Genomic DNA, 144179 nt, shown 5'->3' with positions numbered 1-144179 from the left:
ACACAGCGAGGTTCGTTGGCCCATCCATTTGCCTGGCACTGGAAAAGATTGTGTGGCAGGGGATGATCCATCATAAAACAGAAAACTGCACAGATTAGCATCTCATTTTCTTGCCTGAACCCCCCTGGGTTGAAACAAGCAAGTAATCACCTGTAAGCAGGAAGAAAAAGAATAAATTGAAAGCCACAGAGGAAAGAGTGAGGTGGGGCACGTGCCTCCCGCAAGGACCAAAATGTTGTCAGGCTCGGGGAACGTCATAGACTTTATTATGGAGAGTAATACATTTTGAACTATGACTGTGTTCCTCCGCTGCATATTGACACAACGTGGTGGAAATTTTTCATGCTACAAGCCAACATTGAATTTTCTGTCACGCTGGTTTAGAAGCGGCGGCGAGGCCGTAAATGATGCCTGCCAGTCAGCGAATTTAAGTGGGGTGCCCTGAACCAAACTAATAATCTCCCCCTGTAATTGCTATGAATTTAGGAAAGGAGGAGGGTGTGGGGGTTATATGTCAAGCCTCGGGGGGCCCTGACATCAAATAATTTATTCATAAAGCTGTAGATGGTTGCACACAGGCGGTGCATTGTGGGGCTCCTTCAACTGCACTTAAAAGCGTGACCTGGTGTTTACATTTCACAGGGCTTTTTATATGGGGGCAGTGGTGGCGTGGGCGGTGGCTCGGCCTGCCCGTGATCAGCCAACCACTGATGCTTTAAGAGGAGGTGAGCGCCGTGGCACATCATTGTCTGGGTCCCTGGCCCTGGACCATCATTACTAATGCTTCACTAGAGCCCATTCCCCTCATGTATTAGGTAAAATATGCATGTTTTTCTACCCCATTTATTCAGTCAACATACAATTAGTTCATGCCTATTAATACCCCCCAAGGTAGAGGGGACAGGGGTCTGAAGACAGCTGTTCATTGGGTAACTACACCACCCATATCCTTGCCCCTTGTAGTCAACCCAATTAAGTCTCCTTCAGCCAAAGGTCTCCTTTAGCTATATGCCCTACATTTTTTCCTTCGACAAAAATTACAGAAATGTACATTTCAATCTGGTAAATCTGTTTACATTAGTCACTTTCAATTAAAATTTTTATATACTGTGCAAAAAATGTACTAAGCATTGCTTTCAATGTATTTACAGCATCAATTTACTGTTACTTTGGTATAAGGTTTTATTTCTTAATTCAAATTGGTTCTTGGTAATAACATGACTTTCTGTTGTCCTTTTGTGACTAACCTGACAGTCGTGATGGGAACAAAATACTTACATGTTCAGCTCGGATTTCGGAAGTTAGGAAACATTAAAAAACATATTTTTTCAATATGCAGCAAACCGAATGGTTCACCATGTCTGCCCAAAGAATTTCCCACCCATGTCCTAAAAAAGTAACTCCACCGACAGCCATGGTTTAATGGAATAAGTTAATGGAACAGTGGCATGCCTCCACCTACAAAACATGTATATTTAGGGAAAAAAGAAACCCAATTGTTTTGTATTTTTTAGATACAGAATGTAGAAATTATTTCAAAACCAGGAGTATTGCTGAGTCAAGGTGAAAGTTAGCGAGTTACCCCCCCAATCTGAGCATATCTTCCAATCATCAACAGTGCTTTTAAACACCCTTTTTTATGTGGCGCCTGATTTGAGAGACCATTGTCCATGTCTACACAATTTTAGCCACTGGTAAAGTGATATTTGCTGTGGGGAGGGGGGATAGAAATCAAGCTCTGAATCAGCAGCTTTTTAATATCCCTGTCAATCACCCAGTAACCTTCCAGTTCCTTTTAAAATGAATTGTCCTTAGGTCCTGCTTTAGTGTAGGAAGCTCATCTTTCCCAGCCATGATTGTATCAGTTTTATTTTCACTCACATATTGATAACAGTAGGAAAGTGGTTACGTTTGTCTCAGCCCAGAGGCTCATATCATTTCCACGGAGCGAAATTGTGTGACTGAATGACATTACATAAAATGTAACCACTTTAATTTTGGTGAAAATCTTCTAAGATAACATTGCAGGATCTATTTTTAAGAATGCATTAAATGAAGGGGGGAGAGATTCAACTCACTTCGTATTGTGTGAACTAAAAATGAACTGTGCAGTCAGTCATCTGTAGAACTTTTTAAGAAAAAAAGTCCTACATATTAAGATGAAGGTTTGGGACAAATTTAGAACCAACGGAAACAAAATTGCATGTGCTTAGAGGTTTCTACAGAATGAAATGAACCAAATAAAATGAAATATCTACAAGCAAGGAATTTACTTTTCTTATATAGTAACAAGGCTCATGACCACTTGAGGAAGTGCAAGGTCACATGAGCCACTTAGATGGGTGTAAATGGATTTTAAGAAGCCACAAATAGGTGAGAAGAACATGTCCTCTGCATAATGGCTACATGAAGGAAGGTGCAAGGATCCACTGAGATAAATCATGTTTTACACTTTCAGAAATAAAATTTCTTATACAGTTAATTTGCCCAAAGCAGTGGAAGCAGTGTCTGAATCAATAGTAGAAACAAGAAAAGAATCCAAAATATGATTAAACATAAATGTATGAATGCCAACACAACAGGAAACAAATCAAAGTTATGCTTGGTGTTACCCACTTAGGAATGTTGATCCTCTGGAATAGAGCAAAAGGCTATTTTTGAAAATCATGTTCATGTACTATACATAATACAAGTAATCATTTGCTTAAATGTATTGAACTTGGTGTGCTGATATGTTTTGGGGAAACGTCTTTCTGGAACTTTTAAATATTTAGCCATATATTTACTAATTTCTTTTCCAATCGACTTTATGTCCAGCTCAGAGGCTTTACAACAACTTCACACATCACTCACATTTGTTCTGGGCAGTATGTGTTTTTTTATTTATTCCAGTATGCTGTGCATGAAAATAAAGTGCACTGTTTGCCTCACACATGTAGTGCAGATGTTTATTTACATGACAGAGATGATAATTACTGGTCACAGAGTTACTGACAAAGTTCGAGGATTATTTCTGATCATGGATAAAAATGTTTACACAAAAACATTGATTAAACACAATTACAGAATGACTGCATTTCCATTTTGTGATTGTCATGCCACACAGATGAAAGGAGGCAGTGGAGGTTGGGCTATGCAGTCGGGGCGTGGTGCCTGGGTGTTGGGATGGGAAAGAGCTGGATTACCAGCACGCTTGTGGTATTGTACTGCTGCTGGCCTTTTGTTCAATGTGGGTATTGGTCACAGTTAGCCCCACATGAACCAAAGAGCCAGAGGGCGGGGCTCAGCACCGCGGTCCCAGAATTGGTGTGAACCTGGAATGGCGGAGCCTTGCTGCATCAGACGTTGTTGGGGCTGCCCACTGCCATGTGCAGTTCTCTGGCAATCCTCTCCCATTGCGATTGGAGGAAAAGCTGTTTCCTGGTGTTTACCCTCTGCCTGTCCAGACATACTGCATCATGTAGTGGAAGGTAATTAATCTAAATTTAACATAAAACATAATTTTCAATGTACTGTTTTGGTTGGCTCAATATGAGAACTAATTGGGAACCTTATTTGATGAGAATACTACTGCTTTCAGGTAATCTGGTCAGGGCGACCATGTTGACCCCTGTCCACTGCTGAAAGCTCCTACATTGCACATGTGACTATAACAAATCATGTGGACCTACCTGGGGAACACATGGTACCAGGATGCAATATGGGGAGAAGGCAGTGTGATGCTCTGGGCAACATTGGGTCTTAACTTCATGTGAATGCTACTTTGACACATTCCCTGAAGGCAGTTGCCATTTTAGCAGGATAATAGCCTTGCCGTACTGCAAAAATTGGTAAGGAATGCTGTGAGGAACATTACAAGGAGTACAGTAACTTAAAGGATCATCAGCTAACATTTTGCTACCAAATACCACAGGACACCTTCAGAAGTCTTGTGGTGTTTACGCCTTGAGGTATCAGAGTTGTTTTGGTAACACAAGGGTGACCAACACTACAACTGACAGGTGGTTTTAATGTTGTGGCTGATAGTTCTACCATTTTATATTTTCCCTCTGTAACATTTTCTGTTGCTCCTTCCTGAAAACTGAAAATGGAATGGATTTCCTTAATTCCTGCCGTCTTAAGCTTCAAACTTCGTAGCAATATCTGCCGAACAGGATCATAAACATAAATTCACCCTGAGCCCATACACAGTTGTTTTTCTTGCTATTAACATTTGTATTAAAAGCTATAAAGTACACGTGTCAGAAATGACCTGGTGCTGAAAGCGCTCTTCTAAAACTCCAAGCACCAAGCGCTAATATGTTTGCCGTAATGTTTTGTGTAGTAAGATCTATCACACGAGATGTCAAGTGCTCATGTCAGGAGTTATTTGCACCATCCAATACTGGAGGAATTTCAAATAAACGAAGATTACTTTGGTCTTAGAGCTCATTTTTATGCATGAGGTAAAAGAGTGTTGTAATCAGGTGTGGGTTGGCTAAGAGAGATTCATGTTTGGCCTTAAAGTGTCACATTTACCGTATTAATAACTCCATTTCCAGCCTGTCATATGTACTGAATAATCTTTGTTCTACAACTGCCCTTTGGGCGATACCAAGAATAGATACTTGCGTTTTAATAAGCAATAGTTTCTCTCTGTTGCATTTGTGATAAAGAGACGACTAAACTGGCATGCCTTGCATATGTGTGTGTGTGTGATTTCTGTAAAAAATAATTAGAGTGCAAACCGAGAATGTGCACTGCATGTTGCCTATGTACACTGCAAAAATAACAGAAAAAAAACCTTTCGATTAATCAACAGTCAAGTACTGTAAGTTGAGTCTCATACATAATGAATTGCGCTTGAACCCTCGTGGGTTTAGCCGATACAAAAAGAGGAGGAAACAGTCAGGCTCTGAAAAAAGAAAAGAGAAAAAAACAACCTGATAGTTCTGCATATTGTATCAACATTTCTGTTTTTTTTAATCATTAGGGATTAACATTTTTAGTTCGAGCTCCATTTTGAGTGTTTCAATTTTCATAATTCCAGTGCTCTTTTCTTGTAATAATGTCTATCACACCCTGAAAAAGCACCTTAATTGTCATTTACAATCATCAGGATGGAGCAGAAATATGTCTAATGTTTTAAATATACATATTATTAAGAATTAAAAATACTTTCACAAATGATTTGACTTTAAGCAGCACTCTATTTTTAAGTTCTCTCAAACATTCAAGGTGCTGGTAGGGAAATGTCATTAGTGTTTATGTGTGCTCTGCTAGACGAACCAGTATTCACGACTGCATGTCAAGTGAAGACCATTGCAATTTGGTGCTTCGCTGACAAACATCAAGGCTCCAATTTTGACAATATGGTGAAAAACAGAAAGCATAAATCAATGTTTTTATTTACTATTTTGATGGGACTGCAATTGAGAAAAAGCATAGCCTATTATGAAGCTGTATTGCTGAAAATGCATGACCACCAATGTCCAACCTAATTATAAAAGCTTACCATAATTTAAACTGCAAATCTGGCTGCAAAATAAATCCTAAATAAACCATTTTGATATCTATTAGTTATTTAATAAACCAGCATTTATAATAAAACAGCCTGGCCTGACGTATTGAGTGCACTGGCCAAACATCATGCACCACCACTGGGCAACACTGAAATATTGTTTAACAATGCACCACTGGTTTATGTTGTCAGAAGCACAATGTAATATTGCTGCCTTAAAAAAAGCAATGTGCCCAGTCACACTTCATTTTAAAAACACCAGTCCTACCATTAGCAAAATTATTTGTTATTTTAAAGATATGGTACCTGGTAACAAATTGAGCAATGCGCTTCCAGAAACTTGGCAGAAAGTGCCATTGCGAGGTAGGAAATGCTCCTCAGAACGTTGAAAAAGGGACCCCAGAAGACAAGAAATAAATAAACAGCAGCGGAGGCTTCCCAGAAAAGTTTCAGGGAAAAATTGTCCATGTCATCATCTTTCAATGAGAGACTTCCAGCTGGGCCAAGATCGGATGGCACCATGCCAGATGGGGACACTGGGTACACTGGTTTTCCAGTCTCACCCCCTCTCACAGGTCACGTACCATCTCAGTTAACAGTAAACCAGGCAGAAGAAAATTGTTCCCCTACTCTCTCGGAAAGGATTTTTGCTGTGGCTTACATCACAACGCTCTTAAGCACGTTGTGGCGCAGTGGACGCACTTTATAGCACCTGAAACGAGAGAGCGCACGTTGGCGCAGGGCACATAATGAGGGTTAGTTAGTGGTTGGCCCGTTCCAAGTGGCCCTGTTGGTTTTGGCCCCCACTCTTCATAAATCTTGGCACAGGTGCCTGTGTAGCCAAGAGGCTAAACTCTTGACATTTGCTGGCTAAAAGTTTTAAAAAGTGAGCACATGCGATTGGCTCTAAAGCTTTCAATGAGCCTTTTGTTTGCTTTAAAGGCCACACTGCCAACAAGGAGGGAAGCAGGGTTGTGAGCAGTGGAAGCACATTTCCAAGATGGACCATTTCTAGCATTCAAAGTCAGGAGTGCTGCTCATTATGAGGCATGCAGGGAAGAAAACTGGATAAGGCCACATTATCACTCAATTCAGTGGACACACGGGTTTTTAATTCCCATAAAAATGTAAATACATGTCAGGTGCCTGATGTCAAAATACATACAATTTTTAAGTGGGATTTGAACTTGGGTCTTCTGGTTCATAGGCAATGTTTCCCACTAGGCTACTACCACCCTATTAGAAAGAGCTGCATTAATATGACATTGTCATGCCTCAGCTTACCTGGACTAACCAGGTGAACCAGGTTAACAGATGTGTGAGTCCTGCTTACCCCATGTATTTCAGTTCTTATATCCGTATCAGTCCTTGAATGTTATGAGAAAACTGTTACGTTAAGCTTTTGACTTTTGTCAAAGACCTTTAAGGTCTTTAAGGCCTTTCTCTACGGTCCTGGCCATCATGTTGTTTTTGCATCTGTATTAAAAGCACCCTTTTCACCCTCATGTCATGTCTGTTCCTTTCCTCGTACCCTGACAGACATGAATACACAAAAATCCTGTATTAATACTCTACTTAAGCTTCTTTTTTTGTTAAATTTTAGTTTATTTTTGTTTTGCCTTTCGTTTTTTATGACATGGCTGATCTATGTGCTACCTGAATCCACAATTATCCAATAACACGTTTTGATTTTATTATTTTTAAATATATATCCTCGATAAGTGCATTTGAACTCTGGTCCCATCTTCTCCAGTCCATCATTTGGTCCAGACGGGACGCACTCTTACCTCCAGTGTTGCCGTGTCCTTTTTTTTTTTTCCAGGTGTGCCTGATATTATAAGTTATTTTGAAACTGTGAGAATCTGTAAAATTATTACCCTCTCACTCGCGGCACCGAAGCGCAGGAATTCCTGTGATGAGGTGACAAGTTATCATATTCCCATTTTCCTGGGGCCTCACTCGCCGTCAACAGCAAATTCAAATAGGAGTGACTGGCAGCTACACATCTCACAATTTCATGTGAGAATGCCCTGTGACGGAGGGAGTGATGGGTCCCTCACAAAACGCCTCGCAGGTCTTTTCTTTTTCTTACACCCCATCCATCCATGCACTCCAATTTATTTATAGAACAGCTACGCAAAAATGGCAAGCGTGTTAATTACAGTGATGTGGCGTACGTGTGTGGTTTGGTAGCATTGGGGTTCTCATGTGATCCAGCACTCCCCCTCTGTGCCTTGCACAGTACATAAACGGAACTGCCTGACGTTCCTCATAAGATGTGTGAAAATGCACATAACACTGATGCTACGCTTAGATGTAATGAAGACTGTAACAGCTTGAGTGTGAACACGCAGTAAATTTGTATGTTTTTTTTATCCACTACACTCACACATTTATGTAAGGCTATAATGTCTGACTGTTGGATGGAAACCTTGATACTCCCAGCTGCATAATATGCCAAAACATGTTGATGCCTGTGTTTAGCCTATTTTAAATAGAGAGAGCACATTCAAGAAAATTGACAAGCATTTTGTCAAGCTTTTGTTGTGAATGCTTGCTGAAATTATATCTCAAAAGGGATAAGAATGAATGAGACTGAATGTGGTAAATGTCTCACATTTCATCAGTGCTAATTCAGTGCACCTCCACAAAATATTAAGTTCTCAAATGAACATTTCAACAAAATAAGTGCAACAAAAGTGTCCTTTATCCATGAAGTTATATATCTGAGAGTCTAGAGAAGAAGGGGGGGCACTCTTCTGATTACCTTCACATCATTAGACTGAATTGTTCCTTTGGAAATAATGATGGCAGAGGCTCCAAATCATTTTAAAAGAAAATATCAAAATGGTTTAAGCTGCTTAGGATGAATGCCAATTATATTTTAATATTCAGCTGAGCATATTTAGTGAGGGGGGGGTATAAAAAAAAAACAAAAAAAACAAGAGGCAGCGCATACATAACTGACTGGCGGTTCAGGCCAGCTGTGCCACTCTACCCTTCCAATCACTTTGTGCATTTTAGTAGCATGGTAATTTAGTGCGAGAACTACCTGAGTGATAGCATTTTCAATGAGTAGGTATTCTACTGAGAATTTGTGTATGGTTATGAGCTCCGGGTTTCAGCCCCGGCAACACAAAAATACATCAAGACCAATTACAATATCAACTTTCAGTCTGATACCCATGCCACGCAAGAGCATGTATTCCTGCCCCAGGCACTCCAAATTGCATCTAATTTGAAATCTTTAGGGTTTTAATTAAATTTCAGAATATATGGAATTCTTCATTAGTACCTGCTCTGAATAGGAGATTATGCACACCTCGTCCCTCTAGCCCAGACCCCCACCACCACCCTTGTGAAAGTGAAGTGGTACTGGTAGGCTGCAGAATGGACACAGTGAGTATATACACAAAAAAGGGTATAGTATTATTTAACTACTGTTTCTAAAAGATTATTAATCCACAGAAAATATTTTGTATTTTAATTATATATTTTTTATGATTTTTGAATTTTGAATTCAGATTATTAGTATTTATTTCTTTCTTATCTTAATGGGGGGGAAAGCTATTAGCCAAATCTTTTTTGACTGGCTCCTTTATAGAGTGATACCCCGCAGCAGCTAAATATTGAAGCCATTAATGTGGTTTGATGTACTTTACAAGATGGACTGTGGGTGGGGTGGAGAGGGGGTTGGTGGGGGAGAAAAATTACTTTTATATTGGAGTGGTCTGCTTGAGAACTAAAAAAGATTACAGCTGTCCCACTCATCACTGATATGTATCAAAGGATTTATGACATAACAAGCTTGTCGCTCATTCGTAATCAATCCATGTATATTCATTTTATAGAACCCGATCTAATCCAGGGTCAAAAGAGTCTAGCCTCAGCAGCATCGCACAGGGAGCCTGGTCCCTGAGTTTCCCCTGACGGAAGGTGGCAGGTTCCTACCCGGCCCCTGCCCCTGTTAGTATGCAAAATCCGGTCGACTGGCTGATGAAGCGGCTTCTTGAGCACCGTGGAGCATGTCAGGCCTTAACCTCTCCAGTCTGCGATTAAAACAGACAGTGTCACCTGATGAACCTCCCAGTGCTCTGCAGAATACAGATGCATTAAATACGGACCCAACTGGGATCTCACAGTTTCCTTATGGAAACTTTATTACGAACCTATGCTCATTGTCTGTCAGTGTTTTGTTGTAGTGTGCTACGGCTAATTTACTTCTTAGTCATTTTCATATAATACTTTATAGACAGGAAATCTATATCTGAAAGTGAATACAGAATGTAGTAATTTACTGTATAATGTTGAATGAATGAGTGTGTAAATGAATGAATGTTTAAATACATCACAGTCTTGAGGCTCTGTTTTTAGCACAGTCAAAATGACCCAATCATAATGACGGATCAAACTGACTATGGTAGTTTTGAAAATTGTGCTTATTGTAGAATAAGCTTTTATGTTCTAAACCACATTCAGGATTAATCCCATCAATCCTAAACCCCTCATCCAAATAAGGGTTTCGGTGAAACCAAAACCTATCCAAGCAATCTTTGGGAACCATTGGACCACATGCCGGTAGAATGCTATTTCACATCTTTAGCTGTGGGAGGAAATTGGATTACTTGTAGGAAATCCAGTCCTGGAAAGTCCAACACATGAAGACTAGTCTACTTCCACAATGTCCCTACATGAAATGAACAAATTGGGGGAAAAAAACTGTGTCAAATTTGCGTTCTTGTGAGCCATCTCAACACCAACTGCAGATGGCTGATAAAGTCCTTAAGTGCATGGTCATCCTGGCTGTGACCAGACCATCCCTTAACATTGAAATGTAAAGCTGTAAATGAGCCAAAATGGCTGCTTTTGATTTCTTCGCTTATATCCTGAGGACAGAGAACAGAGTAGTTTAGCAGTTTAGCTGCTGGCACAATTTATCTCATAAATTAAATTTTTCCCATCCCTAATATGAATCCGCTAATTTGCACAGCTAATTCTTTTCTCACACAAAAATGAAGCGACAGGATAAAACCAGCAAGCAAGATTTAAAAAAAGTGCTTCGTTTTCAATCTCAACCCCTTGATTTGGGCTGCGGGGAGGAAGTCAAGGAAACAAACGCTACAGCCAGTCACATGACAACTGCAAACACATTTACAACCCTTCATGGGTCATGTGGCAAAGAAAGACCACTATATTTGTTTAATTAATAACACATTTGTATTCATTTACAATGCATTGTTATATCAATACTGTGTAGCAAAGAAATGTATAAAATGTATAATAAAATGATATACCCTGCAAAATTCCACAAAAAAGAGCAATTCTCAGGAATGGTACATATGTTTATTTTCAATGTCTATTAGACACTACCAGTCAAAGGTTTGGACATCATCTTTCCAAAAGCCCATGTTCAGAAAATGAATGGAAATGGGGTGGTAGTGGCATAGTGGGTAACACACTTACCTTTGAACCAAGTCATAGATTCAAATCACACTACCATTGTTTCCCTGAGTAAGACACTTAACCCAGGGGGACTTTTACTGTGACTACTGATTGTAAGTCGCTCTGCATGAGTGTTAATATAAAAAAAAAATATTCTATACGAAATTATCATTGTTAACATCACATAGAAGCAGCAAAACATCAGGATTTAAAATGGTTGTATGTGTGTATCACTGAACTGACTGAAATGTGCACTTCATTGCGTCTCTTCGTGAAATAATTCAGTGTTGGGCAGACCTGGTAGAGAGTTTCTCTCTTTGCATATGTAAACCAGGGATCTAGGTGTTGACCTGTTTTAGTCGTTGCTCAACACAAGGCCAGCGCTGTTGGAAGAGTCAACATCTTCAGGGTGGCTTTAACATAATCTTTGTTTTTGAAAGGCAGTCCATTGGAACGTGTTTTTTTTTGCTCCTGTGCTGCTCTGCCAACTCAACCTAATGGATCTTAGGCTCCTGGATTGTAAAACTTTAGGGACTTATGAGAGAGGAGGTTAAGATTTTTTTTTCAGGATCGGGTATTTATATCACCCCTGTAACTCTTAAGCAACAGATTAAAATTTGAAACCCTTTTGCAGCTGGTTTCATCAGCCACTTTTTCAAAACCAAAAAGTCAACCTGGCTTACAGACCTAGGCCCTACTGTCAAAACAAACAGATTCAGTTCAGAAATCAGTGGATGACAGATACTGAAAATAAGTCTGCGTAGCCCTCCTGCATGATACTATAGCGGTGCCCCCTTCACATGAATGTGAACAAAGGCCATCACATATTCTACATAATCTCACCATGAAGGTCTTGGCATCGTAAGAACCAAGGAGTAGGGAGGGGGAAATATATGCACGCTATTGTTTTCATCAGCAATGCATGAACTGATATGCCAGGATTGGGTAGGAAGGGGGTTGAGTTCGAGTGACACCCACCCCCCCAGTTTTTAATCACCTTTCTGTGGCTGCTCTGGGAAAGGGGGCCAGAGACTTGCCTCCCCTGTGATCTTGGGAGGAGAGATGGGAAAATGAAAGCTCTCTCTTTATCTTAGAGCTGGGGCCAACAAGGCTTTGCTGGCCTTGCCCATGAATCATTCAGGTGAAATGACATTGGTCCGTTCTTTGGAAAACCAAGAATAGTATGGATAAGAGAAGTAATGTACTTCCTGCAATTGTAGATACCCTGACATCAATGCCCTGCCATTCATGTTCACATGTCAGAAAATTAAATAAACTTAGTGTGTTTAAAAATCTATAGATTTGTTAAGGGATGTTAAAAACAAAACAAGGGGGTAGTATCCTAGTGGGTAAGACAATTGCCTATGAAGACAACAAAGTGACAGGTTCAAATCCCACTTAGTACCATTGTGTCCCTGAGCAAGACACTTAACCCTGAGTGTCTCCAGGGTGACTGTCCCTGTAACTACTGATTGCAAGGTGCTCTGGAGAAGGGTGTCTGAATAAAATGTCCTAAAAGAAACATAATAGGTTAAAAAAAACCTACCCACAAATGCGGCCATTGTATTTTATCCCAACACAGTTTTGCTGCTTCAAAAAGTACAAATAATTGGAATCACTGCACAAGTATAGTTAAAGCTGAGTTGAAGTTTGTAATTTACATTCACATTTGGTGGCAGGAACTGTTAACTAGCTCTTTCCCAGTTGAAATCATAAAATCTTATGAAATATATACTAACAATTATAAATTCACTGCACAAGGGCATTGCTCAAAATTTTACCAGACCTTTCAAAGACTTCATGATATAGTGTAGTGTTTTTTACAATGCACATGCATTGTACAGTAGAATTATAGCTTAATAGCACTATAAATACATTAATAACAATGTAACCCTATGCCAGGGATATAATTTGTCTGTTTTTCTACTGTCTTCTCCTTTAATCAAGTTCGACTCTATGTTTGAGCAAAGATTTGAGTCTACACTACACAGGCAATTCCCAATATAAGCAATAAGCCATCCTTGCATTAGCAATAATATACTTTGTTGATTGCTTTAGTGAGCGTAATTGAAAAGTTACAAACTTAATAACTCTGTTTTCTTGCTAAACAGCATTAAGCATTACACCATAATTATGTTTAGTGACAAAAAAGAAACAGCCTACCCAGCATAGACTGTTCGTACCTACACAAAAAGCTGGCCACTTTATTTGATACACCTACACTGTTTGCTTGCATGTTTTCAAGCTTTATTTCCCTCTCTAATTCACACACTCGCTTTCCCTAACTAACATAGACCATTCCGGGACACAGGGCAGGGACTCACCAATTCACCCAGTATGCATGCCTTTTGACGTTGGGAGGAAGCCAGAAAATCTGAAGGAAACATGCTGGTACATGCTGAAACATTGGTTTTACACAGAAACAATTATGTGCATGAGTAAGAAACTAATTCAATCAAAGCAACAACCACAGATACAATGGAGCAAAAAAGTATTTGGCCGCCACTGATTATGCAAGTTGTCCCACTTAAAAGGACAAGAGAGGTCTGTAATTTTAATCATATACTGAACAAAAATATAAACACAACACTTACCACCATAAGCTAGTACATCTGGCAGTACATCCAACAGGCCTCACAACCGCAGACCATGTGTAACCACACCAACCCTGGACCTCCACATACAGCATGTTCCCCTCCATGATTGTCTGAGACCAGCCACCAGGACCGCTGCAGACACAATTAGTTTGCATAACCAAAGAATTTCTGGACAACCATCAGAAACCATCTGAGGGAAGCTCATCTGCATGCTTGTCATCCTCATTGGGGTCTGCAATTCGGCGTTGTAACCAGAGGGCAAATGCTGTGGCAGTGGTGGCCTAGCGGTTAAGGAAGCAGCCCCATAATCAGAAGGTTGCCGGATCGAATCCTGATGTACCAAGGTGCCACTGAGGTGCCACTGAGGAAAGCACCTCCCCTGCTCACTGCTTCCCGGGCGCCTGTCATGGCTGCCTGCTGCTCACTAAGGGTGATGGTTAAAAGCAGAGGACACATTTTGTTGTGAGCACTGTGTGCTGTGCTGCAGTGTATCACAATGACAATCACTTCACTTTCACTAACATACGATGGTGTCTGGTATGTTACAGAGAAGTCCCAGTGTGTGTAAAGTCATGTGGGTGAGCGGTTTGCTGATGTCAGGGTTGTTGCATCGAGTGGTCCATGGTCTCATAGGGGTTATAGTATAGGCAGGCATATGCTATGGACAACAAACACAGGTGCATTTTAGTGATGACATTTTGAATGCACAGAGAGACTGTGACGAGATCCTGAGGCCCATTGTGGTGCCATTCATCCACAACCATCACCTCATGTTGCAGCATGATAATGCATGGCCCCATATTACAAGCATCTGTACAAAATTTCTGGAAGCTGAAAACATCCCAGTTCTTGCATGGTGAGCATACTCTCCGGATATGTCACCCATTGAGTATGTTTGGGATGCTCTGTATCGGCATGTACGACCGCACATTCCAGTTCGTGCCAATATTCTATAGGTCACAATCAAAAACCTGATCAACTGTATACTACAGAGATGTTATGAATCCCCCCAGTAAAGCAAAACTAAGCACATTTCAAAGTGGCTTTTTATGGTGGGCAGTCTAAACACACCTGTGCAATATCCACCTTTAAGGTCGGATGGATCATCTCGGCAAAGCAGAAGAGATCACAACCACAAATTTAGACCGGTTTGTGGAAAATATTTTAGAGTAATAGTTCTTTTGTGTATGTAGAAAAAGTTCAGCCCATGACAAAATATGTTCATCAACAAACTTTTTTGATGTGACTGAAACGAGACAAGATGCAATGTATAAGCTGGTCATGTGAAGTATCTATAAAAATAAATAACATAATATTGTTGAAAAAGGGTGCAAAAACAAGTGTTACTTTTATAGTTTTGTTTAGTGTAGGTACACATCAACTGTGAGAGAAAAAATCCAGAAAATCACATTGCATGATTTTAAAATAATTTATTTATATACCAGTGCAGAAAATAAGTATTTGATCAAAAGCAAAACTTCACCTTAATATTTTGTCATTTATACCAAACGAGGTTAGATCTTGCATGGAGATCTTGACTGTTTGAAGATGTAGACACTTGTCTTTTATACAGGTGAAACAAGTTCCATTAATAATGGTGACAAGTGAAGGATAGAAGAGCTTCTTAAAAAAGAAATAACAGGTCAGTGAGGGTCAGATTTTTTGCTTTTTTGCATTCTGACGTGTATCAATGATAAGAACGATAGTCCTCTCATCTTTTTAAGTGGGACAACTTGCACAATAGGTGGCTGCCAAATTCTTTTTTGCCCCAGTGTCAAGGCTTTGAAAATATCCCTATGAAATCTATCTATGAGTTTGCTGACAGAGAAAAACATGTGCAAGCCAGACGTACTTAATAAAGTGGCCAATAAGTAAATTGGAGATCATCACCGGGTTGACTCCCAAAGAATTGGTAAGGCACCTTTGAACCTTAAATATTTGGCAAAATGAAGGACATTAACTCGCCTGATTGCTTTCTCCTGATCAATATCAACATTTTCTCCGTGCATCCAATCACATGCGACCAATTTCCAAACCGCCTCTGTTTCCTGGATGAATTTAATGACTTTCATAGCATGTATTGTCCAAGATTTCAGAGTGTTCCCTCCTCGTTCCCATGTTTAAACAATTTACACAGCAACTCAAGAGCTCAGCAAGGTCTTGACCCCTTCACCCAAAGTTTTATGCTTTTCAGTATTGGAGATTACTTCTGCCACTGACGTGCAATCACCTAAATGAAAGCCCCTCTTCAGACGTGGAGGCTAAAATGATTTTACTCCCCTGGAGACTGGACAACTCTGTGGGGACCTGTAGTTGTTGTAAGGCCCGGTCTGCAGATCCCTCCTTGTCCGTGTAAATAAGTCTCCAGGAGTCTGTAGTGGCTGTGACCATTAGCACGCTAGTGTCTGGAAATGCCATTCAGGATTAGCTAAGTGGTGTAGGGGACAAGTGAGCTGGTAAACTTCAGGAATTAACATCATCCAGCCATGTCAGTGGCGCTAGGCTGGTAGTATCACTGTCGCCTTTTAGTTGTGGCTGTCAGCTCGTTGAACAATAACTGATAATGTCTGAAGTCAGGGACCATTGTGGGGAGGGGTGTCATCCAGGTACCACAGCCAGAGGGCTGTCAATGCAGGGCCGACTGGTTGCTTGTTTTCCCGCTTTTCAGATGTACACGGCTGGCCTTGTTTACGCTTGTGTATTCATCTACATTAATATTAATCACAAAACCAGGAGCTCACACCGCAGATCCCAGCACAGTGCCACAGTTAAGGGATTGGGGATTGGGGGACGTCCCTGCACGGGCAGGCACTGCTGTCTCATACATTTTTACTTTAAGTTATAATAATTGACTTCTTAGCACTGCCGGCGCAACGGTGTTTAGCTTTTGTTTCAGGGAGTAGTTCGGAGGAATATACACATTTGCACCCGCACACACAGACACACACACACACACACACACAATTGCACCCGCACACACATAGGCCTTAGAACTACATGTTATACTGTATACTGTTAGGTAACTATAGACAATGTGCTATGTATTTTAAAACAGCATTGATTTAATGCTAGACACTCACAAGTACACATATATTTAGCATTTTAATTAATTGTTCACAAGGATAATTAAATATTAGCCAGTGAATTTATTTTACTTCAGCTAGGGAAATTCTCTGCTGTACTGCAGTGTGTAGTTTAATTAAAATGCAATTTTATTTAAATTAGTCATTTTGGTATTAGCATTAGGACAGGGGCGGTGGTGGCCTAGCGGGTAAGGAAACGGACCCATAATCAAAAGGTTGCCGGTTCAAATTTGCAAAACGCCAAGGTGCCACTGAGCAAAGTACTTTCCCCACACACTGATCCCTGGGTACCTTTCATGGCTGCCAACTGCTCACAATGGATGATGGGTTAAAAGCAGAGGACACATTTAGTTGTGTGCATTGTGTGCTTTGCTGTGTTTAATAATGACAATAACGTCACTTTCACAAAGGGGTGAAACAAGAATTTCCTTGAAATAACCTCAGTCCTTAACCTTTACCAGAGCTACAGGTCTAATACCAGCACCAGCAGGGTAATCTGGCATATTCAGTAATATTGAGCATCTAAAACATATGACTTTAAATGACAAAACTTGCTTGAACATTATTAAAATGTTCTGTGTTACCCTGTTCTGTCGGGTCTCTCAGTCTTTTTCTCCTTTAAACACTGATAGAATAATGTTGAAGTTTGTATGTATGAGTAGTGGTTGGCAACAGATAGAATGGGAGAGAGAGAAAGGAAATTATAGATGAAAACAGGAATAAGTGTCCAAAAAATATTTTAATTAAATGAGTTGGCCTAAGATGAAATGGTTTAACAGGCTTTGTGTCTCTTTGTGTTTATTATCATGCAGTGAGAGGGTTTAACAAAACAGAATTCCTACAGGCTTAAAAGAAGAGTTGAAATGATCGCGTGAAAACAACCTAAAATGATAGTCACCAATTAAGATATTAGAATGTTAGACTTTTAGCATAAATGTTAAAGGACTTCTGTATGGTTAGTGTCCACAGTACAAATTACCTGTAATTTAATATTTTCTGTTTTGGCTTGGGGCTCTTCCAGATGTGTTCCTAAATCAGATAAAGGTCTTTTTACAACATGACACAGTCTTAACAGTCACTCTGGAATCCATGAGTCATATTTGACATCATTGTTATGTCTCTTTTACATGTGCAGGGTGTCTTTAGAAACTAATACATCCCAGATTGAAGATAATGACAACAACAATAATAATAATAATTATTATTATTATTATTATGCCCTGCAGAATGAGTTAAATAAATCAAAATTAAGTGGTATTTGCAATTAAAGTTCTTGTTTTGTATAGAATGTTTTGGAAAAATCATTGCAAAGAAATGAAGCACAATTTTTAGTTTTCAAAATGTGCAATGTTTCAGTATTCGACTTTTTCTCTTTATTTGGCAGTTTTCCCTCCTATCAATCTTTTCTTGTCTTGTGATTCATTTTGCGCTCTTTTTATACCACATCACATTTTCAAGCCTGAAGAAATGTGCGGTATGATGAGCCCATCCTTGACAGACAACTTGTTGACAGAATGAACCTTGTCACAAACTTTGCCATTGTTGCTGTACAATTATAATATACAGATGCACCCAGCTCAACACACCACTCATGGCCTCCGATACCCTCATTTAAATACTGCCTGTAGTTTGATAAACCACATTTGACACACCAGCCGAAGACAGAAAGAGCAGGACAACTTTCAAAGCCATCCGACTCCAGAAGGCACTAGCAGTGGACAAGTTTCCTGCTGTTCCATGGGATAATTAACGGCACACGTCACCATTTTGTTTTTCCATCCACCAACTCCCCCACCCCATCACACATTTAAATAGATGAGACACCAAAAGTTGGCCTGCCACTATTAACTGAATTCCATCACTAAAAAAAAAATTTGGTCACGATTCTCTGTGAATACTCTGCCTGCCCTGAGGCAAAGACTCGATGTTGATAAGGAGATTAATCCCCACAGAGCCCACTGTTGCTCTGCAGAGAAATTAAAGCTTGCCACTATTCCTTTCACCTGTCCTTCTGACAGCTCTGTCAGTGATAATGTGGGCTTAATGCACACCCCTAATCCAATGTTCTATGGTAAAGAATCATTTATTAAGAAATTAAGAGGGCTCGTCCTCCCCTTCCGTGAGGTTGGTCTTCAAAAAGTTGCCTTGATAGCCATGACAGGGTGATTATCAATGAAAAATTATTTAACAGCACCTCCAGGCCCTTTTCTTCTGACAAAGCCTAATAAGTCGCATGGGTGGATATCAATCAAATCTATTCACTCCGGGTTTGGTAAATATTCCCCCAAGTTCAGGCAAATTACCTTGATTATATGGCTCCACTGCATGGGGCTGGCAGTGACTGTGGGGCATGGAAGAGGAGGCGGTATTTTTAGGAGCGAGGAGAAGGCATGACATGTTTGCTAATAAAGCAGGCTGAATTTTGGAAGCTGAAGATGCCAAAGGGGTTTGAGGGATGGCTACATTTAAGGGAGGGATGACATTCTGAGTACGGAAGATAGATTTTGGGCTGCGCTTACCCTTTGATGGCACAGTGCAAATGCACAATGGTCCAATAATGCATTATGTATCAGCATTAGATTGGTACTTTTGGGGTAAAACAGCCATTAGCAAACATACTTGTAAAGACTATTTGAATTAACCTTAGATTAGTTGATATACATTATTTTATGTCTTTCTGTATTAATGTGATGAAATGGGATTAATTTGAAAAACAGAATTCCGATAGAGAAAATCATCTTTGCTATAGTGATTTAAAGTCTATCAGAACATTTACAGATTTAAAAGTTGTATATGAGCAAGCTGTCCTGTGTAAGTTTATATGCTGCAGTAATTATAAAATAATAATTACCACATCAATGTATTGCCATCTACTGTGTACTATAGTTTTTTGCCAGCCTGTCTTATTTTTTAGTTTTAATCTATCATTTTTAATCTATCATTTTTTTATTTATATTAGTCACATTGATACTCATTTTAGTGTAGTCCAATGGGATGGGAGAACCTGTTAACAGAAATACTGCAATTAAATGAGAAGAAAATAAACAAAATGAGACATTTTAGACATTTTTAGTTTGTAAACCATGTTTACTTGTCACAATGGAGGAATGAAGCGGAGAGAAGGGCGAAAGTTGGAGTAAACAATTAACCCAATTGCAGTACGGAGCAACAAGGTTGGTGAGTTTTCGCCATTTTCATGTTACAGCTATCACTGCAACACCCACTGATGTTGATGCTCGCACAATAAGAACTGGCACCATGAAAACAAGGTTTGGGAAAAAGGATAGAGAACAGAGAACAAGAATTAGTCTTACTTTTCTGAAGTTGAGTTGAGCCAAGCCATTGCTGAACAACAATGATTAAACGCCGGACAGCCAGCTAGCACTTGATTCAGTTCCACATTTAGAGTCATGTTTTTATTCATCAACAATATTATGTGATTTATTTTTATAGATACTTCACATGACCAGCCTATACATTGCATCTTGTCTCGTTTCAGTCACATCAAAAAAGTTTGTTGATGAACATATTTTGTCATAAATTTGGTTGACTACCCACTACCCAGAGTATTTATGATGAGTTGACATTGATGTTAAATTCTTATATAGCAAAAAATACATTGCTGCATTGGGTGAAAAGCAAAAAAGCAAGATCCTTGCAAATTTTTTTGTATATGTTGTACTAAATATTACAGCAAGACATTTATTCTTATGGGACTTCACAGGCTATTGCAGAAAAACAAATACTGAGGGACGCTTCAACAATTCGTACACAAGGACATCACTCGGGTATGGGAAAATCAGTTGGTTTGGGGGCAATTTTTGGCAATAGTATTTTGGTAATAGCAATGATGGCATTCTGAGTACATGGAATTGAAATGAAAATATGAAATGAATTGCACTGGTAACTGCAGTGTTACTGCAGTAAGTAGAGTAAAATAAAAAAACAATAGTGTGTTGTTGTTGTTTTTTTTTTTTTTTTTTTTTGCTTAAACCAAAATAGATTTTGGTTCTTTCTACTCAAAGTGTGAATGGTGCTTGTGGCTTAGCTAGATCAGAAGGCTAATGGATTCCAGTACACCGTTTCTGTCTGCAAGCTTTATTAGTCAAGTAAGCTGTGAATTCAGTGCTGAAACCTTAGTGGCTCCTCACGTTCCACAAATGGCCTGGGTTTCTGTTACAAGCTGAAAAGCTACCTTGACGGCATCCACAAACGAGGTAAGCTTTTCTAACCCAGCGTAGGCGACTGTGGCAATCGACGCATTATTGGCAGTTCCTGTTAACTCTAATACGCCTTGTTGAATGCACAGGACCATGTAGTCTGGTGGCCTTAAACCACTACTTAATGCCACACTGAGCTTTACAGTAAATAGCAGACCAGACAAATAAGCTAAATCAGAGATCCGATAGGCCCAGTGTTCACAACTGTTCATCCAGCCCTTTATCCAATAACACTGAGTTCGCAGTGCGCTGCACTCTAGGTAAACAATGCGTCAATAAATGGAGTGACCCCTGTAACCTTTTTCAGGAACATTTCTTACTTTCTGTGCTAGAGAAAGCAAAGGGCCAGACAGAAGCATAATGGTTCCTATAAAAGCAAAGTAGAGAATGTATATAATAGTGGCATGAAGAAAAAAAAAAGTCCAATTAGTATTTGTATTATTTTACATTTTTTAGAAGGCTTTTTAAGGCTGTCTTGTTAATTATAAGATAAATAATCTAGCTGGCAGTGATTAGTTTTGATGAGGTTTACAATCATCTGTCAGTCAATGCTGTGCTATATTCATTCTTGTACTTGCCTCAGTCAAGTCGCCTCAAAGATGGTACCCCATACCCATCACCAGTTTGCTAAATCTAACCTTAAAATTGCACAAGTTGGACTGTTGAACAGAGAATACATCTAATGGAATGTCAGGGATATTTTAACCTATTTTTTAACCTCTAAGGCCATCAGAATTTGTGTACCTATTCTAAAATCTGAATTTTAACTACTTATACTCCTGTTTAGGACACCATGATGCATGTTAATCCCTGTTTTTACTATTAAAGCACACATTTTCTTGAAAATGTAAAGATCAGCTAAATATTTTGGGATGAATGCTTTGATTCGTTGGGTTATTTTTCTTACACCAATTGAAATGAATGCTATTGATCTGATGCCCAGTTTTTTTTTTGGGAGGGGGCAGGGGCTTGTGGTGGTGCTGATGAATGACTCTATGTCAAGGCCTCTGATGCTGTCTGAGGGTCCCCCACAGATTAAAAGATGAAAAAGTGTGAAATCTACATCCTTTTGTAATCTACAATCACCTCAGTGCAGCCAACGTGACAAGCGTGTATTTTGTGCCGCAGGATAATGAGGGGGTGGGTTCCTTCATCGGCTTATTTCATTGTCATAATTCGCCAGTGAATTTGAGGGGAAAATTGTAATAAAGAGAAAAAAATGGACTTTTGCTAAATCCCTGTTAAGTAATTGCACATACACAAAATCTGTTTGCCTAAAGGAACACTCTGAGCCGAGCTAGTAACATGACAGCATGTAGTAATGAAACCAAAGCTGCTAATGTGGTTTTCCTCAGTTAAATTGATTCATGAATTTTGAAGAGAACATTATCTAATGAATTTACTCTGAATAGAAAGCAATTAAAAGGACGCATCAGCCTGATTAACCCCAAAGTCACCCAACAGCCACAATTGATGTACACTTTTTAAATGATTTTCATAGGGAAAGAAACTAGAGCAGATGTGCTGTCTTTTTGCCCTCTACTAATCCATACAAATTAATGAACAAAAAGTTAATTTCTGTGATGACCCTCTTCTGCTTTAACCTGGATTATTACGCCTGGTAATATGGTGTGTGTCACAATGTTAAAGACTAATCAGTATTTTTATTTTATTTTTTTCTCCTCTCCCCATCGAATGATTGCATTTTTTTCATAGTTTGCAGTTTTAGTTAACCTGACACTTTTTTAATGCAAAAAAATCACATTTGAGGGCTTCTCACCTTTTTTCCAGAGCAAAGTGTTTTTTTTTGGCTTAGCCTGATAGCAATGAAATTGCCCTTATTATTTGATTATTTGCTTTGTATTGTGACCTATATTCATCCACTTGCATTAATAGTGCTCCCTCTCAGAAATGTTTGATTTGAAAAATTTTAATTGGCTTGAGACACTTCTTCCTGCTTAGAGTGTCTGCCAATAAGACAAGTAATAAATTTTTTTAATGCCTGCTTCAGTGGCGTCTGCGTTAGTTTACTCTAGAAATAAGGTAAAATACACTAAAGTGCAGTAAGTACAACATATTTATCCTCAGTCCTGTTTTCATTGCATAATAATTTGGACTCATGGTAACTCACTTTCACAGCCATTTAACCTGCTTACGATATAATTTTCTGTCTAAAAAAAGCTGTGTTATAATGTAAGGTATAGAATATTCAACTTTTTTTATTCATGTGTATACTTTGCCCAGCCAACATAATGCATTCATTGACCTTCAACTTTATGAGAATGCAAACCAAGATGCCTGCAGCAGCAAACACACACACTCAGGAGCTGCTTAACAAATGATAGCAAGGACACATTCACATCAGATCAGCATAGACATTATGTTTTGAACATGACTTCACAGTAAGAAACTAGAATGAATAAGCATTCATAATAATCACTAAAAATAGACTATCCACACAGTGACTCTATGCGTGTTAATAAAAGTCATATTAACGCAGTATTGCTGTTGAAAATTCAATTACACTGAGTACCTTTTGTCTTTTTGCCTTTACGTTTTAAAGGACAGGTTCCATGAATCCAATTAAGAAACAAGTTCTTATTAGGAATCTTTTTTATATATGTTATTATGTCTGTTTTATCTAATTATGGCCGTGGTCTGACTCAATGCATAGAGCAGCCAACAACAGTGCTGCATTTCTCATAGGCTTCTCCATATCTGATTCAATATGAGTAAAGATGCAATTTAGATAAAATCTTATGCTGTGACCAAAAGAGTTTGGTCAGGGGGATGGCACCAAAGACGTTGCTGGCTTGAGGAGTCACAAGGTGTTCAGGGGAATTATTTGTTTTCATGTTTGGTTGGTAGTGGACATGATCTTGGGATTAATGTAGCAGAGATTACATTTTTGTCCCTGTGTACTTAGAATCAAAGAAAAAGAAAACTATGAAAGAAAAATGAATGAATAGAAGTGATGTACAGTTTATAATGTAGTGGATAATGCAATGGATGGCTAGCCGGTGGGCTACTCACTAGGCTACTACCACTCTAACCACAGATAACAAGTCGTAATTTTTTCTGTGTATTTTAATAAATCCTGAAGACAGACCTGTTGCAACATGTGACTTTATGTGACTCATGTAACATTTTGCATCATATTATAGACTTTTAACAGAATTTGTAGCATTTGTAGATCTCTACCAAATGATCATTATACAGGGGTCACTGTTCAGTACACAGTCATGTTCAGAATACATTATGAATCTATAAAGATTAATTATTGTAATGAAGAAATCTGAAGTTTAATATGTAAACTTTAAATGGTGGCCCTTATCCACAGTTTCAAGGGAAGGAGAGATGATCTTTTCAGGTGATGGTACTGTAACACCATGTCAACAATGGTGGAATGACATAATGCATGTTTGTTTTTATAACTGAACTACATTTATACTAATATGAAATATAATTAAGTAATATATTTTATAAAATGAAGGAACAATGTCCAAAGCTCAAACTTTTATAGTAGCACTATACCAAAAAGTCATTTTTGAGCAAATGGTTTGTACGTTAAATAATAATTAACTTATTTTTTAACTTGATTTAACTTTTTTAAAGTTTATTAGTAGGCTGCAGCAGTAGTGACCCTTTTTACTATGCTATATTGTTTAATAAAGAATAGAAAGACTCTTTTATCCCTGCTGGACCGAAAGCATACCATACTGAACTAAACCGCTAATATAAATTTGTATAAATTTATATTTAACTGACATTCACAGTTCAATATAGTGTGTTATTGACCAAAATTTCTTAATAACAACACAGCGGATCAATACAGTGGGAAAGAACCCAGCCCAAGCCGTTCCTCCACCACCTGACAAATGCCTTAACAAGGTGCCCAGCTCATTCTCGCGTTGGCTGCGGCCATTAATAACCATGTCTTGTTTTTCACCACTCATCTCAATTGGCTGATGATAAAGATTTTGCCTCGTGTTCGAAGTGTCAGCCCTGTCAGTTTTGCGGAGGCATTTGACCAGAAGCAGGGGAAAAATGGCTGGGGGAGCTATTGATTACAGCTTCTCGGTGTCACTTGTTCACCAGGATTTAGGTATTGATGAGGCCAGGAGTGAAAACAAGATGCTCCCAAGTGGGCTTCTTACCAAGAAAGAGTAAAAAATGCAAAGTTGGAGAAAATATTCAGCCGGTGCCTAAAACCGAGGGATTCTGCCATCGATTGGAACACACCTTCATGTCTTCTTTTCTTTGTCGGAGAGACAAATCTGCAAAAGCACTGAGATTTTATAAAGCATTTGAAACGGGGGTCTCTGAAAAATGATGGATTTGCACATTGGATAAATTAGATTTTGTAGTGAGTGTGCTTCTCTGACGCTGTCAGGGCTGACAAGGGCTGGGGTATTAATAACAATAATTGAATTTGGGGTTATGTATACAGAGGGAAGAGAGTACCTTGCCATTTTTGTAAATCATTTATGTCTTGAGCTTGTCTAAAGCCAGGAATGAGGACGATAATGCGGCCATTAACACAGATGTTTGATCTATCGTAGGGTGCTCAGGCGTCAGCCTACACAGGCTCTTCTTTTCCAGCCGTAATAGCTGCAGCTTTATGAAATTTCTTCATAATTGCTTTCAGGCTCAGTTGCTTTCCCCCTACCAGCTAAATATCCAATGCTTGAAAAGAATGTGCTTTTCTAGCTGCTTTAATATCTTTTCATCTCTTTGTTTACTACCTGCATGCTACACTGGAAATTACTGTATGTAAAAGAAAAAAGCATTAATATACATCACCATTCTGTATCTGTTATTTTCATCTATCAGAAGTAATACTAATCAAATATGAATGTCAAGACCATGTGACAAATGATGATGAGTAAAATATAGCTTTATTATGTTTGTAGTATTTACAGTATAAAGTTTATATAGTATTACAGTATATAGTAGATATAGATGTAAAAAGATGTATTACATATTAAGACAGCCTAAAAAGCCTTATAATATGAGAAGCAACTTATGTAGACAAAGTGTAAGATATTGCATTAAAGTGTAAAGTATACATACAGTTAAATATTGGTTGATGTCAAATGTAAAAATTATGTGGTTTTGATATATAACATTTCAAAACTAATAATGATGACAAGCTTAAATAGAGAAAGTGTTATGTGCAGTAAAGTATAAAGGAAAATGACTTATGAAATATTACATATCAAGTCAATATAACAAATAATGATGTAAGGCTCATGGCACAAGATAATGGATTTTATATTGTTGTATAACTTTTATATACAGTTGTATGTTATGAAGTATATAGTAAATATACTGTGTTGCACAGTAATATTCAAGTGATGTCAGATTTGATCATTATTATTATATTTCAAGATTACATAATAAAGATCACAGCTAATGAAATTTGATGTTTCTTTTTTTCCAATGAGGACAAACAAGTGAGCACCCCCCCCCCATCACCCCCCCATCTCGCCCTCTCTCTCTCTCTCTTTCGTTCACTCTGTCTGCTCAGCCTTACATCCCCTCGCTTCATGATTCTGCTCTCTCTGTCTGTGTTTTGGGAGGGGTGGGGGCTCTGGTTTCACAGCCCCTGTGGATGAACCGACTGAGACAAAGGAGGCTGCCCAGTCCAGTGGCCTGTGAGAGCTAGCGAGGGCCCAGAAGGCCGTGCGGCGCTGAGGCCAGATCACCGGCCCCACCCCTCCTTAACCCTCGAATCCCCCCCCACCCCCAGTATGTGTTCCTGATCCCCTTCATATTACCAAGTGAGTCTGGAATACAACAGCCTTGGACACACCATGGCTTCGCATTAACCTGTAAATATTTGAGTGACACAAGCTCCACTGCAGAACCCATAATTAAATACTACATGGTAAAGATGTGGTGCAGCATCATTATTAAATACACTGTATGCTAAGGGAACATTTTCTGCCATCTTGGACCATAATTTATTCTTGTTCTGTTTTTTTTTTTTTACATCTGCACAATGAAGTGAATGCCGAATCAAACGTTTCACACAGTGTCTAGAATCGTTCTATTTTTAATGCATATGAAAGCACGGTTTTATGGCTGGACGGGGTATCTTTCGTACAGGGGGCTGGCAGATGGATGTAGACCAGGAGCATCGTGTCCAGTTGAGGCCCGGCTCTTTAAGGAAGCATCTGTTTTGTTGAAGGACAACCTCCAGCACTGGGGCTCCTGTGCATTCCACCAAGGACAATGAAACCAGCGGCACCCATAACCAATCTGAAATGCGGTCGCGATGAATGAAGTCAAGATGTCCTCCTCGCGGCTTACTATCTCCCGGCGAGGTGATTTGTGTTTTTGCTTTCTGCAAACCATTCCAATAATTGTGCCACTGTAAAGGTCATCTGAGTGACATAATGACATTATTAAAAAATGAGGGGAAGAAGTGGCTACCTATTTTACTAATAAAGTCCCAGTTTCCATAAAACCGCCTGTTACAATTTGCTTCTGCATTTTTACGCAATGGAACACTAGCTGCATCTTCTAATTTTTCCCATCATAATGACATTTCTAATAATTAATACAAATTGATGTGATTCAGTAATATCATACATAACATCAGAAATAACATTATTCTTCTCAGTCCTTCCCAGTTTTCAGTCCTAGAAATTAAATTGTAAACTTAAATAATAGACCTATTCATAGTGAGTGTTACTAAGGCAATTATTCAATAAATCAGAATAACTATTTTGACTGAAATGTTAGCATGGACAATGAGCAGCCCAGTTTTCATGTGTGTGTATATACAAAGTTTTATGGATCTGCTCTGGTGGGGTGGGGTGTAATTGTTGTTTGGGTTATGGTTTTTGTTTCTGCAGAACCACAGAGCTAAATATTATGCGACTGTTTGATTAGAGTGGACGTGTGTATATATGTAACAAACAGCACCCTCCTTGCCCAAAAACACTCAGAATGAAGACCTGAGAGCAGGAAATTACAAAATGAAACTTTGCCAGTGCAGACAAACTGTAAAACAAAACATTTTTAGGGGTGGGAGGGGACGGTTGTAGGACATGACAAGCAGTGTAGAAAATCCTCGTCTATGATACATCATGTAAATTGACCATAAAATATATTATATAACATGCAAGCGTCTCTTTAAGTGGTCATCATAGACTAGGTACAACATACAAAACAAGAAATTACAGAATTATAGTGTTTGACAGGATGCAAAAATGTCATTAAAGTGCATGGATAACTGTGATGATAATTTATTTACCCTTGTAAATGTGATTTTTTTTTTAAATAAAAGTAATAAATAAATCTGAATAATAATATTGTGTCTAGAACAAATAATTAAAATGAGTAATTTTACAGAATCCAGCAGCCAGATATTTGTCTCATAACAAGACACGTGTCTGATTCCTGCACATCAAGCTCTCATATGCTGTGTGATTTCCAACAGAGGGCACTGCAGTTTAGAGGAAATGCACACACACACATACACACACACACACACACACACACGCACACAGACACACGCACACATGCTTGTATATACACACATAAATGGCTTCTGCTTACCACGAGGTAAATAAAAAAAATTTGAGGTGTGCTCACCGTTTCAAAGTACTTACGCTGACCAAATGTGATTTTAATTTCTCTTTTTTCAAGTCAAACAAGAGGAGAGCGCACACCTTGTCACCAGGCCCTCCCTCCCGCGTGTGCCGGCTTGCTCTCTCCCATTTGTATGTATATATACAGCGTGGGCCTGTTGGAGGAGCTGTGGGGTGGGGAGGCGGGGTTTCCGGGGTGGACAGGTAGATGAAGAATGGCCTATCCGGTGCCACTGATTTCTGAGATTGCTAATGATGCCTGGACAGCAGGCTGCAGCCGGCACTAATGAAAGGTGCTGTGACTCTAGAACCTCAAGGGGTTCTATTTAAAAAAAAGGGGGGGGGCCGGGGGGGTATCACCGTGGAGGTGCACTGCAAGCATCTCATCCTTCACTTCGTCTTTCTTTTGTATTATTTTCTTTTTATTTTAGTTCCAGTTTTCACTGGAAACAGTTTAAGCCCTTGTGCTTCTCTATTTTTGGGAAGTGCCTTTCACTGTTATGGTCTTCAGGGGGTTATCTTTGAAAAGGTTGTGTGGTATGAGCTTCCTGAGATGACTGAGATATAATTGCATTAATTAAAGATCCTGATAATTCAGGGCATGAGTGCAGGCAACCATTGGCAGCTGTTTTATTTTTTTGTTAGGGAGTGAGCTGCAGGAGTCTTCCTCTCCAAAATTCCATAATCAGGGACACTGAAAGGATAAAAGAAACATTTTCCTGGGCGCCCGTTGCAGCACAGTTGTGTGAAGTGAGCGAGCTGCCGCTGCCACCGCCACCACTCTGCTCCCTGCCCGAAATTGAGCAATTTGCTCTTCTCCATTACGTGCTGTTAAAGTCAGTGATATTGAGACGGAGTTCATATATCATCGCTGGTGCTCATAAACTCCCCTTGCTCATGGGCACCAGTAATAGGGATGCCTTTAAGGAGCGTGACTGTCTTGCGTGAAGTTCCACTGAACATTCATTAACCCACTCGACCCATCAAAGTTGGGGGCTGTCGAAATCATCCTTGTGTCCTTCTTGAGAGGTGATACTTAATTTTCCTCTACATTCACTGTTATCATCTACTTATTGCACGCTGAAAAAATTATAATAATATTTAATAGGATAGATAGATAGATAGATAGATAGATAGATAGATAGATAGATAGATAGATAGATAGATAGATAGATCTCTGAAAGAGCTGTGAATATATTAGATGCTTATTAAACAAAACCTTGTCTAATTAGTGTATGCATATGCTCTTAATTGTATGCATTATGATACGGTGTTGCTTTAAATATTAGGTTAGCTGATTATCATGGTTCTGGTTTTATGGCTGTCTTTGATGTAATTGTATTGCCCTCCTCTCTGCTTGACCCCCACAACACATACAAGCACTGAAGGTTTCTCCATCATGTCTCTACAGGGCACAACAGATACAGTTAAGGCCGACCCACTCCCAAAAAGAAAAAAAAAAAAAGTGAGAAGAATATGATTTGAAAAAAGATAGCCATGTCCTTTAGGCTCCAGAGTGGGCTTCACTGACCTATCCGGTTTCCTCCCCCCTCCTCTCAGCTCGCTTTGAACTGCTGACACCGAGCCGCCGCGCAGCCAGCGTCGACAGCTGGCCCTGTAGCATCTAATACCAACACATGCTGCTTTAGCCCATTTCCAGAGAGAAAGATAATGAAAGATTCAAAAATAATATTTGTTTTGGCGGGACTACCTTTTATAATGAAATGGATGCCCTTGACCAGGGGGGAGAAATGGCTTTTTTTTAAGGTTGAAAAAAGACCAAGCTGGGCCCTATTTTTCTATCAAACATGCTTGTGCTTTGCAGGTCAAAGAGTTGCTTTTATTTATTTATTCCCCCTCCTTCCTGTCTCTAATACACATGCATAATCATACATCTAAATATAGTAATGCAGCGAAAAAAGCTTGAGCTCTTGCACTTCATGACCCGAAGGAAACGCTTGTCTCATCGCAACACCCGTCTTTTACCCTGTTCCTTTCAAATTCCGCCATGCGCCACACTAACTCCGCTAACCTGCATGAATTCTATTTTTCTGCTGAATAAAATATAGCCGGTCATGTCCTTTAATAAATAATATATATTTCTGATTGTAGATGTAGCTACTCGCAGAACGCGGCATGAATTACTTTACCTTTTTTTTCATTCGAAGATTTCTTTTACAGCACTATAGCTGTAGCACGGCCCTTATACAAAAGGCATGAATTATTAATTATAAACTACTGACTGCTGACTCCGCTATGAGAGCGTTGACTGGGGATTGAGTCACTTTCTTCTGCCGACCTCCCCATCGTATTTCACCTGCATGGCGCACTTTATCTTATATTACAGCCGGAACAACAGTCAACGTTATGGAGGGAAAACACGACTTTTTGTCAAACGAACGCAATATGTTTGCTGTGTTGATGGATGGGAGATGTCTTTTTACACTCGAAGATCAGACTAATCAAAACCTATCCATATCTTTAACGTAGACACATCATGACACTTTTACGGTAGTTATCGGCAGGCACTGTGCATCAAGGTTGTATTTTACAAGAATGATAGACAAATGAAGAATGTCCCTCATTTTACATATAGCAAGTGAAAGTGAAATGATTGTCATTGTGATACACTGCAGCACATCACACATCGACACAACGAAATGTGTCCCTTGCTTTTAACCCTTTGCTCAGTGCTTTGCTTCGCTCAGTGGCACCTTGGCAGACCGGGATTCGATCCGGCATCCCTCAGATTACAGGGCCGTTTCTTTAACCACTAGGGCACCACTGCCCCGCGGACGTGGGAGTGGGATTTTCGGGGTTAAGCAAGAGGAATCAAAAATTTCTCCCACCACTTTCAGCTGCCCCCCCACCCAACTGGTTTGATTGGCTCAACACAGTCATGTACTACTAAATGCGTTCGACACCAAGAAGCTTGGCTCGGAACGACCAGACTGTGTATTCATAAAAGCAACATATATGTTACATTTTTCTAGGGAGAGGTAAGGAGGGGTGGAATGATCCTGGGCCTGTTCATTCATTCTGTGGGAGAGCTGTTCACCCCAGCATACATTTGCACTCACATACTTTCACAAATCCCTGATTTCATCTTCTTCATGAACTGGAAACTCACACATAAACTTAGTGTTGACATTAATGCTTTAAGTGAGGATAAACTGAAAAAAAAACATTAAAATTATACTAATTACATGAGGTAAAATGTTACTCCTCCCTTGGAAGTAACAAAATTAGCAAATCTCATTGTAGCTAAAAGCTTAGTTTACAGTTGAAACTAAACATTGCGTTATGGAATTGTGGCGAGTGTGTATTTCCCCAGTGTGCCTGTATGTGTGTTTAATTGATATATATGTATATATATTTGTTTCAAAATACATCAGAAAAAGTGGTTTCTTACATTCGCAGATGAAACATAAGTGTGAAATTTTAGTGCTGAAAACAGGATTATCTTTTAATTTGGACAATCGACTAATAAATATACTTATTTGAAATAAATAGTTTGCTACTGAGTGCCAAATTTTTGAAAGCACAATTTACAAAATTCTGACATATTCAGTTTACAATTGAGGGGAAAAAAAATATTTTTTGAAGTTTGATGGGTAAAATGCATTTAGAATGCTGAAGAATTTGTGTCTGTACCTTGTTCTTTGTGAGGCCATTTAAGAAAAAGCACACTCACACACATTCTAAACTGACCTCTATTTGAGGGGTTGCTGTAGCTGTCAACTGCTGATGCAAAAAAGCGAGCATTTTAACCTTGACACTACGTATACATGTGGCACCGATGCAACACGGCGGCCTGACACGACCTGATTGGATGACGCTCTGACGACTTTTGCAGTATCCCACACACACACACGCAAAGCAGCATCAGACGTACACTGCAACCAGTCAAGTCGTTTTTGCACAAAGACATCAATGTCAGGCATTACAAACCACACTTTCGCAACACCTTCCCTCGTCCATCATGTATTTTGTTAAGAGAAGTGTTTTTGAATGTTAGCGATATTTTTCATTACCCCCGCCCCGTACCCCCACCAAAGAGCATTTATTTTGAGAGCAAACAGCGTCCAGGGGAGTCTGACGAAAAGCAGCACCGATGGGACCTTGAGTGTGGTAGTGGGGGTTACACGGCAGCTCTGGCAGGGGGGCCCGTTGCAGGTAGAGATGGAGGGGACCCTGTGGCACCAACCCCAGACTAGGTCTGGGCTCCATCACTCCTGGGTCCCATTCCCACCCCCCATCCCCCATTTTGAGAAGATGGTAGACAAAGATCCATGCTCTGCACTGGGAGATTGCTGAAGGAAGTCAAGGTCTGGGCGTTGGGCAGCGAGGTGAAAACTGAAATGAATGCGTTTGCTTTGACAGGGCTTTGATTGATGACGGATGAGGCAATGACAGATTGACCCCCCTTCCCCTCTCGTTTTTTTTAAAGAAAGTTTGCAGGGCCGAGCCTGTAGCTCAGATAAGTCAGTGCCCCAACACAGGGGAGAAAAAAGAAGATTCTAAGGTTGACCATGGAGGTCAGCCAAGGGAGTGGACTGCATCCAGAGAGGCTCATTCCATGCAAACACACTTATATTTCTCCCGAGGCTAATTATTCTTCCAACCAAAACTGAAGAAATAAAAAACCCAGAAGGAGTCAATATGATAATTTCTGATTAATTAAATTAAAAGGGTATGAAGGGTTATTTGTTCTAACATGTCAAAATCATTTGTTTATAGAGTTACTTTTTCATCCTTCTTTTCAGGCTGCACCCCAAATGGAAAAAAAACAGTGCAATATTCTCTAAAATATTATCCAGGTCAACACAGTTGTTGAGTCATTAAGCACTAAATTCTACCAAACTCCCATGACAACAGGACACAGGTTGCCCACAAATGCAGAGACATCTAGTACAACTGCATGCCATGGTATTCCCATTATTACCCGCTTTCCCGGGCTATCAGACTGCTTCATTTTTCAACTCTGGCCACTGTCGCACTGCTTCTGGGTCATAACTGGTGAGCTTCTTCTCTGGACCTCATTTGCCGTGCTTCCCCTTGTTATTTTTAGTGACTGAGTTGCATTATGGGTAGAAGAGCGGAATGTGCTTTGGCACGGGTACACACACACACTCGACTGTGCGTCCTGCTTGTGTTTGTGTGTGACTACGGAATCTCAATCTGAAAACAATGTGATCTGTCCCAAATATTACAGAAATGTGTCAAAGACAAGTCAATAAAGGGTTGTCCATTTCTGAAACCAGCGGATCAAACCAAATCCCCTCATTGACAGGCAAATAAAAATGTTTTCTCTTTCCAAAGGATTTGTGCTTCACCCTGTTAGGTTTATCACCCTGAAACCCAAAGATGTTTCAATTACTTACAAAGCGCTAGTTGCCGTATTAGGAGACACATGAAAGTTTGGGTTTGGTGTAATTGAGTTGATCTATAGCATTCATTTGGAAAGGAATCCTCCCACTGAGCTTGGCGAACTGCTGCTGACCATTCAAGCCATGTAAATCTGAATGGGGCACAGATATTAACCGAGCTAAGCTTTAATAAAATAATACAGCTAAGCCTTAATGCGCTGCCTCCGCAGTTGATAAGCTGCCCCTGAGAATCGGACTCATTCCAAACACATTTTTTTTGGAGAGCTGGTCACCAGGTGAAAGTTCCTGACAGAGCCTCCTTTAGATGTCCATTCTCACATATCTTGCTAAACATGTTTTTATTTGAATTTATTTAATAATTTATAAATGTATTTATTTGTTTGCTTGTTTACATATATTTCAGAACAGCTTCAGTATTATGAATCGTGCCTATAGAAATTGCAAATTTGGTAAAACACAAGCTGGACCAGCAGTGTCTACACTTGAACATGTGAGAAATCCCTCTCTGCACCTATCTGCATGTGCCGAGATCTGGACAAAAATGGCTTTTGGTTTAGAACGCGAACCGTATGCTTCCTCGAATTTCATTCCAACTCTGACACTTCCCAGAATGCTTATTGGTCTTAAAGGCACTGAAACAGACACTGGCTGGCGATCGTTGCCAGGGATGTAAAGAGACTGTGGCTGGAGAGCTTAAAACACTTAATTCACATGAACTTTGACCTCACGGCCTGTCATGTGACTATTGATTTCCAATAGTTTAAGGATCCATACCACCCAAAGTGTGTCACATTGTAGAGTTCAAAAGCTGCTCGTACAAATTTTTGTTTGTATTTTTTTGTCATTTTTACATTAAATCTTCTGACAGTGTTGCTGGCAAGGGCTAAGAATTCTCCCCAGGCTAACGATTGTGACATTACAGCTTCCTAATGAAGCCAAGAAGTTAGCAAACACGACACTTTATTCACTTCCTGTCTTCCTTTCCTTGTCTCTTTTTCTCATCGTGTTTGTGTATTTTCCTCTCGTGTTTAGTGGTTTAACAATCATGTCGGGGGTGGAGAGAGGAGCCAGGTCATTGGAAGTGACCCTGGAGCGGCTGCTGAATATGTGGGAATTGACTTTCAGAGATGCAAATGATGCAATAGCCTGGATAATCATCTAAAAGACGATGTCCGTGTGGGGCTCTGGTTTGCAATGTAGCTTCAGCTGAAAAATAAAATAAAAAATAGACCGGAGCCTTACAGCTCACACTGGTGTAACAAAACTGCCTATAACAGGCTGATGTAATGACTTGATTACAAGCCAGCACCATTTATGGTTCAGTACAACTGGCTGGCATGGTAACACACTGAAAAACACAGAGGTAAGCAGTGTGTGTAAGTGTGTGTGCGTGCTCAACTGGTGTCTGGCTTTACGAGAAAAATACCTTTTTTGACACTTCTGCTCCAACGCCGGAAAGACACAAGCAGAATTTCACACACACACACAAATGAGAATTTAGCAAATTGGCACAACATGGAGGGTAATGGGATCATTAGCCCCTGTTTCTGTATGCTTTGGACATTGCAAATGTTTGTGTGTGTGCGTGCGTGTATAAGAGTGTGTGTGAGTAGCAGCAGCAGCAGCAGATTGCGAGAGCAGCCTGACAGCGAGGAGCTAGCTCAGCAGTGCCGGGTGAAAACTGCCATCTTCCCGTGGATTTACAGCTGCCTGCTCCTGTTTCTTCAATTAGTTCTATAGCACACAGATGTTGCTTAAATGTTGCTGCTAATGATACTGCAATAAGCGCAAGATTCATGCCATATTCGGAGGCGCATAAATTTCTCAAGTGGCACAATTAAAGTGGAAATATTAGGTAGGTGTGCAAACGAGGCTTGGCAAAGGCCCGAATGCTTGGATGGGCTTACGGTTGATGCCGTAACATGTTGGAGAGGCGATCGGTTGCAACTTTTAACTGCTGATTCACCAGACTTTCCTTTTTTTTCTCTGAGCAGCAACAAAATACAAATTGTTTGTTGTTGGCTACGTAATATGAGCCTCCAAATATACATACCAATATGCTGCCAAGCATATCAATTGCTGAGATTAATGTTCAAATAAATTGTTTCAATTAGCACAGCTGCATTTTGTTTACTTTCTTTGTGGGATCTGACCTATGACATGGATGTGAAACCCCTACATAATGATGGAGGCGGACAGTGAAAGAGTTTTTGGACTCATGAACGGCGAGCAATGAGCTTGCGATGCTTTCAACTCACACCTACTGCCACTGCATCTTTTTTCCAGGCACACAGAGAGTTATTAATAAATCGAGAGCTAATTAATAAATCGACAGCCTTAAAATAATTTCACAAATGATAAAATACTGCAATCGTGCTCTTATGAGCACATTATTTGGATTACACCATTTAGAATTAGAATGGATTCTGTGCATTTCAGGCAGCCGCTACAGATTATGAATAAAAGCAGCATCTGCTGAAACAAGGCTTAGTTAGTTTCATGGAAAAAGGTGTAGACTTAGATGAAGACTAGATAGATACTGACCAATTTATCAACCCATGGAGGTCTGGATTTGGAGTCACAGTAAAATTATATTAGAAAAACTACAGGCTACACACTAGAGGCTGATCTAACTTTGATGTAATGTCCTTAAAACAAGTCAAAATGAGGCTCAGTAGTGTGTGGCAGACACGTGCACACTTGTGGCCTGCTAGAGGTAATTTTGGTAACTTCCTGTTCCTCTTTGCACAAGGAACAGTAGGAGCACAAGGCATATGTAGCGGGTAGGGTAGTTGCCCTCATACGGCCTGCTGCTACGTAGTTGCCCTCATACAGCCTCTTCCAAGTGTCCTGATGTACGGGCCTGTCTCCTGGTAATGCCTCCATGCTCTGTACACTATGCTGACAGACACAGCAAACCTTCCAGCCACAGCTCGCATTGATGTGCCATCCTGGATGAGCTGCACCACCTGAACTAGAGTGAAAGCACTGCCAGCATTCAAAAGTGACCAAAAAATCAGCCAGAAAGCATCAGAACTGAGAAGTCACCATCAGAACCATTATTTTATTGGGGACGTCTTTCTAATTGCCTATAATTTCCACAGCATGTGAAATTGATTGTCAGTCAGTGTTGCTTCCAAAGTGGACAGTTTGACTTCACAGACTTGACTTGGAGAGTTGACTTTTTTTTTAAGTGTTCCCTTTATTTTTTTGAGTAGTGTATATATAATCCCTTCACACTTTTAAATCCTGAGTGGGAAGCCATGTATACAAGATCCCCGGGTTTCTCACCTACAATGGAAACCGCTGTCCAACGTGGCCGTGGGTAAAATCACACCCGATAAGAACACAAAGGACTGAGGCAGGTGAGCTGGGGACAGCGCTCTCTCCCTTTCTCTGTCTCACATGTTGGATGCATTTTTAATGGTCCTCCGGTTTTGTGGTTCAAGGCCACTTCACTTTCACCATGGCTTTTCTTCAGCCACGACCAGTGACCCAAACTGTGGAGGTTAGACATCACATTGCGGACTCTCTCTTGAGAAAAATAAAGTGGAAAGAGAAAGCTTTTGCACTCACTTTGGTTTACATTAAAAGAAAAAGAAATTAAAACATTAAAAAGTGAAATAATTGACAAATATATTCTGTAACTCTCTTGTCAGATTTGTTTCTAGAAATCACGAGAAGAGGTAAATACATGGGTCAGACAAGCAGGAACAGACGAGCAGGAACATGAAAGAACTGTCATGTCCAAAAGCACACTGACTATTTATACCTAACATACATCAACAATGCTTAATTTTTTCTTCTAGATGCCTGGCATTATACCCTCATGTTTTAATGTTTTTGACAGTAAAACGCTTGAAAAAAAATGTCACTCCAATTAGATAAAAAAAAAGTGACCAAAAAAATTGCATCACATATTTTGTGTTCACATGTTGTCATATAACAAAATAAATTCAAGAAATCTAGCTCTCTGACAGCTTTTTTGAAAACATGGGTACTGATTTATGCATAATAGGCCATTAACCAACCCCACCCCACCCCCCCAGAAAAAAAAAGTCAATCATATGCAATCAGCCACTCAGGAGAGAAAAATGAGAGGAAGTGGCAGCGGCATGGCAGCCCATCCTACATCTTTCCCTTTGGTTCTCTGTAAACATATTTAGTAAGAAGAAGAAGCAATCTTGGAAACCTGAAATCAGTTATAACCCTGCACATTCTCTAGAAATGTCACGAAGGCCCACCGCTGTGAAAGTTCTGGCCTGAGACGAGGTTTGCCTGCAGAAGTGGAATTGGCTCAGGCTGTGGCAGCCCCCGTAATTTTTGTTAAATGTGGCACGGGTTCCAGTTGGAGGGTAGTTATTTTTTGTTGTGAATTGGTTAAAAAGGGTCGCTTGACTTGTTTTAACGGGTGCTGTAGCACCTTGTCCAACATTACTTTGACTCTGTGCAGTTTGTAAATCATCTACACGCTAGAGTTACTTCCTTAAGACGCACTTGAGAGGAATGACTCACTTTGTAAAACTTAAAAGTTCCTTTTTTTTTAAAGAAACTTAATACAAAGAAACAAACAAAAAAATCTGTTATCATGCATGTGTTGAGATCCTGTTTACTGAAAATCTTTTTTTTTTTCTTTTTTTTTTTGCTACGTTGTGATGTACTTTAATGTACTTCACATGTGCTTGCATTCTTCATCATAACACAGATAAAGTTAGACAGGCCTTGATGTCACATTTTTGCACAGAATCAGCACAAATGTGCACCAGTGTACCCAATGCGGGAGCACCATCTGTCTTTCACTACAAAGTCACCTACAGACACTGCACTACATCTTCGCAACAGCTCTCTCTCCATGATTCCATTAACACGGGACGGCTCTTGCTTTACTGGCTCGACAGGGGAAAATTAAGAGGAAAAAATTACATGATGCTATTAACATGTTTAATGTTTGAGTCATGCATTTTAAAACCTAAAAGCTTAACAATGTAGAAAATCTTGAAAAGAGTTAAAATATCTTGTTTTGCTAAATGTCACTTTATCTAAGCCACTGTAACACCTTAAAGACATGTTGGAAATAGGTACATATGAATTATATATTGCACATGCGCAACAGAGTCACTTTACAACAATTGCTAAAGCCCATCACTGGGTGCAGAGTGGGGATATTTTGTCAACAAGAAAAGGTGAGAATGTTCTCAATATTTTGACAGAATTTAGCTTCATTCTAATACCTTTTCTTGTGTTTTATATACAATTTTCAAACAAGAGCAAAAATGTAACAGAATCAAGCAAATTTAAGTGCTAATGTAGTGAAAAAAGTAGTATTCTACTACTATGTTCTTCTACACAATTATAAGAGTTTTTGGCTTCTTACTTTTTCTTTTTTGCTGTGTCTGCTATGAGTTAGCAAAGAATAAAAAGAGTGCTATCAATGGTAGTAAAGATGTTTCACTTTTTTCAGTTTTTTTTTCTTTCCTTTCTTTTTCTTATCTCTTTCTTGTATTGTTATTCTATTCTTTAACAGTAAGCCACTACACTGTGGTCTTTGGCTGTATCCAGACTTAAAGGTTAATCTCCTCATTGCGATTCATTGTCGCTTTTAGCATTTATATTCAGCTTACTCACTGTCTTTTCTGCTCTTTTAAGCCTCTCTGGTTATCTGTGCTATGACTTATTCTTCTTGCGCTAGCCCTCCAAATCACAGAGCTAAACAACAAAAAAAAAAAAGTGTCCCCCCCCTGATCTTCGGCTATCCAAAGCACAAGCCGAGCGATCCCGTGGTATTTATTCACCAAGGAGTGTGATACGGCTAAGCCTCTTTAGAGTCCGACAGAGCCGAGATCAGGTGTCACTGTGTTCAGACTAACCCCAGTAGTGTGGCGGCGCGGCCCTCGGACCACAGGTGAAGCCATTACATGCTACGCTACTTAGCGTGTTTGCCTGGGAGCGCTGATCCAGATTATTATGGGATGTGCAGGGGGTGAGGTGACATTGTGTAACGTGACTCTGACGTTAGCATTATCATCACAGATGCTAATGGAGATCAGGTGTTAGCCGCAAGGTGACATTGAAACCTTTAGGGTTACACCTTGCATGAGCGGAATTACAATTATTCAAATTAGGCCTTGATTAACACCTGATTAGTCAATACTAATTTGTCCGTGATGATACAGGTTTCCACATTCTTTCCATGTATGAAAGGATCCTTTCAGTTCCTCCTGTCACAAACATTTAAAACGTCACTGTAGCAAGTCTGCACGTCTTTTTCTTTCATATAATGTCAACTTTTCTTTCATACAATATCAAAGTGCATGTCTGACAAATAATCAATAGCAATAAATCACCATCCCAACTGATTTACAGAAGGATTGTGGAATTGATTTGACTAATGAATCATATCATCCTGCCAATTATCCATGAAGGAAAAGCCCAACAATGGGCCACGGGAGATCAATCACTTGATAGTTTGAAGGACAGGCAAGCTCTCTCATACACACACACATACATACATACACACACAAGTCTTCCCATTAAACAAAGGCCAATGAGATTTTGAAACATGCAATAATATTTGCTTCAGAAATTATGTGGCTGGATGTGGTGAGGTTTATTTGTGGTGAACATTTAAAGTCCATAATTTAAGGGTGGTGTAAAAAAATTGTGTCCTTCCCCAGTGAAACAGAAAAAGTCAGCATATGACTGAAAGGTTCCTTCATTTGTTCTTAATTTAGGAGAACCTATTTTTACCAGTGCCAGGTAAGAACGAAGCAGAACCTTTGAATCCTCTCTAACGCAAAGAACCCCAGAGGGATGAGGCCATCTGGCAGTGGAGAAACACCCCCTGCTGCTGAGATACCAAGTTTAAAATCCCGACTGTGCCTCGCGTGGTCGGGGCCCTGCAGAAAGCCACTGTCTTAATTCTTCGGTGACAAGGCAAGATGGACAGAGGGTCCACCTCCTCGCTAACCTAGCCAGTCAGCAGTGCCCCCACATTACATGTGTTTGTCATCTGTCCCTAGACATGTTGTGCATTCCAGGCCAATCCTGTAGAGAACTGGCAATGAGACGATCCAAAAATATACTTTAGAGATTTCCAGGATTTTTCGTAAATTGTAGTCAGATCCAACCCAGCATTGCCCTTGGTTGAGAGACATATTACATAAAGAGGCACATTTTAATGGTCTCAACAAAATATAACCAAAATCTGCTAAACACCTGCCTCATGACACAATGATGCTCAGTGAACTTATCATAGATGGACTTATTTTTATGTCCTCACATCAGTTTTCAGCTTTCTACAGAAACAATTGTGAAGATACTGGCATGCCCAGAATTTCTCTCAGCCAATCATAACATTTGAGTGAACAGTGTATTCCACAAATCATGTGGAAACTATGAGGAAAGAATGTGTCCATAAGGCAGGTACAATAAAAAGGTGTGGCAACAGAGCAAATGTAAAAACTAGTGAGGCGTTCCATCGGAATCATATTTCGAGGGAGTACCATTTTACACCCTGAACACCACATAAAATCGCATACGTGAGATGTTAAACCAAAATTGACAGTTTACCAGTTGGACAGTATAACAGTATAATGCAGTGCTCAAAGCATGTTTTCGGAATAAATCTAACTATGCCTTTATGATTAGAATTTTTTTCCTCTTAAAATTCTTAAAACAGCTATTATTAACCGATAGCAATGGAATCAAATTATAGAATAAGAAGCATGGATTTAGAAGCGTATTTATAAGGAATCAAAAATAGTAGGATACTCAATTAGGTGAATTTTAGCCACACCCACTGACTGGGCATGAATGTTTGGAAAGTTCTTTAGTGGCTGGATGAAGATGTTAGTGGATCTGCAAACAGTCCACAGCTGGCGCCGTCGGCCTGTCGGTCCTCCTGTTGTATCTCGGCCCGATTAGCCGGAGTCCCCACCGAGCCTGTCTGGTGCCCGCTTTGTGGGTGTCACAAGGCTCCTTAGACAGCCATGGAAATCGCCATGGGTACAGACAGCTGGGGCTGCAAAAACAAAGATTATGCCACAGAGCGGCAATGTGAGGAGGAGATATGAGTCTTTGAGAGCCAACGAAGAAAAAGGAAGAAGAGAGTGAGGGAAATCAAAGCACCGGGTCAGAGCGTTGCTTACAAGACTTGGCAACGTCCAGCATCAGATCAGAGAAAAACGTGCTGTTCACCATGGCAGTGCAAGCAGCATCTGAGCGTTGATTTCCATCTGGTGGAAAATGCCGGGTCTTGAGCCGAGCCGTCTAACAAGGTCAAGTGTCAAATGCCGCTGGCTTCTGGTTCAAGACCGGCTCAGTGCCGAAGCTCTTTGGACTGTTTTATATTTAACACCGGAGCAAAAGAGGGTCAGTCGCTAAGCTAAAACGCCACAGACGAGCTTCACAAACAAGGTCCAAACGCTGACCCCTCTTTTAATAAAATGAGAAGTGAAGGCCCTCACAATTTGACAAGCCCCCCAAAAGATCATCTAGCAATTTCCATATGGAATCACCTCTTACAAGAAGCAATGGTTTCTTGTCAACCCCGCCCCCCACCGCCAATGTTTAAAAAAAAAAATACATTCAGCGACGTGAGACGCGTCAATACCTTCCTCTTCCAGCTCTGACTGTTAACCCAAAAACAGATTAACATCTATTTTTCCGCAGCAGACTGGGTTGGCCGCGTGCACGCAACAAAAGGCAATTCTGCCAATGAAGACTTTCCTTGGGGAGGCTGCACAGATGTGATTTACTACTTGTTTGTTCGATATTGAAGGCAGCGGTCCTATGATATATAACAATACACGAAGCTGTTCGCGCTACGAGCCAGTCACACACAAACAAGTACAGCAAAAAGGGAGGGGACTGCACGGTTTTGGTTCAATATCGTTTCGCCCTGCTTCTTGAAAACAAGTCTAGGGTACACACTCAAAAAAAATAAAAAATTGTCCTAATAATAATGACAACAGATGCGCCTGCTCCTGCCTCCGTCTAGCTTTGATTGTGCGACCTTACGACCTTTGACTTTATTTGAGAGGGCATTGCCCCGCTCTTTTTGGCTGGGGTTATGGGGGATTATTGACTGCAGATGTATAAATATTTAATGCGCACATTAAAAAATATGGTACAGGACAGCCGTCCTGTAATAAAGAGGCTTTTTCTGTGATTGAGTGTGATGCTTGTTGGTTTGGCCTTTGCAAACAAGGGAGTCTCTTTTGTATTAACTTGCTTTGGAATACAGGGTGGATGGTGTGAAGCTTTTATGTTATTATTATTGTTATTTATTTCCTTGTGGTGGTTTAATATTATATATTTATCCTCCCTATCCTCACTGAGGTCAGTGTCAAAAAGAAACCCACCTTCTCTTTACCCTAATGATAAATCTTCTTAAATGATCTTTTTCTGTAATAATTAGGACTTTACTTTCATCAGTTCAGTGTGCAAGCTTGAAGGTGGGAAAATGTACCGTGACCTTATGATGATATTGATAAAATATTAAAATAAGAACAGTGACGTTGTGAAAAGTTGTATTAATAGTATAGTAGGTAGCATACAGTCAAAATTATACAATAAAAACTGTGTTCTGAATACTACCAATCCCATATAAGATGCATATATTTGAATGTTCCCATAGTCAGTATCCCTGCAGCCATAATGAAGAAAATACACTACATGAAGACAGTCTTTTAATGGCAATAGTACCCCATCAGTTCATAAATGTCAAATGTGCCAAACTCTATGCGCCCTCCATTCATGTTATTGCAGCCTTTCAAAATGAGACACTTCTCATTTTGCAGGAATGGCAAGTATCTCATAAAAACGGACTCCGGCCCAAATAACAAGTGACCAAAGATCAATGGCTAATCTGATTTTGAGATTTTCCCCTCTTCAAACTCTCCCGACCGATAAAGTTCAGATTTTCATTAAAGCAATTTATTCCAGGAATAAAAGAAGTCCTTTAAGGTTAAAACAGGGGTGGGCTAGGGGAGTCTGATTGTCTCACGGAGAGGGGGAGAGAAACGGCCCTTTGTGCTGTTTGCGCTTTGTGTTTAATTGTGGGAGGCTGAGAAAGAAGCCTCACGCTGAGCCCAGCGCAGGTACGGCCGCTTATCAGACCCGCCGATCGGCTGGCGGAGGAGAACAAATGCAAGGGCTCACATTCAAATGTTGTTCTTTGGCATATTGACGCCACAGCTATCAGGGCCCCCTCATTATCTGTCGGCGGCGAGATCTATGCCAGCGGGTGGTGACATAATAAGCTGCAAATCAGCAATGCCTGCCTCCTCACGTTTGCTTAATTGTCCACGTTCGGCAGGCTGGGTGGGGGAGTTGGTTCAAAGATGGCCGCAAACACCGTTGTCTTGATGAGAAATTGACATTTTCTGACCCGCAATGGAGGCGCAGAGTGAACGGGAGATAAGATATGTGCTTGTTTTAAAGGGTGGTAGGTACTCTCACCGTCTCCCCTGCCGCTTCTCTTGACCACGCTGATTAGTATAGATTTCACTGGGGCCTTTTTCAGTGCTTGAACCATAATGAATTCAAAATGATCTCGCCTCTTTTAGACAAGATAACCTTGTCCGTCTGAATAATCAATTTGCTTATTTGGGTTTTTGTTTGGAAATAGGTAAAGCCAAATGGTGGATAGCTGTTATGAGTATGCATATGCATTTTGAAGTAGCATTAAGAATTTATGGCCAATGTTACTACTTGTTATAGCTATAACACACACCGTTTGTCCTTCTTCTTATGATTTTGCTGGATATAAAAGTCAATGTCAATGTTGGATAACAATGGATAAATTTTGTTAACTGGAGTGAAAACACCAGTACCTTCTGGGTTGTGTGATTCTTCACGGAAGTCACATTTTTGGCAGAATTGCAGTAAGGACAGCAGTTGGAACGTTTGTTAATGTTTGGCAGTAACTGGGGAAACTCACAAGTCACAGCGCTGATTGGTCAAATTTGTGCAAAGTTAGCTGGAATGCTTTTTATAACTTTTACCCCTAAAAAAACTAAGATGGTAAATCCAGAGTGAAAAGACCCATCAATATGAATCAAATAAATATACATGAATGCATTAACATAAAGTCTAAAATCTTCATTAAAACTGTCTCTAAACAGAAATGTCCTCTGCAGTTCAGACAACCAGGCCCTCTGGGACATCCAAACACTCCCCCAGTGGGGAGGATGAATAGAGGGGGCAATGCAAAATTAAAATAAAATTTAAGAGAAAATTGTTAAATAGCGAAGAAAAGATTTGTCCATGCAGATAAAGATGCATTTCAGTAAAAGAATATACCATTAATTGAAAACAGAAACCTGGTTCATTACCTTTAACACTCTTATTTCCATTTTTCAGAGTTTAAAACTTGGCAAGCACAGAACAATTAGCGGTGTACTCACATGTGACTAAGGCTGAAGTGACTCAGAAGGTCAGAGGGCACAGAAATGACTGAAAACAAGTCATCTGATTCATGTGATCTTTAGACAATTATCAAGCTTGGCAACTAGTTTAATTGATGACTATATGAATTAATGCATTTTTTTTATATTTCACCTTTCGGCTTGATGTAGATACAGTGCCAGTTTTGTCAGTCTTAGACTGTGAGTTGTTTTAAGTGTGAATCACTTCTTCCTACACATCTGACGTGACGTCCATTAGAGCCCTCTCCTCTGTGGGACTGTTAATGCTTACTTGTTGAAATGTCACCTCATTAATGACCTTCAAAAGGACACAGATGACTGTCCTTGATGCACAGTTCATGGCCAAAGAGGTATCCAAATGAACAAACCTTGCTTGTGGACTTCATTCATATCACATTTTAATGACAAAATCCTTTTCTTCCCCGGTTGAAATGCAGTGTGCTGCAGTGTCCACATCATTCAGACGTCTACTGTCTGTTCAGCTCTCGATGAAGAGCAATGAAAGGGTAGAAAAACAACACGGGGCTATCTCCCAAAACCAGAGGCATCTAGTGCAAGGCCGCAGAAGGGAAATGGCACTTGTTCTTTAGGGATCACTGAGCTGACCAGAGAGCTGTGCCCCAAGAGACTCAGATTCCTTCCTGGAATTTGCAGGACTGCAAGATGAAAGCTTGGTGCCAGCGGTTCGCCCTGAAACACCCAGCCCTTGTGCATGCGATCCAGCGGCACATCAAGGCCGCCTTGCGTTTTAGTTGCCTTACTTAGAGACAAACAGGACAGGCCTGCTTTGTTCAGTCTATTATATGCACTACAACATTAGAAACAAATGGTTTCATATATAACCTTATTAGTACCAATCCCATTTTCATATGGCACTGGTAATAGTTTAGGCACATGTGCAGTGTACTCATATTTTATGGTGTATACTGAGACATAAGAGTGGAAGTAGAACCATTCTGTCTTGTGTCTCATCATAGTATGTGATTATATATCAAATATATGCAATAAACATGTGAGATTGTTCACAGACAAGGAATACTTTAATTAAATATTATGTAAAATGAACAACTTTATACAGTCAAGACTGTAATATTTTGGATGGTGACCAAAAAAAAGTACATAAAAATGTTCTGTCATGTAAATGAAATAAAGCAGTGAGCTAATTAGAGGAAAATATAAAAGATATATATATAAAAAAAAAACAGATTGCTGAAATGATGAAAAATTAACAAATGCTCTTGATGTAACCTTGGGTTCCTTTTGAATTTCAAGGTGACTTCTCAGGCTTGCCTGCAGAACTCAGCTGAGCCGAGCTGTGAACAAAGCAAATACATTGCACATTTATCACCAATTCCTTTATACAGTTGCCCTTGCTTCCTTGTGCTAAAAGAAAACTTGTGTACAGATTGCCAAGGGGGAATGTCCCTGTTTTGCGTTTTTTTCTGTTTTAAATAGTTAACATTACAATTTAACATTACAACAGGAGATTTACAAAGTGTGCAAATGAAAGGGGGGCGATTAACCTGATACAGATAATTGTGTCTCATCTGCTGATTTGGCACAACTTGTTCAACAACTGACAAAACTGACATGAACTATATACAAATTGTCCTGATGTAATATGACTATGAACCTTTAATCTCCCTGTGAACTCCAGGCTGATTTGGGGCAGTATTGGACAATAAAGGATTAAAAGAAAAAGGAAAACATGACAAAAAAGCCAAAAAAAACTTATGGGTCACAATAATTATTTTTTATTTTAGTAAAAAATGTTTGTGCTTTTTACACCATTGATCATCTTAATGGAGAAATGATTGGCATTGTGGTTTCAGCTTGTCATTAAAAAAAACAGCAGAAAAAATCCTCCCGAGAGAGATACAGCCGAAGTCCTTCAAGGAGAAATTTTCTGCCATCCATTTAATAACCAGTTATGTCTAACTTTCTATGGCCAACTTTCAAACCAGATTAAAATATTTTTGTTGCTGTTGTTGTTCCCTGTAAACACAGTTGAGTTTGGGTGGGTGGCGGGGAAAAATGACTTTTTACATTCTACAAAACAAAATTTACAACCACAAATTGAATCATCCCCCCTGGGGCTGCTGGACATGCACATTTTCTACTAATATTATTACAGCCATGTGTCACAAACAATTTATTTGACTATACAACAAACAGTTTTATTCCAAAAAAAGTTTTTGTTTAGATAACTTAAAAATTAATATAAAAATAAACAATGGATTTGACTGTTCCTTGAAATAATAAGATGAGCAAAAAATAAGAATGGATGGAATTTGACAATGAAACAATGTCCTTTTTTCTGAAATACAAATTAAATGTATAGACATTGCAATCTATAGATACAAAAAAGCAAATGTCGGCAATGATTCTTGGCTTCACTCTCTGTGCTGCATCACGATATCAGGCCATGACAAACACATACAAGGTCAAATAAAATGATGGAAAGCAATATACAAAATTTTTAAGATAAATACAATATTTATAATTGATATGTTACAAAAAATTCCCTTAGTGACCGCAAGTGTTTTACGTGAAAGTGTTGTAATGTAGAAGACTATTTTACTCCTTTCTGTTTTCTTGAAGGAATAAAACTCTGTACTAAATATTTAAGTGGATCTGGAAAAATTCAAGACAAGTGTATAAATATTTAGCTACAACTTTGGCAAAATCACAAAAGTCTACAATTGTATAACCACATACAAAACACATAGGGAGTAAGGAGCTAGAAGTAAAAGGACAACTTTCTGGTACAAGAAACATAGACTTCACAGTAGCCTAAGAATGCAATCGTATACAGTGCTAGCAAAAAGTTGAAAAACATTGCAGATCACACTTGCTCAACAGGAAGCTCTAGCAGTGGAAGTAATTTTTTCTTTTTCTATTTTCTTTTTTTTGTTTTTAACTTTCTTTTTTCCCTTTTCAAACCAACAGATAGTAGCATTTTTTCCCCACCTCTGTTGATATGCTTGTTGAAGGCAAGAGAAGAATCCTTTGCAATATCAAAGTTACAATTTCTAACTACAATAAGTTACAAAGTCCATTTTTTTAAATGAAGTAAGCATGATAAAATCTCCTCTGCTGGTCCCACCCCCCCACCCCATCGTCTTAATGTTCCTTTTTTTAAAAAATCATATATTTTATATTATTTCCAGTTTAATGGCTCTGTTGAATTGGCCCCATTATCCTTAGCACAAATCAAAAAGAGAAAAGATAATACAGAGAACAAAGAAAAAAATGAATTCACATTATAGAGATGCACAAAATTGTACATATCCTTGAAAGAGAAACATTCTGAGGCATTTTTAAGTCTGTTTTCATCAAATGGTGCATCCACAAAGTTTCTCCCAACACATAGCAAGAACTAGACATGGCCAAGGTCAAACCAGAAATGTTTATACAAAATAGGATTTTTTTTTTCTTCTTCATCTTCATCCATGTTTTTCTCTTCTTCTTCAAGATGGAGAAATGTGAAAATATGATGAAATTCAGTCAACAAAATTAAATTGTTCATGAAAGTTGCTTGCATGTCAATTTCTATTTGTTGGAATAAAATCTTTGAAGTCTTTTTTTGTAAGTCCCTCTGAATAACAGAATTAGTTGGGTTTTTTTGTTTTGTTTTTCGTGATTTAGTGAGACAGGTTCAGCCAGGATCCTGTTTTTTTTTTTTTCACATTGCTGAACATGTCTCGTGAAGTCCATCTCTGGGGCCCGGTGTTCGGAAAAGAAGTGCAATTTACATGGGAGGGACCACCAGTCCAGACATTGCTGTGGAAGAGAGGGTGGGGAAATAGAAAAACACATTTTAGTAAGGGGGTTCCTTGGAAAACAGTGAAAGCAAGAAGAGAAGGGTATGTCACTGCATTTCACTAAAACCACTGACAGATATACCCGCAGCCCTGGAGTATGTTTGGAGCATGGCACTTGCAAGAGGTGGTTTGATGGCTGTGTGAGGTGAATTATGGGATTATAGTGGGGTTGTGGTGGAGGGGTGTGAGAGAAATGGGCTCTTCTAAGAACACATGGTAAAAAGACTTTGCTTTAAGAAGAAAAAAATGGGGGGAGAAGGGGAGTAGAGAGGAAGGAGGGGTCTTTTCTGACATTTTGAGCAGAAAGCATCCTGCCTGGCACATGTGTGATATTTCTCTTAGCGTTTTGTTAATGGCAAACAGGGGCCCAGACTCCCCGGGGGGCTCCCATTCTGACAGCTGAGAAACAACACGGTCACTTCTGCTAGCGTCAGATACGGACGCTCCACTCGCCAGTCAAGGACCAGACATTTCTCGGGTTGCCCAAATTGAAAAACTTGCCCCCCCCGTCTCCCCTCCTTCTCTGTACTGAGAAGTCCAATTGAGTTTGAAATATCTGCATTCTCTTGTTTGCGCTTTTGCCATCCTGAAGTCTTTTGATTCAAAGCTTGGAGGCTGGAAGCCATGATGCTCTGTGGTACCAAAGTGAAACAAATGTATATATCTTATCTCCTGGAGACCAAGGTCATAAACATACATTTTGTACAGTTTTCGTTGTTTAAGAAGTAAATGAATTACAAATATTGAATTGCTTGGACCGTGATCATTCTGCATTATAGGTGCTCATTGTTCAACTTAAAGGAGGATTATTAAAGAGGGATATGTGACATCCTTGGACTTGCACTTTGTCACCCCACTCATTTTAAAAAATTAGGTAGCCAACAAATTGTTTAAAATGAGTGGGGTGACAAAGTGCAAGTCCAAGGATGTCACATATCCCTCTTTAATATATATATATATATATGTAAATTCATTGCTCTCAACTTATTTCTGGTGTCATGCTTCAAGTGCCTTTAACTTAGCAAAAGCACTTGATGACATGGCATTCCTCATTAATTTCTGCAAACCACATATTAATAAGTTTATGCATGTAGCAGCATGAACTTTAATTTCCCAGTTCATTAGCTCTAACATTATTAATCTTGGATGCACACGCTATGGCTAAAACATGTTTTCAAAGCAAACAAGTCAGCCTTGACACAGAGAAAATACAAGTGCACTTAGCAAGCCTAAATAAGTCTTTAATTTGTTGAGCAATGCTTCCTTTGCCAAGAGTGCAATTTTCTGCTCCTGCCCTCTTCATATCCACTCTCTTGGCCATTTATTTATTTATTTTCATAAGTTACAAGCATTAAAAATGCTGTCACAATACGCACCATGAAATCTTTATGCTCATGGCCTTTAAGTGGCTGCGTTTTAGTAGCCTGAGTTGAAGAGAAAATCCATGAATTTTTAACCGGGCGCGATATTCATTTCAAATCAGGATGAGCGTTGACACAGGCACTTTCCAAAAGGCACAAAACGGCACGATCTCTAATTCCGACTGCATTAGAATACCATTCTGGAGTGCCTGCACTGGTTCTGTTCACTGAGTGCGTGAATGAGTACAACTGGGGTCAACAGCTTCAAGCGTGTGACTGAGGAGGGGGAACTGGTGAATATGTAATGTGTGTAATATCCAATTGACATTGCAACTGTGTATATGATTACTGTGGGTGACACACCAGAGGGGCACATGAGAGGAAATGACACTTTTGAAATAATTCCACAAATAACCTTAAATAAGAACTCAGCTAAGACACACAATAAGACAAGAAAAAGGAGGGAAGCCCCTAGAGGCTTTTAATGTCCCTTAATCATTAATGTCTGCTAAATAAATCAATTAATAAACTTGCACATGCACATGCACACATGCATAATATGTCAATCCATCCATCCTTCCATTGCTCTAACCCCTCATTCAAATACATAATTGATGGAGCCATTCATAATGGCATATGGCCAGTGGATTATTTATTTATTTTATTTTTTTTGGCGGGGGCGTTTGTGGAAGATGGGGTGTTGGAAACGGAGTTTCGGGGAGGCCCAACAGGTGAGGCGTTCTGATTGGGCGCCATAAAAGGAGGGAGGCGGGCTCACCTTGAAGTCCATTGCCATTTGCACTGGTGCAAGAAGGAGGTGGAGATGCTTGGGGTCTGACAACAGGGGCAAAGGCACTCTTTTGTTTCACTGCAGAGATGACATTGGCAGGTGAGAATGAGAAAATGCCGTGTGTACTGCTACAGTTTGAAGAGAGGCTGACCGAAGAGGCTGCCATGGTAGGGCTCGACGGCACTACTGCAATAAAGCAAAAAATAGTCACCACTCAGAGAGGAGTTCACGGCATATACGATTTTTTTTTGTTTGTTTTGTCTTTTTTTAAGGAAAAAGGATTGATTTAGGATCGATCAGGCCTTGCCTCTTTTTCAAATCAAACGTGGGAGTGAAAGAAAACTGGAGAAAATGCTTTATGAATGTATGGTGGGGGGAAAAAGCTGTTTTTTTTTTTACTTTTGTGTAAAGAAACAAAAAAAGAAAATGCTTAAAATGAATTAGGAAGCTGAGAGAAAATGAGGATGTTTGGATGTAGATGGTCATACATGGAGCTGAAATGTGCTGTGAAATGTCCTGCCTTGGCCACTCTCTGGATAATAGGTTTTGAAATAGACTCTGACCATGAGAATTTAAGGGGGTTTCAATTTTTTATTATTGTTTTTTTTTTTTATGTGTGGCCTATTAATTTGTTTGGGTTTGTTTGAATTGTAATTGATTTGTTAAAATAGTTTTTTGAATGGTCTGATTTGTAAATGGCCTGTCTTTGGGTGTTCAGCCTCCAGAGTCACCCCTCCTTTTATCCAGTAGCACACATTCCCAAAAGAAAAATATAAAAGAAATAAAACAACACAAAACTCAGAACGAGGAGTGTCAAAAAAGAAACAAAGCCACTAGAGGTTTGGAAGGAAACAGAGGGAGGGGGGGGCATTACCTTGATACTTACTGCCGTAGGGGGAGTTGGCAGACGAGCCGTTGAGGAATCCCGGAGAACTGGGCACGCCCAGGTTGGGCATCCCTGTGTTGCCATAGCCGTTCATACTGTTGCTTACTGTGTTGTAGTTCGACTGTTGGGGGGTGCTGCTGGGTACGTAGCCGCGGGGAGAAACGCTGCTCGTGTTTCGACTGTAACCCACTGTCACAAGCAAGAGAGACAGGGTTACTGGGTCATAATCGACAACAATCAAATATTCAACGTCTCGTCTTTTAGTAAGGAGGTGCCTTCTTCTGTCCACAGGTGTCAATCATCCCACTTTTTGGGTTGATGAGGACACAGTGCCTTACTGCCTTCACGTGGATGCTCTGGGCAGCTGGGAGCTGGCCTGGTTCTCAATTCCTTAGCGAGGAGTAACATTCTAACTGTTTAATGTGATAACTTGGACAAGCTAGATTATTCAGCAGTTTCTTTCATTTTTTTTTTTTTTGATTGTAAGCCTTATTCATCTGTTTCTAGTCAAAATGTATGATGATTATAGGAGGCTAACCAAACCGTGTGAAGAGTTTGTTTACACTCAACCATCCTGCTGAACCAGTGAGGAATAAGTAAACCCTGGCACATTTGTTAAAAAAAAAAAAGTAGAACTACACTTGACTGTTGCTCTGTTGGAGAAGCAGGAGTGGTCACTCACTGACAGGCAAACCATGAAGGCAGTGACAGTGTCAGGCAACCCCCTGGGGAAGATGAATTAAAGACAGCCACGGAAGATAGAGCTGCATCAGGCTGCCAAAAGTCAGCAGCGGCCAGGTAGTATTGAAGGTTAAAAGGTAGATTAGTTGTTGTTTTGCAGCTTATCTTCTCTCATGGCTACATACCCTGGTCATTACCCTGAGATGTCTCTGAGACGTTGACTGCTAGCTGGCTGCCGAAGGAATTGACTCCCATCATGCCTCCGTGCGATGCGGTGTTGGCCAGGGATGGGATCTGGTTGTGGTTGCGAGGTACACTGTACAGGGCCTCCGCTATGTCCGCTGCCCTCTTCAGAATGATCTCCTGCAGAATAAGGAAATTCCCATTAGGCTATTAATGCTAGCACTGCTATGTAAGGGTTGATTAGCATTTGTGTTAATAGGAAATTCCCTGTCAGGCTACTACTGCTTACATTGCTTTGTTAGCATTTCTAGCAAATGTGTTAATATAGAATTATGGCAAAAGACCATTTATCTTGCTTTTGTTACATATTACAGAGGGTTTTGTTTTAGCCTATCCTCACACTGTATAACAGCGTGTGCTTCACCTCAATGCTAGCAGAGCCAAAAGTAATAGGCTGATTCAATTGAATGTGTCAAAGCCTCGTAGCGTATTTGAACAACTCTGTTGGGTAAATTTGTTTGGGAATTTGCATTAGCAACCTTTTGGACTTAGTTCAAGGTTACCCTTTCATTTGAATAGGTCTGTTTGTGGGCATGTGTGTGTGCACGTTTTGACTGATTAACTCTGCTCTCAGATGTGTGCAATAGCCAGGAATGGTTGTAAGCAGGAAAAAAAATTATGTGTGTGTGTGTGTGTGTGTGGTGCTGGGAAAAGGGGGGTTGCAATGACACCACACTACAGTACAATGGCCCCAAGGCAGCTTTGAAATGTATGAAGAGACGAACAGAGGAGAAAAAATGCTGATTTAATTACGTAAAATGTATACAAAAGAGGAGGCTCATTTGCATGGGGTGGGGGCGATACCTGGTTGTTATGGGGCATCCCATATAGTGCCTCCACAAGGTCAGCGGCCCGCTTCAATAGCACCTCCTGAAAGACACATAGGGGCGATAATGAATCATTGGTTCCAGGAAAAATATATATATATTTATCTTATTATGGCAATAGTTATAATATTAACAAAAAAAACACATGCCATAGCAATGCATTTTATTAGGCTCAGTTTCACTTGAGAACACATGCAGACATGAAAAGGTTTCAATGCTCCCCAGTCTTACAGCTAAAAATAACAAAGAATAAGTACTTCAAATTTAAATGGTGTCGCCTTGTGGGTATTAAATAAACAAACACACATCGGAGATATGAAAGACGCAGGCCCTGCATTCGGCTGCTAATTCCTGCCACTTTAGTGCCAAAGAACAATGAGTAATTTTCCATATCTTAATTAAACCAGCAGAGTCCTTTAAGACAACATCTCACCTCTAATTTATGGCCCAAATTTGCAGGAGAGTTCAATGCTCATTCCTCTTTCTTCGGAACAATAAAGTGAATTAGCTTGGGTTAATCTAGTTCTTTCATAATGACATTAGGAAATTTTTCAATTAACCTCTTTCACTGCCTGTTGTAAAGGACTTCATAAATGACTTCCCATCCAGAGCGGGTTGAGTGCGTTTTGCCCTGGGACATGGATGCACGCTATTTTGTTCTTATCCATGTCTGCATGCCTTCCCCCGACTTATACAACAACACGGATTAACTTGCTGCTTAGCGAGCTTCAAAAATTTGCCTGGGTCTGCCAAAAAGACGTCCCGCTCCAGTGCTGTGTTTCTTTGCCAATTTTTTTTTTCTATTTCCAAATGAGACTTCATATTGTCTCTTTATGAAGACTGGAATCTAGCATTCCTTTCACTGTCTTTTTATTTATTTCACTTCCCTCCACTCTTGTCCCCGACACAGTTTATTTGCATGTTTGATCAAAAAAAAAAAAAAAAAAAGCAAACAATGATTTGATTTACCCTGTGACCGCCATGCACAATCCGAATGCGTGAAAAAAAAAATTTGCTGCACAAAGCCCCGATCATGGCTGGGTGGGCATTTCATTACCCAGCAATATCCGCCATCTTGAATCCTTTATTTATCAAGATTAATCGCAGAAGGTTGGGGCGTCTTGTGCGTGCCATACGTTCCCCAGCAGCTCCGTCTAATCCGAAGAGTTGCCGGATGGATGGCTCTTAAAATGGTCATTTACCTCTGAAATTGGTGTCTATGCTTGATGTCGCATGCATCTAGTTTGCATACAAATAAAGAATTACACTTGTCACGAGGCAGGTACAATCAATGAAAGGCCCAGCTGTCTTAATCTGGCATCATCATCTGAAGCAGCACTCAGCAAGCGAGATAAAGTGTCTCCTCCGCCGCGCTAATAATTACTCATAATCTCTTCCGTCATATTGCGCGACTTCATACATGCCTCCCAATTTTAAGCAACGATTATGACAATTAAGATCGCCACCGTTACAAAGCCGTGCCTCATCTCCGTCGCCCTCCTTGTCCATATGGCACTTGGAAACAGGAAGACATAAGGGTAGTTTTAAGAAAATTATGTTGCCTCTTGTCCCTAATCTGTCATTTAGTGCAAGGTGTCTTAACTAATGAACACGATTTGCCCGGATGCGCTTAAGTGGTGGTCTAGCCGATTCCTGAGAAGTCGGGAGGATGTAACCCAATCAGTCAAGGGGACTCTGAATGAGTTTGTTTTTGTTCTTCCATGGCCCCCAAGTTCACGCTGTGAATATGATTACCCAAAATCGTGTTTGAGGAGCATTTCAATGTAAATTTTCTGAGTCGCAATGATAAGTGTAATTGACTCTCTTTCTTTCTTTCTTTTTTTTTTTGTCGCAGTGACATAGTCTCCAGGTTAAATGGAAGCCATTAAAGTGAGGCAGTTGTGGGTGTTTTATTTTCTTTTTTTGTGACATGTGCACCGCTATTATCACAAGTGTTCATTTTTTATGCCTGTGGAACGCAACCGTTTATAAGGGGTTTTATCGCTCCCGCCTCTGGAACATGACGAGTGGTGTATATATCACCGGCGTTAGGGAAGGCAGCCGAGGTGATGTGGCTTCAGGTGCTGATGCCATTAGAAAACTGTAAAGCAATTATTCTGTTAGTTCTTGCCTTAGGGTGGTGAATACATTGAGGAGTGAGGGACCAATAGATGTATCTACTTCAAAAAAGGGGGGAAAAGCTGACGAGAAGAAGATGAATTTTAATGCATGGGTAATTGCTTGACTTGAATGCGTTTTCTAATAAATTTTCTTATGTATTAGATTGAAAGGGGGAAAGCGGAATGGATGCAAAGTTTGCCAGGTGAAAAAACGATGATAAAAAATATGGCACAGGGGGCTCCTTCGGTGCAATTAATTATTTTATCTTAGAAGTGTGTTGCGACTCTATGATTTGCAATAATAATAAAGAAAAACACATTTGTTAAAGCATAAGTGAATATTTGTGGTCCTAATCAGATTTTCATTCGCTACAGCAGAAGATGAGCTGCATTGTTTCCAAACAAGGGCTAAAAAGAGTGAGAATTCACAAGTCCCTACTGCAATCTCCTTCCTTAGCACATGAGCGACTCTAGTTATTGCCTTTATTCCGAGTCTAGATCTTTTGTGTATAAATGCGCTGGTGCTTGCTCCTCCCCCCTGGGCTGACCAGTAAATTTTGATGTTATCTAAAATTAGGGAGGTAAACTTCAATTCGAGGCGAGGCTTTGTATGTATGTATGTAGCGGCAACATTATTAGTGTAACGTCTCAGGCAATACACGAGGCCCTTATTGGCTTTCTGTCCCACCACAATTACCCATCAAACCCTGTGCATTACGGATCCTTGGGAAAACACAGAGAACGAAGTGTGGGGGAGGGAAAAAATGTAGCAGAAATCAATATAGCGCAAGCGTTATCCACTGCCGGGAGAAGTCGCAGAGGCTAGGTCAGTGTGACGGCTCGACTGAATGCCTAATATGCGGCTTTACATTTGCAGGGCCACTTATTACCTGGACCTCGGCTGCAGATGTCCTTTTTATTTCCCATTTCTTCTCTTATTCCGAATATGTGCAAGGGTCAATTGCTGCTCTTTTTTTTTTTTTTTTTTGGGGGGGGGGAGCATGCACTGACCCCCCGGCCTAGCAGACGTAGACGTCTGGCTTAACAATGATGAATGACTTGGCACTATAATTTACATGCAGCTGAACTCTACATTTGGGTCCATTAGAAGGGAAAATCAAATATTTATGTTGTTTATTGGAAGTGCTAGATTCCATCTCTTTCTGCCGCCTTTTTTTTTTTTTTACCTGAATAGAAAACAGAAAAATAAAAGACGAATGCACTTCCAGAAGAATGCACATTTTTTGTTGCTGAAGCACAATATTTTTCCACAAATTATGCAATGTTATTGGCAAGTCTTATGTATACCCACCCATGGGGGAGAAAACGAAAAAGCAACAATCTGTTTACTCTGAGGCCTTTTTTTGGGCGGGTGGGGGGGGATAAATCCTATTTATTTATTTGTTTTTATCAGTAATTGATAGTTGAAAGGTGTTTAATGGAACAAGATTCTCCGTGTGGATATTGCTCTCCACGGAGACTAAAAAAGGCAAGTTTAATTGAAACGCGTCATGTTGTGAGAGCCGACACTCTTGTCGGTGGAGGAAGGAAGGGAGGGGAGGCTGAGGGGATCGCAGGCCACCGGCTGCATTTCAAAGTGTTCATCGGGAGTTAATGATATAGCATGGCAACACACTGGGCCCTAATAGATATTTGTATTATATCTGTTATTAAACCTCCAAGGTGGTCAGCCCTTACTGGGCCCCCGCACAACTGGCTACAAAATAATCTCTTTAGCATGTTATTATTAAGAGAGCCCTGGGCTCTGCACGTCTCAAATGGAAAATTAGCAGGTTTTCTATTAGCCTGGGGTACGAGTCATAGATTGTATCAAAGAAAGAAAAAAAAAATGAATCAAAGAATGGCGCACACACACAAAGAGAAAGAATAAAAAAAGATAAGCATGACTCTTTCTTTTAAGTCGCACTTCAAAACAACAAGCCTGTGATACGAGTCAACCACATGGGAACCTGAGGCGGACCTCCTCTTTGTGGAATTCAGGATGAAAAAAAAAAAAATCGGAAAGCAGAGGGGAGGGAGCTGGAAAGCGAGAGAGAGACCCTGCTTATATTAATGTGTGGACTTCATTTATTAACCTGCTAAGACAAGGACTTATAACGAAAAGGCTTTGTAAACAAAAGATTAAACTGGATCTAGCATCGGAAAATGAAAGGAAAACAAGAGAGGAATAATCACAGATCAAGAGAGGGCCCTGCTTAGATTACAATCACCACAGGTTACTGGAGTGGAAAAATGTTTAATTGAACTATTTCGCCACACCACGAAAGTTTGTACTCCCCTCGCTGAATCCAAACACATCAGGGCTATGGCGTTCTGAGCATGTGTGTGTGTGTAGCGTTACACTGCATAGTGATGATTTGCTAAAAGAGATTGCTAGGGCCCGACTCATCCAGCAGTAGAATTGTTTTTTCCATTGCGTTGCTTTTTTTCTTGTTTGTTTGATGCATTTCTACGATAAAGATACAAAATGATTATTTGCCCCTCCCCTGTTTACTGACCTTTGGTAACCGCTCTGGATCACCTGGATGTCTGGGAATGACCTTCTGCAACCTCTGGAATCCATAGTCGATGGTTGGCTCGTTCAAAGCTAAAAAAGAACAGAAACGGACACAAGGTTCAGTCTATTGTATATCTGAGGTTTTACGGCATGTAATATTCCACAACACCAGACAGATGAAACAGAGACAGGCAGGGATGCACATTTGTTTATTTATTTATTTTCCTTCTCTTCAGCTATTTGGAACCATGCTAGCCGTAATTGATCGTATAAATTCTAAGGAGCAGTCGATACATTATGAATGAAGCAGCACTGGAGCATGTTAGCGCAGCGAGACCCAGCAATCACGGCTGTCTCCCGGTGATGTCTGCATCATGAACTCTTCTCTCCGCACCCCTCACAATTTATGGCAAACCAGCAATGATGACATATGTCTGGCTATTGCGAGCCTCTGATTTATCCCCTCTGCCTCCCTCCCTCTCTCTCTCTCTCTCTCTCTCTCTCCCCCCCCACGTCCTCTCCAGCATATTGCCCAGGCACAGACTAAGCAGGAGAAGCACTTAATCTTGCAAAGCTTTAATAATCTGTGAATGCCTGACTACAAACTGATGTAGGATGCTATCATTCTACAGCTGCAGCCAGCCGGCCTCATGAAATTGCAGGCCACAAATAATAATTAATCTTTCTTCTTTTTTTTTTCTTTCTCTCTCTCTCTCTCTTGTCCTCTTGAGCCCGGCACTGCCTTCTTCCCTCCCTCTCAAATTATAATTTTGAGTATGAGTGGAGAGCCGGCTCATAAATCAGTGGCGGCAGAGTGCTCGCGTGCGAGTGCATGAATCACAATCCCAAGTCCGACGGGCCGCACACACAAAGTGTTTAACAAGCTTTACAGGGAGTCGTGGGGGTCTATTACCGCACCTCTGCTGGCTCGGAAAAGGAAGTGCTTCCTTGGGTTCTGTATAGATACACTTCCCTATGTTCGTCGAACAGGTTTGCATTTTCCCTGAACTGAATGAATCATTTTTCAAACAAAGTGACCGTTAGTGGCTTTTTGTGCAGCCAGTGTGGATTGTGCACCCAAGTTGCAAACGCATCTGCTGAGGAATCATCAGGATCAAACGACTGTAAACTCTACATAAATTCCTGTGAATTTATCAACATTTTCATGAATGGAACTTTTTCCTTGAGTACCGGCACAACGCGGGTTCTTGGGTACCCAGCACGTGCTGGCTGGGAGCTACATAAATCAACAGCGTTTTTCTCCCAGAGACTAATAAGCATCGCCTTTCCCTATTCATTACTCAGCCCCACAATTTGGGTTCATCACTCATTACTCAGCATGTAATTTAGTGATTAACAGGCGAGGGAACATGAAGGCCGACAACAGAACAGACAGGACCACTGAAGTAGATAGAACAGTGGGGAGGAGGAGAGGAACTTTCTCAAAATAAAAAAAATAAAAAAAAGAAAGAAAGAAATTGGTTGACTTTATGATGAAGTGCTACAATTACAGAGGAGGACTCAAGGCCGTGGTGGAGAAGTAATCAATGCGTCTGCATGACGACCGCAGCTGGCTTGAGGGACGCATTCGAGACGCAGCGACAGCCACTGGGCCTGACAGGCCTGATGCAGCTTGACACGGCCGTCACACGGGCGGGGTAAAGACAAAGGCCCAAACGCAGGAATGTGGAGTAAGACGTCGTCTTGTTAATAAAGCATTGATCTGCCATATTGATTTTACATGACACGCCTTTCACGGGGGGGATGTGATACCCCCCCATGCCATTCTCCTTTCTTCTCCTTCCTGTCAGCATATGGGGATACCGCAGTCAGGAATTTTACAAAAGAATTCCCTGACTTGTAAATTGTTGTTGTGTAAGAAAGCACTTCATAAACAGGACATTCATCATCTCTGCTTGTCACCATTGTCTTGCGGGACAATCTGTCATGTCCTGAGCCTTGCACACACTGATGTGGAATGCCATATTGGGGGAAAGGTGGGTGCAGAGGGGTCCTGATCCTGGCCCAAGGCATGGGGGTTGGACACATTTGGTGCTCCTGGAATATAAGGATTCTTTTCCCAATAAGGAGACACACAGGCAACATGTTGCTTTCTCATCTGTTATCGAGGGCCTCGATCATTAAAGAGCTTCTCGGCTTGATAAATTTTGCCTGATGGAACTCGGTCCGGGATGGAGATAAATGCTCACAGGCCATTGATTTCATGCTAATGTGCAAAAGGAGGTCACCGAAACCTTCATTAGCACTGAGAACCCTTCAGACTCCAGATCTAAGGGACTCCCTCGCTCCGTCCGGCGTCTGTCATATCCCGAATGGCGCTAATGAGAATCAGAGACGCCCGGCGTCTCTTATACAATGTACAATTGTAGAATCTATTTTACGTGTTCTGTTCTTCCTTTTATAATTACGATTAGCACAAGTGTTTTTTTACGGTGATTATCCCGCTGTAATGGCAATGTGAGCGCTGTCATTTTTTATCATTTGGCGTAATTGCATTTGTACTGGCAGCATGATGGTGGGCCGTGTAAGTACCAGGGCCCTTTTGACACCACATCAGCGCTAATATTTCCCAACACTGGAACTGCTGGCATATTTGCATTCAGGAATACCAATGGAATTACTAATCTGTTTGTGTTAGGGCAGAGAAGTGACGAGTGCGGCAGAGACAGAGATGGGGCCGGGGTTCTGTGAGATCATTTTTAGACACAACTGGTTACTAGCCAAGGCAAGGCTGAGTAAAAGCAGCCCCCCTGTGGCTCCGCCCCCTCCCACAGCCAGCACACCAATGACCCCTCAACCCTGAGCAAGTGGACACCAGTGATTCCTGTCTCTGAGCTTCTCTCTCACGCTTTCTCTCTTTATTTTACCAGTCAGGAAACATGAGACCCTTGCTCTCTCCCACACACTTTAATCAGCCCTATATTCACCACACTATAATAGATGTGTATGTCACATCAAGGATTTCTTCAGCATTTACCAAAATAAGATGCAAACAAGGTATTAAAAACTAAACTAAAAACTAAACTAAACTAAACTCCCTTAAAATGGGAGGAGCCAGTAGCAATAATTGTCAGTTCTCATATACCCTTCATCCTCATTCTGGATGAACAAAACCCACCTGTTCATATGTATAAAAAATTGTACCAAAACCACCAAAACATTTAAGTGTTTTTATCTGCTGTGAATACTTAATACACTCAATACTAAAATTTCTTCTGAAATGACTCAAACACACGGTTACAGGCTCTTGCTCTGATTGTACATAATCACTCTCTCTCTCAATGCATTTCTTGAATGCTCACGTTCACAAGAGCACATATATGTCAGCTGAGTCTTGCATCCAGTAGAGAGCGGGCGTGGCCTCATGGCCCCCATGCTGGCCCCCTGTCTCATCCCCTTCTCTTGGCCAGGCCCCTGGCTAATCAATACCACTTTCCTGTTTTAGAAGTGGGTAATTATGAGGTGGAGAGATTGTGTGACCCTTCACCCACGGCGCATTACTTCGCTGATATTAAGATAAATTGCCCGATTTTGGGTAAACATATGCTGCAATTCAAACTGTCAGCACCGGTTTGCTCAGGGATAATTTGTATTGATCTCCCGGCTTCTTCCCAATTTTGCTTACTGACCTCATGGATAATTAGAGGGGGGGTGCTGGCGTGAATTCGTCGCCAGGCTCCACCGACCCAGTGCTTCAAGGCAACAAAGAAATGGACAGAGGGAATGTGTGTGTGTTATGGTAATACATCTCTCTGCATGTTTGGAAGTCTGGCGCCTGTCAATGTCTGACCATTTTTGTTTAGGTCTTCATTTGTCATGGCGTCTGTGTTTTTGTTTGTTTTTTACCCTGCGTCCAGGATGGCTGCACAGCCCAGGCTCTGCATGCACACGTAAATGAAATTAAGCGCATCTCTTTCTTCTGGACTGTGATGAATTATGCAAGGCCTTCATGAAAGGGGAAATGCGTTTGCTAATGAGCTAGCGTGTTTGCACTCCGTCCTGCTGCACAGAGGACAGGAAGAGGAGAATGGGGGGGTGAAGGGGGGGGGTTGGACCCTGAAGGCCGAGAAATCTGGGGTTGAGGTGGGTCATTATGTTCAGTTACTTTTGCTACACCTCATTTAGAATGGAGTTTTGGGAGGGAATGTGCTGGGACTTTACATTAAACATGCACAAAATGTCCTTAAAAAAACAAACACATATTCAAATCGGAGTAAAAGTGAGGTCATTGTGCTGGTCTCCATAAGACAAATTAATGATTTACATCATCTAAATAACATCATTAGTTAAGCCATTATTTGACTTTTGTTACATAATTATTACAACCTTTCCCCACAAATGTGTGCGTGTGGAAAAGCAAGTGACTGAAAGGAAGATATACACTAGTTGTGTAGATATATGTAGTTGTGTGTGAGCATGAGTGAAAGAGCAAGCCAGAGGGTAATGTAGGTATGTGTGTGTGTGTGTGTGTGTGTGTGTGTGTGTGTGTTCACATGTGTCTGCCTGCTGAAGTGCATCAGTATGAAATGCTTTGACCTTGTTCTCACAGATTCTACATTGTCATTCTTCATACCTGACACTCTATACAGTACAAGAACCTTATCTGATGAAGAGTCTTTAGTTCGCAATGAAAGACTGGTGCCATAAAAACAGGGGAAGTCAGACAGGAAGACACCTCACTAAAAAAGAATCCAAACCAAACTCAGGAGAACATTCATGACAAAATTCGCTCAGTATATCTCACTTTAAACTCATAAAGGGCCAAGCAGTTCCTACAGGAAGTGATGTTCTTTTCCCTAATGAAAGGGTGTGGCCAAAAGCTGAAGCCACCTGGTGCTCAGAGGACAAGGGGACAGGAACATGCAACACTGACTTGGTTATGATGACTGAACACACTTTGTCAGCTTTTTTCCCTCTGTGTTTCTTAGAAAAATTGTAGCTCCCTGACATATTGATAATGTATTCCATGTCAAAAACTCTTTGCGTTTTTGTCTGCGAGACCAGCGTTGGGGCGACTCCCTGCCTGACTTGTCAAAAAGTGGGGTGGCTGGCTGCGTTGAGTTTCGCACCCCGAGCTTCTCTCCGCAAAAGGCAGAGGGCGATAATTAGATTTTCCTACACCAAGAAGACAGAGGACCATGGGACCTGGTAGGAGCTGCTTGAAATACGCATTTAATGTTTATACAGAAAAAAAAAAAATGCACTTGGAATTAGCAGGCCGTGCCGTCATTTCCTACCCGCCATTACTGGTCATTACGATAAGTCAGTATCTGAGTGAAGATAATAGTTAGGTTTATTACTGCTGCTTGCTATTACTTTGGCTAATTATACTTAACTGCTCAGCGCTTATCAGTTGCTCCACCTACGCTATCAAACCGCTACCCCTCTATCCTCCTAGTGTTTTTTTTAACCCCCTAAACAAGAGAAAATGAAAATTAGAAGACTAAATAGATCCAAAAAGAAAGGATTAAACGTTGCAGCCGCTTTGAGAGCCAAGGCTGTAACTGAGAGAGAGGGGCTTTTTTTATTTTGGGGGGTGGGAAGGTAATGGAGGAAATACTGGGCATGAGCTCATGAGCTGTTGGTGGCACATTCTTCAGCCTGCTGCTGTTTCGGAGCGTGCACAAAAACATGGTCGGGAAGTGTCTTTTAACACCGACAACCCATTGTTTCTGTTACCCAAGGGCGGCACAGACACATGCAGACAGGGAGAGAGAGAGAAGGAAGAAAGAAAGGGGAAACCAAAGGTCCGGGACAATTTTGTCCAATTTTTTTCCCTCCCAGGCCAGAAAAGGGCTGACTGCCATAATAAAAACAGGAAGAGTTTCATTTGCACTCCCCTCCAAACCAGCTGCTGGATTTGTCCATAAATGAGTTCCATTTTCATTTAAATAATGATCATCTTCCTGTGACTTCCCAATCATGCGTTTTGTAATAATTCAGTTAGTCCCCTTCACTGAAAACAGACCACCGTCTTAATTGCAATTTCTTTGAGCAGGCCTGACATACAATCCCTCCCAAGCGCAGAGGCATTTGTTATTGTCAAAACCCAAACTGAGTTGTTGGCCTCCTCTGGAAAGGACAAATGTGAAGTTTTAAAAAGAAAGTGTTCAGAAATGAAATAAAGTTAAAAATGTTAAAAATGCAAGATTAATCTAGAAGTTCTCAAAGGAACATTCATCCAAAAAAAATAAGACAAATCCTTTTGACATTATCAGGTATAGATTAAAAGAGGGTGGGGTGTTAGCTCTTAAATGTCCAATGGGAAGGCAACTTGGTGCAGTTGACCGCTGGGCTACAATGATTGCGCTCCAGCAGACACACTTCTTTCAAGGGTAATGGGTGGCTAAAGTGTGGTGTTAAGAAAGAAAGAAAGAAATAGGGAGGTGAGGGAGTCTTACAAATTTGCCGGCGGCTGAATTATTTTGTCACATTACTGCTCTTTGAATTAAGGCCTTTTTGGGGTTCAAAAGGAGACAGCGGCGGTGGATCGTTTCAAAGTTTCTTCAAGATTTCGTTTCAAGGTTTTCGAGCATGGTGCTCTTTCGACATGGTACTAAACTTCTTCATTTTATCACCAGCTGTCTCCCAGGAAGCTATTTCATCTCAAAGAAATTCAGATACACCCCCCACCTCCCGTAAATTAAAATTTCAAAGATCTGCGGTTGAGAGGAGGAAAAAAAAAAATCAATGGCGACAGATCAATGCTCATAGAAATTTCATGAACTTTGAACCGATACAGGCATGATGATGAGACGGAGGTTCGAATTCCAGACGGGAGATGGTTCCTGCCACTAATAAAGTGTTGCCGACAGGGCCAGAACGATGGACGCTCTGGACGGCATGAGGCGCTTGCCGTTCATTTTTTATTTCTGACAGAAATTACATCTTGAGTCTATTTCTGTAACAAGGCTCTTTCTGAAAGAAGCCCACCGCCTCCTCCCCTGTGAGTCGGACACAGCTGGAGCTGCCCGAAGGCCACTTCAACGCAGCGACTAGCCCGCTTAATGTTTTAACCGCCCGGTTGATATCAGATGAAACTGGTTCCCCTTTAGCAGCCGATTGCAGGTGAAAATTAATATTGCAAAAATGAAGATCGATACATAGATGACTCACTAAAAAAAATAAAAAAATAAAATCAATGGTGGCTAAATTATTGCTACATTTTCCCCCTCATCCAAGATGAGTTGTGTTTTCCTCTTGCAGTCAATACTTTGCAGCTTTTCTCATTAATTTCTCAATAAATTTGGCAGGGAATTTCAATCACGGGTGTAGCTCCGGGATACAAGGAAGCTTCCGGAAACCTCATCCATCAGCCTACTGTCCTGTGTAGTCGAGCAGGACTAATGTCCCTGACTTAGTAAGGACAACCTATTTAAAGGTGCGTTTAAAATGCACAGACACAGGCCGTTTATATTTATCTAGTTGTCATGTGACCATGGTCTGACCGAATGCAGCATTGTTCAGACCCTGGGAAGAAATGAATGCTCAATCGCAGCCACTTGTTTCAATTACAGACTCAGATTTCACAGGTCACTTCATAATTATGTGCCACTGAGTGGTGGCACGAGGCCTTCACTGCCTCCTCCTCCTCCAAAAAAAAAAAAAAAAACCTCCACGCTTCCTCCCTCGTCTTGCCTCGACTCTTCCCCGGCCTGACAAGAGAGGTGAGCGCGTCAGCTCCCCTCCATCTAATTAGGAGACAAAGAGCGGTTGCCACGGTAGCCCTGACACCACTGCCAGCTCCACCGCCACCCCCAACCTCCCTTCTTACTCTCTACCCCCTCCCTCCGAAGCCCCCCAGGCAGGTTGCGGTTGGAAGAGGACCTTCATGACCAGGTCTTAACACTCTTGACAGTAAATAATGGTGCTCAGGCCTGACAGGCAGCCGTAGCCACGGGGGCAGCTCATTGTCTTCTTTATAGGGGAGAGAGGCAGCAGGGCTTGTTCGCCTTGACAACTATTGGATCGCATTCAAACAACTCTGTTTACATACCTCAGCCGGCCGGGGTACTCTGATTACAGCTCGGCTTTTTCTTTTTTTTCCCTTCCTGGCAGTGCTGGATGTGCAGCGGCTCTGTGGTGTGTGTGTGTGTGTGTGTGTGTGTGTGTGTGTGAGTGTAAGTGAGTGAGTGAGGAGTGGCTGTATCTGATAGACCACACATCAGACGGCCACTTGCCACCGCCTTGGGTGGGACACTCTGACTGATGGACAGATTGCTTGTGGAAAAAAGTAGGTTGTTGATCCCGCTGATAGGGTGTTCTCTCCTAAAGCAGTGCTCCTCGATCGTTTGTTCAGGGACATCAAACCTTATTACTAGATTATCACAACATAACGGAATCCTTTCTGCCCGTGAAGAAAATGTGGCATTATGTAAAATTATAGAAGAATCTGATGCATGGGATGAGATCTACTTTAATCTGGGATTAGCAATTGAGGTTGAAGTAAGGAATTGTTTCATGTTTCACTGAACGCACTTTGAGAATCACTGTCCTAAAGCACCAAAATTCACTAACCTCACAGTCTGTTTGCTAAATGTCAGTCTCCTAAAGAAAGTATGATGGACATCATCCAAGATCAACTTGGTACCATTTTTAGCTCACACACATCTGAGGTTAATAGCTTTTAAATGTCAGTAATTAGTCAGTAATGAAACTCGTTTTACTCTCTTTTTTGGTGGGACAGGAAGCCCCTGGACCAAGAGATCTTTAACTCTTCATGTCGCAACAGTTATCGAGTGAAGGAAGGAGATGACCTCTTTGTCCTTTTTTCTGATGATGAATCGTTGTCTCCTGGCCCGTTCATTTTTGCCAGTTTTGGTGCAGCGCAGTCGATACCTTCACCTTGACGAGGAAACTTTGTGATTTATCAGTCCTCGGGCCGATCAGAGGCCCGGATGGGTGCGCTGAGCCCGTGGAGAGGCTTGCAGTCGACTCTTTCAGCAGGTCAAAGTCTGCAGTGGTAGTGAGACCGGTGTCGGGGCGTTATAGACAAATAGCTCTTGTTAGAGGAAACCAAAAAAAAAAAAAAATTGGATAGAGCGACAGAGTGGGGGAGAGGAAGAAAAAATGCTTGACTTGTACTAATAGCAGAAAGGAGCATGGCGGTCGTTGTGAGGCCTGATGATGAAGTACCATGTCAGACTGCAGGTCGGGAAATTAGCAAATAATATCCCCTTCCTTCTGATAAATGTATGACAGCTCTCCATCGGCCATCATTTTTTTTTTTTTTTGAAGCATGTCTGCAATCCCACCAGAGGGAAAGGAAAAGTTTACTGGCGCTCAATTTCCACCTGACGGATTGCCGTCGCGCGTAAATGTACGACTTCGGTATGAGGTGCAGTTCATTTTAAGCAATCCCAGTAAATGGGTGTCACTGATTAGGACAAATCATCCTGGCTGGACTGATAGCGTTGACGACAGGTTTTGTTCGAATTGCCACATTCCCATCCCAATCACACACTTCCAGATGGCCTCCAGCGAGACATAAAAGGCCCTCGACCATCGGTGACCATGCCTAAATAGAAAGCAATAGCTTTGATGCAATTATAGGACCACGCAGAAGCTTATTTATGAATGCCGTAGTAACGGCAGAATGCCGGTCGAGAACCTTTTTGGTGTTAAAGTCCTTATTAAGGGCCACTACAGCTCCAAAAAGACTATTGTTTCCTCACATTTTGAAAAATATCCTTCATTTTTAAGTCCTCCTCTCTGAATCAAACACTGGATCACTGCTAGGCAGTGCCATTAAAAAACGTTTTTTCTGCTATGTTCTTCTTGTTTACCGTTGCAGTCGCAAAGACAGGTGGATGTCAGGAGGAGCAGAAGAAGAGGAGGTGGCAGTGAGAGAGAGAGAGGAGAAGAGCACCAAAACACGTCTGTCAAATCCAATAGAGAGGTTTAAAGGTAACATCTGGAGGGCCTTTTAAAAGTGCCCCATCAGCTGTAAGCGACTTATTAGCGTGAGGAGTATTGGCAAGAGGACAAACACGTCTGTCCCGCTTTGATTTTTTTAGGGCCCTCCTGACAGTCTGTTCCGCCGCCAGACCTGATCAATGGATAGCCGATACAGGTATCAGAATGGCCTTGCACTAACAAAAGACGTGTTGGAAACAAAGGATGCGCAGACGAGTGGGAAAACAAATGCAAGTGCATGGCAATCTTCAAAGGGCACAGAGGCCCAAATAAAGGGTAGTGAACCATTTTTACCTCTTGATTTGAAATGAAGCAGCAGGCACAAGGCTGTTTAAAACTAATGGGACAATCTGGGATTGTTTCTCATGAATGCAAAGTGTTCAGGTTGCCCACATTCAGATGCCGGTGCCAATTTTAGTGGCATTTGCCTTTAAGACAAATGGTTAGCGACAGGCTGGTTAAGTCATTCCCGTTTAATGCTGCTGGCTAATTTTCTTAATCTGAAAGGAATCTGCCGCAACCACAGCTTGTGATACTGGATGATGGGATCAGTGTGACTTTAATGCAGGCTCTTAAAAGCGTTTCCTAAAAATCCTTCAATTAACCTTTAAAAAGAAAACTAATATAAAGAAAATGGCCACTGTGTTTACTTATCTTTGTTGGTAATTGTTAATAAGGCATCTAATCGAGAGAGTAGAGGGTGTGTACCTCCCCATAAAAAAGACTAAACATGCAAGGGTTGGTCGACATGAAAGTCTCAAATGAGCTGTGAAGGGGGCTACACTGTAGGCTGAGGACAGCAAAATTGTTTAAACCAATTTCCTCCAATCTCTTTGTTAAATTGGCAGCTATTAAATAACATTTTCTTGATAAAAAGAGTGCAAAAATAGCTACACATGCTATAAAAACAGTATTTAAAACATTTGTTTTAAAGTGAAAAATAAATTATACCCAAAACCTTTTTGCAATTAGAGGAATCAAGAAAACAAATGAGTTCAAAATACCTCTAAGCATTGACCAAAGACAGTGAATGCAAAAAACGTCTGATATTTAGACTAATTACAACATTATATATGTGATCATTAATACAATGGCTGAATATAAAGGGCCATTAATTATTGAGCATGGAGGTTTTTTTTTTTAAATCCACAAGATGTTAGAGTGTCTGTTAACATTTTCCAGCTCCCCTTGTCTCTCACTTCCTCTATCTTCTTTGACCTCTTAAACTGAAGCGAGGCACAGTAGGGATTTCTGTATTAAGCAAGAGAGTTATATCATTTGCAACCCCCCCTTTTAATTTTCGAGGATAATTAGCCAAGCCCTCAAATCTCCCCCTAGTAATTACATCTCTCCACTGATGAATGGTATCAGACATCAGCCCAAAAAGAAAAAGACAACAGCAAAAAACTCTTAGGGTTAGGGTGTTGGATCTGTGTGGGTGTGCATGTGTGTGTGAGATCTGGCACTTTTATAGGTCTATATAGCAGCCATTAACGTCTTAAGTTATGTGGCGACCTCTGGCTTTGTGCGGTGCACCGCGCTCTGGTTTCATTATCTGGCTGCCTCGTTGTCCTCTGACCCCACCCCTGCTGTGGGGGTTAAATGTGAGGGTGCGGTGTCAGACTGCAAGCTTGGTAGGGCGGTGATAGGAAACAGCTGCCAGAAAAAGAGAGGGGCCCTTCCTCGGAGTAGAATTTTGGGAGGTAGTTTGTTGGGGCGGTGGGGCATTCACATTTTAAAAGGGTGAAAAAAATTCCCGATTATTATCTCATTGTCTGCGTCATTTCGGGATCAGACGGAGGCTTCCGGGTCAGACGATGCGGGGCCCTGGCTATCAACTGGGAGCACAGCGAGATTAGCCTTCACCCCTTTTAAACCAGCGCCAGAGACCTCGACCTGATCCGTACAAAAAAAAACATAATCACACTCGCACCCTCCCACACATACAGGCTGACCCAACATGCCCACACACACTCTCACACACACTAACCTATACATTACCGAATGCAGTACTAGTTTTCATGTTTCTGTAGCTTCACATCAGTGAGACGGATCATGTGATGCATGGTAATGGCTAGAGATTAGCAGGACTCTTGGCACCAGCCCCTTCAGATTCAGCAGAGGATAAGGTTGCATGGAGGGGGGCTTAGGGGCCAGCGGACTGTCTGGATTGGGCAGGTGGTCTGAACACTGAGCACACAAACAGGAAGTAGAAAAAGTGTAAATGAACTCACCAGTGTAGACAAATCGCCCAGGTGCACCTTTGCAGAACTGCTTGGACTTGTAGGAGAGGGTGACCTCCACAACGCCGGGGATGTGTCTGGGTGGGGTCTGCACCCGGATGGCGTGGGGCGTGATCAGCTGCAGAGAAGAAGTCAGCTCTGAATTAGGCCATCGTCCAACAACAGCCCGTAAAACCTCAGCACACTCGTTTACTTCCACTCTCACTTTCGGGAGGTAGGGGGTAGAAAATGTCAGTAAATGGCCCTTGGCTGACCAGAGGGCATGGCTCACTGTAAAATTACCTCCATATGTCTCTTTACACCGCTTTTTTTGTTTTCCCCACCCCTACACAGCATTCTCTTTGGCTTTGTGTAGATATTTCAGCCCATAATTGTTCGATTGTTTTTCAGGACCCTGGCTGTTTCTTGATTAACCCACCAGAGAGACTTCAGAGTTGAATATCAGGACTGTTTAACATGCCTTTTTGTTTATCTAGCACCTTATCTGCTGCTGCTATTAAACTCTAACCAAAACTCACATTGATTTGTCTCTTGCTAGGCCCACGTTGGCAAATGCGTGGCAGAGAGTTTGATCAACTTACTGTGACGTGTGGCCGAGTGCAGAAAACATAGACTTAAGACTTAAGTTAACAAATGTTAGCATGCTAGCGTATTAGTGTGGTGCGGGTCAAAAGGGGAAGGCAGCGCTTACCTCACTCCATACCAGCATTGTCCCAAACACAACCTGCAGGCCATCGAAGAAGTTGTCACCAATGATGATGACCGTGGCCCCACCTGTGGTCCATCCCTCACTTGGGCTGATGGCCTTTATGCACGGGGTAGCTGCTTGTAACAGGACAGACAAAAGCCAAACCTTAGGACCTTGTGTGACATTCATGGTCTTTTTTTTTTGGTTTTTTTTTACTAAAAGCAGCAGGATGACTATGAAGGTAATAAGAGAGATAATGAGTTCAGGCAAGCAACATAACCAATGAACATGGCTGTAAAAATGTGAATTATGAGAAAATAACAAGACAAGAAATAACAGGGGAGGGGGGGATTCTGAATGCATGAAAACAGATTGGTCTGTTTCCCAGTCAATCAAAGGCAGTCCCTTTTGAGATTAATTCCGATTCCATTACATCCATGATATGGCAACACATCAGGACCCCTCCCTTGTAGCCCAGCCACCCTGGCGAAGCTCACCGTGGCAACGAGACTTGGGCCGAGGGCGACGGGACCCCCTGTTAGAGGCACGCAGGGCTCCAGCTTTGATCAGCCCCAGTTTTTACATGCTGTTGACAGACCTCCTTTGGACGCCTTTAAAGGGCCCTTTTTGAACCGCGAGCCCCGTACAAAGGGATCCGATTGGGAAGATGTTTTCAATGTCCTGATCTCGGCCTCCCTCCTCCTTTCTCTCTCACTGTCTCTCTCTCTCTCTCTATTTTCCTCCTTTATTCTGCATCTGCTGTTGACCCCAAGAAGACAATGGAGCCGTGCCTCCACATTTATAGCCACAGAGGTCTCCTGCATTATTCACGCGACACATTTTCATGTTTTTGCAATCTGTAAAAGCTTTTAGCGTAATTGAGATCACTCCATTTAGGGCATCCAATGCCACCACCACAGCACTGGCTTTCTCTCTCTTCTTATTTAATATGTCACATTAGTAATAATAACAATATTCACGATAATATGGAAAGGCTAAATTTCACCTGTCATTTCAGTCTTTCTCTTGATCTCTGGCTCGTTCACATACACACACACACACAGACAGAAAAAGCCAGCCCTAGTTAATCACCATTAGGTATTGTTGTGTAGAACACTCCAGACAAGGCACCTCTCTTTGTTTGCTTTAATGTTGGACTAGCGGAGGTTGTATTTGCTCATTCCGCCTGCATCCCTTCGCAGCCACAGAGGGCCCTGAGCACACACACGTGCACTGGGATCCTGCCCTTAACTAGCGCTGTTGACTCCATGCTAATAAGTTCATACAAAATTTTCATTTCTGAGGCTAGCGGGTGACATTTGCTTTTCTTAATTGCAGGCTGAGCGTTTGAAAAGGGATCAGCTCTCCGAAGGCGGGACACCGCCGGCTCAAAGGGACTGACCTTCATCAGTTCGCCCAATTATGGCAAATAATTCGGCCAAAAAATTACAGTAAACAAATTTACTTTGTGTAGGTGATGGCGGGGAGGAGGGTGTTGACGTGGCTCCGGGTGTGTGTGTGTGTTTGGGGGAGGTGTGAGTCTACGCCACTGAGGGAAGCTCACAGGAGGGGCCAGTTAGCAGCTGTGGCCTGAGAGCAACGCACATTGCCTCGGAATTCGCAATGGCGCCCCCCGCCTCCTCCCTCCTGCCCCGGCCGAGAGAGCCGCCAGCCATCGTCCTGCTGGCCTGGCATTAGCATACATTTTCAATGCACATATAGAAGGGGGAACATGTGTTGAATGGGAAGCGTGGCGAAGCGAATTACACAGACAGCACTGAGCGATCTAATGATATACGTGCCCGATGCGCTGGAGCAGATGATGGCAATTGGAGAGCAGTGGAGAGGTAGAAAGGACGCAATGTGATGAAGGTCGTCATGTTTTTAGAACTTGGGTTTGTTTTCTAAAACAAATCCCAGAAGTGTAAATTTAAGCAAAAAAAAACTATCATTTGTTTTTGGTAATTTTGGCCCATTTAATCGCGGATATGTTTTGGACGAAAAAACTTATTAAAAAAATTTATTAAATTCTCTCAAAAAAAGAAAAATATGCATCTGGATTTTTTGACATTGCATTTATTTATTTTATTCTAAAAGGTCTACTTGTATGTCTCTTGGCCCTTTATCGCTGCATCTCTTGCCACACTTAAGTGAATTGCTGGCTTTGTTTGGCAACCCCTGCTTTTTTGTTTGTGTGTGTCTGCCTCAAGTGGACAGTCAACAATCAGCCAAAAGAGAGCTGGCTGACTCCCGTTACCTAACCGACCCCCCCCCCCCCTTCCCGGCATGCTCCCGTCTCTTCACATGCGTTATTTACCGGCCGCAGCGTAGCACGCCTCTAATCACCGCTCCCGTCCCAAGGCAACGGAGCTTTCGCGCCTCTGCATTTGTCGCCTTCCTCCCCGTCGCCGCGATATTGAGACGCTCAAACAGGTCTCGTCTTGCCTGGTGAAGACTTCCTTTGTTCTGCCTGCTAAAACGTCTCGTAATTGTGCCGGGGATGTCCAGATGGCGGGCAGACTCGGCTGCTGATGGGATTATACCTTTTACCTCCTCTAGGCCCATCTGTTCCCCTAAACTCGCTAAAGCCCCGCAGCCTGGATCCGCTTGTCTTTATTGCATAAACCTAACGGCATTACAGCCACTTGGCATGCAAATCAGTGCAGCCCGCGGGCCTCCAGCGCCGCGCGGAGAGGGGAAGGCTCATGCGGGGTGCCCCAGCTCTGCCGACGACTCGTCGCTAAAAAAAAAAAAAAAAAGAAAAGCGTGCCAGGGAGAAAGTGTGCGAGAGTGTGAGAGCGACAGTGAGAAACGCATGTGTGCGATGAGAAGATGCACACGTGTGTGTGTGTGAGAACCGGAGTGACATTAGCATGCGCTTTGCAGCTGTAAAGGCCTTTTTTTTTTTGCTTTAGTTGTTGTTGTTCGTTTTTTGGAGCCTATAGGCAGAATCAATGACTGTAAATAATCCGAGACGTGTTTTTCTGTGAGGCTTTTGAAAAGTGATGTCTGTGGCCCACGGAGGCCGGCATGAGGAATTACTTTCACTTTCACCGATCACAAGCTGGAGTGAATTTACCGTCCGCGAGCATTAGCCCGTATTAGATGATTAGGTAAGAGGGCTAGGATGGGAGCATGGCTTTCCCACTGTGTTCGGATCTGCAGTTTTTCCATGACCACTTATCACTTTAAAGAATGTGTTGCTAATCTGAAGCACACTGTCTGACTAGCGCAGGAACGGGTTGGGATTACATTTCATGACTGTATATCCTATATATGTGGTCCATTCCCCACATGACGGAGGTGAGAGTGAATTCTTGCACTTTTGAGGCGGTGCTCATTTCTAAACCCAAGTGTCTATAGCAAGAATTAAGCAGCAGGTAGGCCAGTTCTGAAGACAAGATCGGATCATGGGTGTGGAAGGAGGTGTAACCGCAAAATCAAGAGGCTTACCTCGCCTCTTAGCTTCGCTTCTTCCTTAAAGCAGTTCTACTCCCTTTTTTTAATTTTTGAGGTTAGTGGCATAGTGCTGACATGTGATATAAAACCCCCTCCCCAAAAAGATGATATGTATAATGAAGAGAATTTGGCTTTGAAGATGAACGGCTCCAATGGTGGTTGGGATGGGCAGGGCCGAAACCCATGCAGACGCCGTTTTTTTCACACTCCCTCGGGACCAGCAGGGATGGGGGGAAGAGGGCTCAACCCCTTTAAGTGCTCTCCTAATTAAAGCTGGTTGCTAAGCAAAACACACCTACCATCCACTGAGCAGAGAAGCGAGAGAGAGACAAACAATACGTCATGGGCATAATGACTCCAGTGCTTATGGCAAACAGTCAATGATTTTATTTTCATTGGGCTGTTTTGTCATTAATAAAGAAAAAAACTAAAAGATGAAAAAAAAAGAACAAATACGTTTGCTTTCTTTGGGGCTTATACGATGCCTAAGGTTTTTCCTGTTGCATCATTAAACATGACCCTTTATCAGGCTACGGCAGTATGGTAATTAATGGCAAATTAAGACAAAGCAAAACAGAAATGTTCAGTGTTTTTACAATATCTGCCCTGATTCCTTCACCCGAAAAAAATGTATTCTGTTCTGGCAAAACAGAGCAGAAATGAAGGACTTTCGTCAGTTTTTTTTCTTTACTTAATTTCATTATTATTATTACTATTATTATATTTTGTGTTATTTAATATTTTGGCAGAGCTCTGTCTGTTCACGTATGGGATTGCAAAAATGTCCCAGCCCAACACAGATGACCTTTTATCCGTCACCCCTCCATCCAGCCACAAGGAAAAAGAGATGTTTCAGCTGCGAGCTGCAGAGAAGCCTGTTTACAGCGTCCAGGCGCACGTTTATCACATCAAACATCATCATCAAGAAGCACAGCGTTAATAAGAGCTGTTGCAGTCATACAGGAAGTGAGACACAAAAGAGGCAGATAATGACATAAATGGGAAAGCTCTGGAGATGCAGACGTGGAAATAAAGATCTTCTAATCACTTCGCTAAAGAAGGTTCTACTGCAGTGCAGCACCAAGGATGGATCTAAGAAGAGGATCTACGAAGAAGAGACCAAAACAATGGAAAAGTGCAGGGGGGGAGAGGGAAGTTGAAGAAAAGGTAGAGGGGAAAAGGAAAGCAAAGAAAGAGAGAAGGAGGAGAGGGGGGAGCAAATAAAAAAAGCCATGTAAAATGTGCCTACCATTATCCAGATAAGGAGCCGTACCTTCTGAGGGGTCGAGACGGCGGGCTCTTCTGCCATGTTTCGAATTGTTGTGTACGAACATGTTGTCTGAGACGGCCAGCACATGGCCATCCACGTTGACTGTTGTCGATACAACAACCTGCCGGGAGGGGATATGAGCACCACATTTTTATTTTGTCATGACGTTATGATTATTTATGCAAAGGACAGTTTGAACCTGCAACTTTTGTGGTCATCTGGTGTGTTTTGTTGGTTTGACCTAAGGCCTGTGTGCTTTGTACCCCACTAGCCAATCCGTGGAAGAAGGCATGTGAGCCGAAGCTAAGGGCCCAGCAGCTGCAGTCTTGCATAACTTACAGCTTTTAATTTGTTTGACTTTGCCGAGCCTTTTCCTACTCAAGCTTTATTTTTAAACGCTGAGAATCATGCCACCACTCCACACCTTAGGAACAATAAATGAAAAAAAAAACATGTTTCGTTCTGCTCAATGCCGAGTTACAGCTCTGGCCAGATGGTTTATTTTCTCAGGGAGAAGAGAGGGAGATGGGAAAAGTTGAGGAAATATATATATAATATATAATAGTTGGTCTTTCTCACTCACCCTCTCTCTCTATAAGCCCTTCCTCGGCTTTGTGGTACAACTCCCAATGGGTTTTGCATTATTAAGACAATAAATTATATCACACCAATCAGAAAAAGGCTATGTTTTCACACCTTGAGTAGCAAAACAGAAGTGGAGCTGTTAGAACTTCCCCCAGTGTGCTGGCTTTTGGCTCAGGTTGTTAATGGCCAATTCCAGTCTTCAGGAAGGGGGGGTGAAAAAAAGCACATTCCCATCTCTGTTATATAGCGCACAAAAGTGCAATGCGGATCAACAAATTAAGGATTCTACTAATGAAGGCCAGTGCTGGATGAGCTATTATGAGTGGGGGTTGTTGTAGAGGTCGTGGCTGATCTCATTTGTGAGCGTCCGTCTTTTAAAAATGCATTAGCCCTCCTGACGGAGGTTACAAAGTTTAATTTTCATTGCGAAATGATTATCATTTCCGAGTTGGTTTTGGCTATTTTTGGGAGGGGATGGTCCCGCTGTAGAACGGGCCATATGGAACGGAGCCTTGCCTGTCAGGCCACTCTCGAATTGAGCCTAAATAAAGCACATTCAATTTCTTGTTCCAGGAATATAATTAACCTTTAGCGGGATAAGAGGGCTCTCCCGTCCCTTTTATTTCCCTTCGTTCGCAGCCTTTTTTAAAAAGAAAAGAAAAAAAAAAAGACATGGCCAGTTACAAGTGTGCCGACACCTGATAAAGGATGAGAGGGTCACTTAAGTGGGTGAAACAGATACCTGTCACTCAAGGGCTTCCATTTTGGATTACAGCGTTCCTTTTCAAAGGCCCGGTACAATTACAGTTTAATCTACCACTTAAGTGAGCGCATGGAGAGGAGTCACTCATGTGCTCCGTCAGCCATTAGCCAACCCTCTCCAACACCGCCTGCAGCTTCTCTCAGCCTAATAGTCAACCGTTGTCATTGATCTATTGATCTATTGATTAGCTGTTTTATCTCATTAGGAGCAGGCCTGACTGAAGCAGTTGGGAGGGGGGTTGACTGGAGGATTTAGGCTTGGGGGGAGAAAAAATAAATGAGCACGTTCTTCCCTTCTCTCTATTTAGTAAACAATCCCAATTATACAGTTGCATTTAATGTCTGCTAATGAGTTTTTTTTGCATGTGAATGGCGAAAGGGGATTGGGGGCCTGAATGGGGAAGTGGGGAGTAAAGCCCCCACCCCCCAGGTTCATTCGGATGGTGATTGACCCCCGGTATGTCAATGGAATTTGCCTTCGTGTTGTTTTTTTTCCCCTCCTTCTTTCCCTTCTCTGCCTAGCAGAAGTGAAAGGGCTCCATTCTTGTGTTCTGGTTCAGATTCAGGCCAGAGTAAGGATGCAAAAAAGGGGGAAGAAGGCATGTAGGAAAGTGCGACCTTTCCAGAAGGACTGTAGGTTTCACCAAAGAAAAGATTTTTCAGAAATTCTGAACAAACAAAAATCACACAATTTGTCTAAATGAAGTAGGCCTGAGTGTAAGGGAGAATAGACCTAACGCCCAACATCATCGGCATTTATCAGATGCCCATATCCAGAGCGACTTACAATCAGTAGTTATAGGGACAGTCCCCCTGGAGCAACTTAGTATCTTGCTCAGGGACAGAATGATGGTACATGGGATTTAAATCTCGGTCTTCGGCTTCATAGGTGAGTATTAGCCACCAGGATACTACCATACCATTTTTTTTGCTGTTAACAAATGAATCTTAAACATGAACGTTGTTCCCCTTATCACATGAAACTAGAGTACTATAATTGACCCTCCAAGGGGATGAAATACATATATTTTTGTTTTATTTGTTATCAGTGGGCAAAAATAGACAGAGGAGTCTACAGTTGAGCAGCCATCTGCTGATTGGTGAAGGGAAAGCATCGCTCTCTCTGCCCCCCCGGCCCCCCAAACACACACACACACACACACACACATCTCTTCAAGGTGCTGAGGTAGCGCAAGGCACTGAAAATACTGCTGAGGGGGTCTGACATGCTGTTAAGTCCAGTTAAACCAAGGGGTTTGGGGTGCGGGGTGGAAGGAAGGGAGATTAAACCCGGAGAGAGAGAAAGAGTGAGCGAGGCTCTGTCCTCCTCCCCATGGCTGGTGGCTTCATTGTCGGCCACGGGATCAGTGGTGACGGATGCTTCTTTTAGTCACCGCGGAGACAAAGAGGACACCTCCACTCACTTCTGGCCTGACCTTCTGCTCTTGGTGGGCGGATCGATATCTACAATGCCACTCGCAGCTCCGCAGTATGAAAAATGAAAGCGGGAGGCTTTTCAAGGAGCCCCCTGCTCTCGGCTACATCTATATCACTTCTCGGATATATAAATATAGATATACCTCGGCCTGAAGCGAGCTTGGATGACTGCTTTTGGTCAAACGCTAGAACTGCTTGCCAAGGCTACACTACATCGATATAGAAAAAATAAAAAAATCTGTCACAGGCATTGAGGACATGTCTACCCATAAAAGGAGGGCTTTTTTTATTAGCACTTCCATGTTCTGGACTGTTCCAGAGCTTTATCTGACAGAAGTAGCACATTTGGAAGTGAAATTGAGATGATGTTATTCATATGTATGCCGTATGTTTGGTGTCCCTGGGACAGATAATGGTATTTGGATGAACTGAGAGGAAGATTTTCACTATGGGTTTGGGACAAAAAAAGCATTTGGTGGACAGTCAGTGGCCACTATTGACCTGTTTAAATATATCTGCAAAGCAATAATCCCCAGAAGAGCACAGTGCCCTGGGCAGGGATGGCTCTGACTGGCCTGGATTTTACTGCACCAACATTCAGTCTGTGTGTGTGTGTGTGTGTGTGTGTGTCTGCACACAGTACCTGGAATCTGCGCATGTCTCGTGGGTTTCCGGCATTCTTCAAGCAGTTCTGATTACACTTGAGGAAGAATTTCAAAAAGAATCTGAAAAGTGCAAGAGACAGAGAGAGGAAACTCCATGTTAACCCAAATGGAAAAAACACCCACAAATCCACATTATATTGAGAATCGGTCTCCAATAGTAGGCCTGTGCTCAATATTTCAATATGATATCACATATATAAAAGGCTTTTATGTTGACTTTACAAATGTTCTCCAAAATATGGGCTGTAGGATTCATTGCAACACTTGTATTCCCAATCATCATCAAATCTGTACAATATTCACAGAATTTAGGCCATACTGTATATACAATAGAATTTTTTACATAATTTACATTATTTTACAATTGTATATGAAAGTTTCTTCGTAGGTTGCTCATCATAGTCAGAAACAGTTCAATAATTTACAATTATAATATTGATTGTGGTATTTTATCTTATCTATAATATTGTGATGCATGTTATATTATGATGTATTTCCTTAATCCCAGGTTTTAAATGGGAAGGTCTCCAGCTCCACAAACAACATGAGTGATAATCACAGTGTTTATTTTTTTCATCACCCCCCCCACACACACACACACACACACACACACACCCTCACACACACTCTCTTCCCAGCGGACAGGTCTGGGCTTGTCACCTGGCCCTCTCCGAAGTGCACGGATGGCGCCGCCACTCCAGCACCCATCTGCCGTCAACATCCAGTAAGTCACTTGATATTCCGCCCACCTCTTCCTACAAACAACCACCTAGCAATTAAAGCTTAACGTGCTCAATAGTGGGGCAAATTAGACGCACCTGCGGCCAGACCTCATTTAAGGAGCATGAAGAGAAGGACCTAACAAGGTGGGAGCATGCCACAAAGTTATAGTCCTGTCAGGCAATTAGGCCTCCCCACTACTGGGACATCCGTGCAGGGCAATTATGGCGCAAATTACAACCTGGCTAATCTTCAGAACAAATGTCAGGTCGTCGAAGAGCAGTGGTAGAAGGCACCCGGAGCTCCCCGCTACTGACAACTTTCTTCAGACAAGTGGGGTACTTCTTGCTCTACTCTCGCTCCCCGAGTCACGTAAAAGCCTCATTATGGACAGGCATGAAGTAGCACCGCTGCCATATCTGGGGAGATTTAGGGGAGAAGAGGAACTGGGAGGAAGATGCTTAGCTGACTTCTTTCAACTTACACACACAGACACCGTATTGCCACCTGGAAATTTCTTTTACAGTTTAGGAATATGGAATGTCATACCTGAGGTTAGTTACACAATATCAGTTTCCTCCACAAGCCTAATGTGACGGTCTGATAATATGTTATGAAATTCTGTATTGTTTTAGCTTAGAAAGTACAAATACATAGGGAGTATGTAAATGGAAGGCTTCTTTTTTTTACTCTTTGTCTGCTATTCTGTACCTTTTTTTTCCCTTTGAAGCTACTCACTCTGGGTCTCCAAAGGGACAGCAGCACAATAAATCAAAAACGTGAAATGGCATCAGTAACCCTGAAACCCCTCTGCTGCTCCAACGGTCATTCATACACATTCACCCCTGTGCTCCTGGCAGACAAGGGGAGAAGAGAAAGTGAGGGAGGGAGGAAAATGGAGAGAGCTGCCATGTCAGAAAATCTTTGGCGACCTGCATCAATGAAAATTAGTTTTTATATTTTATTTTATTATTTATATATGTTTTTTTCATGATGTCTGGATGCACATGGCATAGGAAGGATACAAAATGGCCATCCCTTGTTGTTAGCGTGTTACGTTTAAGTGTGTACAGTACATTTGTGGCCAGGGCCCGTCCGCCTGTCATCAGAATGACCATTATGTGCACTAATTCTCTGACCTGAGCTTTATTTCCCTGAAGAGTCATAATCTATCACAGCAGGTAGCAGAGTAAATAAGACAATATTTCAAGCCTGAATTACTTTCCCTGCCCACACACACACACTCTCTCTTTAATAAAGCCACAATATCTCAAATACTCAGAGACCTAAGGACAAGAATATGTCAAACAGCAATAGTGCTCATTTGCTTTGGCCGTCTGCTTGCAGTGCAATTTGTTTTTTACTGACAATTAACAATGAAACTATCTGTGTGTGTGTATATATATATATATATATACATACATATATATATATATAGAGAGAGAGAGAGAGAAAGAGTTTGCATTCATTTAAAAATCATTATTTCGCCCCAGCATTACTTTTCATGATAATTCTGACCTCCGTCCTGAGCTTCCTTAAGTGACCTCCTCATTAACAGTCCAGCCCACTCTCCATGTTTATCTTGTCCCTATTTACTTTCTTTATGAAAGTTGATTAACTGAAAGGAGCGACCCAGCTATCTGATCATTTCAATTGTCGTGTTCAGTACCCTGCAATATTCCGCATATTAGAAACAGTTTAAATTCTGCACTGGCTTTTGTGCAAATTGGTCCTTTGTGAGCCCCAGCAAGCAATTACCCACCAAACAGCTCTCTCTCCCTCTCTCATTTCATGTATTTTTTTTTATTTAAAAAGCTCTAGAACTTTTGCGCTGTTGTTTTTGAATGATCAGAGACAAAAAGAGACACTTAAACTCATCATAAGTTAACGGAGTATCAAGGAGATTATGACGTAGCCAATGGTGGCCAAGGGAAGAGGCGAAGAAGAGGCAAAAAAAAGGAAAAATTAAGTGCAATTATGTTTGATTAAAGCGATCTTTCTCCATAATCAGACGTTCTGACAGGGCACAGGGCTCTTGTGACTGCCAGTATACCGAAAGGTGTTGAGCAATATTAGAGGCCAATAAAGGGGATATTAGCATAGCTAATTACAGCAGCATAAAAAAAATTCGGGGGAAAGGGGCCTCTGTGTATTGTAATGTGCGAAATAATTGGACGAGGCAGTGATCAATTAAACAAGAAGCGAATTCGGTTTGTCAGATGGAGGGAGTGATGTAAAAAAAAATTCAAACGAGCTGTGCAGACATGTGTAATTTTTCCTGCCACCCCCTTCCTCCACCCTCCCCGACTCCACACTCAAGTACTGGAGGCACTACCGCACTTTTATCTCCGATTGCAACTTACCCCCGTCGACAAATCACTGATAAAATGATCTCGCTGGCCGGGGCTCTGGGTAATTAATACAACTTGTCCTTTCACACCGCGCTCGCTCGGCTCTCCCTTTACCACCTAACCACTGTCACTAATCACGTAATAAAGATTTCTACCCCTCTGGTCAAAGGGAGGGAGGGTGGAAAAAAAAAAATAGTAGATTGTCTCTTTGGAAATGCAAGGGCCTTGACGGGTTTTTAAAGCAACCCAGGCTTCCGAGCAGCGGTAATTGAGCAGAATGAAAGCAGCGGGAGGAAACTTTTAGCGGTGGCAGGCCCATAATGCCCCTCTTCTTATCTTAACTCATAAGATCGTTGGATCATTTTTCTGCCCAGATTCAAAGGGTTTTCTCTCGCTCACTAATCCCATTTTATTCGTCAAAAAGAAAAGAGGTAACGTAAGACAAACAAACCGGCCGACGAGAGGGGATCCTGGTAATTCATTCCGTCTTCTGTCAAAAGCTGAGCGGTGGGGACAACCGAGGCCACGGGTACTTCAGAGCAGGTATCCGAATACGGTGTGTAGCGTAATGAGATACTGGCGAGGCCCATTACATGAGCTGGGCTAAAAGTCCCGTTTAGCATCGACTACATGAAAAAAGACGGATTTTTCCTACCCTGTACAACGCAAAATGTCTATAATGTGTCATTCAAGGCTTATTATATTAGTCATATAGATGTTTATTAGTCATATAGCTGTTAAGAGTCACACATGTATAATAACATGCAGTGAAACGCAGCCCCGATCATGATTGTGACAAGCAAGAAAAATAAAAATAAAAAAAATAAATGATAGTATACATCATCATGGCAAAAAAAATGGGAATGGTATCTGAAAAGGTGATACATGCGATGTCGAGCAAAGTCCACTTAAACGTGAAGAGAAGTGTATTTTTCATTTTCTCTCCATTTCAGATGAGTGGTGAGGCTGGGTTGTAAGTAAATACAATGGTCAGTAAAGATCTCACTTGATTGGTGCAGCTCTGAGGCTCGGTGCTAATTGCCGGGGCGAGGCGCTGAAAGCAGCGGCCACAGCTGTGCTGCCCGGCAGACCGGGCCATCAGTCGGGGCCAGTATTGATTACCCGGCAATCCTAGCCGATTGGAGAAAAAAAAGGACCCCCCCACCCCCACCCCAACCAGCTTGGGCCCTGACGAGACAATGTGCCTGCACCGCCGCGAGCCGCTGTAATGAGCGCTTTCCATACAAGACTACATTCTGCTGACATCAGATCCTGGCACACTGATAGTACACAGGTCAATACATATCGGATTTCCAAAATGCTGGGGTCTTAATGTCAGGTGCTATCCTCTCCTCCTCATTGGCCGTGGCCGGGTCAGGTTGGTGGATGGGGGGGCGTAAAGGACAATGTCAAAAAGAAGAGAAATCCAAGTCACCCATTAGGGTGATTTATTCAGGAAATGTGGTGTGACAAATTGCTTTAACACCGGCCTTATTAAATTCTTGCTGTTTTTTTATGTTATAGAGCCGCAGACGGACAGATGACATCATAAGGGGGGGCGGGTTTGGGGAAGGGTGGTGCATTTTATGGCAGGAACCAGATGGCTCATTGTGAGCGTTCTGTTTTCCCCTCTCTCCCGCTCACTCTCTTTCTTTCTCTGTTTCTTATCCCCTCCACGCCCTCTCTAGTACACGAGTGTGGGGTGTTGTAGACACTGACCCTCACGTCGGCAAACTCACGGTGGGATATCCATGAGTGATGGTTATCGGTAGCCCTGAATGTCTGCCATGCAACTCATGCCATCTCTTCTGTTTTTTTCTGCCAACACCACTGTAGTAACCACACAACATTAATAATATTTGTACTATGACTGCCGGGGAACAACTTTCTCCCGATCCTATCACTGCTTTGTCTCCTTATTAGGTTTTGGAGAAAAAAAAACTTTTAACCCCACCCATTTCTTACACAATTTTGAGTTTATGGAGATGAAAATAACACATTTCCAATATAATATAATATAATATAATAATGTCAAATTTGGCCAGCGTTTGGGGAACTGAGGCCTGATGTTAGTTGCTAAATGGTGTGAAGTGGCACTGGCCTGGTAAAACTGGGGAATGTAGCAGTTTTTTTGTCCAGTCAGTGTCCACCCGCGCCAGGGCAACTGGGCAATTTGCCGCTGTCAGCTTAGCAATACGGTGGGTCCCGCTGTCCCACCTGTGCCCTCACCTTTTTCACCTTATCCCACTCTCTTTTTTCCTAATGTGGAACATGCTGTTGACATAACTTCCCCTGCAGATCACGGGCGCTGTCAATCAGTCCGCATTTCCTCATTAAAACTGTGCCTCCCTCCAAGAGTGTGTGTGAGCCTCTCTTTCTTCAGAAATGGAAAACCATGAACCTGGAGGGATGATCGCCAAGTCCCTGTTTCAGTCTACAGCATTGTGGATGTCACAGCCACCGGTCCCTTACTGACTTGTTGCAGATTCCCATAGGAATCCATTCCCCTTCTTTCTCTCTTTCTTTACTTCCTTTGATCACTGTGATTTTGTTTGCTGCTTGTTTTAAACATCATGTCTCTCCCTGTATCTCTATCATACCGCACACCCAAGTCCCTCCGGTTCTGTCCCTGAAGCCCTCCCTTTGATGTAAGGCCCTATGTCTCACAGTTCCGCATTACAACGGGGGGAACCGTGCAGCTTGGAGTGACTGGACACTCACGGCCAATTCCTCAATCTCCCTCATTCTTGGTCCCCATCTAAAATTCATACGTCCCCAGATTCTTTCAAGACGTTTTAATTAGGGACTGTCATATTTTTAATTATTCATATAAAATACAGGAAGAGATGAAAATCAGACCACATTTCAAATCAGGCCAAAGAGCCTGGCAACACCAAAAAATAAATCAAACAAAATTGAACAATGCAGTAGCACTCTCTGCTCACACCCTGCTTTAAAAGCCGTATTAAAACGTTATAAATGATTCATGGCAGCCAATCTCCGAGTGGCAATTATTAGTTGTAACGCAGGTAATGTCGCCTAATGAGAGGGCCACATGTGTGATCGGCCTTAACTTCATTACTCCGCCATGTCAACACCGCTCCCGCACAGCCGCAATTACATCACCTCCTCCCTTGGACCAACACACACACTCACACACACCCAGCAGCACAGCTGGCTTTAGTGCTACTGTAACACTGAAATATATAGTACACATACTAATAGTAGTAGTAGTAGTAAAAAAATAAACCTATCTTCTATCTGGCACACACAGGGGAGGGTTGGGTGGTTTAGAGAAGCTTCAGCTGTAAAATTTCACCACTTGGGTAAAGTCGGCCTCCTCCTCCTCCGCAAAATGATGGCCTGCTTTTTTGCGTTCTTTTTTTTTCTTCTAGTTTTGCATGGCAGTAGTGGGAGAGGAGTGAAACAACACTGTTCGTAAGATCTGCATCAATTTACTTCTAATGTGCAATATATATTACCACAGTAAACGCCAGCCATGTTGTGTTCTCAGTTAAGAGAGGCATTTCTGAGAGACTAAAACAATGACCATGACGTTAAAAATGAATAAATAAGTAAATACACGGCATAAAATAAAAAATGACAAATTAAGAGAAGCCGGATTAGGAGACGCCAGCGTCGGCCGGTGACATGAGCGCTGTATTTTTTTTTTCTTTCTTTAGCAAAACAATAATGCTGCTGGCAGCAAAGATCCTTGTTTCTGATTCATCTAGGGCCGTATGGCAAAGCTTTGTCAGTCTGTGCGGGGTATAAATTATTCAGGGTGAGAGATGGCAATTACAGGGCCCTGCACAACCAAAATGAATATTTTATGAGGACTAAAACTGCTCTGGAATGAATCATACACACAGAGGCTCACACACACACACACATGCACGTGGCTAGTGTGTGTTCATACATGGCAGGACTAGGGGCCTTAGCGTCTTTTATATTGTTGACTGAAAGCGGGAGAATTCTAATAAGGGGATATATTACAGGTTAACACTGTCGCAGGTTTCGCACGGTGTGTTTGCGGACCCCCCCCACCCACTCCTTATTTATACATTTAATTGAAGAAAAGAAAAAGAAAAGAAAGAAAAAAAAAAAAAGATGCCAGTCTCATGCATCTCAATTATCGGGTTCCATTAGCCTAATTTTTCCAAAGGTCAACCCTAAAGAGTTAGAAGCCAAAGCCCCCTCTCCAAAAAAAAAAAAAAAAAAAAGTACTCGTCCACACTCGTGTTTCTCCTCTTGTTCTAAAATAGAACACATTTTCCTTTTGACCCCCGCCCCCACCTCCGATGAATATGTTCTCCTTGACTCGGCGAAAAGGGGGCCTGCACTGGAGGAACACTAATGGAAACGGATTATAATGACCGGCCGCCTGGAGCGGGACCCCTGATAAAACTTTAGTCTGTTAGGTTTCCTGCAAGGAAAAAAGAAAAAAAAAAAAACTCCAGCTTTATAACATGGGGGGGGAGAGACAAAAAATAACATTGTTCGGCTGACTTCGAGAGCAGAGCTGCCCCCGCTGAATAGGTATTGTGTTTGGCCAGCTAGTGATACCTTAGCTTTTGTGAGAAAGAAGCAGGTCAGGTCTATGACATCACTGCGACACAAGTGGCTCTCTGTGAAGGAGGATTTCCACTTTGGTGGGAAAATGCGTTACGGAAAAGAGCTTTTATCCGCACGCCCCCCCACCAACAAAAAAAAAACACCACTATTGTTTACAACTGAAGAAACTGAGAGAGGGAGAGTGACAGCGAGACGAAAGCTGGAAGGGTATTAGCGACGTTGATCATTTCATTAAGGACAAAGGACATGCCTTCTTTGGCTCTCTGTTTTTTAGTGAAGGGGGGGGTGCTTTTCGTAAATTTGACTCCAAATGTGGAATGACAGCACGCTGGAGTGAGGGCTGATGGGAGAGGGAGCGGGAAGCGGGAGTTTACAGTACACTCGGCTATGTCGCCTGAAGAGCAGCGTGGGGGGGGAGTGACAGCGAGAGAGGAACACGGAACGTGGAAGTCGGGAGGGTAACTGACACCGGCGCTTTGCGCCTTCTTGCAGGGACACTGCCTTTCAAAGAGGGGGGTAATCGTCAGAGGGTAATAAAATAAAAAAAATACGGGGAGACCTCTTCTTCCACGGAGAGAACACCAAGTTGTCAACTTGGTTTTGTTGTGGGGGGTTTGATGCACAAACAGACAGCGCAGCCCCTGTGTAGCGCCTGTCTCTCGCTAGCACAGACGTGTCAGCGGCCTCCTCCCCGCCCGCTTCATGGAGATTCTGCTCCTTAAGGGGCCAACCTGTGTTCAAACGAGCTCTTGAGGATTTTTCTTTGGGGTGGAGGAGGTGGGAGGGGGCATTTGGGAGTGTTATTAAAACATCTTGACGCTTGGGCTGTGGCATCTAGATGACAAGTGACATGAAGAGACCCACCAAAAAGTTCCTCCTGTGTCCACTAGAGGGATTTTATTTCTGCACCTCTCCAATAAAAGCAAAGACTAATATAAACCTTTCAGGTAATAAAACCCCCTGTGCTTTGCAGGTCATAGGTCTCAGCTGATTTAAACATCTGATTCATTTCTTGTTTGGAAATCTTTCTGCGTGCATTATGGCCTCGAACCGTGATTTGTTTGAAACCAATCATGGTCTCTAATCATGTAGGAAGGCCCCTTTTTTCTGAACTACCAGGGGGGGATCCAGCAGGGGAGCGAAACCCTGAAATCTTGTTACCTTTCGTACAAAGCCTCAGCGCCACTATGAAGAGGCCTGCCGCTCCCCGGAGTAAAGTACCCCATTAATTGCCGGTGTAACAGGGGATCTGGCGCGGGTCGCGCCTTCGTACGTTGCCATTTATCCCAACACATTGAGTCGCAGCTGCAGGTCAGGATCCCAACCAATCCGGGGGAAATCGCCAAGGAGCTCAGATAATGAAAATTTCTTCATGTATAAAATCCTTAATCAAAATGCTCGTGGTGTCATCCGCTCTCCGACAGCGGCCACGGCTTAAATTAATATACAACGGAACCTTTGGCAAAATTAACATGGCCTCATATGACATGCGATTCCGAGTCTTAACATGCGACAGAGATTCAAGGTGACAGGTGCAGGGGGGTGGGGGGCGGCACACACCTACAAAACCTACACATGCAGTTAGGCAGGGAAGAAATATGAGACAACAATCATTTGAATAAAACAAGCATCCCCATGCCTCCGATACACACTTTAGAGTTTCACCCCTCAGAGAGGCAACTAGTTCAGCAAACCCAACCCGGAGAAGAAGGATGCACTTCCTGACACTTTTAATGACCTCAGGGACACGTCGATGTGATAGACCTCTGTTTTACCTAATAATGTACATGTAGGCACCTGTGCAATACGTTCCATGGTTTTGATAAATAAGCGTCTCCATTAGGATTTGAAATTGGCCAATTTGGAATGTGCGATCGTGGCATAGGCCCCCGTGGCACCTCTACCCAGCTTCCCTTTAGCAACTGTGACATTTCATTGAAAATAATAATTGACATGTGTTTAGCCGGTTATCTATGACAACTGTTGGCGTAGTGTTTCGTGCACGTTTTATTAATGTACATATATGAGCGTGAATATATGTATTCCGGCACCCTCGCTTTGTCACTCCAGCTGACAAAAAGCATTCGGCATTATCCCCTCAAGAAGAAAAAATATCAGATACTCCAGCGGTCACATGAGGACTCTCAATTTGCACCAACACAGGGGCACTTACACTGCCATTCCCGATCTGCATGGAGGAAGATTAAACATTCAATTTGTTACCTGATAGGCCACAAGGTTTTTTTTGCCACGCTTACCATACAAATGGAAAACATTACTGTCATTCCTCAACGTGGCCGGCTAGCCACGCTTTCTATTCTATTATTTTGTAATATTTACTTCAGGGAAATTATGATCCACATCACATTTATCTTCATGAAAGATGGGCGTCGAAAATTTAAATCACCTTTAGTGAACGGGGCAAGGATGCAACGGCACTCTAATATGCTCAACCAACTATAAAATTTAGTCGCTCTGTGCGGGTATATTAGGGACCAGCTACTTTAATGCGGGCACATCAGACAAATTTTCTCCGTGTTAAGCTGATACCCCGAGTCCTGATTTAGTTTGATAATCATTGCGTGTACATGATGGCACAAGTCGGCGCACGCCAGATTTATGTCCTCTGCTCAGCTCATGTCTTTAATCTGCCTCGCAATAAGCTATTTGCACTTCACCGCTCTGCGAAGGAAAATTGAAATAAGGTGTAAATTTGCGGGGCCTTAAATCCGAACAAGTACAGGCAGATATTTTTCACCTGCTACAACTCATTTTCTGTCGAGTAAACACAAGTCGAGTTCCCATTTCATGCAGTTCAGCCTGTTTATTTATTTATTTATTTATAGTTTCTTTTTGTTGTTGTTGTTGTTGTTGTTTTTGTCAAATGCGCACACAGAAGAAAAAAATCATACTAATATAGCGTTCAGACATCTGTTGGCTAAATACATGAACAATCATGCAGTTCGGGAGAGGAGAGTGTTTATTTGTGAATCTGCTGCTGGTTGGAAATATGCCATTTCATATAGTTCACTCAATGACGCGTGCACCCTCTCAAAAAAAAATTATAATAATAATGAAGAGATACCAAAAATTTCAACAATACAGTATCAACAATGCAATACCAGCATTTGATATTTAAATGTAGAAATTAAGCATATCTATCTGTATATTGTATCTCATTTGTTCTTTTTTGGCCCTGGTGCCCTTTTACTGTACAGAGAACAAGGAGTCTATCAGGAGGTCCTGAGAAGTCTGACCTGCCGCTATAGCAGCTGTTTGGCCCAAAGATTTATTGCCACACACATTTCTCGCAATGGCCGACATGATGACCCAGGGCAAGAGAGGCGGGGAGGCCGAGCATTTATTTCATAACGCCGCTGGAAGAAGGCAGCGAAAGTCAAGAGAGTTCAGAAGATAACAGAAGCCTATTTATCAGCACTCAAACAGAGGGGGTAGGTATGGGATGCAACTTGAACAGCGGATCTCCTCAGCTCATTGGTTATTGCTGAGATGGAGGGGGTTGACTAGGTATGACTGCGGGTGTGTAGAACATTGAAGAGAGGAGCGAGTGGGGAGGGGCAGGGAATGAGATAGCGACACGACAACACAACCCAAAGTGTATGGCTTCAACTAAAAACCAGTTCACTGCCGCATAGCCCATCTGCGTGTGCAAAAAAATGCGCCCTTGGGCTTTTGAAGCCATTACCTTTCATTACAGACCTGTTAGAGAAACGAGCCCCCCCTCAATTCAAAACCCATGTACGGCAGCAGCGGAGTGCGTTGGGGTTAATAGCAGTACAGAGCCCACATAAACTCCATGGCATTTCATAATGGACAGGGTCACGGGCATTCTCTGCTTAATTACTCATTTGACATTAGGTCCGTCCAGTCTATTTAATGTTCAAAGGTCAACTCCTACAGTACGACAAGAAATTAAAGTAACATAATAATAACCAACAATACTAATTATATACAATAATTGTATAATTAAAAAAACAACGCAAAAATATTATTTTATAATTTTATTCCTAATTATTAATAATATTAATAGTACTTGTAGTATTGTAATAAATTAAATATAAAATTGAATTAAATATGCTTATAAATATACTGTAAACTTGACAGACAAGTTGCAAGTTATTTTTCTATTGCAATTTCAATGCATTTTTTAAAATAAATTTATTAGAAAATTTGATGTGAATTTAAACAGTTTAGGCCTTAACTAAAAGGTCTCTAAAATCGTGAACTGATTAAATAAAACAATTGAAGCATATATATTTTTTTTGTTTTTATCTCCAATCTACTTATATTTCAGATAATATATTTTTTTTAAATTCCATTAACATGAATTTAAAAAACGATTAAAATTAATGAACAATTAAAATCTCCACTGGTGCTATGGTGCAGTGAAAAGGCAGCTGCCAAATGTTTCCTATCCCTCCGATAAACAGCAGAAGATGATGTACAGTGAGCTGCCTGCCCGAGCCCCTGACGCTAATGCCACCCATATGCAGCACTGAAGTCACCAGGCTAATCTGCCACCCCGGGTTATTAGGGAAGCTGCCGGCTGAATCAATCCTGTATCAGATTTCCCAGCCTCCCCTCCTGCTCAGCCACCCCCCCCCCCCCTTTTTAGGTTTCAGTGGCGCGATGACAATAATTGATTGTGATTTGCTCCCGCAACACGGCCATCCCTGGGAAACAGGGCTCCAGTCTTTCATTCATCAATTCCCGGGCCCATAAGTGAAAATTTATACAAGGTATGCAGATGTTTAGAGTTTCAGGGTAATCAATAAAGAGTAAATAAAGATTGGCACACACTAGACTCCACTTGACAAGCTCCAGCCTAATGTTTGTCAAGCAAATTAAACACACTCAGACTTTTCACCTGCTCCTACAACAGCGTCACATATGGCTCTGAAGTTAAAAATAAGAAAATGTGCATACATTATCATGCATAATGTACAACTCCCTCCATTTAATATGCAAATTTTGTAAAATATTACTGAATACCTTCTGTTCTGAATGAATAAATTTGAATTGCAATTAGAATAATCTTGTATAATTAATGAAAACTGTCAATTTTTGCTCATAAGTAATTTGATTAACATGTTGATAGGACACTTATCAAGTTCAGTAAACTGTTAGATTAGGAAGATGAAGAAAAGGGGGAGAAAAAAAATAAATTTGAGATTTTTTTTAACCAGCTCTGACAATTTCCCTTGGCATGGTAAACAAAGACGCTTGTTGGCGAACTTCCTGACGAGGCAAGGGGGACAGAAAGGGTGGGGGGGGTGGATCTAATGCCTCTTAAGCTAATCTGCGAATCACAGCCCAGAGATGAAACCAGGACCCTGCACCCCAAATATCCCCTGTTGTATTACGTGTGTTTTTTTGAGGGTACTGTTAATTTCATTGATCAGTGGGACTTACAGCCGTCTGCAGAGGTCAACAGCAAGGTGAGGCCACTCCACCTGTTTACCCACGGCCCCCAGTTCAATCACGGACTGCCTTTTTGTTAATAGCCCTGTAACGCTAAGAACTCTACTTGGGGGAGGGAGTCGGTACGTGCTTGCAGAAGGGGGCTGTGAAACTCTGACCTCTTGCCCCTAAACCCCCCTCAACCTCGTCTCCGTTTTGGACCATTAGCAAACTCCAAACCACACTCTTCCTGTTCCACAAAATTCCAAAGATACATGTTCCCCTCTAAAGGAAGAGACAAAAAGAAAAAAAGAATCTGTCACAGTATTGACTTGGATGTCTCCTGCAAGGAACTTCAGATGTTTAATTCATTAACGCTGTCATCCATGCAAACCCCCTGATTTTATAATGAATAACTCTTCATCATTTAATTAATTTAATAATGCCTTTCAAAATCCATAAATGAAGGGGTCTCGCAAAGAGCGGCATTAATTAGTCACAAAGCGTCGGTGCCAAGGCCCCTTGCTTGTCAGTCGGGGTCTTTGGCAGGATGCAGGTCACGGTGTAGGGAGACCCACAACTCACGAGGGTTAAAGTCTACGCCAATCACAAGGAATTTTTTTCAAAATAAAAAAAAAAAACTCCCACTCTTTTCCTCCTCCACCGCTCCACTCATCTCATTCTGCCTTGGCAGCCCAGCCAAGCAGGCCCTTGTTTTACTTTCTTATGCTTAATTGGTAATAAGGTTTATTCGGATGACGTGGCAGACACTAGATGGGCGCTAAATTGGCCTTATCATCCACAGACTGGTCGGAGCCCCTCTCTTGCCGGGGGCGAGGGGGGCCTGATGGTGAATGCAGATTGCGTAACCGGAGAAACGTTTTGGTTTTTTTTCCCTCATGTAACGCTTCGATTTTTATTCCCTTCCTCTGGTCTATGGTGTATGGCGGGAAGTGTTGTAATGTATGTTGTTGTGTCTTTGGACCCACCCTCTCCTCCCCCCATCGCTTTGATGAATTTTATCGGGTGCGGTTAGTAGCCCCATCGCAGAAAGAAAAAATGTCTCGTGTTGCACTATCCTCTCCGGTAATGCACATTAGTTCCAATTATTGTCCATCTTTTCCTGGGCGGCCTGTGTTTACACCTCACCATGAGCCAAGGCCCCAGAGGGATGCGAGCACAACTTTGGGCAGACTCCTGTTTCGAGCAGCCGCCAGTGCCATGGGAACGTGAGAGAGAGAGAGAGAGAGCGAGAGAGAGGCCACAGCCCCTGTCCAGCAGACTGGCACATTGGTGGAGGTTTGCCAAGCGATGGACAAAAACGATTAATGTCTTTACATTCTCACTAATGGAGGAAACGAATGTGTGCACATGAACACAGATGCGTAGGCATACACACACACACACAACACAGTTCATTATAAAGCATTGCTATTTTCTGCTTTAATAAGAAACGTAGTTTTTTCTTCTGCCGATTGTCCCCAGAACCCCTCTCTTGCAGTTACGCACATATTGAGTGACCACCGAAAAAAACAGTAAAAAAACATTCTTAGCACCTTTAGCCAAAATAGCGCTGACTTCTGAGTTTGTCAATATCAGGAAAGGTAATTAACTGTTTTGAATGAATCCGTAATGTGGGACTCGGTAATGGCATCATTTGGAGTCAAGTCACAGATGCAGCGTGTGGAGCCATACTGTAATTAGGAAGAAATGCTGTACAGGTTTTCTACTAATTAGCAAATTATGCTGAAAATAGCATCAAGCTAATTAACAGTTATTATGGCATTTTTGAAAGTATGACTTTAATTAGTAAAGTCCTGACGCATGCAATTTCAAACTTGTCCTGGAAAAACACGGGACATGATCAAGAAGCTGCGCAGATGATTAAGACGAAGTCAAAAATGCAGAGAGGGGAGGGGAAAAGAGAGAGAGAGAGAGAGAGAGAGAGAGAGATGGAGATTTTTTTTTGTTGTTGGTGTGTCTCTGAATCTCCATCTAAATAAAGGAACATGTGTGTAGTCCGGCGCTGCCAAAAAGCCCCCGCAGCCCACAGGATGTCAGGTGGCACAGTTACTCATAACAGGCACCATGCTAAAACAAGCCAGAGCTCAGCTGGTGCTGGAAGATTCACTTATTCCACTTGAATACACATTAAAAGAGCCACTGAATGAAGCCAACCAACAATACCTAACCTGACAGCCCCGCCGGCCGGGCCCACCACTTCTCCGCCCGCCGACCACCCAATGCAGATGCTACGCTAAGGCGGATAACCTCACCATACTTTAGATCTGTAATCTCCACCTCCTTCAGAAAAAAAGGTAAGCCGCTGTTTGTATTATCCATTTATATATACATGTGGTGTGAAGGATCGGGGTTGGATGTGTGTGTGTGTATGTGAGAGATGGGGAGCAGGCAGGGGTTACTTTGAAGGAGTTGCAGTGAAGGGGAGCAGGAGTGTGCCTCGCCTCCAGCCATTCACACACTCAGCCTATTAGCCGTGATGACCTTGCCTGCGCCTTTGTCTCCATCTCTCCACCCCACAGCTCGCACACCACTATACTCCCCTTTTGTTGTCTCAGAAAATTGGGAAAAGCTCCCACATCTCTCTCTCTCTCACTTTCCCCCGCCCCCAGACCCCAGTGTCTTGGAGATCCAGTGTCGCCCCAGCCGGTAGCAGCCCTTTTGCCCTGTGTGCTCCTGGCAAGAGAGGCCCCCACCATTAAGCAAGCACGAGGAGGGGAAAAGGGAGGGGTAGAGGGGGCTATGGCTATGGCTGATCTGTGAAGAAGAGGGCCGGGCTACCAGCCACCTAACCCCTCCCTGTGTTTGGCTCTTTATTGGCCTGTCCTTCATGTAAAGGGAAGGGAGGAGGGGGACAGGGGAGGCAGAGCCAAGTTTTGACACCGCCACATATGGCCTCCTCCATCAATCTGACTAATCAAGCATCAAGAAGAGGCAAAGCCAGCGTAATTGCCGGCCAGATATCGGTGGGCCGCGTGCGTCAAGGACTGAAATTGATACGGCGCAGAGAGACAAAAGAACCTTGCAGTCGATGGCTTTCTGTGTCATCTCGACCATTTTTAAAAACACCTGATTCATTTTTTTCCAAAAGAAAAAATTTAAATTTACCAATTGATAATAAAAAAAAATGCGATGGCTCTCAGATTCCTTCTTTGAAAAAAAAAAATTTATTTGAAAATTAACTACAGAAAATTCCACAGTAATATATATAATTTATTTATTTTATTTTTTTTTTATGTTTTTTTTTTTTTTTACCCCACTTTTTTCTTTTCTCTCAGGGAACAGAAGGCCTGAGAGAGTGCAAGAGATTTCCCAGGCACATGAGCTTCCTGGCTGGGGAGAAACACTCATGGAGGACTTCCTGTTTTCCTGTCCTGTTCCATTGGGATTAATGGAAAGGAGAGAGGGGGTAGAAAGATAGCATGAAAGAGAGAGAGAAGAGTCAAATTATTCCTTTGTTTTTCTCTCTCTCTCTCTTTAACAGTTTCTTTATTTCGTCACTTCTTTTTGAGAATAAACATTTCATAGTTGCTATGCAAGCTGTTTTGTCTGATTTCATTCCCTTTTTAGCTAAGATCTGTATGGGTTCCTTGAAGGAAGTGACTGACAGATGACATTCTCTTGTTTATTATCAAGGCGAAGACTTTTGATGTTATCAGGGGAACGCGGGGAGAAAAAAATATATATACACAGTCCAAATGTCAAAGACCGAATATTTTCCTCTCCCTTTATACAAAATGACCTCTCGCTATGCCCATCTCATTGTTGCATGGAGTCATTTGTGGCTGTGCAAGGATATGCATGTGGAAACGCTGATATCATTGAACTCTGTTGTTTCCAGGTTTGGGCCGAAGGGGGGCAGGGGTAAAAAAAAAAAGCGGGGCCCATTGCACTTTGTGGCCTTTTATTTGCAGAGGTATTTAGAATAAAACCTGATATCAGTGGGAGGGAGGGAAAGAGGGAGGCACAAAGGGGGGTGCTGAAGGAAAATGAAGTTGGCATTGGCGTTAGCGACCTGGAGCCTCCCCAGATGGGGACCCGGTGAGAAAAAGGCCGGCCAAGGGCTGTATTCCATTTTCATATGAATGGCAGGAGTTAACATGAGGAAAAGGGCACATCTCGAAGGCTTCCTCCAGCCTCCGGGAGGGGACAAGGATGCTGCCCATACCCTGCATGCATAAGACCACATGCACTGGGTGGCAATAATTAAAGTATTGTGTCTCAAAGATCTGACAACAGCATAGAGGCAGAGGTGGGGTGGGGTGCGAACAAGTGAATAATGTAATTAGGCCAAGGAGCTAACTCATAATTGGGTGCCTTTCGCAGAGGTAAGCAGACAACTTGCGGCAAAATCCTACCCAGACCACCTAATACTCATATTTCAGGGCACCCCCCCCTCCAAAAAAAAAAAACTCTACTATTGTCCAGACTCCAGACAGTTACCACTTTCACATTTACTATAATAGACCAACATAGGGTGGTGAGGCAGGAGGGACTGTGAGACTCTGGGTAGTTAGGGGGGTTGTTGTTGTTGTTGTTGGGGAAAGGGGGCGGGGCACTTGAGTCATTACTGCCAGAGCTTAATGCTTATTTCACTATATTTATCTCTGCCTTTACTCGTTGGGGCGAATTTGCATATTTAATTGATCAATATGCTCCCTGTTCCTTTTGCACATCTGCCAGGATGGTCCCATCCTCTTATCTTCCCCATTCCTCAAACTGACAGCTCTCTCTGCCGGATGCTGGTCCACCCCCGCCAGCCGCTATCCTCCTCTCCCTTTCTCCGCTGGTGCAACAGCCTGGCCTCTCAGCAGCACCTTCCAGCGTTGGAGAAACAAAAGCCCCGCACCTTGCCAAATTCCGGAAAATTACGACAAGGCAAGCTGATGCAGGAGCTTGGAGTGACTGATCCGTTGCCTCTATGTAAACTGGAGTGCAGAGAGGGCTATGTGTCGGTGGGATATATGAGGCCGCATAAAGACCACAAGAGTTGCGGGGCGCAGATTTTCCGCGCCGCTACACACCCCGCTGTCGGGAGCAACATGTGCATCATTGTCTCCCATTCAGCATCTGTCACTGTCGCGGCTCCTGCTCCGTCGCAGCCTTGAATCGCAGGCCGCTTATCAGCGGCGCGTCAGAAATCCACCCCTGCCTTTGCCTGCCCGTTTAATCTTTTATTAAGAGCTACATTGTGAGGCTGTGATAGCGGGCGCTCCTCCACTTCATTGCTCATAAATCCCCCCACTTGGTCCCCGTCTATAACACAGACGCTCCAGAAATGGATGGGTGCTGCTCAAAACCAGAACAGAGGAACCTCCGGTTCAGAAAAAAGGAAAGCCTGATGGGACAGGTCACTGGGGATAGTTGGGGGAAGTGGGGGGGGTGATTGGTTTATGTGGAGCATGGCAGCCGGCCACGGCGCGTGCCATCACCATCCACACACTCTCAGCATGGACACTCCAAATCGGTCGCCACGGGTCCCCACTTGGCAAGACCTGGAAGTCGGGGGTCAGGAGATCTGGCCTTCCTTAGCTTGCTTTTGGGGAACTTTCAGCTCAATGGCAGGAGTTCATAAAATCAGACGTTGGATGAGTTTTCAACAAAAAAAAAAAATTAAATCCATGTTGGAGTGGTTGATTGAAATAGGAAAAAGAAAAAAAATCTCATTACTTATCCCTGCCAAAGTTTGTCATGTTGCTACTTTTTGATTGATGTTTCAGCCAAGGCTGTCATTACTTCAATTAATTTTCTTCTCAGAGACACTGGGAGACTCTTCACTGTCTTCACCATTATGAGACTCTAAAAATAGGCAGCAGTCATTTAGGAAGGAACGGCGAGCGAACTCTTATTGTCGTTGCAATGAATGAAAAACTTTAATTTGATCGGAATTCCTCAAGAGGAGCATTAAATTAATTTGAACAGGGTTGGAGTGGAGAACCGAGGTGGGGGTGTGACTTTTAAAAAAAAAAAAAACAGAAGCACTGCTGACTGCACACTTTCTGGGGCACTAAACACTGTGGTTCCCCCTCCATATCCAAACTTTCCCCTGTTCAGGCTAAATAAATGCCAATATTCACCTTGAAAGTGGCATCGTGAAAGATGGTCTCGGGAGAATCTTCTCATCCACGGCCCGTGCAGTGTCAGGTGCGGTTGGTGGAGGTCCGGGAACATAATAAAAAAAAAAAAAGCTGGCTTCCTGTTCTGAGTGAGCAGTCTCTCTCTGAAGTGTCGGGGATAAAAATTGAGCGCCCGCAAATAATGCAGAAATGACTTCCACAATCGCAAGAATGCACAGAAAGAGAACGAGAGAGAAAGTGTGTGTGTGTGTGTGTGTGTGTGTGTGTATTTGTGTGTGTGTCACGGGGGTGAGAGTGAGATGCACTTGACTGGTTTTAATTTGAGTTTAAAAAATACAACCCGTTTCCTACCATCAGCACTGAATCATCCCGGCATCGACCCGGCGCAGTGGAATGTTTTTCACCTCCACAGACCCGAATTCACCCCCCAAATCCCCCCAATGATTCAGGCCTTACTGAATTATAAGCTAGAGAGAAGGACTCATCTTCAAAGAAACTTTGGTTCCATTCCATCTAACCACGACTTGCTCTAATTCTGCTGCTTTGTTGCGTTCGTTACGGCGGAGGACGGGTTTCGGAAACGATCCGAAATTGAATTTTAATTGTACAGTCCGGGGCCCATGCTGCGATTCCCTTTGTGTTGAAAGCATCACAGTGATTTATCCTCATTATTGTGTAAATAGGTTTTGGCAGGCCGCAGTAAATAAAACACGGAGTGACGGCGAGGACAAGAGAGAATTTGCTTTCCTACCAATTAGACTAGCCGTAGGCTGCACTTTTAAAAGGATAAATCCTGCAAATCACTAAAATGATCCTCTCGCGCACACAGATATTAAAATCCTGCCGCGCCCGCACCCCGCCGAAGCCACGTGCAGTTTTGTCGGCTCTTTAATGAGCAGGGGTGGGTTCCCACACGAGGCCCACGTCTCACAGTTGGGGATTGTTGATTGACAGCCAGGATCGAGGCGCTCCAGCCAGTAGGACCAGATGGAAAAACAGGGTTTCGCATTTAATATGCACTTTTTTTTTTACTTCCTAGCTAACGGAAATTCCCAAATTGTCTCACCTCCTACCTGTAAAATTATTTTCCATAATAAATGCAAGATATGCTCTTCGTTTGCCAAGAAACCCCCCTTCTTCTTCCCTGGAAGCAATTTATTTAAAGAGTCAGTAAATCCTCATCCTTGTTATAGCTGAACTAAAGTGTTAACTTTTCAATTATGTTGAACCGTAAGGATGAACATATGTAGGAACTAGGGTGAGGAAGCGACTGCAGGAGGTGTAAACCTAGTGATTAAAAAAAGCAAAACCTTCACAGCCAAAAAGTCTTTCACAAAAAAAAAAAAAAAAACATGCCAGAATATAGTTTGAAAATGTAAAACGGCATATTTATGCATTACAAATACAAGTTGTTTTTTTTTTTTAAAAAGATTCAGGGTTTAGCCGATGCTAGGTTTTGAGCTGGAGAGAGTGTGTACTTCAGTTCGCTGGGCTCCTCTGGCGGCCCGTTTTCCTGTCCGGCTCCGTGTGCGTGGAGGCCCCGTGTTTTCTCAGCCAGCGTTGTTTGCTTGTTTTACCGTCGAGCTCGTCCTCCCCCTGACACGCCGCTGCCTGCGAGTGTGAGAGAGCGCGTGTGACAGGCTAACGGGCAGCCGGGGAGGGCAGCGGGGTCACCGGCCAACCAAGACGAAAACAAGGCAGCGCGTGCCTCCGGCAAGCGCAGACAGAACCGGGGCTGGGGGACAATGCCGGCAGCTGCGTGCGTGAAGGCTACTGACACTCATGGCTAAACACGAGTCATTGATCTACATGTTCATGTTTTAGCATTTAGCCATGACCTTGGGACACGAGAGCTATCACCTAAAAAATCCCAACTCGAACCAGAACAACGACTTAATTCAGCACCAACAGCTCGTAATAAAGAACTATGTTCTCATTTTCTAGGTTTAACATCTTCCCGTGTTGTCTTGTGGGATAAGACGACTGTTGCTCCCGGCATTCCCCCAAATTCTAACATTTTACGAAGTAGCATGTTGCTAACCGAAGCAAAAACATCGCCACCAAATTGTGTTTTCTGTTAGCATTTTGCAATTGTTTGTTGTTTCCCAGAAAATAGCATATTTTGGGTTAGTTGGAGTGTGAGAAATGTATTTTTACAATAGCTAAATGTTAATATATTCTGCGTAAAATGAGATTTGATCACAAAAGGAACCACACAATTAAAAAAACTGCTAAAAGACTCAAAATGACATCAGAGTCAGTCAAATTCTGTTGGGCTACGAAGCCAAAAGCCCCTCTTCCTTCCTGCAAGCAGTCCTGTGATTGATGAAATATTCACAATTTTATTTCAGAGTGAATGTAAATTCCCTGGCACAAATCAAACTGCTAAACAATGTGGTCAGGACAATAAATTTGTCCTTATAGCATTTAAGAATGAATCCCAGAGGGAGTCATTGAGTGTGTGTGTGTGTGTGTGTGTGTGTTAAAAAAGAAAGAGAGGGAGGCAGTCAGACAACTGTGCTTTATCATGACAGATCTCCTTTACACACTAATTTTCTTGTTAAAGAAGAGCGAATGGAGTTAAACCCGGCGAAATCCGTTTCCCCCGCCGCTTGCGCTTGGCAGCTGAAGGATGTGTGCCGAACTTCCTCTCCACCCAGAGGCATCTGAAGGAGGCATTTCAGCTCCAGAGTAAAGCTATTAACTCCGGCAAAGCCCAACCTTCTCCTGACTGCGCGCAAGCACCCAGTCCCTTCCACTTCCACATCTTAACCCCCGCGTTTTTTTTTTTTTTGGTAATGCTCCACGGAAGACGGGTAGTGACAGTGGTTCTAGAACTGAAGGAGAGGTGGCGGGAAAGTCTCGGAATCTCCAACGCTGCCTAATCCTCCTCCAGTGTAACAAGAGGCGGCCCTTTAGAATCTATAGAATATTATGTGTCAAGAACACTACCCAGTCCTTCAGACAGCATTCCAGAGGAAATCAATATTGAGTGAGAGCTGATTTCAGTGAGGGGGGGGGGGGGGGGTAGGTGGGTTCATATGAAGTCTGAAAAATGAATAACAGAGGATGAACTTTTTCTTTATTATTTATTTAATATAAAGCTGCCGAAAAATGACCAGTTGTCTGGATAAGGTCTTGTTATGACTATCTGGAAACATTTAAAATGATAAAATATGCTGACAGCCTGTAAAATATTTCACTGGAAGTGTGTTTTGTTTCTGTATTCAAGATGTGGGATTGTGAAATGTGTAACTTGAAAATGAAAATACAGACAGAAAAAAGAGAGAATCAACAGAGAGAGTGAAAGAGTGCAGGATTACAGCTGTCCGCCCCCTTAACAGATGGGCTTCAAAAAATGACCCTCCTTACTTCATCCTCCCTGTAGTCAGGAGATGGTCTCAGCAGGAAACCAGAGTTGGAAAACTGCAGCAGCTCGAGGAGAGGCAAGATGATGAGGCTTGTCAGAGTTCAAATTTTTTCCCGTACTCCTCACTTATGACATGATTGATTTTCTTTCAGGAGGATCTCAAACGTGCGATTGTCTTCCCTGCACGTCCACGCGTAGCGCTGCCTGGCTAATGTATACAGCCCAGGCCGGGCAAGGCGTTTGATGGGATTGGAGAGGGGAACCGCATGAGAAAGGTGAATTTCCAAAGTGACTTCCGTCAGTCAGCCCTTTTGGGGGAAAAAAAGGAAACAGGACGAGCCAAACAATGGTCCAAGAAGACCTTCTGAAGTGGATCCTCTTGAACCTCTTGAGCCGTGCTTGAAATATATATTGTTTTTACACAAACTTTATCTGGTTCTGCACCTTGTGTCTCCAAAGTTTAACATTTTAACATGTACCTCCAAAGGCTCATATTAAATCAACAAGTTATGGTTAATATTAATAAATAATATGTTTTATCTGATAATGCTGGTCCCCAAGATTCACTTTATGATCTGGGTTCTTCAGAACAGAACCAATTACGCATTATTTAATTATTAAGGCCGAATAAATAACAGTGAAACATGTTAAAAATCTTTTGGTTCCAGTCAATCATGATAAAACATTAATGGGAATGGATAGAGAACCATAAAAACAGATAGACAGCGAGAGTGAATTATAAATTGGTATTGATTTCTTTCTTTTCCTTTGCAATAAGACGCCCAGGTAATCGTATGTTGCCACATGTAAAGTGCACTTTCCCCCAGCCGAGGCAAATACCAGCGATCAAATATATATGAGATGGCCGAATTTAGGACCAATCTAATTCCGCAAACAAAAAGGCAGACAGGGCCGGAGAGAGTGAGTGAAAGAGAGGGAAGAGAACACATGGGGAGCGACAGAGGACGAATATGATGGCAAGAGAGATGGAGGGGTGGGGGGTAGAGCGGATGACACATGCTACGAGTCCCTGGGAGTTTACGGTGCAGGAGAGGGGGACCCTGCCGCGAGCTCCCTTGATATGTTGCCTTGTTAGCATCGCTAAGAGGAGCATAAATATTCCTTTATTATTTGCCGAGGCCATCCTGTCTCCCCTAATAGACGGGCCACATGGAGTTAAAGCCACATTAGCTGCTGGTGGGCTGGGGTGATCACTCACACACAGAGACACACACACACCCCAAACAAAGAGCCACAGCTTATATATTAGGGATGTGTGGTCCATATTAATGAACACCACATGACACACCAATAGTTTTTTTTTGTGTGTGTATGCATGATATGGGTGTGAGGGTGTGGGTTAATGTCAGTAAAATGCAGAGGAAGGAGGACTTTGTGTTTATCGAAACGGCGTGGAAACAAATAAGACATTTCCCAAGGCAACGTCAGACAAAGTGGACCATTACTATTGGCATTTTACATGTAAATATTTAACACTTCACAGCTAGTTTGGTCCTAAGTGGCCATTAGGTCCGGCTTCGGGCTTAGAACCTGGTCCCCCATGGCCCACTCAGCCTTTCGCCCCAGCTTTGCTTTATTGGATAACAGTTAACACAAATCTTGTGCTAAAATGGCACGGAATGGAGGACCCAATTTGAGGCTGAAAGAGGGAGTCCTGCGACTGCAAGAGTGACGGGGTAATGGCCCCAGTGACCGTCACTCTGGCTAGAAAGACCCGTGGCTGACAGAACAAGGCTTTTGTCAGGTTAATTGATAAGCTCCTACCTTCAGTTCATTAGGCAGACACATAAGGCTTAGCGCATGGAGACAATGCACTGGCGCTCCTCCTGATATGTTAATCAGACTGGGCCATTGCTGCACCTCCTCATTAATCTTTCGTGCTCTCACTCACACACACACACTCACACACAGCTATATAGGGAATTGGCCATTTCTTTTTTTATATCCCATTTTTTTATCAGGCTATCTATCTGACTAATACTGGGATTTTCTAAGCACAGCCAAGCCGATCTAAGAACCGGACCTTGTTTGGGAGAGTAGCTAGTTGCTAATAGCCCCCAAATTGAGTGGAGTGTGGTGACTTCACGCGGTGACCCCCAGCACCAATGTATATTTAATAGGCCACAGTTAGCAGAGGGGCTGAGACTCTGATCGGAATACTTTGAAGCCCCGTGGTTGCTCTTCACCCGCTTGGCCCCAAGTTGGTTTCAGCCCTGATTTACGATGGCAGCCACTCACCGCCTGTCGCAAGATAGCCACCTCATCACAGCACATCCCCCCAAATAATATTCAACATAACATAATCAAAACCAGATTTTCATCTGTGGGAAGTAGGACATTGCAGTCGTTTTGTAACTTACTTCATATGATATTTATCTGTATGAGTCGGTTGGTGGAATGTACATGCCTGAAAGAAATCAGGTGACTTCACAGCTTATTCATGGCTTCCTTGAATATCCTTAAACACCAAGGCGCCATTATGCAACATTCTACAAACGCTGAGGCGCTGGCGGCGGGAGTAAAGTGACGCCACGAAACAGTGTGCCTTCAGTTCATTTCACAGGCACAATTAGTTTACCAGCATGCTATTGACTCCCTAATGCCTGTTTGTTCAGCAGCTCTGGGCGAGTTACACGGCATGCGACGCAACAATGGGGGAGCCGTTGCGACGCGCTCTCAGGGGTGACTGCTCTCTGAGCTATCTCCCCTGTGCACGCCCCCCTCCTGGGGGGCTTCGGCGGGGCGCGTGTCCGCTCGCAACTGTTCTCCGCTGACACGTTTGAACACCTAGCCCAGGGAGAGGGAGCGAGCGAGCGAGAGAGAGAGAGAGAGAGAGAGCAGGAGAACATAGAAATATCTTCTTAACCTTACAAATGATTACACCTGTTCCCTGCCTTGTTGTGGCGCGCCGTTAACAAAAGACATTTTCTTTCGCGGCACTGGGTTTTCTTTTCTTTCTTTTTTCCCCCCCTGCACCCAAGCGAGGAATGAATAAAGACAAGCAGGCGAATGTGCCTGGAAACGGCGGTGTCAAACTCAACTCGGCCCTCTCTCGCAGCCGTGTCAGAACGTATGGAATTGTCAAGTTACGCACAAACGAAAAGGCATCGAGTTGTGTGTGTGTGTGTGTGCGCGTGGTCCCCTCGTTTTTTTTCCCCCCTCTCCCGGTTGCGCTACTGCGGGGAGGAGAGGGAGTTCATACTGATTTCCATCAGCGCGAGCCGCTAGTGGGATCATCGGGCCTCGAGACGGAGACGGCTCACTGCCGCACCCCCACCCACCTGGTCCGCCGGAGCTCGCCTGACATGCTCATATCAGTCAGCGGGCGAGGCCGCACTTTCTCTTCCGCCCACCACTATTAAGCACACAAAGAGACAGCCACATCGCCGCATGCTACACTAGCATTAGCAACCCCCCCCCCTCCTTCCAAGACTTTACAACAACAACAAAAAAAAATAGAAACCCTCATTCTTTGCAATGACCTCTGTGCTCTGGAAACAATTACTCCTGGAAAAGCCTGTCAATATCATTATTTTTACAAGAAATCAATACGCCTCACAAAGTTAATGGGGGATTCAGGCAGCGCGCATTTACCCCCCTCTCTGTCAGAGAGCGCGGCTGCCGGCTCGGCGGCTCAGATGACAGATTCGGCTCGACACCCGGCAGACAGTGAGCTCTGACTGGGGGAGAGAAATGGGCTGCAGGCAGGCGTGGAAAACGTCAGGCCAGGCGGAGAGGCCTGCTCTAACGAGGCAAAGATGTCAGCTGTTCCTAGTGTCCACTCCCCGGCAACTTGGGAGAGGAAGAGCAAGAGAGGAGGAGGAGGAGGAGGATGTCTCGGAAACGGGGATTAGAGACCGACTCCCTGTTAGACTTTTTTTTTTTTTTTTTTTTTTCCCTCTTCCCGTTCTTCTCACCAACAAGGCTTGTTTGGTTCGTGTTTTAGGTGACATTTTTTCGTCTCGTGCCCCGACTAACAAACACGGCCATGTAGGCCCGGGAATGTTCCTGCTGCCACTCTCTTCCTCGCCGGATCAGCTCTTGGTCTCCGATGTGCAACTTTTTTTTTCTTTTTTTTTTATTTAGGCCCGACGCAATCACTCCTCCGCCTAATTTTCCCCACACGGCAACATACGCTGGATAGTTATTTAACTATGCTGATGCGCGGCAGTAAAACACTCCCCCACTAGTTTATATCGGCGCTTCCCAGATGGGCAGCAAGCTGTGCCAAAATACCTCTTGTCAACAGCCTTGTGAACTATGAGATCATATGGCGACAAGAGATACGTCTTTATACCGGGCCGTGTTTTAGCGCGCCGGCATTGTTTGACTGTCCAATTCATCATCCGCAAATATTCCTGTCAAGACGATGGCGAGGCAGATGCCTCTCGCGGCGAAGGAGACGTTCACCGTGCCGCAGTTTCCTCCGATTTGTGATAAAGCGTTCGGTGGAAAAAAAAGACACTTGTTTCGACGAAAGCAACAAATGCATACGGCTGGATCTCGCGTGCACATACACACCCACACAGGCACGGGCCTGTGCCAAAAGGAGGACATTCTGCCGGACGTGCGGTGATTCATTTCATAGGAAACTTCCTCGAAGCTTGAGCGGCGCCTCCCCTCATCTACCATTCAACAGACGGGGAATTTGTGCTCGAGTGTCGCGTCATTAGACATGTCGTTCACAGCTTTTTAAGGAAACGGGGTGGGGGGGTGGGGGGGGGGGGGTCTAATGCAAGACACATGCAGAACCAACACTGATTACTCAAGCTCGTAAAACAGCTGCGTTCCTATTGGCCGCCACAGGATGGGAAATGGCGAGTCTCCTAGGGGGGGAAAAACAACAAACAGGCTCACGTCTACTGAACCCCAGTCTAAAACAGACAAAAAAAAAATAAAAAATCTAAATATGATGGGAGGCTGAGTGCTGTTTTGTTGTTATGTTGACACCCCGTACCCCACCCCGCCTATTCTGCATTGACAGTAATATACTTTCTTCCCATCCTGCTCCCAGCTGATTTCACACTAGTGAACTTCGTTTATGAATGATCTGACACATTTCTGGCATTCCTTTTTTTTTTTTTTTTTTTTTTTGACAACACAGCTCAGTGGATTTTTTTTTTATGGAACCTCTTTCCTGTCAAGCAAAAATATCAATATCTGAATAAATTGTTGATTTTTATTTTCTTTTTTTCCCCACCTCACTTGAATACAGTCGAGACCCTTTTTTTTTTAGGGAGGGGGGGGTTCACTCGGCCTAATCCCCTGGAGCAGGGAAGGGAGCAAATGTGCATGCAGCTTTTCATTACAAGAAAGCTCAACTGAGTGACATTTGAAGCTCGCTTCTGCATCGGCCCGATGAAGTTTACCTCTCTCCGACAACAAATAGCAGCTTTGTATTATTCTACCCCCTTTTCTTCCCTGGGAAAGAAAGAGAAAGAGCACGAGGACGGAGGAAGTGGTAGAATTGTTGATTCTTGAAAATTGACAGGCCAATCTTTAAACAAATGTTCTTTCTAGAGGATGGGGGCCGAGGAGGGGTTAGTTAAAAAAAAAAATAAAAAAAGGAAAAACAACAATGGTACAGGCCACGGCTTCTTTGTCTTAGATTTTATTATTATATTTTTTACTTTTTTGCATTTCTCAGACGGAAATATCCCACCGCTGATTAGAAGGGACTTGTGATGGTGGAGTCAGAGAGAAACTCTTGACTCTGCGTTCTAACAAGGCTGTGAAGAAAACAATGTAAAGACAACAAAACATTGTCATTAACATTTATGAGCGACGCAGGTGTCAGTCAAGGTATGCCATCATGAATAAAGTAATTTAATTTGAATGCAGGAAGAACTGTGCTGCAAGGCGGGGTGGGGTGGGAAGAGGAAGAAGAAAAATACGCCGGATGGATTTGACGGCTTTCAATTTGCATGCCGGAGGATTGTTTATATCACACTTTAATGGGGACGTCAGCGCACAAACGCTCTTCAGCAAAACAAAGACAAATGTCACAGTATCTGCTCGCAGCGATCATGTTTAATAAAGCGCATCATTAGCTGAGGGATCAATATGGTGTCACGGCGGCTGTTCGAGCAAAACAAACGCGGTGAGCAACGCTCGTTCGCTTTTAAATGATGATGGTGGGGTCTGTAATAAAGATTTTTTTTTTTTTTTTCCGTTCTCTGAGAGGATCTTTAAGAAAGGATTCAATTACTGTTTTGGGGTGGAGAGGGAGAGGAAGAGGGAGAGGATTGACAGAGTGACAGGCCTCTGTCCTCTCCTGCCCCCTGACGGGACCGCCAGCCTCTTTAGCCCTGCCTGGGCCACCACCCTGTCTGATGCCGCCACTAATGATAGATTGCCCTGCTCCACCCCCCACACCCACCACCATCCCAGTCCACCCCAACACACAGGCAGTGAGAGAAATATCACTGTCGGAGAGGGGCTGCCCCCACCACTCCGTTCTGCTTACAGCACTTCACGCATCACCCCGTCTCCAAAAAATGAATAAAACATCCCGCCCTGTGTTTTTTATGGAAGAAAAAAAAAAACCAACAACACAGGGGCCCTTTAACATGGAACAAGCACCGGTTCAATGTAACAAGCAGGACAAGGTTGTAGCGAGCGACACAAGGTCTCATTAATTCCATACACTGCACACACACACACACGCGCACAGCACCCTCCAAACACACACGCGACAGGCAACCTCATCGCACCTTGTGTACATAGCTTAATACGCAACAACGAGAGCCCCAGCTTTAATAGAGCATGGGCAGGAATTGGTTTTTTACCCCGGCTGGCGATATCCGGCGCCCGCTCTATCTGGTGAGTGGAGGCTCCTCTTCCCCCTTTTCAATTTCGCCGCGTCCTGGCGAACCAACACCGCTCTGATGCTTTTTACCCTTCGCTGGATACAGTGAGATTGCTAATCAGGATTACTTGATTCAGTCAACACTGATTTCAATAAAGGGAGGATGGGTGGGCGGGTGGTGGAGGGGCGGATGAGGGAAATTATCATAAATATAGAGAGCGGGTCGGTCGTAGGGTAGCCGGTGACGGGTGATTAAAATCTCATTCGGGGGAAATTCTGCCTGATTCACTGTGGTCACTCAAACACCGACGCCGTACACAGGCCTTGTTTTATCGGGCGGAGCGATTATTATCGGGCCTGCCCCCGAGTCGCTTCTGATTGCACATGCACGCACAAATTGGCACAAAGTAGATTCATGAACAACAAGTCATCACACGGAAACCCTGACCTCTTCAAAATGAGCCTTTGTTACAATAATTTCAGCGCGCCGGCCAGACACCAGGCGGCTAATACTAATTTGCTGTCGTCTCGCGCGTAAAAGAAGGCAGCGAGGGGTTAAAAACTGGCACAAGGCTTTTCCCAACGAGAAGACAGTTTTCTCGTCCTGGGTTAACGTGCTCCCAGCTAAATGGATGTGACAGCTGACCTTATTTTTCCAAAGGGAATGACAAGGTAATCGCTTCCTCAGCGAAACAAATTACGGAGATTTAGCGTTTCATTATTTCTTTCGTTTCTCTTCTTTCTTTTTTAAAAAAAAAAAAACAAAAAAGCTTTTCGGGTGGAATAATATTTGGAGATAACTGCACCGCGGTGTTTGTCTGCTGTATGTGGCTTTTAATTACCCAGTGAGCGCACGCGCCTGATGCAACACGGCCCTGTCGCGGTGAAATTGTAGTACAAACAAGGGAAACTGAGAAAACGGTTTAAGGTGTGCTGTCAAAAAAAACAAAAAAAAAAAACAATCCAAACATATTGACCTAAAAAAAATATTCTTTTTTTTTTTTTAAACATGGGGCATTTTTTTTTTTTTTGCTGAGCAGCCAGCGCTCGTAATGACAACTTGGAGTCGGCTGCAGGAGTATTTGTTATACTGCCAGGTTAATAGCGGCCCTGCAAAACAGCAGGGGGCCACGGTCGCGTTCGGCCCAACATCATTAGGGAGGAAGACACGAGTGCGAAAGTGCAAGCCAACGCGCTTATTGTCTCCCGTTCGGAACGAATAACAGGAGCCCGAGTGCCGCGGCGCTTTGCTTGATGTCAAGTATCTGGCTTGTTTTCCAAGCAATTAAAGACTCGCCCAATCAATGCCGGAGGAGGGGAGGGGCCGAGGCTAAATGCCATTAAGTGCGGTCAGGGGTCATAAAAGTAACCTGTTGAGGGATGGCTGTGGGAGAGAGGACCAGGGTGGCGTCCAGTAAAAAAAGGAAAGCTTTCGGGCCACTGAAGGGCCCGTCTGGACTATGTCAGACTGATGAGGTGGCACGGTTTGGAGGAAGAGAGGAAGTGACCCTGTAGTGCTGGCGTTAATGGAGATAATGTCCAACTCACTGGGCCCCCTGGCTTCCAATGAGCCAATTAAACCCCCCTTTTCTAAACTCTGCTACTCTGGGAAAAGCCTGCTTATCCTCAATTTTCTCAAGTCTTCTCACTGGACCGCACCTACGTGTTGATTCACATCGCACAACACTCTCTGTTCAATTACTCTGAGGTGGTAAAAAAAATATTTTTTTAGTATACAAAAATGTATACTATAGCTAAATCTGATTCATTTTAATTATGCGAAAGTGCTAAATGTCTTTCACTCTCGATAAGGGTTTACCTCTCAAGCATTGTTAGGTTTGAACGCAAATATATGCAAAAAATGTGAAAGGTTCACTAGTCAAGTTCTAATCTGATTTAGCATCAATCAGTAGTATAACCATCAATTTAAGCTTGTCAAAGTAGGTCTGGTTTGAACGGAGTGAAAATATGAATTTAAGCTGTTCAGACTAGCTGCTCTTACCCACTTGACCTGAATTAAGGCCACAGCGAAGAAACCCGCTAAATGAACATGTCATGGCAAAATGTAGCCAAATGCTTTTGGACTTTTTTTGGTGGTGGTGTGGTTGCGATCCCCAGCTTTTCGGCACATTTCCGTCCATCATAAGGTGGCGGTTGCACTTCGATGGCCCGGAAGGTGATCTCAAACAGCTGGTCCTGATCCCTTTCCTTGGGATTTTCAGCTTTAGACTTGGAAACCACACAGTGATGTAATGACGTGGAGGTAAAACAAACACTAAACTATCATCGCCATCCCCGCCCACTGTCACCCCCTGGGGTATTTCTCCCTGACAAACAGGGTGGCCATGGCTGGATCTTCTTCATAATACAGCAACAAATGGACCAAATCTCAAATTATCATGCTAAGCAGGTCACATTTGTTACTTTTAATTCTGCTTATTTTTTCAGTTCAATTCAAGTTCTAAACTTTGTTTTTTACATTTTATTGTTATCGTCTCCAGTGTCCCATCTCTGCAGTCCCCCTAAAGAAGGACACTGAACGAGAAGGAAGTTTATCCTTCCTGGACCCAGAACAGGGCTCTTTGTCCCCCTGCCCCCTGAGCCACCCACCCAAGGAGAGGACTGGTGATTAGGTTGGCTCAAGCTTGCACTAAAAAAGCAAACGTGAGCCCTAGTCCAAACAGAGGGGCTGCTGGGTACGTGAGCTCCGATTGGCTGCTTCTCATTACATCCCGCCAGGAGATAAACAATCAACAAACACTGGAGGAGGGACAGGCTTTCGGAGCTTCTGGCTTAATCAACGGCTGAGGAATCAAATTGGATTTGCCCTATCATGCCGAAATGGACTCCAGTGAGCGAGTGAGTATATGTGTGTGAGTGTGTGTGTGTGTGTGTACGGTAGGTCTGACATACGATTTCCATTTTTAAAACGGCACCCCTTAAACACACGGCCCCACTGGGGGGGTTGCGGTTTTCTCTATTATTGCATAACTGTAAACTTCTGGATGTTAAAGATTGGATAATTCCTTTCAGATGCTGTGCGCCTCAGCAGGATTGGGAAATGCACTCTTTTGAGAGTGTTGGTTGCCAAGCATGCGTCGCTGGACCTATGGGTATTAAGACATGAGTCAGGCCAGAGGGTTGTAGGAATGAGGTCACTTGATCCAGGGAATGGCTCATCTCTGTGAGTGTGTGTGTGTGTGTGTGTGTGTGGGAAGGGGAGTTTGCTGTTATGTAGCGATTTAAGCATGTGTGTGCAGGTGTTCGACCGCCACAAAGCGAGCTGGGGGAATTGCGTTTCTGAAACGCTCCGCGATGGAGATGACGGTAGGGCAGTTTAGTCCTCTTTCGGCGACAGGGTTCCTATTTTTTTATGAGTAAGTGCTCTGCATCGGATAGGAGGAGTTCAGGTTATGGACCTGCCTTTCTCCAGCCCCTCCGTTTCCCGGCCGCCCATGGAGGCAAGCGGCGCAATACTTTTTCATTCAGAATATTGAACCCGCTGCCGGACGAGCCGGGCAGTGTTTTTATTGCTGATCAATGCCAATCCATTCGGAGCCTTGATGTTAAATAGGGATCAATACCACCAAGCCGTGGATGAGATCGGATTTCAATTGGCCGGCAGAGCAGCAGGTTTTAATCAGTCGGTAAATCAAGCTGCGGGAACAGATGTCAGGTGAATTAATACAGAGAGCGTAGGACCTTTCTTGCCTCTGAACCAGCGCAAGGAAATACCTGTCATATTTCATTAGTAAGGCTAACGCAGGTTTATTCTGGGTTTCTCCCAGCCATTTTCTTTCTTTGTCTTTGCCTTTCTGTCCTTCTGCCAGTTAGCAGAAAAGAAAATCCTTCCCTTAAACCCCAAGATATAAAAAAGATCTTTACGCCAAGACCTGCTGTACATTTTGATCTAGTTAAAAAAAACAAAACAACAAAACGTACCAACAGTGCTTGCATTTGGTGCGTAACGTCCTAAATTATTAATATTGAAAAGCTTATTGAATCGATACCCTTCAAAGGTGCATGGTAAATCGGGCGAAAGATTGTATGATTTACCTCATTTCTGAATGAGAGCGGCTCTGACAGATCCAGGATTATCCATGCTTTGAGGAGGAGAGAGGCGGTATTATGAAACGTGGATGATACCTCACCACTAAAGCCAGAGGCACTCTGAATTCACTACTGTGATTCAGCCATTTCGCTTCAAAAGGGCTTTTTTTTTTTTTGTGGGCTCTTGAAACTGACTGGCCCTCTGATCTGTCAGTGGGACGAAGGGGGGGGGGCGGTGGTGGCTTAAAACGAGGCAGTGTTTTCCTCCCGATAAGCATCATCTGAAGAACGATCATTTGTAGAGCGCCCAAAAGTGATTGCCCGGGACGTAATCCTTGGCATCATTTAGTGCGGTCCGGAGGACGTAATAAAATATGCTTTCGCTCGCATGGAGGGTGATTGATCAGAAGGGCTTCGTAAAGCGCCACGGTTTCAGCGGCTGCTCCGTGGCCTCCAGAGCACCGTAGCCATCTATGATGATGAATTAGCATTAGATGGAACCTAATGAGTTTACTAAACATTTGGGATTTGCGCTAATAAACTGGCTGGCTGGGAACTAGCGGGGAGAGAGCGAGCAATCCCCCGACTCCCCGTTATCTCCGGAACATGACAGTTAAACCACGCTTCCAATCTGCGATCAATTCATCATCCTGGCGCCATTGTACATTCTTCAGCTGGGAGATAATGTAGGCTTGCATTAGGCCACTCATATTTCCCCGGGCCCGCTGGTCCTGATGTGAGCTTGGCACAACTTTATTGATAAAGTTCTATACAGAGATATTCAAAGACATAATTTTTCGCCTTCATTTTGCTAAGAAGAGCTTCTGGAAATCGCCCTATAAAAATGAATTGAAACAAAAGCCAAACAAGCGGCAAATCATTTCTCTTATTTGTTCATCCCACAGCCCTGGAGGAGACTTTATTTAGCACTTTTGCAGTTCACTGAATGCAAGCAGCATCAACAATGCAAACAGAGAACAGAAAAATAATAAGAAGGGAATAAAAACAACATTTACTGTATCTAATAAGGCCTTATCAACTCCACCTGACCTGAAGCACACACCATAAATCAACATCACAGGCCATATTTAAAACAATGTAAATTAGTGACTGCTTTAAGCCTAATAAATGGTAACTAATGTGTGTTGGACTGGAGTGGGGTTCTGGACACAATAATTGCGGGGGAATAATTATAATGAGGTCTTGGGAAACATGAGCAGTGGTTCGCTTATAATGACAAATAGCCCAGAGCGAGTGAATGTGCTTCAGAAACGTGGCTTGCTGAACCCGCAATTGCAGCCCTAGAGTTTTCTACTTTTTTTTTTTTTGTATGAAACATCCACCCCCCTTCCCTCCCTCCTTTCTTCACTGTTATTTCAGTCGTGTTTTTACTTAAGGCTTTTTCACCGTTGCATCATGCTTACATACTCCACTCAGGGCAGTCATTCTCACACACACACACAAGAGAGAGACAGAGAGAGAGAGAGAGAGAGAAAAAACAGTTCCCGCTTCCACTTCTAAGAACATTAGTGACCCTCCTAGCAACACAAAAAGCTAGAGTGTAATCTAAACCCATAGATATATATTCTTTTTCCTCCCCTCTTCTTCCTGGCTGTTTCTTTGTGAAATGTGCTTCTTTATCTGTCGGGGACGGAAGACGAAGGCCGGCCTGGCGCGATAATCCTTTGACAGCAACGGGGTCCCCATATTTAGAGATAACTTGTCACCTTTAATAAATGATACTTATTTGCTTGCAGTTTTTTTACCCCCTCCTCTACTCGACAGAAGCTACCCCTCCCTCCGCACCTCTCCACCCATCGGCCCCCTGGGGCCCGGAGCGGCCATGGCCCAGTGCATCGCTCTCGGAGGTGACTGATGGCTTATGCCCAATGTCCAGATCGCTGTCCTGTGACCTCAAATTGCCAGGACCAGCACCATGTCCAATACAATCCGCACACTGTTTCCTAACCTAATCTCTCCGGTGTCACACGACAAATTGCAACATTCAGAAAATGGGGATGGATGGAGGTGTGTGTGTGTGGGGGGGGGGTGCAAAAATGTGTGTGTGTTTGGGGACTTGGGGGTGGGGTTGGGTGGTGGGTATCTACCGATTACACTGGCTGTGATTCCTTCACGCTCATCCATGGGACGGGGCGGACGCAACAGAGATTCCTTCCCCTGGCTGCACATTGATCTGATTTACAAACCTTTCCTAATGTGAAACAAATGCCGTGGGTGTGAACTTGCACTTATGCGTACAACGACGGAGAAGAAAGAAGGAGCGGGGAGAAAAAACTTGGTTTGGGGCTGTGTGTGTGTAGCTGTGTGTGGTTTTACAGCCTGACATGGTTAGAGCTCACCAAACATTTCATTTCTTCATTATCCAGCTTGGACGGATCAAACGGCAGCTATAATGGAGACAGACAGAAAACGGAGCTGGGGACCATTTAAACCCACCAACTTCAGGTCTGTTAAATTTGTTAGAGGGAGCCGAGAAGTCATAAGTAATGCAAACAGACACACACACACACACAAAAAAAAAACAGCACCCTTCCTGTGAATCCGGTGAAAGGCGATGTGCATTCGTGAAGGGGAGAGTCATGAAACTTGGACATGCATTCTTGGCGATCCACACACAAAACCAAAACTGATCCAATTTGCTCGGCTGTTATTCAAAGGGAACATGCGTCTGTGCCTGCCTATTGTGTGACAACAGACACTGTCCAATTGTCTGGGGTATGTTTGTGCGTGTGTATGTGTGTGTGTGTGAGTGCATGTTTACAGCACAGATTCAAAAGTTTGGACCAAAACTTTAGAAAGAAAACATTAGAAATACTTAAAACAAGTGTTACTTCACTGGTTATCGAAATATAATGCAGCGTAATTGAAAGGGTGAAATTTTAATCAGAACCACCAACTCTTTGTCTTTATCACAGCAGATTCACAGATTCACTGCATCCTTTCCAGCCATTTTCTCCACTTTCTTTTCCAGCACCTTTTCAAGCATGCAAAGTGAAAATCAATGTTCTAAACACACACCTGACGTGTCTTGTTCAACTACCAACACAGACAGAGATTTTGTGGCTAAATAGTGTATTATTCAACTATATTTATTGAAACAATTTCTAATAAAAAAAAAACAAAAAGTATTGTACAGTAACGTATACGAATATAGTTATTTATGTACATGCACTTGTGATAGCGGGTGGGGATGGGCAAGCCGAGGCCTACATATGCAGGTCTGTCTGGTCCAGCCTTCTGTGCGGTCATGAGTCCAACATGCGCTGTTGACACTGGGCACGGAGAAGCCCAGCAGGGCCATTCATACAGGCCAACAAAAGGGGAGTGTCCGCCTTTGTGCGCACGACCAAATAAAAGGCCTTTATACTGCACATATGCCACACTCTGAGAAGGAGCGGCTCAGACATCTGATTTGCCTCTCAATAAGTCCGACAGACCCTTCGTCATATGCTCCCCTCATACACACTCTCAAGACCCAGGACTCCCGCATGCTGTTCGTTCCACCAAAAGACACAATTCCGGCTTTTTATTCTATAAAACATGCCACACTGGCTATATGTTTCTTGGAACAATATCAAACTTTGTTTAGAACCCTTGAGGTATTGTTCCTCTAGAACAGTCTTAGGGTTTGGCACTAAAGGATCTCTGTTTTCTTACTAAGTGGGCGACCATGTTTCATCTCCCAACAGCGACACGGTGGAGCCGGCCTCTTCCTCTCCCGGGTTCCCGTGAAACGCATCTCACGGCCACACAGATGCATATCCTCTCCTTTCCACACGTGCTAAAGTAATTTCCCCGTGAGCGCTCAGCAGAGCGCCCTGGCCTGGGTCGCTCAGGGAAGTGAACCTAGATTCTGATTTTTTTTTTTTTTTATTCCTTTTAAAACAAGTCTATTATGCTAACAGCATAGAGTGCAACTTGCTGGCACACTTGATTTTTTCTTTTTTTCTTTTTTCGGTTCCAGCGACGAATAGAAACTCCTTGTCTATGAACTGTGCAGAAGCCAGTGGGTTCTTGGCTTGGCGTCCAATGAGGCTGGTTTTCATTTTCCTCAAGTGCAAGAGAAGCATCGGCTGCCAAGCACAGGTTAAGCTCTCCCACCTTTTTTTTTTTTTTTACCTCTCTCGTTCCCGCAGATCTGGCAACCTATTGCTTCCTGGCATAAAGGTGACAGACAACTGTCAGTTACACTCTGCTAAGAGTGGCCAGCTGTTGCCAACTAATGCCCCAACCGCCCACTACCACCCCAATGCCACATGACAAACATAGTGAATTCGCCAGGCCGTATCCGAGCGGTTCGGGCTTTCGACCTTTGTCATGTTGCAGCCACCCCCTCCCAATTTTGACTCTTCCTAAAATGTCTAATATTTGTTTGATCCACCGTTTCTTTAGTGTGGGATTTCTTACATTTTTCATATTTAGTTAACAATGGGAACAAGTATAAAAAGTTGAAAAAGTATCATTCTAAATAGAGTACTGGAAGCACTTTTTTGTTGCTCAATGGGTGAGTAGGGGTTTTGACATCTCTCACCATCTCCTTTCCTCACTACCCCGTCCTGCTCCGAAGGACATGCCTCTCACAGTGCAGGTTAACATGCCAAAGGCAAACTAAGACGGCTATAATGGGAGCGCCTGCAAATAAACGAGCAAAATATATATAAAACACACAGAGACATATGGGGATGTGACTGAAGGTTCAAAACGGGCCGCCCTCAGATACCGTCACCACAAATAACTGGTTCGGAGAGAGTGGGCTGTACTTACGCAAATCCGGGCAAAGCATCCGCAAGAGTGTGCTACTCAAATACTTGCGGTTTTGACCCCCTCTATCAAAAAGCATCAAAGGATTGACTGCATATACCGTATTGGGATCAAATCTACGACAACATTTTTGGTTTCAAATACAAGACGAAAAGAAGCAACTCTACAAGAAAAGGAAAAAAAATGAAATATTGATAGATGGTGCCAAATCCTATAGTTTCTATTAAGCACTGTTAACACTATTGGAAATGTGGTTCTTCTGATATACAAGAGTGTGTATTAATTTAGATGTATGTCCATGGCTGTTTATATATAATTATGCACATATGTTTTTCGAAAATGGCATTGACCTGTGAGAGGGGCTTTATTCTCTTCCCTGGCATTCTTTTTGTTGTTCTTCCACCTCTTCTGCGGCTGTTTCCTCCCCGGCTGAGGTTGCTGACTCGCTCATAAATAACTCAAAGATGTTCACACCTGTGTACTTGCATGAGAGCAGCCCTGGTGGTTGTTTCCTGGTCGGAGATGTATTTCCTGTCTGCACTCTCATTAATCAGCTACACACAACACAGCAAGGCTGGGATCAATGCTGTCTCGGCCGCGGGACGGCACCGGACGAAAGGGTGGGGGTGGAGCAATTATCGTTATTTCATTTATTTGCTTAGTTTTTTTGAATAATGAAATAAAACAACGGCCAGGAATGTGACCTGACCAGCTTTCTTTAACTTCCTGATATCAGGGGAGGAGCGGGACACTTAATGCTTGTTAAATCAGTCCAGTGCAGATGCGTCAAGAACACAAGTTAATAAACCTTCTTTTTTATCTTGTAGGTTATCCAGATGCTACCTCGATGAGTGTGTCTGGGTGTTTGAATTTTTTGGCTGATATGTAATTAAAATGATTTCAGAAATCCAGCCTGACAGTGCAGGACATAGCTAAAATGTTAATGACATTAAGGGAGACAATGAAATGATTTTTGTGTGTGTGTGTGTCTGTGCCCCCCCCCCAATCCTTTTTTGCAGATCCTAATTTACATAGAATTTTCAACAAAACGCTGACCTTATAAAAGCTGGCATTTGTACAGCTTCTCTCCGAGTCAAGGTTTAATCGGGTTCCCACAAAGGGGGGTTGACAAAAAAAAAATGGCTTTACATTGTCTACTTGCTCATGGTGAAGAAACAAATGGAATATAAAGCAATAAATGCACACTGGCCAATGTTATGCGATGTTGTCTGTTTGCTCTTAGGCTTAAAGGCACCTGAGACCAGGGTGAAATTTACCCAGTGCAGTTATTGACGGTGATGATGAGAATCATGAATAATGAGGACATTTTAAAAGAATTCAAGCAAATCCAGAACCCGGGCCCATATTAGGGGACATTAAAACTTGAACAGGTGCAGGGAGGGCCCTTTAAAAGAGCCATATGAATAAAATGTCCCCCACGCGCAACTGTGTACTGACACACAAAAAAAAGTCAATCGCATGAATAATTCAGGGACTGGGCTGTCTGCAAAGGTCAGCCTTTCTTGACCTTTGTGACAGGAAGTGAAGGGAAGCTCCTCCGACTAGGAAAACCCCAATCAGTTTTGAGGCCACTCCGCCATTATTAGTCCCGAAGACGGGAGTCGAAGTGGGTCTGTGACACAGCAGTCCGAAGCGTATCCCAAAACGGACAATACAAACACACACACACACACCCTCCACAGCCCCCCTTCCATGGCATGCTGCATACTATATGTTCCCCATTCCGAGATAAATATAAATAATCCATGGGTGCATGGGGTGAGTTTTTTAAAAATTTAAAGATCGAATGGGGTTGAAATTCTGGAACAGCTGTTAAATCTGACCAACTTTTTTTTCCCCCTCCTTTTTTTTTTTTTTTTTGAAAACCTAAAGCTGTAACAAAGTCCAAGAGAAAATGGGATAAACAGATGTCTGGCTTGACTACAGGAAAATAGGACACATTTGGAATGATAAGTCTCCTAAACTCCACAGAAAATGCCAGATCTCTGAGGTTGCCAGTTACTGTCCAACGCGATGCCAACTAGCAGCGCGCCTGCCCCTGTGCCATCTGGGAAAATGTTGCTGAGAACGTTATCGATAATGGATCACGAGTCTGGTCAGCATACCCGAGCACTGCAGGAAAAAAAAAAAAAAAAAAAAAAACACCCCCCCTCCTCCCACACTCCCTCTGCCTCTCCTCTCTCTTTCTCTCTCTCTGCTGCTATAGCGGGTCGGAGTAAAATGTTTTGATTGTAACGTAATCGGACCTCCCTTGTCTGCCTCAACAATCAGGCCTTTCAGTTGCGCTGCTCCGCTCGGAGGCCATGTGCAGCCAAGCCCTCGGCCCTGGAGGAGAAAAAAGGCCCGTAAACACGGATGCGCCGCGACTTCCTTGCCGCCGAACAGAAATCAAAATGGCTAATGGCGAAACAGACGCTCTATAGAAGTAGCGGAAGCTTCTTCTTCTTCCATTTCTAGTTTTCTGTACCATTCCTCCCCCTCTCGCTCCTTTTCTTCTCCGGAGTTCCTCTCTGTTCCGCGCCCACATACATTTACACTGGAGCTATTTGAAGCTCGGCGCTGCAGCCGTCGCCGGCGTTGCTCAGCGTTGTGGGCGCGCTGGGATGGAGTCATCTTCTCGTAGTTGTGATACGCAGACAATGGGAGTGTCTAATGAGGAACATCTGCTTTTGTGATTCCCGCACAACAGATCTCTCCCCTCTATGAAAACGATACTGCGCTCCCATTCAAGCCGACATCACAATGAAAATGTGAGCTTTCTTTCTCTCTTTTTCTTTTAACCCCACTGTTTGAACTCCCTACAATATCCTCTCCTCCTCCTCCTCCTCACCTCCCCAACTTCCCTTTTTTTTTTTTTTTTTTTCCAACCTTGTTCCCTGGGATCCAGGGCTCTTTATTACTGTAGTCCCTTTCCTATTTTACTTATATTACACCCATTGTGCACCAGATTGACGCTCAAAGCAGCAAGACACTCAATACTTCCATTTCTATTTAGGGACGACACAAAGCCAAGCCAATTTATAAGAAAAGGCGATGTGTTAAATATCAGTGGCGCTCTGTCGCAAAAGTGTTTCTTATTACTTTGATGGTGAATATATACTGTTCTTGTCAGCCCTGGTACATTTTGGAGGGGACGAAGGAAAGAAAGAAAGAAAGAAAAAAGACACAAACACATGTGGCTAAGGCTTCCCAGGAAGCACTGGGAGGAAGTGATCCATGTTTTATCTCTGTCTTGCTCTACCAAAACAAACCTCCTGTTCAACCGTATGGCCGGGGACATTTTGGAGGCCTGAGTTTAAAAAAAAAAAAAGAAAAAAAACTTTGGGACCCGTCACTCGGGAACAAAACGCTCGACATCAATGAGCGCTGCTCCGCCGCGATTTTTAGATTGTCGGCAGTAACAGTGTAACCAGAGAACGTTCCGAAACGCTGCGGGAAAAAAAAAAATCCCAAAGCATGAGAGCGTTTCCATAAAATCAGGCCGAAACAATGCGAGACCTATTTTCAGACGGCCGCCGACCCCGTGACTGACGGCAGCAACTGGTGGCCGCTATTTGATTACTAATAAGAGAGACGTTGGCTCTGTCCGATACCGAGCATTCCCCGCTAAGCAAACAGCTATTTCAGCAAGTCAAACATTAGCATTGCTATCCGTCCGCCGGTGCATATTTCTCCAGACCCCCCACGACCCCCCTCATCTTTCATTTCCAGTTCACCCCTGAAGAGAACTTTGGATGAGTGGAGGAGGGAGGGGGGCATGGCAGCCCGTTGGGGCTTCGCAGCCGTTTGCGGCAACCGGGGAGAGCGAGCGGCGTGGATTTATACGCCCGGCTCGGTGTGGGGTCGCCGAAGGCCCGAACGTGGAGTGGCGTCCCTGTCATTTACAACGCAACTCTACAAGAAATGACATCGCGAAAAGGTCGCCGGTGGGATTTTTTTTAGGTGGCCACTTGAGCGCCATCCTCCGTTTATGAGTCCACGTTCCAAAACAGAGGCCTTCAGGCTTAAAGAACGACCCCTAGCAGAAGCTCCTCAGGAAGTAAACGGCAAGGGCCCGACAAGGGCCCGGCACGAGCGCTAACCTGTTAACAAGTCGTCCACCACAAGAACTGGAGGGTCCAAACAGCTCTTCATGGGTGAAGAAGAATAAAAGTTAAAAAAAAGGGGGCCGACGCAACCAGATTTCCCCCCCTGACAATTGGCAGGCAATTACGGAGTCCCCGCAGAGCAGGCCCCGGGTTTCCAAGTCAACCCACCTGCGCGTCACCACGCAGCACCACAACAACCAGCCGAGGCGAAGCAACAGAGCCCGACCCGGCGCTCCACACACCACACCACACATCACATCACATCATCACCACGACACAGGGAGGAAGAGCAGAGAAGCGCTTTTACCTGTCAATGATCACGGGGTCCGAGGGCGTCTCGTTACGGTTTCCACAACTTTTCTTGTCACAACACCGGCTGCGGAGAACAGAAACAACAATGTCACAAAAAAACGTGACATCCACAACAGTCCAAACCCCTACGATTATTTCATGATTTTTTTTTTTTTTTTTTTTTTTTTTACATCTTCCCCTTCACGAGGCTAGATGTGGACTGTGGCTCGCGCGGACGGGTGTGATTTTTATTTTTTATTTTTCCCTCTCTTCTCCTCCCAAGAAATATCGTGCCGAGTAAACATCTAGCCGTGCACGCTGGTGCTAAAAGACGGAAAACAACATGTTGTGGTGTTTGCCTTCGCAGTGAACTGAGTGGAGGCGATGCCAGGAGGCAGGGGAATATCTTCTCACAGCTTCGGCTTTTGTTTACCTCTAATTGTCAAGCTGTTATTTCTGGAGAGGGTGCAAGATGCCACCTTCAACCAGCATTTCTGTGGGGCATTTATTAATTACGAGCTCAAAAAGCCCGCATCAATCTTTCACAAAGCGACGATTGCCTCGGTTTTTAGCAAGGGCCCTACCACTGGTCCCTTTATGGGAGCCTTAATTAATGCTGGAATTCTATACAAAAGTAATAATCACGTTGGTGTGCTTCTTGAACGTGAACTAAAACCACACTGGTGTAATGGATACACGTCTAAATAATCCAAATTAACACCATATGGGCTGGAAAACATGCAAAGTGATCCAGGGAAGTATTCAGTCCTCAACGTATGGCTCCACACCGCATCTGCGTCTTTCCTGGTGCGTTCGGAGCTGCAGGAAATACGAACAAATCATATGCACGGGAGGCTCTCTGTCCATTATGGATTATGGAGAGGGGGCGGCTCCGCGCGCGCTGCGTTCCCGCCAAGTGGAGAACTGGAGAACCATGCGGAACCCTTGCGCGGAACCGTCCGAAACAGGACCTGGATTCCTTTTTTTTTTTAATAGTGGGCCTTTTATTTATTCGTGCGTTTGATTATTTATTTGTCTCGTCCAATTGAACAGGCGCGCGCATTTGAATAACACATGTTGGTTCAGGCCAACAATCGATCTAATGAATAAATAAATAAATAAACAAACAAACAAATAAATACATATTTTGTGGATCACCCAAGGCAAAGGTGGCCGGGGTCATCCACCGTTTAAAAGCGGCAGATAAATGAACAATCATAATTTCCTTTCTTTAATTTCTTACCTGCACATAATTTCGTGGGTGAGGAGGACTCGGCACATTTCTGGGTTTTTGTCTTGACCTTCATAAATAATCGCCTTTTGGGAGACAAAAAAAATTCAAATGTTATTTATCGTTGTTGTTATAAATTGACATTTTATAGTTTTATGTACAGAAACAGCGGGTATGATAATTAATGGCTCTATAGCACCAAAAACCGGACAGGCACACGAACATTTTATCACAGCAAGAGGGGAGAACGTGTTCTAACGATGATGAATTCCGCAAATAATTAGCAATTAATTGTTTGCACAACGAGAGGCGTTCAATTAGGCCATATTTAGCTCGTTGACGTAATTAAATAAGTAAAAAACAAATAATTCTAGGGAGAAAAAAAAAAAAATTCCCCGGCATGGCTAATGCAATCAATCCCACGTCCACAGATATTAATTTGCATATATAAATGTAATGAACGTATTCGTGTATGATCCACGCTTTAGCGCAGCGCGGTATTGAATTAAGGTTGAATAAAAAAAAAACTCGTTTTTTTTAAGGTATTTATCTCAAAGCAATCTATAGATAATGCTTTTCGGATGCAGATGGGCGCGGTAAATAATACCCATAACCGCGCGCATCACCGCGGTTATCATCTCAGGATATTTGGAGGAGGGGGGGTGCTAATGGGCAATCTGTTGTTTATTTTTGAGGCGCTAACAATGATTTTTTTTTTCTCCCCTTCTCCCCTTTTCTGTAGATAAAAAGCGGTGTCGGGGGGTACGCTCGGGTAATTTTTGAGCATTGGCTTTAACAGATGGCGCAGAAGCTGTAGGTGCGCGCGCCCGCGCCCGCGCGCGCGCGCGCGCTTTTCCGCTGCGCCCTTCTCCCTCCCTCCTTCCCCTGGCTTATAGGGAGCAACATTAAAAAAAAAAAAAGAACGGGGTGAATTAAACTAGAGACAAAGAAATAAAGAAACGCCGCCGAGTGGGAACATTTCTTACATGAATATATTTCTACTAAAAACTCCCAACAAATGGCAAAAAAAAAGAACCATGCTTCACAAATGTTGCGCAATAAAAAAGTAACACATCAGTACATCTTCTCTCAAAAAGATATTCATTGTTCAGAGAAATTAAAAAATAATTCTTCTTTTTAATAATGGTTTCCATGTTGTGCTTTTATCTACTGTAATCAGTCGGCTGGTGGCGCCGCAATTAGGCTCCGCTTGTCGAACCCTGACAACAGTTTCTCGCGCGACCGTGATTTATTTCGCTGAGAGATGCTGAGATCCAGAAAGTGACAGTTCGGCGCCACCGACCTTCGTCATAAAATAATTATTGTTATTATTGATTTTTTTTTTTAACTTTATATGCTTATGTAAAGATTTTTTTACACACATACAGACGGACAAACGCGCGCTCGACGCGTGACGCCCTCCGCTTTGGTTTGACGCAGGTCGAGTGGTCCTGCGCTCAAGGGGCTTTTATTCCGGGAGGAGGGGGGGGGGGGGGGGGGGGGGTGACATGACACCCTAATAAATGCCACCCCTCTACACACGACAGCAACAACATCTTTCATTTGGAACTTTTTTTTTTATTCATCGCATTTAGAGACGCGTTAGGAATCGGCGTTGCCACGCTTAACGAGTTGGGGGAGAACAGTTATCACAGACTTGCCCTCCAGAATGTTCCTCTAACGACCATAGCAGCAAACCATAGCAGCAAACTTTCCAAACTGATAAATAAAAACACACAAAACTAAAATATTAATACAAATAAAACAAACGAGCAAGAAAGAGCACGAGGGGGAAAACGGTAAAAAAAAAAAAGAAAGATAAAAAAACGAGGGGTTCTAGAGACCCCTGGAGCCTACAACCTGAATAATAGTGCAGACAAGGAGGGATTGATGGGATATATATTAGCCCGAATAGGCCATTAATATCCATGATCATTGCACTTAAAATTAAAGCCCGCTGATTTATGCGCTCGGGATATTTTATAAGAATAGTAAATAAACCCAAATAATATAATAAAACGCAGGTTTCGCAGACACGACCCCTTCCCCCCCCCCCGCATCTGCCCCGTTATGGATGTGAAACGCTCCCAATTAACCGACCTGTCAGTTTTATAATGGAAACCGTGAAAACACGCGCACTTATTACCCAACGACAGATAAGAAAACAGGAAACAGACTTACCTGCTTTGTCATGGAATCAATTAATCGCACGTAAAGATCCTGTTCTGTTCTGACGCCTGTGTGAACAAAATATGAAAAACAAACAATAATAATAATTGTATGCTTTACTTAATCAATTTGAAGAAGCCCACGCACGCATTTTTATGTTCCATGTGGACAACAGATTTGCTGTGAACTCGTCCCTGGTGCTTTTAGACAAGTATAAGACACAAATATGTTAAGAAATATTGAAAGATTGTAAACCCTGGCGTCAACTTGGCACGAAGATTTAAAGAGAAACGTTGCTGGTTTTGCGGCAGTTTTGCATGTGTTTGGGTGCCTTTTCTTGAAATGTCAGCTCGTGGTTTATTATTTATGATATTCTGCCGCCTGTGAAGAACTGCAACTTACCGTTGCTGTACAGTAGCTGTAGTTTGTAATGTATCCCATTATTAGTTTTTTCACTGTTTGGCTCCTAGAAACAGACAAAAATAAGAAGCAAATCAATAAACCAGAACAATGTCGACACTGTGCATCATTTTGCCAGATTCTCTACTAAAGACAGTTCAATATATATATTTTTTAGAAAACATCGGTGTATTTGAAAGACTGAATAAAGTGCGGTTTTTAGGCAGTGCTGCCAAGACGCGTGGAAACGCCGCGCGCACGTGTGTCCACCCACTTCACCCACAGCCGAAAGTTTTTTTTTTTTCTTTTCTATTCTTTTCTTTTTAAAAATGCAATTTCGCGGGAGCGGCGCTTACTTTCTCCTTCTCCACAAAGTCCACGTACGCGGTCCTCTCGATCTCCACCGGCTGCCCCTGCCTGTCGTACAGGGCCAGGACGAAGTGGAAAAAATTGGACTTCCTCAGGTTGGACGGCGGCTGCTTCTCGTAGTGCGCCCGGGCCAGACCCACGCCGCTGCGGGGAGAGAACAAGGGAGACACACTTGAGACAAAAAAAAACACAAAAAAAAAACACACCACCGCGTGGGGACCCGGCGCCGGATCGCGAGGAGCCCGCGACACCCCCCACGTACCTCTGAGCGGCCGTGGCAGCATCCACCACGCCGGCCGTGTGCATCCACGACCGGACCGGGTTCATCCCGCTGCCCAGCGGCTCCTCTTTCATAGTCGTCCCTCCTCGCGGTATATTCTCCTGAATCCCGAACATTGAAAGGCTGCTTCGCGTCCCCCCCAGGAACAAAAAAAGACACTTCCAACCAAGAAGGTGAGATTAATATTTTTTGTCGTAAAAAAAATAAATAATAATCTTTTGAGAAAAAAAAATAAATGAAATCGCCTTCTCTTCCCGGTCGACGTGCACGGTAGACCAAAAAAAAAAAATCCTCCTCGAGAAACAAGAAGAATGAGTTCTTGAAGTGTTTATCTGTCCTCCTTCTCCTTCTTGTTCAGCGCGTCCTGCGTGGGCACCACATGAACCGATCTCGGCGCGGCTCTGCTCGAGATCCCCCTTCGGAGAGCGGAAAGCGGCGGGATTATTGCCGTTTACGGGTTTATTTCCCCTTCTTCTTCTTCTTCTTCTTCTTCTTCTTCTTCTTTTTTAGCAGTAGTAGAACATTTCTTCAGCTTTTTTGGGGGGAATGATGCTCTCAGGCTGCTGCTGTCATCCTAGCGCGGCGCGGAGGGGGAGAAGGGGGGAGGTAAAAAAAAAATGATTATATATATATATTAATATAATTTTTTTTTTCTCCTTTTCTATTCTGGAGGACACCGCCGAACCGACCACTTCTGGCGGCACCGAAAGACAAATAAAGCGCGACGCGAGCACCGCGGAGGAGTTCCCGGACACGGGAGAGCCTGCTGGGCGGCCTTCGGCGTCTCGCGGAGTGGATGGGAAGCGCGCGCAACTCAGCCCTCTATCCCCTAGGAATGGAGCCTTTCCCGGGAGCCAAAACTCCAAGCCCGCGGGACCCGCGCTGTCAGAGGATGACGCGGCCCGGGGGCGGGGCTTTCGCCATATATGGCCGGGTGACGGCTTTCCCGAAGGCTGGGGTTCGGCTTGGAGGGAGGCGGGCGGGCGTGTGCGCGCGCGCGCGCGCGCGAGCGTGTGTGCGCGAGACGGGATGCTGGACGTTTTTTTTTTTTTTTTTTACTACTTTTTACTACACGGTCGCAACCCGAGCGCAGGACTCGCCGCGTCGGACGAGCGCGACCCGAAATGCAGCTCGTTCCGAGCGTCCCGCTCCAATAATAAAAAAAAGAAAATCGCGCTCATAAAATACCACGCAAGACGAGCCTGGAAGTCTTTATAGGCTGTCGACAGACAATTAGCCACTTTACGCGACAGGGGGCGAAAACAACAACAACTAATAACTAATAATAAATTGCATAATGAGAGATTAAAACTTTCTTTCCGCTGCGAGTGTCGCTCGAGCGAGAAGTTTCCTTGTCGCCGGAAACCTAAAAAAAAAAAAGCCACGTCCAACCCCAACAGTTCTTGTCATTTTAGGACATTAATTATTCCTGCAACAAATCAGCCAGCTTTTTATTCTCGTTCTTGTTTTTATTAGTTTGTCCTTTTTTACGTTTGTTTTCGGTGTTACAGCGGCCGTAACTTTATTTTACTCCGAGATGAACTAAGAGCAATATACCGATGAATAGACGATCTATCTATCTATCTATCTATCTATCTATCTATCTATCTATCTATCTATCTATCTATCTATCTATCTATCTATCTATCTATCTATCTATCTATCTATCTATCTATCTATCTATCTATCTATCTATCTATCTATCTATCTATCTATCTATCTATCTATCTATCTATCTGTAGAAAGGGTGTCGCGCGCTTTATTTCCAACACAGTTGCGCTGTAATTTCGCCTCAAACGTTGTATTTGCGTTTGATGCGCAGCGCCCGAGTAACCCTGGGGACGAGGCGTCCGGCGTCGCGCGGACCGACCGGCTCTCATCGCGACAAACTGATGCGCGTAAGAATCTCTAAAGAAGCGGGACGTGCGGGGCGCGAGCTTTCGAAGTATTAAAAAGAAGGCGTCGATATGTATATGAAATATATATTCTTTTTTGGAGGGAGGAGGAGGGTGGAGAAGCCGTTTTAGGTCGAGGAGTCGCGGGGCCGCAAAGCCCGGCTAAATATTTGAAATAATCGACGGATAAATCGGGGGGGGGGGGTCCGAGCGGGGTTATCAGGGGACCCGCGGCCCTGCGCGCGGAAGGGGTGGGATGGTGGGACGGGGGGGGGCGCGACGTAGAAAGGAAGAGAGATGCGCTCTCCTCCTCCTCCTCCTCCTCCTCCTCCTCGTCCTCCGCAGCGGCGGCGGCGGCGATCTGTTTCGCTGGTGTTGGGGGGTTAATGACTATTGCCAAAGATAAGTGAATTATCAAAGCTGTTGCTGTCGTCGCGTCTCAAAAAAAAAAAAAAAAAAACACCATTACAGCGCCTGCGCGTCTAATTAAATACGTAAGTAGAATAAAATTATACATGAATTTAGCCTATATATTTTTTTTACATATATAAATGTCGGTGCCATTTATTAACTTTAAATGTCCATTTTCTTCATCAAATTCATCCATTAATCTTAAAGTGTCAAACTTTTCATCCTAAATGCGAACAATCGTAAATTGTGTGTTATGTCTTTAATTATGTCGGAGGCGAATTTAATTATGTCGAGGGTGACAAAATTAGATGCGCAAACGTTATTTTAATAAGTCGAAATTTCTAACGCAATAAAAAAAAAAATATGTGTGCCGCCGTATTTTGCGCCATGAAGACTGTGATGAAGATGAAGAGGGGGCGCGGACAGTAATTTACTGTATCTCTGACGCAGATTACACACCAAAGCGATCTCAATCTGATTACCAAATTAGGGTTTTAAGGATAAATCCGTTTAAATCTGATCCTGTCGAGACTCGGACAGCCCCATCACGAAGGTAACGATCCCTTTCTAAAAGTGAAAAAAAAAAAAAAAAAAACAGAAAAGGGGGGAATCAGCTTTTTAAACCTTATTTGACAACAAATGCAGCTGCCCCTCTATTTTGAAAGATATTAGGCGCAAATGAATGCAAATCTGTGTTCAGAAGCCATCTGGCCAGGAGCAGGGTGGGGGAATCAGCTGCTGAATCCATCTCCAGCCCCCCTGTTCCTCCAGCATCATCTGCTGCTGGACCCGGAGCGTGGAGAACTTTCAGAAACCGGCCGCGTCCGGAAGTGCTGTCTCGTGGAGATATTTCAAACATCATTTTATTATTAAAAAAAAAATTAATACATTCTTTGTTTATTGGCCGGGCAGTGACATATTAGGATAATTGTCTATCATTGAGGTGATCCTTTTGGACGGATATTGTAGTTGTGATGCTCAGGGCGGGTCCAGGGGAACCGCAGTGGTTGGTGGGGATGACATTTGACCCCTCGCCGCCCCCCCCTCCCACCCCCACCAAAACATCGCATAGTAACAATCAATACAAGCGAACAATGCGACGGACTCGATTATAATGGGACGGGCAGTAACTGCATGGTTAGTGTTGTGATTTGTATTGTTATAGTTTTAGTGGCCGTTATTGCGGTTGTAGTTGTTGTAATTGTAGCAGTTGCTGTGATTGTTTTAGAGACGCAGATTTGTTGTGTGTGTGTGTGTGTGTTTGTGTGTGTTTGGGGGGACAGAAAGCGGGAAGTCAGTCCGGCCGACGGCTCTGAATAAGATTTGCTCGGTGTTGCCAAGACCTCCCGAAGAATCGACCCTCCTCCTTATTGTGTGTGAAGTGTTCCTTTTGTGTGTATTTACGGGGGTTTGGGGCTTCAATGACCCCCCCCCCCCCCCCCCCCCCCCCCCCCCCCCCCCCCCCCCAACACACACACACAGAAGCCTCAATATCACCCCCCCAACCCCAACCCCAAAATTTGCATTTAAATAGCGACATCAACCGATTCGCGTGCCACACGCCAGTGGCTTTCCCAGATGTCGCGCAGGAGTCGCTGCCCAGCTGTCCTCCGCGCGCACGACGGCGGGCGCGCGCCCGGCCCCGGACTTCCGCTGCTGGGTGCCCGGGACTTGCGGGTCCTGCGTGCAACGACGTTATACACCAATACACACACACACACACACACACATCATCATCATCATCACCACCCGTCCCCCAGCGGTCCATTTCTGGCCGAACCGGAACCTCATCTTCTCCTCAGAAGAAGAGACACATGCATGTGCAACACATATTTCAAACCAATAATAAGTATTGATCAACCTTTACTACTGATTTCTAATTCTAAAGACTGCAGTGAAACACAGACACGTCCGATTTAACACGTACACGGGTCAACTTCAGAATGACAGTCATTAACCTTCATCCCTGTTCGCTGTGTGTGTGTGTGTGTGTGTGTGTGTCGACACAGCAGAATCTTACATGCTGCACCTGCCCACACACACACACACACACAGAGGCAAACATTAACAATATTCTAATAATCCCCCCACAAACACACACACACACATGCAAACATTAACAATATTTTAATAATTTCGCCCCCCCACACACACACATACACAACACCTCCTTTTTTATTTCGTTCATATTGAATACAACCATTGGAGGCCAAGCCTTATTCTTACGAACTACATAACCAATAATAATGCTCGTTCGTAAATATGATTTGTGTCGATTCATTGGTAATGAATGCATGGAAATAAGTCTATTGGAATGGAAGAGAAGGAATGAGGGGGTTAAAATAGAGGCGACATTTCAACGCGGGGCGGACGGCGCGTGGTTTAAAACGACGTTTAATTCAAAGGGAGAAAACGTGAAAAGTGAAAAAGAGACAGCAGCGTTATAAAAAAATGGCCCCTTAATTCGTGCGTAATGGCAGCGCAGGAGATACAAAGTAATAAGTAATGAAGGCGAAAAGTTGAAGTCGCGGATTTGAGGGGGTGAGGGGTGAACTTCGCGCTCGGAAATTTGACGAAGAGCGCCTCCCTTTGGAAGTTCTGGGAATAACGTTGGAAAAAAAAAAAGAAAATCTTTGACGCTGAAGCCTAATTAATGGACATTTTACTGAACATCATCATCATCATCATCATCACGATCATGATCACCATGATAAGTAATGTAGCCTAATGTAATAATTTCTGAAGGAAAAGTCCAGAGGAATATGAAAATATCGACATTTCCGCCGTTGGTTGCCAATTAAATTGAATAACATCCCCCCAAAAATCATTTTGAACGTTGTGAAACACGTCATAAGCAGCATGGAGAACTAATCACTTTTTTTTTGGCTATTTCTGATGGTGACCCTCTCTCGGTTTGAGCGTAAATTTCCTTTTTTTGATCTGTCGTGTCCCTAAATAGTAAATAACCGTGCTGACAGATGACATTTAGATGGGATGTCAGGTTTATGGAATATGAAGGAACCGGGATCGGAGTGTAGAAATGTCGCGGAACCGATTGGTCAGGTCATATCTGATATTGTAAGTGGCCTTAATTAAACACGTATCGCTGTAATTAACTCCGAGTTTTTTGGTTGGGGGGGGGCGGGGCGTCAGCTTTGATCCCGTCAGTCCAGATGTCCTTAATACGGTCTCTCCGCGTCTCCTGCGCTCCTGACTTTTTAAACGCGGCGCCTTTAATTGATCTGGAATTATGCGAGTTGATTAGGAGGCGCGCGCGTGCGTGCGTGCGTGAATGTGAAAAAATAATGCTGCTCGACGTATGAATTATTCCGAAATAAAGATTTCCGTAACTTCCAACGGCCCACTATTATTGTTATTATTATTATCATTATTATTATAATTATTATTATTATTGATAATAATCCCTGTTGCTGAACAATAATTTGAGGTCGAGTTCGTCGACTTGCTCCCAATTTAATTTTGCGCCTACTTTTGTTGTCGGAGAAGCCGCATCTCGTGCGAAAACCGCGAATAACGTTGCAACGCAATTAGCATTTTCATCCCGATAGTAAAATGAAGAGGGCTTGGGCGCCGTGGGCGCAGCCCCGGGGCAGTCCCGGTATAAAGAAGTGGAGAGAGAGAGATAGAGAGAGAAGTGGAGGGAGAGAGAGAGAGAGAAAAAAAAGAGGGAGAGAGAAAAAACGAAAAAAAAAATCGAAGAAAGAAAGTGAGAAAATGGTCTATTCTGGACAATTAACATGTAAAATATCCAGTGGAAATGGAGTCTGAAAAGGGGTTTATTATGGGGTGGGGGGGTGTAAAGTGTACACAGGATTGAGGTGGGTGACACACTGTGACATAGACAATTATACAGAAATACATGTATGTATTTATAAACCTCTAACGTAGATTGTTTCACATTGTGTAAATGTGATATGTATGTAATTATATTTATATCTTTTTTATATATATAAAATAAGAAGCCTCTAATGCCAGGCCAGTGACCCACTTTCCGTCGCAGTTTCCCACAAATAAAGGCGCGCTGGCGGACTGAAAGCGATGAAAAAGCGGAACATGTGGCGAGTGAAAGGAAAACCCTCTCGACCCGGCTCCTGTCGCCTGCCCGCGCCCGAAACAATTGCCGGATTTGCCTCTTTCTATGGTGGCAGGGCCCCACCTGCTGGCACGCGGCGTAAGACCCTCATCTTGGGGGGAAAGGAAGGGGGTGGGAGCGGGGGAAGGGGGGTGTTTCTGGGTGGGCTCGCTGGCCGGTGCTGAAAATGAAGTCTTTTTTTATCTCTGTTGTTGGTCATTACTGGGGGGGGGGGGGGGGGGGGGTGATGAAAATAATAATAATAAAAAAAAAAATCAAGATTCTGTCATAACAATTCCAGCTTGGTGAGCGGTATAAACTACCAAAGGTATTGAATGTTATTGAGCTTATATCATCCCACGTGAGCCTATTATGAATTTATTGTGTTTTATTCAGCCACTCAGCCCCATCACAAGATCTGTATGAGGGTGTGGAACCTGTTCTACACCTGAGCCACTGTTACAAGTTCAGCATCATTTCTCACACACAGACATGTGAGACACGAGGAGGCAGAGTTTTTATGGATGGCACATTTTATTTATTTTTGATAAGCAGTGGAATTCCAATGGAACCTCGGTTCACCTCTTTGAGGCCGGGGTGGGTCGTCTATTGGGCTGTTTTAAATCTGTAATGTGTCTAAATTATACATATTGTACATGTAGGTGGTAGTAGCCAAGTGGGCCCATGAACCAGAAGACTACAAAGTCACATGTCAAACACCACTTACCACCTTTGTGTCCCTGAGCAAGACAATTGACCCAGAGAGTCGTCAGCAAAACTGTCTCTGAAACTACTGATTTTAAGTCACTCTGGATAAGGGCGTCTGAAAAATTCTGTAATGTTAATATAGCTTGTTAAAATTAAAAGTAGTGTGGAAATGTCTTATTTTATGAAGGTTGAGTGATGCAGTAATATTCCAGCCTCTCCTTTAATACAACAAAACTCAAAACCTGAGAACTGAGAAATGCATTTTTCCCTTCATATTTTCAGTTATCTCCACTTTGTATTTTTGTGGTATATGAATGTATTTTACATGTAAAATTGCTTGGTTGTATGGGTTGTGTGTAAAGGCTCTTAAAAAAATCGCCATTTGGGTACCAATATTTCCAAACGTTACACGTTCTATTTTTCACATTAAAAAAGTGCAGTGCCAACAAAAACAATAAACTGAACGACGGCACTCGTTCATTAGTTGTCCTGATTCATCAAAAAGAAATCCCCCGGCCTCCGGCTCTATTAGGAGGAGGTGGAAAGGTCAAAAAGGCGAACAGCCCATAATGCAGGTGTTTCTGTCCCAGCGGCCTTCGACAGGGGGGAAGGTTTTATACCATACTATAGTATAAATGAGAGAGAGAGAGAGAGAGAGATGTAGATATACAGAAATATATATATAGAAATATACTTTATCACTTCAGGCCCTGTATTTCATGCTCAGAGCAGAGCCCGGGTTGGAAACAGGTCCATTCCTGTCCTGAATGAACGTGACTTTAAAGGTTCTTCAGTGGTTGCGAAAGTGGAGAAGAAGATGAAGAAGATGAAGACAAAGAAGAAAAAAAAACACGTCTACATTTATTTTTTTGTGGTAATTGAATTTTTAACCTCATGCATGAATTCGTTGGGTTTTCACAAGCAAATGAAAATCTATCTTTTAATTATCCGCAAACGCACTGAGTGACGAAGGGCCCTGGTTCACTTAAAAAATGTCGCTGGTTCCCTGGGCTGCACTGAGTTGTGACGAGGGGGTCGGGCGTTGGGGGCTTCGGTCTCACTGTGGCCATGCGTCGCATTAAGCGTCAGCTGCTGGGGTTACGGCACGGGCTCTGCTCCTTGGGCAGACAACGATGGCCATGCTGCTGCAGGGGACGCCGGCCAAAGTGGGACAGAGGGATCAGCGGAGCCCTTGACTGCAAAAAAAAGGCACTGAGCAGCTTGTTCTTTGGACGTTGCAGGTGTTGGATTTGGTGCAGAGCAGCATCATGGAGCTCAGCTTTGTAGAGGGGGGTGAGGTGGGTGTTTTTTTAATCATTTGCGCCGAGGACATCCAATAACGTCCCAGCGTATGATGAGCTCCGGACCCTCGGTGTCGGGGTGATCCGGCGCACGGACTTCCAGACAAACTGTTTACAGCAGAGATGCTCAAAGCAGCCACTCATTCAGATGTGTGAAATTTCTTTTATTAACAGAACGGCAGACAAAGATGCCGCTGTGAGAAAAGGGAACACACACATACACACACACACACACACACACACAGAAACAAAAAGCTAACCATCATCACATAAACAGTGCTGGCAGAGGTGGTAAAAAAAGGACCAAACAAAAAAAAAGACGTAAATTAAAAAGCATATAGGTTCAACTGCATCAATTCCCAGATCCTTCACCTTTTTAAACAATTGTGGGTGTTGGAAGATTAGTTTGTGTGTGTGTGTGTGTGTGTGTGTTAAATACTGGTTTACTTGGATAGTAAATAAATCATATACAAACAATCAAAACAGACACATTGTGGTAATGTGAGTGTTGCTGGAGCACGTGCATAAGTATGCAGATTTATGCCTTTGAATACATATACAGTATGCATGCAGGGGCTTCATTACATATTACACCTTTTATAGAAACTTAGTTATTTTTTTATCTAATTTTTCAAAAACCTGGGAAGATGTCAGTTTAAAATATTACCGCAGTGAGCCTGAAGGGGCACTAGACCTGCATACAATAAAACTTGGGATATGTTGGGCACTGAGTTATGGACCCTTTATGGACCACAGGATGCGATTCAGTCTGACTTCTTGCTTATTAACATTAAAATGTGTTTGTCTTTCTATTAAAACTTCAGACCAACAGCTACTGATCATAATGGTGGTACAATTTTCAGAGCTGCTACTCGTTTGAACTCTCCTTATGAAACCCTTTTGGGGTAAATAAAGTTTTATATGTCACCTTTCAAGTGGGAAATATCCAAGTTTAACTCATATTTATCACACAAAAAAAGCCACATTTGCAAAATGAATACTAAATCTACCCCACTGGCACTTCACACTGATGTTTCTTTTCCTTTTTTAAATAGCTGAGACTCCTGAAGCTTCCTATTCTGCCATGTAAACACTTTTTCCTACAGCCCAGGAAATGTTAACACAGCAGGAATTTGTGAAAAAAATCGGAATTTCCTTGCCCGACTGTGCCGCCACCGCTACTGGCTAGTGGTCCTAATTGCTAATTGCCACTGTGATGTTACATTTTTTTTTTTGGCTGTGAGCATGAGACGATCGAGGCCCACAAGAAGCCCCCGCAAGCTCAGTTTCTATCCCCCCCACGCTAAACGGGCGAGAAAGAGAGCAGCAGCGCGTCTTAATTCCTGTTACCTTTACCCTCCTCCCCTGGGGTGGGGGGAAAACAGGCTGTCGGTTCGCCCCGTCTTTGACACGGGATTTGGTTTAACCTTTAAGCGAGGACCGTCACGAAGCCTCGCGAACATCTCCAAACAAAAGGAAAAAGAACGGGGGGAAATGTACAGATGCAAACACGCGACGGTGCTGCGAGCATGACTAATTCATCATGTACTTATTATTCTTTATGGATGCCCAGAGATGAACGGCCTTCCCTTCCCATCCTCCAATGTTTGGCGTGCAGAGGAAAAACAAGAAGCTTTGTTCAGTTCAAAACTACCTGCTCCTCTGACACCCCCTCCGCCTGACATTAAGCTATCTTTGAGGGTCCTCTGCTTTCATGTGTTCTGGTAACACTTCCAGTGCCTTCGCCATTAGCGCTATCTGACTGCAGACTGACAGGTCGGGCGTGCGGATGGCACGCTACCGTACTTTCATGGCAGCCGCGCATGTTGTGGGGGGTCTTCGGGGACCGCTTTTGAGCACGCGGAGTGCTGGGAGCGCCGTCGAGAGTCGCGGCGCGAGCTACAAAGGTGATCCTCCTCCCCTCGTTGGCTAAGTAAATAACCTTAAAATACACCAGTATCCATCTAGCCATTGTTTTCAGAGGAACAGAAAAAGGGGGTCTCGCCGAGGTCTGTCTTCCCCAGAGAAGCGAGGGAAGAAAGAGGTTGATGTTAAAGTATCAAAGATTACAGTTACAGACAGTAATTTTTTTTTATCTAATTTTCCTGAAACTTACAAGCGCGGTGTGGGTTTTGGCAGATACGACACAGGCCGGTGTCAAGGAACTGTGCTCCTCTCCTTTTCTGATGTAGAAAATGACCTTTGGAGCCATTAAGCTGTTGCCAAACCCAAATGTGCTTTGCCCCGATGCTCCACAATAAGAGATCACCCGACCGCTGACCCGAACACTTGCGCTCTTTGTCTTTTATTGTGGTGTTAATCATTATTATGAGATAAATGTGCACAGTGCCTTTCATTAAGAATGCAAAGCTTGCTGGCACGTTGCTGTTGGTATTCTACAGTTGTGCAAATGAAATCAAAGATTTGGGCCTCGATTTGTGTCTTGCATGGTTGCAGAGTATTGTTTATTGCAACAAAGCCTGTATAATAATGGAAAATGAAATGGACTGGGACTGGAATCGACATACCAGGACCTATTTTAGCTCCATCGTGGCATCACGATGGCATCAGGTTGGTTTACGCACATTGTGAATCACGGCAAAAAAGGCCGGTCTGAGGATGCACACATGCTCCATTGATCGATGACTATAGAAAGCGATTTGATTTATTAGTGTAATTATTTACACATCTGAATAGATTAAATATGAGCCAACACTGTAATTAGTAATCCACTTTTTTCTTGCCATAGTGAAACGCAGGTTGTGGCCATAGTATGATCAACATTTGTAGCTACAAATTCACAGACGGACTCGCATGGCACGAAGAGAATGGACTTGCTTTGACATTGTCTGAAGCGCTAAAGCAATGGGACTGCAGTTACAGATTTGCATAAATCGCTATGATTTAAGGTATGAAAACACTGTGGTAAGTGCAAAATCAAAAAAATTTCACTCTGCACACATCAACATACACACACAGTTACTGGTTTCTTGACCACCCCGCATTTTGTATTTTTTGTATATATTTGATCTAAAATTATTTCTAATTCTACGAGATTGCTGTTCACCTGTAAAGGTGGCTTTAACACTAAAAAATTTACTCCTTGTATTGTTATAAGGGTCATGAGCAAGTGTTGTAATGCCATTTCTATCAAAACACTTAGTACGGTGGTTTGTGAGCACCCAAGTTGCTACGATTGTCCTTAAAGACCCCTGCACACACCTTAAGGTGCCCCTGGACCACATCTCACATCTTATGTGAGAGACCCTTTGTGGCTAAGCTGAAAAACGGTGCAACACACTCTGGGGCCCGAACACATTCGAGCCCTCTGCAGATATCCTCCACAGATACGGAGCAGACACCTTCTATGAAGCCATTATCCCCGCGTTTCCTCTCCGGCCACAATGGACACATCCACTGTGCTCTCCGCCGCCTGACCCTTTTGTGTGGGCGGCACTTTGCACAAAGAGTGCCTGGGCCTACATCACAAGAGAGAGAGGATGTGAAAAGGTGCCTCCGTGCGAAGGGTGAGACTGTTCTGTTAATTGTTTTTTAATTAAAACATGATAGTTTTGATCAATCCGACTGTCTGTCTTATTTCCATGGAATTTCCTAGAAAATAACAAAATATATACCTCTGTAAATTAATTTGTCCATATTTCAGACATATCTCATTCACAAAATGTACAATCGGACAGGCAGTGTCCCGCAACAAGTGTGAATCTGTATCATTAAAGAGACCATAAAAAAAGTTGTGTCTTTGTGCCCAACCTTTTGTTCTGCATCTTTAGAGATTTCTGTTACTAAAGGGACTCAATTTTGTGGCATGAAAAGCACAGACTCCACGGGTATAGGGTTCCCATAGGGAACAATGACGAAAGGTTCACCTTGCAGTGCATGGGTGTAACTTTAACTGGAATATTGTTGATCAAAGCCCCCCATAAACAAAGTAGGTGGAAATGCTGTAAGGGTAGATGCGCTTGAGGAAAGGCAGACATTCATGAGCAAGAGAAAAGGGGCCTGGATTTTAGGAAGTGCGTCTTGTCATGGTGGTTTATCTCTGAGATTTGCTACTTTCAGAAAGAAAAAAAGAAGAAAGACAGCCTGAATGAATGTGCTTTTTAAAAATGTTAAGTATATTTCTAGGTTATAGATTGATAGGGAGCTATTATGTTTGACACCAGGGTCAATAATAAGACCACAGGTGTTGGATCTGCTTTGTCTTAAAGGTACCCCCCCACACACACTCACTCTGTACAATAAAGGCACAATAACGTCAGGTTTCCTCTAAGGACTCGACCTGTAACTTTGGGCCATTTATGAAAATGTCAAGTGTGCACCTACAAGGGTCAAAGCTGGTGGACTCGGGGAAGAAAAAAGTGGAATGTGGAAATAAACAGATGTTTACCTGTCATAAAAGCCCGGAGGAAATCTCTCTGTTCCCACGTCATAGGCTGGCAGGTGTCACACTTGACCAGCGAGAGAGCTTTAAGAATCCTGCAACACCCCCCTCATCTGCCATGACCAGCTACAGCTACCTCATTACTGTCTTTATGAAGTGTTGTTCATGGTGGGGGGAGGTGGGCTTGATCTCCAAATATGAGCCTCAAGATGAGTTCCTTCCCGTGGCTTTATTAGGCGCTAAGCTCCTTACACTTGTAGCATATTGCAGCAGGTTACGAGCTTACGCTTTATTGTCTTACATTATTGAAAATCTAGGCCCTCCAAGCCATTTCCCCGAGGTCAAGCTTTGTGTGAGAACACACTCTCATTTTTCCTCATGCGCCGGGGTCGCACTGGGAAGTGAAGGGGGGGGTTCAGGACAGCCAAGATTGTGCTGGTAATACACTTAAATCCATCTTGGTTGACTTACTACAAACTTCAAGCCTTTCCCGGTGGCTTCCTTCTGAGCTGAAATAATTCTTTTATGACTTATAGAAAGCGGAGGCGGTGACGTGCGAATGCCGAGCAATGGGAAACATATATTCTACACCACTTACAGCGTGCTACAGGATCCATTAGCATAATAATAAAAACATTAGTCCTTTCAGATCAATATGCAGCTTTATGATATGTTCAAAGCAACAACATTTAAACGGTACTGAAATTACACTCTTAGTGAATAGAATCAATGAAAGTACTGGAATTTAAGATTTAAAAACTAAATGTGTTTTTTCCAGATTGCTAGAAACATATATGAATATATACATATATGGGCATTTATAATCAGCAATAAGATTTAGACGTTTGGGAAAAGGGTAAACAGAGAGACCTTGACTTATGTGTGTAAGCTTTGTATGCGTACAGATAGACGTAAGACATCTATCTATAATATTGTGGGATTAGCTTATTTTTTATTGAATATTGTATTCTGACATGTTATTATTTACCTATTTTTCAATAGATGGGCTTGTGTCAAAACCTCAAATGTTCCTTAAATTCTTCAGTTTACTACCGATACTTCTTTCATTAGCTGAAATTTGTGAAAATTAGAAGTGCAATAAATTGTTGCAGTTAATGCAAAACAGTATTTGCAGTTTAATGCAAAGGTTTAATCACTATTAATGAACACTTTAACACCATTTCCCCCCAAGAACTATCACTAGATCCCTAATTATTTTTTTCCCTATTAATAAATATAAATTGAAATATCAATTAGACTGTTTTTTCATGATGAATGATATATATGGAACATGTCATATACATAATACGAATGTACAATGTAATATTTTTGGACATACGCAAAACTATCAAATTCTTCATAAGAATCAAAATCTTGATAAGCTCAGGCTGTTTCAAAAAGTCACTTGATATGAAGTCCCCACATGCTTACAAGTGACAGAGAAGACATGTGAAAAAGTATGACACAGCACCATCTTGTGTACACCACTGTGGATGTCGGAGAGGACGGGAACATGCAAGTGAGACACTTGTCACCAAGTTACACAGAAGCCGCAGGGAATTTGCAGTCCCCCACCCCCCACAAAGAAATGACAATTAAAAGGTAGGAACAAATAAAAACACAGGTAGGTGTTACTCAAGTGGTTTTATATAAAGCGCATGTCAACTTCTAATACAAAAACTGACAATCATACAGCCTAAACAAAAAAAAAAAAAGGATATATATATATATATATATATATATATATATATCCTATCACACTGTACCAATTAAAGTTATTAAAATCACAGTGTAGTACAGCTGTGAAATGTATGCAAGAAGTCCCTTTTATATCCTTTACAAAAACACTGTATGCATACAGTGAGCAGCAAACTGTCTCATTATTTTTGCTAAATGCATAAAACAAAGTGATAAAACTTTAAAGCACCTTCCATAGGCAGATGGCTGTAAATTAGACAGATGAACCAAAAATCACCTTTGGTCACATTGTACACTTTCAACATGTCCTTCATTTTACAAGCCCTGATTTTCTGTTTCCTCCTCAATTTTCTATTATTAAAAAGGTTTTTATTAAGAAAATCGAACATTGTGGCTTACGTTGTGCAAACTATTTTTTTTTACTATTATGTTAAAACGCAAGTGTCTAGATCACCTAAATGTGGTAAAATAGCAACACAGATATAGTATGGAGTAGGCAAGGCACTGAATATGAAAGAACACACCACAAAAACACGGTCGTGTGGGAAAACTGGCCAGTCATTTTCCGCTGAAGATCCATTTCACCACGCTGCAGATGGAGCCGATCAATAGCCCATGATGTGGTTAATGTGCCCCTGAGAGGAAGAACACAAGGAAAACGTTGGTGTGACACAAGTAACCTTACCCACGCACCCTTCTGGTCCCGCTTCGTGTTCATTAACCCATGGCTCAATCGGAAATTTCTGGGTTGCGGACTGCTCGGCGGGCGAAAATTACAAACTAAATAAATAAGCAATTCGGCAAGAAGTGAAATCAGCTGGAAGGCAGTGTTGGCCTCAGGGAAGGAATATTACAACATGCATTTGCAATATTAATATAAATAAATATTGATTTGCGAGAAGTATATTTCCATACTTCTCCACATGTCAGGCAATGCCATGTCTGAGAATATTTCACACAGGCACAGACATGTTCGTCCAAAGTCTGCAGCAATTATGTGTCAGGACATACATGCCCCTTGGAGCAAAAGGCATTTAAACGTGGTTGTGGTGGGCCAGTGCAACACTGCGGTCACTTTTTGATAAGAACTTACCGATTCCCCTGCCATGCATCTCACGCACTGCTGGCCGGGACCCCGGCCTTCAGGTAGACCCTACAAAAACAGTAATAAAGAATGGGAACAATGAGGGGGAAAAAAATGACGTGCCATGTGCGATAATGTGTAGGAATGTGCTGGCCACTTTGGCACGACTTTGGCGAAAAGCGATCGTGCATAATGGCGTTCTTGGCTTTCATCTGAGAGCACCTTGCAGAAAATATGTCAGAGATAAGGTCTGGGGTAAGACCCATTAATTCTTATCGAAAGTGGCACATCTGATAGGGTCCGGTTACATGTTAGAAAGGTGGTGGTGGGAAGGAAGGAATAAAGGAAGCAAGGCGGGAGGGAGGGAGGGAGGAAACGGGAAGCGCAGTGTAGCGCGTACCGCGTCATTGGGAAGGCGCCGGGGGCCATTCTGGAAGCCCTGTTGATGCCGGGTGTCCCATGTGACCATGGCAACTTCCGCAACGGCGCCACATCCAACCTGCGTGCAGCCGTTGGTCCCGGTGCGCGCTCTTTTCTGTCGAAACGACGCCGGGGGGAGGCGGGGCAGCAAGATGTGACGTCACGGGCAACACAAGCACGCAAAACAGTGACCCGCGATCGACAGGCATATTAAACTCGGACATGGACATTCAACTTTTTTACCCATCCTGAAACTTTGCAAGAGCATGCAGGTGCAAGTTAACAACACGTGTTGCTGTAAATCTGGTGACTTTATATTCATATTCTGCATTAGACAAGAAAAAAACTAAACAATTTTCACTCACATACCGCTTCACATTCCCAGACAGTCCCTTCTTCCCGGCGTCTTTTACTTTGGAGGGGTGTTGAAACGCAATCCATCGACACGACCTGTCCAAACTGTATCACGTGTGTAACATAAATAAAGTCGGGATTTATCGCCGCTTGACGCACTCAGCCTTCAAAGTCAAAGAAACTATGGCGATGTATTAGCCATGGGTTAGCTGCTATAGCCCTGACTAAACAATTAAACTGAAAATAAAAAGAAAGAAAGAAAACCACACCCGTCCGAGTTACATATTTAATCTCCGGCGTAAACAAGTCAAGAAATTAAGAGAGAGAAATGAAATCCACTTGCTATGCCGCCTCCCCGGGTCGCACTGTGTTGGGGCCATAGAATTCTTCTCAACCAATCAGTGGCTTCCAAACGAAAACCCGGAAGTGAGTTGCACGTTGCCAGATCACGTTTCCCCATTCATCCACCTCGAAATCAGTAGTTTTCTCATATAACGATATAGAAAATATTTTCATATGGATATAGATTTTTTCTTCTTCAAATAGAACACTCACGGTATCACTTTTCATTTGGCAATTTCCTTTTAGATGGTTTAGATTTGCTTAGATTTGACAGGTGTATCGTTTGAGTGCCAAGAGTTATTTGCAGAGCTGCACAAAGCACTTGCGACCCTGCGTTTCAATGTGAGGCTTTATGGGAGTGAAAGTTGTGTTTCTGTTTTAATTGAGCGTCAACGCGGTTTTGGTGTCTGATTCAGAATATGAATATAAAGCCACCAATTTATAGCAACACGTGTTGTTAAGTTAATGGGTGAGTCTTGCCACCAAAATGTTTTAAAGGAAAACATAGAAAATATTGATGTTTTATGTAGTTGTTTTGCATTTACCTGCCTTTTTTTCCATGGGGAGAAGTATTTCGTTCGTTATTTGCGATCGATTATTTAGTGCGATTGTTAATGTCTGGCGCAGATGTAGACCGGCGATTCGGCTATCGACTTTTTCTGTCTGGAACCATGGCGAACTTGGTGGATGTAACGACTTCGCAGCTATTTGATGACTTGCTGAATAAGAATACCGGGTATGTTAGCGTCGTTTAACTTGGTCCAGCGCGTTCTCCTTTATTAACCATATACTTGAGCTAAGTGGTGCAAATGACAGGTTTTTAAAGTAAAAATTCTACCTAACTCCTTGGGCTAGCTGGTATGCTAACAG

The 144179-nt window shown here is 42.8% G+C and overlaps 3 protein-coding genes across 20 annotated transcripts in view; 1 reads left to right on the top strand and 2 right to left on the bottom strand.

Annotated features, from left to right (window-relative positions):
- Positions 1-46993: 46993 nt before the first annotated feature.
- ebf3a (EBF transcription factor 3a) lies at positions 46994-127419 on the bottom strand. 18 transcript variants are annotated; one of them, XM_028964898.1, is made up of 16 exons: positions 126584-127419; positions 126309-126465; positions 125956-126019; positions 125566-125621; positions 123397-123470; positions 122170-122238; positions 79536-79617; positions 76088-76229; positions 71383-71516; positions 70683-70809; positions 58514-58602; positions 53852-53917; positions 52990-53167; positions 52112-52312; positions 51226-51423; positions 46994-49045 (listed from the first exon to the last, which is right to left on the bottom strand). In XM_028964898.1, the coding sequence occupies exons 1-16, from the start codon at positions 126715-126717 to the stop codon at positions 49014-49016; spliced, it is 1803 nt and encodes a 600-aa protein (XP_028820731.1). In that variant the 5' UTR covers positions 126718-127419; the 3' UTR covers positions 46994-49013. The 18 variants fall into 18 exon arrangements, with proteins under 18 accessions (XP_028820731.1, XP_028820743.1, XP_028820734.1 ...); XM_028964910.1 differs by having other exon boundaries at positions 51226-51315; positions 126584-126717; XM_028964901.1 differs by having other exon boundaries at positions 52124-52312; positions 126584-126717.
- Positions 127420-141175: 13756 nt separating this feature from the next.
- On the bottom strand, positions 141176-143351 carry LOC114784600 (uncharacterized protein C10orf143 homolog). The gene is made up of 4 exons (XM_028970097.1): positions 142983-143351; positions 142594-142728; positions 142203-142262; positions 141176-141744 (listed from the first exon to the last, which is right to left on the bottom strand). Exons 1-4 carry the CDS (start codon positions 143052-143054, stop codon positions 141715-141717), a joined length of 297 nt encoding a protein of 98 aa, XP_028825930.1. The 5' UTR covers positions 143055-143351; the 3' UTR covers positions 141176-141714.
- Positions 143352-143743: 392 nt separating this feature from the next.
- glrx3 (glutaredoxin 3) overlaps positions 143744-144179 on the top strand; it is a 19994-nt gene continuing 19558 nt past the window's right edge. Inside the window, exons 1-2 of the mRNA XM_028967794.1 lie at positions 143744-143778; positions 143937-144045. Of these exons, the coding sequence (XP_028823627.1) occupies positions 143775-143778; positions 143937-144045 (113 nt within the window). The 5' untranslated portion in view covers positions 143744-143774. The remainder of the gene's footprint in view (positions 143779-143936; positions 144046-144179) is intronic.

This window comes from Denticeps clupeoides, chromosome 2 (assembly GCF_900700375.1).
Source record: "Denticeps clupeoides chromosome 2, fDenClu1.1, whole genome shotgun sequence".
NCBI lineage: Eukaryota > Metazoa > Chordata > Actinopteri > Clupeiformes > Denticipitidae > Denticeps > Denticeps clupeoides.
Note: the sequence above shows the minus strand (reverse complement) of the source record. Positions and strands in the feature narration are given on the sequence as shown.

Bases quoted from the DNA above. Each gene is read 5' to 3' on its own strand.
- ebf3a (XM_028964898.1), bottom strand. From the start codon at position 126,717: ATGTTCGGGATTCAGGAGAATATACCGCGAGGAGGGACGACTATGAAA. The intron at 52,313-52,989 runs GTATGTAGCCAT...TGCTTGTGACAG, and splicing joins ATCTCAGGGTAATGACCAGG to TGGGTTACAGTCGAAACACG. The intron at 51,424-52,111 runs GTAATGCCCCCC...GCTTTATTGCAG, and splicing joins CTACGGCAGTAAGTATCAAG to TAGTGCCGTCGAGCCCTACC.
- LOC114784600 (XM_028970097.1), bottom strand. From the start codon at position 143,054: ATGGATTGCGTTTCAACACCCCTCCAAAGTAAAAGACGCCGGGAAGAA. The intron at 142,263-142,593 runs GTACGCGCTACA...CTGTTTTTGTAG, and splicing joins GGCGCCTTCCCAATGACGCG to GGTCTACCTGAAGGCCGGGG. The intron at 141,745-142,202 runs GTAAGTTCTTAT...TCTTCCTCTCAG, and splicing joins GATGCATGGCAGGGGAATCG to GGGCACATTAACCACATCAT.